General features: G+C 35.8%; 1 protein-coding gene, 1 non-coding gene and 1 pseudogene across 2 annotated transcripts; 2 read left to right on the top strand and 1 right to left on the bottom strand.

The window, feature by feature from the left end:
- Window positions 1-30,267: 30,267 nt before the first annotated feature.
- LOC138705202 (32 kDa beta-galactoside-binding lectin-like) lies at window positions 30,268-93,555 on the top strand. Its single transcript, XM_069833944.1, has 8 exons — window positions 30,268-30,879; window positions 60,806-60,927; window positions 69,299-69,500; window positions 73,861-73,980; window positions 85,120-85,241; window positions 87,150-87,351; window positions 90,920-91,040; window positions 93,412-93,555. Exons 1-8 carry the CDS (start codon window positions 30,859-30,861, stop codon window positions 93,414-93,416), a joined length of 915 nt encoding a protein of 304 aa, XP_069690045.1. The 5' UTR covers window positions 30,268-30,858; the 3' UTR covers window positions 93,417-93,555.
- A 31,059-nt stretch (window positions 93,556-124,614) lies between these two features.
- On the bottom strand, window positions 124,615-124,686 carry TRNAQ-CUG (transfer RNA glutamine (anticodon CUG)). The gene has a single exon. It is a non-coding gene; the product is annotated as a tRNA-Gln (tRNA).
- Window positions 124,687-137,472: 12,786 nt separating this feature from the next.
- On the top strand, window positions 137,473-138,367 carry LOC138704346 (putative nuclease HARBI1; annotated as a pseudogene).
- Window positions 138,368-144,179: the final 5,812 nt, after the last annotated feature.

Below are 144,179 nucleotides of genomic sequence, written 5' to 3'. Positions count from 1 at the left end.
TGTTTTAACAATGAAATTCTTACAAGTACATAGCTGCAAATAATTTTTTTTTGAGAGTAGTGGAAATATACCTATTTTTAGAAAGGTAAGTGTTACAAAAAAGTAAAGAATGCTCCTGAACTTAGTTTGATTTCGAATATAGGTGATTCTTCAGTAGAGCAATTGATCCTTTCAATGCCGCTAATGTTACAATCGGAATAATAGATATAGGTATTCCAAGCCTCTTAAACACATCTTTCATGAAGAGAGTAGCGGCACCTCTTGCTCCAACCAGAAGTCCGATTACTTCAAGCTCTTTTGGCTGGTATTTTTTGAGGTAATAGGGAATGGTAGGATTGTAGATATTCTTTTTTTTCCTTATCCACTTCTGCTGGCTGTTCCTCATTCGTTTCGAAACGCACAGTGTGATCAATTATGAATCCAGATCTTGTAGATTCCTTGAAAGCTATTATATCTATGCGCCGTGTACTGCCAGTGACGGAGAGACCATGTACTTCTTAGAAGGTGTTGTAATCGGCATCTTTAAGGGCAGTGGCTATAATTGATCGTACTTGGTGGTGTCTAGCGTTTCGCAGAGCTTTACCGTGCGGACAGGATCCCAGGACGTGTGTAAGAGTTTCAACCTCGTTGTGGCAATGCCTACTGTACATCTTTTTTTTTGTTAAGTTTATTTTATTCACGCCTTAACATCTGTGGTCATGTCGCGTGTTTAGAATGTGTGGGTATATCAGCAGGCCGTTTTTACTCTTGTTGAGTTCCTGTTTCTATTATGTGTTGTAGATTGCTTGTGTTCGTGTAACTGATCATAGACTTTGATTAATGTTTTTGGTATTGATAATTGAGGCGGTGATGAATAATGGCATGTATCTTTCCAATCCGGCATTTGCCTTTATGACTAAGGGAAATCATGAAAAACCCCAGTCAGATAGGTCGGCCACGGGGTTTGAACCCGGGACCCCCGAATGCGTGTCTCAAATGCTACTGCCTGAGCCAACTCGCTCGGTTGTATATCATTGTTTATGCAAATAAAAAATGAGGTACCCTACATAAATATTTTTTTAAGAAACACAGGAAACGAATATGGGTAAATTATGAGCGCAGGAACGCCATTTCATGACACCTTTCAAAATAACTCAGCTCCAGTGATCTCTATGGTAAAATGAGTGTATAAAATTAGAGTATTTTATGTGGACCAATTAAAGTTGCAATAATCAAGTTATACAACATTTCGACAGAATATCAAGTTTTCTGTGCGTACAGATTTCTTTTCATCTTACCTCAGTCATTTGTAGCATTACATCCATCTAGAGAAACTACAAATTTCAAATAGTGGAGGTTAATTAGCTTCTGAGATTACTTCATACAAACACACAAAATATTCTCTGTATATTAATATTGATAAACGTCAAGGCCGCCTTAAATAGACGGAGTCATTTGTTTTGATTTCATTGTAGCCATCGTCGTCGTTCCTGCAATAACTCCTATGTCACATATAGATTTTCAGATTTTTGCTCTATTAAATAACTTAAACAGTGATGCAGCAAATAATAAATCTACTACATATAACTTAATTATATTTCTTTCTTTCGAAAATGTAAGAATTCACGATCTCCTATGCACTATTGCCATAGAATGAATAAATCTCTTTCTCTTCCTACAAAAAATTTAATATTTTGCACATAGAACAACGACACTATAATCTGAGGCAGCGTTGGAAATGTATTGTATTGTTATTTTAAAACTTTTGTATATCCTTAAATATCAGTCCTATCAAAATTTTTCCCGGTATAAAACTTATCGCAAATCATTTTTAAAGAAACTTTTGTTATGTAATATTTTTCACAAAAATCAATAATAAGCTAGATATTTCGGTTTATTTAATTCAGGCCTCCCTTATAACCCCCCTTTTAAATAAAGTATTTTGAATGTCATATAGCCTAAAATCTAAGTTACAACGAACATCATTTATATTCCAATTTTCATCGAAATCCAGTCAGCCATTATCGCGTGAAAAGGTAACAAACATCCAGATAGACAGACTTAAATATCAATCCTATCAAAATTTTCCCTGGAATAAAACTTATCGGAAATCATTTTTAAAGAAACGTTTGTTATGTAACATTTTTCACAAAAATCAATAATAAGCGAGATATTTCGGTTTATTTAATTCAGGCCCCCTTATAACCCTCCTTTTAAATAAAGTATTTTAATGTCATACAGCCTAAAATCTAAGTTACAACGAACTTAATTTATGTTCCAATTTTCATCGAAATCCGTTCAGCCATTATCGCGTGAAAAGGTAACAAACATCCAGATAGACAGACAGCAGACAGACAGACAAAAATGTCAAAAAAGCGATTTTCGGTTTCAGCTTGATTAATTATACATGTTAACGCCAATTATTTTTAGAAAAGCGAAAATTACCAGAAAGATTTCGCTTACAGATTTATTATTAGTATAGATATAGATTAGTATAGAAGATGAAATATTTTTATAGTTATTAATCAAGTGGAGTTGGGTCTTTTTCATATATTTAATGGCAGTGTGGTGTAGATATTTATATGCGTCATTCTCTTCAGTATTGGCTCAAGAGAGCGCAAAAATTACAGTTCCTAAGGAAAGACCAAAAGTTATTACTTACTGTTAAAATAAGAGGCCTAGAAAATTTTGTAGGCTCCCGATCATTTCATCAAGATCTCTTAGCAGGATAAAATGATTTCTACATATGAAGCTCGCCATGCAGCAGCTATACCAAGATGCTATGTCTATTGTTCGAAAGCATAGCAAACCTGATATTTTTTTTTTAACTTTCCCCTACAATCCACAATGACCTGAAATACGAGTAGCTATTGCTTTACTCCCACATGAAAAACCCACTGATCGTCCTGACATTGTTACTTGCGTTTTCGCGTTGAAACTCAAAACCTGAAGGTGGATAGGTTCAAGAAAAAGTATTTGGCATAAAAACCATTCAGAGGGAGTAAGTTTCATTATTATGGAGCAAATAACTTTCAAAATGTCTGATATTCTTCACTGAAAATAAATCTGAAAAATTTTTGTTTGAACGTCTAATGGACTTTGCAGCATTTTCTGCACAAGCCACTAGTCCATATATATATATATATATATATATATATATATATATATATATATAATTTGAACTGGTAATGGAAATTACGGGGAGAAGGCTGAACGGATCTTAATAAATGACCACTCATTTTGAAGCCTGGAACCCAAAGTTTTTCAGAAAAATTCTAGTTTTCAGTGAAATGTCAATTTTCCTACATCATTTTCCTATTTTTCAAAATCCATCTGTTGTCAGTTTTGAGAACTAATAGCTTCCAAGATAGAAGACGTATACCGGTACTAAAATAAACAATGACTCCATAATTGCCAACGGATTCTCTGACATAATGCCAATAGGTCGATCTTCATTTGTCTCTATATTGGTTACTAAAAACTTCAAAACTTATCACGAAGGTTATATTATCATGAATAAAATTTACAGATCTGATTCTCTGTTGTGTAATTGTCTTAGTACTGCTATCTAATGTGTATAGGTTGTTAAAAACTACAAAACACAAGAAGGATTCTTCAAATTATTTCCATTAAAAATTAATTACAGGCAATTGTATGGTGTATTGTCACTGATACACATTGATAGTATTATTGATGATATGAAAATGGAACCTTTTGGGGTATGTAAATAAACGTAAAGAATAACTTACAGTAGATCTTCATTTCTATAATTTTCTGAGTAACGGCTATACATATATATGTTACTAAAAGCTACAAATCTTACGTATGACAAATATTGTTATTAAAAATGAAATACTTTTATAGCAAGTTAAAAATCAAGTGTTGTGAATTTTTTCAGATATTGATGGCGATGCAGTGTAGATATGTATGTGCGATTCACTAATTATTCTAGGTAGAGGCATTAGAGGTTAGGAGAAAATCCACAAACGATTAGGGAAAACACGGAAATTTTACTTGAAGCAAGTAAATCGATAGGTTTGGAAGTAAATCCGAAAAGACAAAGTATATGATTATGTCTCGTGACGAGAATATTGTACGAAATGGAAATATAAAAATTGGAAATTTATCTTTTGAAGAAGTGAAGAAATTCAAATATCTTGGAGCAACAGTAACAAATATAAATGATACTCGGGAAGAAATTAAACACAGAATAAATATGGGAAATGCCTGTTATTATTCGGTTGAGAAGCTTTTATCATCCAGTCTGCTGTCAAAAAATCTGAAAGTTAGAATTTATAAAACAGTTATATTACCGGTTGTTCTTTATGGTTGTGAAACTTGGACTCTCACTTTGAGAGAGGAACATAGGTTAAGGGTGTTTGAGAATAAGGTGCTTAGGAAAATATTTGGGACTAAGAGGGATGAAGTTACAGGAGAATGGAGAAAGTTACACAACGCAGAACTGCATTGTATTCTTCACCTGACATAATTAGGAACATTAAATCCAGACGTTTGAGATGGGCCGGGCATGTAGCACGTATGGGCGAATCCAGAAATGCATATAGAGTGTTAGTTGGGAGGCCGGAGGGAAAAAGACCTTTAGGGAGGCCGAGACGTAGATGGGAAGATAATATTAAAATGGATTTGAGGGAGGTGAGATATGATGATTGAGACTGGATTAATCTTGCTCAGGATAGGGACCAGTGGCGGGCTTATGTGAGGGCGGCAATGAACCTCCGGGTTCCTTAAAAGCCAGTAAGTAAGTAAGTAAGTAAGTAAGTAAGTAAGTAAGTAAGTAAGAGGCATTATTAATTAATTGAGTCATGCTTCCTATTCTGCGTCTTTAAACTATATCAAATTTATATTCTTTTGGTTTAATCGATCAGATTCGTAAACGCTACCAAGTACGTACATCATTTTACTGTACGAAAAAAGCAGGACATTTCATTTCTTGCCGATATGAGTTAATTTCCCACAACCAGCAACGAATAAAACACTGAAACAGCTAATGATTTTCGATGAATGATTTTATTTACGATTTATATTATACGATTCTACGACTCTGCTACAGCATCCGCCTCATTTTCAGCATCTCAACAATGGATTCCTCACAACAGCCTGTATTGTTGTTGAAAATACGTGGAAAAATACATACAAAACTTACATCTCTGATCTTCAGCGGGTACTCATTACGAGCTTATGGCCAATAAATACGTCATTGATTCAATATTATTATGCTAACGTTTTAACGCGGCCAAAATGATGTCCAGCATTTACTGGTATCTAATACACTCTAGAATGTCATATTCTTGCCAGCAGTCTGCAATGGCCTGAAACAGCTACTTCTTTACTCCCACATGAAAAAAAAACCGCTGATTATCTTGATATTGATGGACCTACTTGCATTTCCGCATTGAAACTCAAAGAAATTAAGATAGATATGTCCAAGAAAAGCATTTGGCATAAAATCCATTCTGAGGGAAGTTTTTTAAAAAGAGATACATTTGACAAGGTTAAATTTAATTGAGTTATTACAATGCTTTCAATGTTACATATTTCGCGGAGTATGTTTCATTATTATGGAAGCAAATAACTTTCAAAGTATCTGGTATTCTGCCTGGAAAATAAATCTGAAAAATCTTTATTTAAACGTCTAATGAACTTGGTCTGCAGCATTTGCTGCACAACCCACTAGTTTATGTTATATTTTAAGTAATAATCGTTCTAAGTGCATTATCTATATTACCTTTTTTCGATTGAACATATACTGCATACATCCTCTTGAAGTGTGTGAATAGAATATTGAATTTTAAGTTTTTCTGTTGATGTGAAGTTTAACTTTACGTAATCTGTATCCATTTTGTGTATTATTTCATTTTCTTATGTGTAGTTATGTAATGTTTAATTTCTCATCTCTAACAGATGGGGTGTACACTGTTTTATTTCTATAATATTTAAGATTTCTGTGATTCTATTGAATATTTAAATACCAAATCAAACATAAAAATACACTTGTATAATTATAGAACAAAACTATATCTAAATAACACTGTTACAACCAATAAGCAATGCAAGATGTATCCACTCTAATAGCACTTACGAAACTGAGGGTCTGTTTTAATGATGTTTTCGTAAAGACTCCTACAAGTCTGGCATTCAGTTACCTAGTAACTAAGTTATGCAACATTTTCAGACAAAGTATGTGCTGACGACCAGTAAAGGACAATTTTTCGATCTATCCCGAATGAATAAATAAGTAGGCTAATAGCTAAATAAGTACGTAAGTAAATAAATAATTAAATAAGTAATATATATGAATACATAAAAACAGACAAACAAATGAATAAATACGTAGATAGATAGATAGATAGATAGATAGATAGATAGATAGATAGATAGATAGATAGATAGATAGATAGATAGATAGATAGATAGATAGATAGATAGATAGATAGATAGATAGATAGATAGATAGATAGATAGATAGATAGATAGATAGATCACTGTAAAAATGCTACTTAGCAATATCTTTTCATTCAAAGCCAGGCGGAATAAGCATGTAGAATAAAATTTATTATTATTATTATTATTATTATTATTATTATTATTATTATTATTATTATTATTAAGAATGTTGCCTTCCATAAAAGAGGCCAACTTGTAAACGTTGGTAGGCCTACATGGAAATCTTTGTTGCTACTGTTCTAGGCTGACCAGACGTCGCCGATTTCCGTGGACAGTCCCCGGTTTTGAGTTGCTGTCCCCGTAGAACAAATGTTCCCTTTTTGTCCCCGGAAATTAATTTTTTTCCCCAGAACTTTTGATTTTGTTTCAGTAACATTCTACATGTAAATATTTAAGTATCGCGATGAAACTTCTGTGATTCATGCACGTTTCTGAACGGTTCTCAGTATGAGACAGAAGAACCAGCGAGCACAGTATGAGATGTTCTGCACTCTTTGTCTTCATTCACGTTGCGCGAAAATGTTAGAACTGCCGCAGTGTCCATTTTTATGTAGTTCAGAAAAATGAAGAGTTTTGTGATAAAACCAACAGGTGAAGTGATATGATGTTTTTCAAATTAAAAAAAAATTCCATTCCATTTGAAAACCTTCTGAAACTAGTGTCATTAATCATGTGTCTTTCACCCAGTGATTCATAATTTTAAAAACTTTTTTCCACAATGAACTCAATCTGGACTGATGAAAAATCAAGAATGAAAATTGAAACAGTTAAAGCTTTGTTACAAGTTAAAACAAAATTTCATTTCTCATTTGAAGAACTTTGTATGAAGCTGTATGGGAATGAACAGATCCTTAAAAAGATATATTCTTCAGACAAGTATTTGTAAAATGTGTCTGTAAGAGTTCAGTGTGTGCAATATGTGAAAGGCTTCCATGGATACCTCAGTACTTAAATTGATTTCTTAGTGGTTATATTTGTGTATAGAAGTTACGTGTGTTTATGTATTTAATTAGAACAGTTAAGATACTCTACAAATTTAGTGTGCGAAATTCTATTATTGTATTTACTGTTGCATGTATTTTATGCAACATTTCAACGGAGAAAGACTAGATAAGAGTTTGTGACTTTTCTTAAAATTGCTGATGTCCCCTGCTGGATCATAAAAAATCTGGTTAGCCTATACTGTTCTAACGTGAGAAACCAAAGACGTTGTAGTTTAGAGAAACATAAAAAACTCGCACCACTGCTTTGACTCGCACCGGAATCTGGCGCGATCTCGTGGCAGTGGCTTTCATTGCTAGAGTTCAGTGAAATTTGATGGTCCGGTTCCGTTAGCTCAGTGAGTAACATATCCAAGTTTTCGCCCCATAATGGTACATGAATTGCGTTGTTTTAAGGTTATTAGGAGCGTACGCTGGGGGGGGGGGTTACCGGGTTTGAACCACACCTTCCCTGAACTTAAAAAAATCGACATATTTAGATTTGAGTATTTTTTTATCCTCAATCGTTTTCCCTTCTCTAATTTTTCACTGTCAGAGTAACAAAATAACAACGCTATCTTTATTTTAGAGAGAGATCAGAGACATTCCTTATTATTCTAAATTTGAAATTGCAAACATATTTAACAAATATTTTCTTACAATAACTGATAACCTCAACATCCCCCAAGATAATGTTACTAACAGTTTAGATTCTTTAACACAATATTTTCCGACAAAATTCCCAAATATTCAAATATTTCCAACAAACCAACAAGAAATAATTGCAATTATTAAAAATCTAAAGTCAAAAAACTCCTCAGGGTATGATGAAATAACAAGCAAAATATTAAAAGCGAGTTCACATATTATAGCTGGGCCATTAAGTTATTTATGTAACTATTTAATGTTCAATGGTATATTTCCCGAGAGATTAAAATATTCAGTGGTTATTCCTATCTTCAAAAAGAGAGAAACAACGTCTCCAGTAAATTACAGACCCATATCACTTCTAGAAGTCTTCTCCAAAATCTTTGAAAAAGTAATGTATAAAAGATTATATCATCATCTAGAAAGATACAACATTTTAGTCCCAGAACAATTTGCATTTAGGAAAAATAAAGGCACAGAAAATGCAACATTTAGTTTAACTGACAAAATTCTGGAGGCAGTAAATAAAAAATTACAAGTTGGAGGGATTTTCTGTGATTTATCCAAAGCATTTGACTGTATAAATCATAAAATGCTGCTAGATAAATTAGATTATTGTGGAATTAAAGGTGTTGCACACCAATGGTTTCACTCATATCTCATAGATAGGAAACAGAAAGTTGAAATCAATACAACTATGAAATCTACATCGACATGAGGAACTATTAATAATGGAATTCCTCAAAGATCAGTATTAGGTCCCCTACTTTTTCTAGTGTTTATAAATGATCTTGCCCCCCTTATAAAAGATGTAGGTCATCCCATATTATTTGCAGATGACACAAGTATAGTAATTGCAGCCAATAACTCCAACACATTCCAATCTTCAACAGAGGAAATTCTCTTCAAAATATGTGACTGGTTCTCAGTCAATAAATTAGTATTAAATTGTAACAAAACTAACATAATTCAATTTAAATCCTGTCCAAATTCAACGTCGCAAATTTCTAGAGCAATAATTAACAATAGATCCCTATTAGGAACAACAACAACAACCAAATTTCTTGGCTTAAAAATCGATAATGTGTTAAATTGGAAAATAATATTAAAGAAATTACCTCCAAACTAAATTCAACTTGTTTTGCTATTAGATCTATGCAAAAGATAGTAAATATCAATACCTTAAAAACAATATACTTTGCATACTTCCACTCGGTAATGAGTTTTGGAATAATATTCTGGGGAAATTCCACAGATAGTAACAATATATTTCTATTACAAAAAAGAGTAATTAGAATAATAGTAGCTGCGAAATCTAGGGAGTCGTGTAGGACTATTTTCAAAAAACTACAAATAATGCCCATGGCTTGTCAGTATATCTTTTCATTAATAGTCTTCCTCGTATGTAATCGTGAAAACTTTGTAACTAATTCAACAGTTCATAGCATAAATACACGTCAAAAAATGACTTTCATACTCCATCGGCAAGTCTATCGTGCTATCAAAAAGTAGTGCGTTATATGGCAGTAAAAATTTTTAATAGCCTCCCTATCGATATAAAAAATGAAACTCAAAACATAAAATTATTTAGGGCCAAATTAAAGTAGTACCTAATTTCTCACGCCTTCTATTCTGTAGGTGAATTCATGACATTCAATAACACTTCATGAAATTGATACTAAAACTATGTGTTGTACTAGTAGACTATATTGTAAATCTCGTCTGTATATATTTCATCTAGACTGTGACTATAAATTAAGATTTTATAATAGTATTAAGTTTTTTGACTTCTTCCATATTCTAGCTGTAAGCATGTATGAATGCCATGGAATGTTAATAAATACAATACAACACAATACAATACAACACAAGTTACAATTTGTTAAGAATTCGATGGGTATGAAAAAAATTACGTTTGAAAGATTTTATGAGGACATTCATGAATATGTTCTATTAGGACATAATACAATATTAATAAATATACCGTAACATAATATAATAATACACAAAATTTAAAATGCCGAAATGTAAATTGGAAACAATTTTAATAACGAACCCTCCCTGACAAAATTCTGCGTATGCCATTGCAGGCTACTCACTGTCTTCAAGCTCGTGATTGAAATCAAAGGCGTCTGCACTGTGCTAGGATTCTTAAAAATGTGTATCAAAATAGAGATTATCTTTCCAATATGTGTAAGGAATAATGCACAGTTTTTGCAACATGTAGCCTGCATTACTGGTTGATGTGATTCTTAGGTAGCTACCGGTCAAGATGATAGATGATGCTAAGCAATTCTATCATCTTGGGTACCGGTCAGGGGCGGCTCTACAATAAGAACTGCAGAGCTGCAGAACCGCCATTTAAATGGACCTGAAAAAATTAAAAATGTAAAACGTGCTTTTATGTAATCTAGTTCATTGTTTCATTTATTTTTCCAATTCATTCTCCTTCGATTTGAGATTTTACTGTCTGTAGGAGCCTTGAACTGCTCGAGAATTTTAGCTGTAGTGTACTTTTCGGATCTGTGATCGGCAGTTCTTGAAGCTCAACATAGGGCAGTCGGCAGCAGAAAACTGGTTTTCTTCACCGTCCCATAAGACTGCATTAGAGCTGCAACCGAAGCAGCTCTCTCCGAATACACAAAAGAACCGCCAACACCCTCATCTCTTTATGACCTGCGTTAGAACACATAGGCTTCTGGACTACTGTACATCATTACAGTTCCAGTGTGTTATAGTACTGTGGGTGGTGTGATGTGATTAGTCAGTGTGTCTAAGGAAATATTTTGTATTAAAAGTAAATGAAATGAAAACCTAATCGACCAACTCTTTTCGAAATTAAAAGAGAAATTGCATGTTAACTTAAGAAATTAGGACACCTTACACAAAATTTAAATATTGAAATTTCTGGAAAAAGTCGATGAAATCATGTAGCCTACTAGTCATTTTAATACCGAAATGTGTAATGGAAACGATTGGTTTTTTGCTGCGTTCATGAAAACGCTTTCTCCACCACCCGTGTATTCTGTTTAGAGGAGAAAATACATGGACAAACACTGGAGTGAAGGATTTAGTCAATTTGACTAAAACACTAGAAAAGCATGTGGGGCACATCTCCACTACGTGACTAGTTGTACCAGATGGGAGAGGTGCAGCGCACGAATGGTTGGAGTACAATTTCGGGTGCACAGTCAACTCCGAGAAGAGGCTGTAATTACACGCGTTATCCGATGTAGATGCAATAAACAGCATGCGTTTGCTAAATACACTATTTTTCATGCAGAACTGTCAGCCTTTGTATCCGCGGGCCGCTACTGGTACCGGTACCTACTACTCATATATTCTTGGTCATACCAAATAGCTCTCTACAGCATTTGGTCATGCTGTATATTCGAAAAGGTGCTAGCTACTGTACGAGGCGCGTTGACCGCGAAGCGAAAGCTTGACTATGTTACTTTCTGAGCTAACGAGACCGACCATCAAATTTTACTGAACATTATTCTAGCAATGAAAGCTATTGCCACAAGATCGCGCCAGATTCCCGGCGGCGCACAGTGGTCTAGAATGCAAATTTAGCGGGACATATTAATAATTTTTCAGCTACCTAACAGAATTTAATGAAATTTTACACAGTAGTTACAGGTAGCATATATGTTATGTATGCAAGCTCTCGTTACATTGGTATAAGGGGAACTACCCCTTATAGGGGGGGGTAATTAGACAAAATTAGTAACTTTTCTCCTATTTAACAGATTTTAATGAAATTTTACAAAGCAGTTACAGTTGCATATATGTTTTGTATACAGGCTCTGATTACATTGGTATAAGGGGAACTACCCCTTATAGGGGGGCGCAATTAGACAAAATTAGTAACTTTTCTCCTATTTAACAGATTTTTATGTAATTTTACACAGTAGTTACAGGTAGCATATATGTTTTGTACATAAGCTCTAGTTACGTTTTTATAAGGGGAACTACCCCTTATAGGGGGCGCAATTAGACAAAATTAGTAACTTTTCTACTATTTAACAGATTTTTATGAAATTTTACAAAACAGTTACAAGTATCATATATGTTTTGTATACAAGCTCTGATTACGTTGGTATAAGGGGAACTACCCCTTATAGGGGGCACAATTAGACAAAATTAGTAACTTTTCTCCTATTTAACAGACTTTTATGAAATTTTACACAGTAGTTAGAGTTAGCATATATGTTTTGTATACAAGCTTTCATTACGTTGGTGTAAGTGTAACTACCCCTTATAGGGGGGGGGCGCAATTAGACAAAATTAGTTACTTTTGTCCTATCTAACAGACTTTTATTAAATTTTACACAGTAGTTACAGTTAGCATATATGTTTTGTATACAAGCTCTCATTACGTTGGTGTAAGTGTAACTACCCCTTATAGGGGGGCGCAATTAGACAAAATTAGTAACTTTTGTCCTATCTAACAGATTTTTATTAAATTTTATACAGCAGTTACACTTAGTACATTTGATTTGTGTACAAACTCTGTTTACGTTGGTATAAGCAGAAGGGATGCATTTAGACAAAATTTGTAACTTTTCTTCTGTCTTAACAGATTTTTATAAAACTTTATACAGTAGTTACAGATAGTAAACTTGTTTTGTATAGAAGCTCTAATTCTCTGGATTGTCTTTGTTTCGACCTCATACTTGCTGTAATGGAAAAGCTTTCTTGGGCAGCCACGACTTTTTCCAGGGGTAAGTTTTCTATAAATGTTCATTACTATCACGATGAGAACCTAATTTAATAAGTAGCTCACTAAGCCAATGTCCATTTCGTTTAAAAAACGCATATTCCTTATTCTCTTGCTCTCCAACGATAAATTATCTTATGGGGGGAAATGTAACATTTTAGGTACTATTGCACCTTTTGGGTACTCGGAAGGCTTATTTGATACGTAATTAACAATCTGTCATCTTGAATTCCCTGAATTGTACTGCGGAAGCAGATTCGGTTCACAGATATTGAAATAACTGCAACCGAGAAAAATTGCACTACTGTACCTCGAAAGAATTGTGTTCATAAATTATTACTTCCACAAATCTGCGCACCTTAAGACTAGCTTTAAAATAGAGGTAAATACTGTAGGAAGTGAAAAAAAAATCATTTTTGGACGAAACAAAGGTTTTTTTTTTCTCTACCTTAGCAAAGTCTGCATTCAATGGTTATATTGATATTTTGTCCCGTGTCCATTCATGCTAATTTGACATACTATAATAACATTAAATATAACAAAAACAAACAGTGTTGCATACCCAAAGAACTACTTGACATGTTGGTATCAAATATGTATGGAATCGACCACTTACAACAGAGTTACAGCACAAAGAAAACGGCAGACTCGCGGCGCTTGCTGAGTAAAAATTCTGGGTGGCGAAATGTGGCATGTTACCGGCTTCTTATCTCGCTATGCAGCCACCTCCGCTGATTAAGATAATCAATTGAGTGTTACTCAGTTATATAGGAAAAATATTTTAAGAGTTTAATTTCATTTTTTTACAAGTCATTTTTCTACATTTGTCCTCCTAAATATGGATTTTAGACCACTGTGCGGCGATAGAGCTCTATATAGACAGAGTACCGCAAAGGTCGGCGGCTGGACCCAAGCGCTTGCTCTGTTAACATTGCTGGAATAGCGAAATTGACGCTCTCTTCCATTTTTATGCTGCAAATTCCATTCTAGGGCACTGATAATAATTGTAAATACACTGACATGTAGCTAATTGTCTCACGCATGACACTATGAACTTTTAAATGTAATATCTCAATTAGAAGCGTGGCAAATACATGTTATTCGCGTATTAGCTCTGGCAGAGAGAGAGAGAGAGAGAGAGAGAGAGAGAGAGAGAGAGAGAGAGAGAGAGAGAGAGAGAAAATATACAATGTAGATCTACTGTAAGTATTATTGTATCCCTTTTTAGGAAATATATTTTGTCATAATTTAGAAACTTATCTAACCTCTCTATCCGTGATTCATTTTCTTTCAAGGCTTTGTTTAACTTCTTTTTGATCACATCAAGCTGACGTTGAAGCACACCAATTTCCTGCTCCATCTGCTGTGAATCTTTCTTCAGGCCATTGTTGCATTCTTCTGGTGGAATGGGTAAATCTGCAGATATCTTCGCAGTGCTGCTAGCCTGTCTCATATTTAAAATGTAAAATATTATGAAAAATAAGAAAGCTGTAGGCCTAATACATAACTTATTTTATTATTTAATTATATATCATACATAATATAATTAAGATATATAATGTATTATATATAATATATATGTTATAATATATTGCATTATGTTACATTTAATTGATTTAGCCTATTTTATATATCATATCATATCATATCATATCATATATCATATCCTATCGTATCGTATCATATCATATCATATCATATCATATCATATCATATCATATCATATCATATCATATCATATCATATCATATCATATCATATCATATCATATATCATATCATGTCATATCATATCATATATCATATCCTATCGTATCCTATCGTATCGTATCGTATCATATCATATCATATCATATCATATATCATATCCTATCGTATCCTATCCTATCATATCATATCATATCATATCATATCATATCATATCATATCATATCATATCATATATCATATCCTATCGTATCCTATCGTATCCTATCGTATCCTATCGTATCATATCATATCATATCATATCATATCATATCATATATCATATCATATCATATATCATATCCTATCGTATCCTATCGTATCCTATCGTATCGTATCATATCATATCATATCATATCATATCATATCATATCATATCATATCATATCATATCATATCATATCATATATCATATCCTATCGTATCCTATCGTATCGTATCATATCATATATCATATATCATATCCTATCGTATCCTATCGTATCGTATCATACCATATATCATATCCTATCGTATCGTATCGTATCGTATCGTATCATATCATATCATATCATATCATATCATATATCATATCCTATCGTATCGTATCGTATCGTATCATATCATATCATATCATATCATATCATATCATATATCATATCCTATCGTATCGTATCATATCATATCATATCATATCATATCATATCATATCATATCATATCATATCATATCATATCATATCATATATCATATTCTATCGTATCCTATCGTATCGTATCATATCATATCATATCATATCATATCATATATCATATATCATATCATATCATATCATATCATATCATATCATATCATATATCATATCATGTCATATCATATCATATATCATATCCTATCGTATCCTATCGTATCGTATCGTATCGTATCATATCATATCATATCATATATCATATCCTATCGTATCCTATCCTATCATATCATATCATATCATATCATATCATATCATATCATATCATATATCATATCATATATCGTATCCTATCGTATCCTATCGTATCCTATCGTATCCTATCGTATCATATCATATCATATATCATATCATATCATATCCTATCGTATCCTATCGTATCGTATCATATCATATCATATCATATCATATCATATCATATCATATCATATCATATATCATATCCTATCGTATCGTATCATATCATATCATATATCATATCCTATCGTATCCTATCGTATCGTATCATACCATATATCATATCCTATCGTATCGTATCGTATCATATCATATCATATCATATCATATCATATCATATCATATCATATCATATCATATCATATCATATCATATCATATCATATCATATCATATCCTATCGTATCGTATCGTATCATATCATATCATATATCATATCCTATCGTATCGTATCATATCATATCATATCATATCATATCATATCATATATCATATCCTATCGTATCGTATCATATCATATCATATCATATCATATCATATCATATCATATCATATCATATCATATCATATCATATCATATCATATATCATATCATATCATATATCATATCCTATCGTATCCTATCGTATCGTATCATATCATATCATATCATATCATATCATATCATATCATATATCATATCCTATCGTATCCTATCGTATCGTATCGTATCGTATCATATCATATCATATCATATCATATGATATCATATCATATCATATCATATCATATTACCTGTCGCGGCTGAATTTACTTCTATTGTGACATGTCATGGCTTAACAAGATCGTACCTTCACAGATTCAAGATTATTCCAACTCCAACGTGCCCTTGCAGACTAAAAGAAGAATAGACAGTCAACCACATAATATCAAGATGTGCCACACTGATAAAAGAAAGAAGAATTCTACGAGCTAGTATAATACGCACAGTTCAAACCTGGCCTCCACCTTTTGATCAGTTCACACCAACATACCTCAACAACTTCAGAAAATTTATAAAATCCATACAATTTGGCAAAATGTAACAGCAATTGAAATTAGAAATAATATTAACAATGGTGGTAACCTAAAATAGAAGAAGTACAATTAGGCCACACTTCTATCTATAAGAATTTCAAGATCTCAATCAAAATTGTAAAAATCTTGTTTTCATGTCATAGATTATGTAACTAATTATTGTAATATTTTATGTAAAGCATGTAGTATTACTCCAATGTAATGGACCATGCTGATACACAAAAAAAATATCATATCATATCATATCATATCATATCATATCATATCATATCATATCATATCATATCATATCATATCATATCATATCATATGTCTATCAATTTTTTCCAAAATGTGCTCAGCGAATCCACAGGGATCCGCCAAAAGTTACCAGGGAATCCGCGATTTATCATGTCAATATAATTCATAACAACATATTATTTTGTTTCATCTGTAATATGTCCGGAGACTTAAGAGGATAGTTTTTAGTTATAAGGTCCCTGAGACAAATAACGCCATGTACAGTATACCTTCAACGCCACCCCATTAATTTTTGTTAACGACACCAGTTTTCGGTAATGTACTACTGTAGCCTGCATTCGCTTGCAATCTAGTGATGAAATGAGTTACTGCTGTCCGCTGACATTTACGAGTAACATGATATTTTCCTGTTGTGTGTTTGATAGTGAATGGCTGTTCTTATATCAAGGTAAGAGTCAATATTGTGACAGCGACGTGAGATTCGAACTCACGACCAGCAGAAGGAAGTGCAAGGTCGGCCGGCGCGGAGGTTGCGCGCGCATCTGCTTCCTGTGGCATGTGCTGTGGCTTAGGGAGTAGAGTGGAGTGGGGAAAGAGCGACCGCGGAAGAGAGGAGAGGGGTCCGGATTGTTCGAGTGACGCTTGGAGATATCCAGATAATTCGAGAGAGCTATCTCTGGACAACCGTAGAAATTTCTCGTAACTATGGTTTAGTTATAAAAGAAGAAACGCGAGTGAACTTGAGCAGTTTTCATTCAGCCAGTCAGTAAGCCAGTGTTGTTACAGCCAGTGGACAGCAAGCAGCCAGGCTTGTGTAGCAGTGAAGCCAGCTTCGAGACCAGAGCGCGACTTGAGTTGTGTCCGTAACTGTGGAGCCTGAAGCCCGGAGTTCGAGTGCAGTGGACCGCAGTTGGGGGACCTGAGTTCGAAGTTCAGCGGATCGTCTCTGAAGGTCTGGGGTTCGAGATTCTGTGAACGCGAGTGACTGAGCTAGAAGAACTAGTCAAGACAAACGAGCTGTGAACTGAGAACTGACAGTTCTATGTTGTAAATAGTGCTTTGTGAATATTAGTTAAGATTAACAGTTCATTGTTGTTCGTAATAGTCCAAGTAAATTTTCATTTTCGTCAGTGGAGTGCACTAACGAACGCTGTGTTACTGTGTGGAGAGCAAATCCCATTGTTGACGAGAGCGTTTAAGGTGAATTGTAGAAAGGAATTATTGTTGCTTTAAATAAAATTACATTGTTGTTCAATATAAAAATTTACATTGGTGTCAGAATCGGGACATTATCGACATAATGGAGAACCTACAGCTGATCCTGCAAGCCATCGCGGAATTGAAAAGCGACATAAGTGGAGTGAAGAACGACATAAGTGAAGTGAAAACGGAGATGAAAAGTGACATAAGCGGAGTGAAAGATGATGTCACTACGCAAATTGAAAGCGTTTCGGCCCACGTAGATGGAATTGTCGCCATCGTGAAAGACGAACTTAAGGCCGATTTGGATAAACTAAACCAGAATTTTACAACTATAAACGAGACAGTAGCCGAGTTGAGACAGGATGTAGACCATTTCGACGGCAAAATCCGCTATCTCGAGCGTCGTCAAGAGGAAACGAGTGAGTTGCTGGACAAGACGAGTATGTTAATGGACCAACATGCTGTAGAAAACAAGCACATCCTCGCGTTGGTGGATCGCCAGGCTAGAAAACATAAACAGATAGTTGCCGAGGAGGTTCGACGTGCCATGCAAGAAGCGGCCACAGAGTTGAGGACTCCATATAGTGGCCCTGCGGAACCATCGCAGAGCACAATGGGTGGACGCCAGCAGAGAAAACCACTCAGCTGGCCGCGCTTCAGGGACAGGCGTCGGAGATTCTTCACAGCGTTCCAGAAGATGGGACAGCCGCTGAGATAATGGCGGCCCTGGAGGGACGTTATGGTGACCATCAACTTGCGGCAGCATTCAGGACCCAATTGAAGACGAGGGTCCAACAGTCAGGCGAGTCCCTGCAAGAATTTGCAATGGCGGTGGAACAACTGGCCCATAAGGCCCTCAGGGGCCTACCTACTAACTTCATCGCTGGAGAGGCGGCCTACACCTTCGGCAGCGGAGTTCGAGACCCCGAAATCAGACAGCTACTCTTGGCAGAGCATCGCACCATCAACGCAGCTCTGACGGCGGCCCTCAGGATGGAGGCAGCGAAGTTGACGGCGAACGTCTCGACGTCGCACCGGATTAGGAGCGTCGCGGCGGCCGACGTCGAGCGTCAACCGAAATCACCCGAGCGACGAAGACGAGGAGTGCCCACCTGCTGGTCCTGCGGCGAACCTGGACACCTGAGGAGGGACTGTGACCATCGTGACTTGTCATGAACTCAGCCATTTCCAGCAAACATTTTGAAATTGCACTGCACAAAATTACAATGTAGTAATAAACAACATTATGGGTCCACATTTTCGAACGACATAAGTGAAGGTAAAAGTGTTATATTATACTTCCGGACGAGTCAACTGACATTATGTCCAAAAAAATTCGGGCTATACATATTATATTACTCCCAATGAACTTGTTTTTAGGTATTTGCGATCTAGTTTACAATTCATTTTGTTTCTCAGATAAGTCGGTTAGCTATACAAATTTATAAAAATATTCTAATTTTTCAATTATATTACTTATCTAGTTTTAATATGCATTAACACTTACTAATATATTGATTACATGTTAAAATATATGAAATAAAATATTTGTACAAACGTTTTATCTTTTTGGGGCATCTTCAGGTACTTGTCAATGCGATATCTATTTACTATGATTGAATCAACTAGATATGGCATTGACAAGTACCTGAAGTTGCCCCAAAAGGTGAAAACGTTTGTACAAATATTTTATTTTATATATTTTAACATGTAATCAATGTTTTAGTATGAATATTGATACTAGATAAGTCATATGATTGAAAAACTAGAATATGTTTATAAATTTGCGATGTAGCCTAAGTAGCGCAAATTCCACCTCTATGGTAGAAGTTCTGAAGGCGGCTTTGTATAATTTCTGCCTTGAACTGTCTAAAATGAGGGGATTCTGATTTCTGGATGGACAATGCAAATTTTATGACAGATATTAACAATTGTGTTTACCAAATTTTGAAAAAAAAATGATAACTTAGTATTAGTAAGCTATCATTTCTGAGATTTTTTGCATGAAAACTAGCGGATTTTTAAGATCAGACAGAGGTTTTAAAGTTTTCGAGTTGGCAAAACCTGACTTCAAGCAAGACACTCATTTGAATTGCCAACGCTTATTTCACTCATGACTAATTCCACATTAGCGGTTGCTTACAACTTTTGAAACCTTTACTGAATTTCACAACTAGACTAATGATTATGATACTTTAGTGTTAACAATGCTCTAATTTTCATTGCATGGTTCAAATTGTTTCTTTCGGTTTATAAACAGTGGTATCTCAGTAGCCGTTCAAAATCGAACCTATGTTTATAGCAATTATTCTTACCACAGTAATCTAAGCTCAGCTCAAGTTTTCACTCCTTGAAACTTACGTCAGAATGAACTTCCAAAATTATCATTTTAACGCCTTGTAATCTATTATAATTTAACTTTTGTCAAATGATTAACACATACTAAGTGTTATAATGCATTGAAATAGAACACGCCTCCACCAAAGGCGTAGCCAGGATTTTTTTCTCTCTTTTACAAAGAAGGGACCCGAAGATTTACACTGCAACTTCGCGTTTATTGTGCTTAACGTTACTGCGATGTGAATGATACTTGTAGCCGAACGGCTGTGCTCTTGTACAATTACAGCACGCCGTATCGGAAACTTAACCCGTGCTATGGTATGGACGATGAGATGATGACATATGAATTAATGATTATGAAATGACTTTGAGGTCCAACGCCAGAAATTACCCAGCAATTCAGCTTCAATTGGTTGAAAGAAAACCTAGGAAAAACCCCAAGCAGGATTTGAACCCGTGCCCGTTTTTCACGGTCACTTGTGCTACAGCGGTAGATAGCCAGGAATTTAAGACGGGAGGAGGGAGTTTTGGGAGCATCATTCGGCAAATTTTTTCTATAACTTACAGAGTGAATTATACAGAATTAACAAATTCCTTTCTTTCTTTCTTTCTTTCTTTCTTTCTTTCTTCCTTTCTTTCTTTCTTCCTTTCTTCCTTCCTTTCTTTCTTCCTTTCTTCCTTTCTTTCAAAATGAATGATGCAAAATTTGTTATAGGCCTACCTCAAATGTAGAATATGTTTGGAAGATTACTAACCTCTGTAGCAAATGTTGAAAATTCTTTATTTATTCGGCTGGAAATTCAATTAATGGCCAGTTTTTAACGTTAAATTAAGCAGGAGTTTTGATTTCCTGTCACGAGATGCGCAGATGTTTATTCTTTATTCCTTTTTGTTGGCAGCTGTTTTCGACATTTTGTTTTAGTCACTGAAAATGCAGTACACATTAAATCAACGGCTCTTCCTTGTGAAGCAATATTGGATTACGAATTCAATTACAGCTACTCAAAGGGCATACCAGAGAGAGAATTTGGTGTTCGTAATCCCCCTCAAAGAAACACAATAGGCCTACTTGTGGCGAAGTGCATCAACCTCGGTTAAAAACGCAATAATCGTATATTAAGAAATGACGGTTAAACAGTAACCGTGTTTAAAATGTAATTTGTGCGAGATCGTGCGTATTTGCTTGTTTTCCGCACAGAACCAATACGCGGTAAGTGTGAAATACCACATTCAGTATTCCCAACGTAACGTACATAACAATTCCCCTCTTCTTACCGCTTAAGCGCGACATTCATTTTACTGCTTTAGGCTTTTAGCATATTATTTTTAGAGACATTTAACATAGTAATAATTATAAATTGGAAACTTACCACTGCAATTTCACCTAAATTGCAATGTTAATTATTGTTTTTAAATATTTGCAAAAATTAAGTAAAGTCTACTACTCCACGAAACTTATTGCATTCCTGATACAAGTAACATTAAGGAAGCCGTGAAAAAATCAACGAGATTCCAGATGCCGATGTTATTACTGCAATATGTTATATACAAATTGTTAAAATATTAAAATGAAAAATAAACCATTACATAACCTTACAGTTTGTTTTAAGTTCGCATTTATAGATTGGGGGAAAAAAAGACAGACGTATATCACGGCCTGCTGGAGTATAGTAAACACAGAAAACATTTTACAGCAACAATGTTGAAGAAAGATATTTTGGTGTTCCGAAGTTGGCGTCATTAAACAGAAACCAACATGGAGATTTCATTGCAACTAATTAGAAATTCGTCTTTCAGGTATGTAATAAACGAACTTCGCACAAAATAATGTACGATACACGAGCGGTATGTTTGTTTTCATGTTCTCGGAAATTAAAAAAGCTCAACTACGTTTCGCTTTTTCAACCTTTTCCTCGAACATGAAAACGTCAACATACCGCTCTTGTAACGTATATTACTATTCTGTGCATCATTCATAATCACCGATTACTTAAACATGGCTAGCTGATACTTATTTCACCAGAGTAAAGTCTATGATGGCACACTGTTTCTACAAAATGACTAAAGGACAGCATCCATTCCTCTGCAAAGATAATAGTCAACGTCTGAAAACGACTGCGCTTATTCCGTTCTACATCAAAATGAAGTGTTCTATATATTTTTGCGTTGCATTTGTTTGTCTTTGGGCGCTGTTATGTTTGCGAGTTGAATTTTTTTGTTTTTTGTTAGTTTGTTTGTTTTTTGTTTTTTTTTTTTTTTCAGTTCCCATTTACACCAGGGAACTGTGCATTATCCTAAGATCCATCCATAACTTCTCTTCGTTCAGCCAGTGACATAGATAAAGAGATATTCGAGTGTTCCCTCTTAAGATACAGAAAATAACAGTTGCAGAGAATCGTAATATGAGCAGCTGATCCATAGGAGAAATTTGATTGTTGTTGTGTTATTTCAAGTGATTCATTTGTTGCAGCAGAAATGAAACTGTAGATTTTGATAAACGAAATCCCTCCTGAAATTTTCTGTCACCTAATTCCATGTAAGAAGTCTCTCTTTCCACTAAACAAACTTCACTTCAATCTCTGTCCAAGCAATTCAAGTACTGTACAATAATAACCGTTTTCGAAATAATCACCTGTGGATCTGGCCGCCATCTTGTTTTACTTGGCCTACTGATCACTGGTTATCTCTTTTAACCGCTCGAATATGGCCAGTTAGAGGTTACCGTGGTTAACCTCCTATTTAAGTCCTAACCGAGGTCGAGGCACCGTAAAATGCTTAACCAGGGGTTAGGTGGCAATTTTAACCAGTGGTTACACTAACCGACGTTGATGCACGCGGGCATGGTACTGGTAAACAAATTGGAAACAACTGGATCTCTAGTGAGTAAAAAAGGCGAACATCGTTCATCTAGGCTGCCCACGGTTGTTGTGGACGTCCGGGCACGACTGGAGCGGTCACCCCATAAGTCATTAAGGGCCGGTATTGTAATTGTTGTTTAAACCTTACGTTCAGTTTAAACTCAAGTTTCTCGTTCTGCTTCGTATTAAAAACCTTAACTACCAGTTAACCTTGAGTTAACTTGAGTTTAACTTGATCGGCAGTCTTTTGCCGTTTAAACTGCAGTTCAAGGCTCAACAGTGCAAGATGGCGGCTTCCGCTATACATGGACATGACAGATATTTTCCGAAAACTTATGAGTAGACTTCGTTGAATTGCCACAAGCAGCATGCAATCAGGTTACCGATGTACGGTAGTATAGAGGAAGTGAGCGACCTCCCGGTCTCGTAGTATAAGCAGTTCATGTTAAGAGTTATGACCGGTCCAAATAGATAGAGCAGCTACAGCTAATGTATACCTATGTAAGCACTTGTTTTTGCATTACTGTAGTTGGAATAGTCAAAGCTTAACATTTGTTCAGTGCAGACAAGAATTCAATCAAACATACTACAATGAGAGTGTAGCTGTTCCAAACAATCCGCAGCCAATCTTAACCCGTTGGGGAACGTGGTTGGATTCTGTAAATTATTATGCAGAACATTACGGAAAAATAATGGAGCACAGACAGTTCCGCTGTTGCAGCTGTAAAATCATTGCTTTCTGAATATTGGAAGATATTCTGTTCATTGATTCTAATTTTAAAATCGTGTCCAAAAGCATCATCCTGTTAGAATCGTCTAAACTACAACTCTCAGAAGCCCTTAATATAGTGGATTAAGTATCACAAACCATTATCCAAAATAACAATTCACTAATTTCAGAAAAAGTGAAATGTAAGTTGAGAAACATTATTGCTAAAAATTGTGCCTATTCACAACCTCGTATTATAAATTATGTACTATCAGGTCACGACAAGACGGCTGAAGTTGGTGTACTAAAAAGTAGTGACTTTCCGTTCTTCAAATATGCATGTATTACATCGTGTGATGTTGAACGTACATTTTCCCAATATAAAAACTGTTTAAGTGACCATCGGAGGAGGTTATTTTGCAGTCGCTTAAAATGTACGTAACTCTTGACGGTAATGTACATATTCAAGGATGATGTGAGTATCTTACATTAAATTTTAAGAGTTAATATATCTCACTATAAAATAATTGGGTATTTACATGTTTAGATATTTCCTACTTCAATGATCATTCATTATGTTTCTTGAATGCAGGATACAGGTTTTATTGTAACCGCAGTATACTGCTCAGTGTTTACATCGGAGGCATACTTCATCCGTTGCACGCCCCCTTCTCATACAGTCTATACGCGTGCGCACTAAACCTTACGATTCTCGTGGCAATTCCACGAAGTCTGCTTATGAGTGATGGTGAGCAAGTGATCAATATTACTGAACGACCATGGTGGCCAAAAACTTTTCGAAATAAAGTGCACCACTTTAAAATATAAATGAACATAAGTTTTATAACAGATTCAGGCTTTCGAAGTAGACAGTCCTAATCTTCGGAATTAGACTTTACAGTCCCTAACCTTGTTTCGGAAAATTGAAACTCCAATACCTACAACATGCAACAAAAAATGAAAAAGTGCAGAAATATGTATGTTTTAGGGTTGAATATAAAGATTATTTGAAAAGGTAAACGATTTACTTTTTATTTTTGAAAACATTCTGATGAATCTCTGCATCAGTTATTATACCCTATAGTTGCGCTGTGCTGGTTTTCCTCTGGCAACGATGGAAGATTCCGGATGTGTCCCTAAATCAACTGTAAGCCTATTATGCATTGTACGTGTGTGGCAGACAGTCTCCTGATAAGATTTGCCATGAACTATTGAGGTCTGCTTTATAAACACACTAATAATATCACGTAACAATACTAAATTAATGGAAATACTTTTATTATTTGACGGACTTGTGTTTCATAAACATTCTACACTAATATTATAGTTAATTAGTCAGCTGATTGTGTACGGAGTTCTATCGCAGATGGTCATGCATGGTTCAGTATGGTTGCAATATGTTTGGGAGTATAATGTTGGTAGCCAGCATTAAGAAGCTATTTCAGGTTAAGTCTGACAAGCATACTGAAGTAGACAGTATTGGTTCTCTACCGGTTTTTTATGATATTCTCTCTGTTATCGAAGAACAAAAATATTTCTTAATAAAGACTGATCACGAGCATCGGCCATTTTAACGCAATAACGTAATAAAACAGTAGCAATCGTTTTCTTTTCTTTCCTAGCAGTAATACCAATCCTATTCCACTACAGTTTAACTTAACCGAGACTTTGTAATACGGTGCATTGAGTTAAACTCTCGGTTAGGTTTAACTTTGGTTTAACTCAATCTTCAGATTAACCGTATTTATAATACCGGGCAGGACGTTTGTTGCAGGAGACCGGGTACATTTTCAACATTTGCTGTAGAGGTTAGTAATCTCCCAAAGAAACTCTCAATTTGAGGTATAACAAATCGTGGCTAGCATCATTCGTTTTGAAATAAAGAAAGAAATGATTTAGTTCTGTATAACCTATTTAAAAGGCAATAATAATAATAATAATAATAATAATAATAATAATAATAATAATAATAATAATAATAATAATAATGTTTAATACTATATAACATTTGAAGGGTTCAGAACAATAGTGGGCCAAGCGCCATTTACTAAAACCGTACAAAACAAGGGTTAAAATGAAGTTATTACCATAATTCAATGGAAACATATAGCAAGTAATGTAAAATATACACATTAAAACTAAATAATATGTCAATCTTCATTAAATTATGGTATTCACTTAACTTTAACCCTTGTTTTCTCCGTTTTAAATAAATGGCGCTTAGCCCACTATGGCTCTGAACCCTTCGTTTAAACTCAATTTAGAGCCCTAAAAAATCGTTACACAGCTGTATCCACTCTCTGTTGTTGCAGAATGAATGAACAGGCGACTAATCTAACTGTGCTAAGAATAATAGCTTCATAATTCCTTTGAAAATATCGATCAATTTAAAACTTGCCAACAGAAATACAAAGGATATTGTAATTCGCGGCAAAACAGTCAACATTTTTCTTTCCGTGTAGCACTTGCAACGCCAATGGTGCATTGTTTCTTCATGGCTTAAGAGGCAGGACCTATATAAAATTACAAAATTAAATCAAATATGACACATATTGCAACTTTTTTCTTTAATATTGCTTGATCTAGGGGAAACTCGGCAAATTTAGCAATATGGGAAATTTGGCAATATTCTTGTATTTCTTTTATTGCCAAATTTCCTCCACAGTTTTAAAAGGTTCAATGACACCTTCATAGAGTGCAACATCTGAGTGTACTTTTAGTTTTCGTTTCATTCGAATCCGCGCATTGTAGTGGCAGATATTGCTACTAATAGAAAGAAGTGTTGAATACTCCCTGTGAACGTGGTGATTGTGTGGACGTGTGTATACAAAGACGGAAAGAAAGTGTTGTTCATTACCTACGTATGTTTGTGCATTATATATGAAAAGCTGAGATTCAATATTATAAGGTAAGCCATTTATATAATTAATATTTTCTGTTAATAACACATCAGGCCTTAGCTCGTTTTATGTTCTTCTTAGCAAAAAAGTTTTTCTCCAGGGTAGTGTGAATTAGTCATTTTCCTTTATAGTGATATATTGCTGCTCTCTTTGAACAAGAATGTGTACTCGATGGTAAAATTTAAGAGTAGGGACGTGTGAGGGATTTTTACAGTCTTCAATGCAGCACTGTGTGTGGTGTGTTGCAGATATGCCAATGGGACGAGGACATTATTCTGAAAAATATTCCAAAGATGATTTGCGGGCTGCGGTTGGGACTGTTTTGAAAGATAGATGATCGACTTATAGGGCTTCTAACAAGTACAATGTGCCCTTTAACAACTTAAAGAGGTTTCTGTATGCATCTTCAGGACCCGATGACGTTGTCATTCCCAAGAAAGGAAGACCCATAGCTTTAACCGTTGAGGAAGATCAAAAACTGGTGACATATGTAATAAAAATCCAAGAACTTGGGTTTGGGCTATCGGCAAAAGAAATTAGAAGACAACCCTTCAATATAGTTAATAAGAGTGGTCGGAAAAATCCATTCAATTCTTTTCTTTTTTTTGCTTTTGTTTTGTGTTTATGGTATTTAGTGACTTCTTGTCCCAGTAAATTAAGCCTTATAAACCTTGTACCACTGTTTTATTTTGAAAAATTTACTTTTTAATCCTATTGTCAAATTACGCCTGTACTATTGTCAATTTATCCTGATGAAGTACCAAATCTGGAAACATGTCATTTGTTATTTATTAGTGTGTTATGTGTAAAGTAATTTAGATTTGTAGAATTTTCTTTCAGAGGTTTATTGGGATTTAATGTTTAAACACATTCCATAATAGAGGAATATTTAATTTCAGAATATGTAACTACAAACTGTGTCAAAATACAAATATTGCCAAATTGGACGAGTCTCCCCTACATAAATATCATTAAAGAAAACTAGTTCAAGATACGACGTCAAACTGCTGATCTGTTATTATTTTTAAATGGTCACGCACGCTCTCTGACATTTAACTGTCGAAACTGCTTTTCTCATTTCTGCTCAACAAAAGATTCCCACACTTTTCAAAATTCAAAGTGTCATAACTCTGTCACTAGTACAAATATTCACTTGAAATTTGCATGATACGTGCAATGTAACTTTATGAACAATATAATGTGAGGAATCCATGTACTGTATTGTGGGTCCCTATCACCACGGTATGGCGCGTCCTCAGGTTGCGGATTAGAGGAGACAGCCTCCAGATATGGAAGGTAGCTGCGAATATATTGAATAAGCAGTCATGGACAGCCGATAAGGGGTGGTCCTCCAGCTTAGGAGTTGGGCGAAGGGCTAACAACCTATTACCGCAAAAAACAGCTTGTTACGAATCTATAGAATAAGTAGATCTACTATTGATCATGGGAGTATAAGGGTACAGTACATCAGTTATTCATAGATTTCAAAAAGGCATATGACTCGGTTAAGAGAGAAGTTTTATATAATATTCTTATTGAATTTGGTATTCCCAAGAAACTTGTTCGATTAATTAAAATTTGTCCGTATAGGCCAGTTTCTGATGCTTTTCTATTTCACTGCGGGCTAAAGCAAGCAGATGCACTATCACCTTTACTTTTTGACTTCGCTCTAGTATATGCCATTAGGAAAGTTCAGGATAAAAGAGGGGTTGAAACTGAACGGGTTACATTAGCTTCTTGTCTATGCGGATGACGTGAATATGTTGGGAGAAAATCCACAAACGATTAGGGAAAACACGGAAATTTTACTTCAAGCAAGTAAAGCGAGAGGTTTGGAAGTAAATCCCGAAAAGACAAAGTATATGATTATGTCTCGTGACCAGAATATTCTACGAAATGGAAACATGAAAATTGGAGATTTATCCTTCGAAGAGGTGGAAAAATTCAAATATCTTGGAGCAACAGTAACAAATATAAATGACACTCGGGAGGAAATTAAACGCAGAATAAATATGGGAAATGCCTATTATTATTCGGTTGAGAAGCTTTTACCATCCAGTCTGCTCTCAAAAGATCTGAACGTTAGAATTTATAAAACAGTTATAACACCGATTGTTCTATATGGCTGTGAAACTTGAACTCTCACTTTGAGATAGGAACATAGGTTAAGGGTGTTTGAGAATAAGGTTCTTAGAAAAATATTTGGGCTAAGAGGGACGAAGTTACAGGAGAATGGAGAAAGTTACACAACGCAGAACTGCATACATTGTATTCTTCACCTGACATAGTTAGGAACATTAAATTCAGATGTTTGAGATGGGCAGGGCATGTAGCAAGTATGGACGAATCCGGAAATGCATATAGAATGTTAGTTGGGAGACCGGAGGGAAAAGACCTTTGGGAAGGCTGAGACATAGACGGGAAGGTAATATTAAAATGGATTTGAGGAAGGTGGGAAATGATGATAGAGATTGGATTAATCTTGCACAGGATAGGGACCGATGGCGTACTTATCTGATGGCGGCAATGAACCTTCAGGTTCCTTAAAAGCCATTTGTAAGTAAGTAAGTAATGTGAAGAATTTTTAAGATTTTCATTTTTGTATGAAATACAATTTTTTAAGTTAGATATTAAAATAATAACCCGTGGTGCTACAGCCCGTGAAGGGCCTAGACCGACCAGCCGGCTGCTGGCCTCACGCCCACATGCCGAAGTAGAGGTGGACGATCATCCAACGAGAATGGAGGTATCGTGTGGTTAGCATGATGATCCCCCCAGCCGTTATAGCTGGCATTCGCAACCGGATTTCGCTACCTATCGTAGCTCCCCAAGCGCATCACGATGCTGGGTGGGCACCGGTCCCATACACTGGCCGAAATTTCATGAGAAAATTTCTTCCCTCATGAGGACTCGAACCAGCGCGCATTCCATCCTAGGCAGGATGCCTTGGACCACGACGCCACGGCGCGGAACTAGATATTAAAAACTCTCAATAAAATGTTTTCAAATTTTCCTCAATGCAATTAGTTATGCGGTTCATAAACTTTCATTTGAGCCCTAAATCATGCATTTGTGTGAAAGTATGATGAAGTGAATTCGTTTTGTATCTATGCCTTAATTTAATTATTTTTTTTTTTACGTTTGACTCCTGGTACATCCAAGAATTCAAACTAACATTTTAATCTTAGCATGCAGGCTTTCACGGCCGGTGTCTAGTTGAAACAGAGCTTCCGGTCTAAGATGCCGTGGTCTACTGGTGCTGACGTTACCAGACGTTTCGTCTACTTCTACGGCAGACATCTTCAGTGGTTAGGTATCCTCGATCGAAGTCTTCTGCTCAGTTGCTACAGGTATCCCGAGCAGAAGACTTCGACCGAGGATACCTAACCACTGAAGATGTCTGCCGTAGAAGTAGACGAAACGTCTGGTAACGTCAGCACCAGTAGACCACGGTATCTTAGCCCGGAAGCTCTGTTTCAACTAACATTTTAATCTTAATTTCTAAGACCTTTCATCATTTATAGCCATTTAAATCATTTTAAGCTACAAAAATAACAGAAAGAGGTATTTTCATAGCTCCTGCCCTCTTAAATCTAACGCAATTTTTTAATATTTATTGATAATGAGCGTTGGGGGTTCAGCAAAGTAAGCCCAGCCCTCACCTACTCCTGGCTTCCACATAACAATCCTCATGACATAAACTGGCAAGTAGGTTAATGAAAATTTAGCACTTACTAACTACACACAGGTTAAAGAATATTAGAGTTTATTAACAATCTTCCAAGCAAAATTACTACCTCAAACGCATTCATAGATCAAGAGGAGAGAACAAATACACTGTTGATAACACTTGGATGTGAATACGTGTCTGGCAGAGCAATAACTGCATGGCAGCACGTTTTATTTGTATGAGTCTACTGAACTGCCGTATCCCCTCTCCGCATACACCTACTACGAAAATAACTTCAACGATAAACTGACTGAAATCTCAAGAGCCAGACGGGCACGACGACACACTGCATTCCTCCTCGGCGTTACAGAGTGGAAACATGGCAACATCACCACAGCCGGTAAGTTGGTTTATAGGTTAAAGTAATTCGTAAAACAATTTATAATTGATTCAGTTTTCAATTTAAGAAATAGACCTATGTTGAAATGATAACTAAACCTGTACCTTCTCTAGCATGAGAAGCATATTTTCAAATCGCGAAACAAATTTTTAGGCCTACTTCTGAAAAAGTTAAGTTGTTATACATCTAAAGCTGTCTTTTCTCTATCATGAGTAAATAATTTATATTTTCAAATTCCGAAACACATTTTAGCCTGTTTTTAAAAAGATTGAAGTTAAAATGCATCTGAAACTGTCAATTCTCTAACATAAGTAGATAGCCTATTTTATATTATCAAATTGCGAAACACATATTTAAGCCAACTTTTGAAAAAGTTGATTTTATCATGTATCTAAACCTGTCTTTCCTCTAACATGAGTAAATAATTTATATTTTCAAATTGCGAAACACATTTTTAGCTTGCTTTTAAAAAGGTTGAAGTTAAAATGCATCTAAAACTGTCAATTCTCTAACATAAGTAGATTTTTTTATTTTATTGCGTTATTTTACGACGCTGTATCAACATCTAGGTTATTTAGCGTCTGAATGATATGAAGGTGATAATGTCGGTGAAATGAGTCCGGGGTCCAGCACCGAAAGTTACCCAGCATTTGCTCGTATTGAGTTGAGGGAAAACCCCGGAAAAAACCTCAACCAGGTAACTTGCCCCGACCGGGATTCGAACCCGGGCCACCTGGTTTCGCAGCCAGACGCGCTGACCGTTACTCCACAGGTGTGGACCATAAGTAGATAGCATAATCTATATTATCAAATTGCGAAACACATATTTAAGCCAACTTTTGAAAAAGTTGATGTAATCATGTATCTAAACCTGTTTTTTCTCTAACATGAGTAGATAATTTATTTTTTCAAATAACGAAACAGACTTTTAAGCCTAATTTTGAAAATATTGAAATTATGATGTATCTAAACCTGTCTCTTCTCTAGTATGAGTAGATCATTATTATTTTCAAATTGCGAAACACATATTTTAGATCTACTATGAAACAGATGAAGTTATGGTATATCTAAACCACTTGTATCTTCTCCAACATGAGTAGATAATATTTATTTTCAAATTGCGAAACACAATTTAGGCCTACCTTTGAAAACGTTTAAGCTTTGATTTATATGAACCTAAATTATCCCTTCTGTAATATAAATAGAGAATATATATTTTCAAATTTCGGAATAAAATTTTTAGTTATGCAGTACTTTTTGAAAAAATTGAAGTTATGATGTATCTAAACCTGTCTCTTCTGGAACATTACTAGACAATTTATATTCTCAAATTGCGAAACACATTTTTAGCCTGCTTTTAAAAAGGTTGAAGTTAAAATGCATCTAAAACTGAGTAGACAATTTATATTATCAGATTGCGAAACACGTATTTAAGCCAACTTTTGAAAATGTTGATGTTATAATGTATCTAAACCTGTTTTTTCTCTAACATGAGTAGAAAATTTTTTTTTTTCAAATAACGACATAGACTTTTAGGCCTAATTTTGAAAATATTGAAATTATGATGTATCTATACCTGCCTCTTCTCTAATATGAGTAGATAATTATTATTTCCAAATTGCGAAACATATTTTAGGTCTACTATGAAATAGATGAAGCTATGGTCTATCTAAATCACTTGTATTTTCTCCAACATGAGTAGATAATATTTATTTTCAAATTGCGAATCACAATTTAAGCTTACTTTTGAAAAAGTTTAAGTTTTGATTTATATGAACCTACAGTATTTCTTCTGTAATATAAATAGAGAATATATATTTTCAAATTTCGGAACAAATTTTTAGTTATACAGTACTTTTTAAAAAAATTGAAGTTATGATGTATCTAAACCTGTCTCTTCTGAAACATTATTAGACAATTTAGGCTATATTTTCAAATTGCGAAACACATTTTTAGGACTAATTTTGAAAAAGTTGAAATTTATATGTATCTAAACCTGTTTTTTCTCTAACGTGAATAGCCTAGATAATTTAAGTTTTAAATTGCGACCATATTTTTATTTTTTTCTAGTAAACGTACATAGTAGGAAGAAAGTAGTGCAGTATTGTAAAAACGTAATTCTCAGAAATTCCATGAAAATAGGTGACTTCAGGACAATTTTTTTTCATATTCTGTCTTTGTGTCCCTCTCTCTGTTCGTTGTTATGCTATATGCGATTTTTCGTGCTCTATTTTATGGATTCATCTGCGAATCGAATGAATCTATGTCATAATAGCCTGTACAAATTTTTACCGAAACATTACCAAATATTTAGGCCTATTTTAAAAAGGAAATTGCTATTTATTGAAATCGTCTTGAATACAATTTTTCCCAGAAGATTAAATAACAAGTTAAACGATGTTGACCGCTTTTAGTATTTTTTTTTCATATAAATGTATTATATACAGAATTATGCCACATATAAACAATTCTTCGGACATAAAATATACTGGATTACTCTGTACTAGTGCAGATAGCAAAAAATGGAAATGTGTTATTTTCAAAAATGTAAATGTGTAATTTTCTATTTAATGTGCTTGAATTTTCAAAGCACTTTTGAGGATGTACATTATATGAGCCTCAATGAGAACGGAAAATCTGTCTCATATGCTTCGTCCTTAAGGGGTTAGGTACAGCTTACAGCAGTAAAATTTTTGAAATAATCAACATTTTTTTCCTCCATTAATGCATCTTGTGCAATAATGAAAATTAGTTTGTGTAAAGCACTGTCCTTCTGCTATATGAAAAAATATTTTTATAATTAAAAAAATTATTTACATTTTTTTTTAATTCAGATCATTTCCCACATAACTCAAAAACTATCCAACATTCTGTGATGAAATTTTTTGTGTTTATTGATGCATGTCATATCTACAATCAGACGCAAGATCACTTCTCTACCTTTGACAGATTTCTGGTAAAAAATAAATTCATTTTAAAAAATGGTCAAATATCAGTATTTTCTTCTAACACAAAATAAAAAAAATATCATTTATTAAGGAATTTAGTTGAAAGAGCATGATATTGTAAACATGAGTTTCAGCAATAAAATAAAAGAGAGAGAACATGAAAAAGTTAACAAGTTTATGAGTTAAGAGGGAAACGCTTCATCACTGCAAAGTGAACTGCCAACATTTTGAATTTTGAAAAGAAAAATAAAATAATTTTTTTAAATCGTAAAAATATTTTTTTCATATAGCAGAAAGACAGTACTTTACACATACCAATTGTCATTATTGTACAAGATACAGTAATGGAGGGAAAAAAAGTTGAATATTTCCAAACATTTTGTTGCTGTAAGCTATACCTAACCCCTTAAAGAAAGGATTTACGATTCCGCAATTACCATTACTGTATTGGGTAAATTATTACGAACTGATGAAGATAATTTTTTTTGTTGTCAATACAAGTTCAGGGAAAGCTGCCATACAAAAAAGAAATTCCTCTAATTGTCTATCCTATCAACTATATGTGTTTATTTGTACAGGGACATCACTTTATTTTTACTAACATTTTTAACATTAACCTGGCTATACTCGGAAACACTGTTACCCCCCTTCCATTACAGGAGTTTGATGTTACTAGTGCAATATGTAAACAAATCATTTTACTAGCTATAGGAGGAGAGGAAAGTAGTGTATCCATTTATATTACAGGGAAATACAATATTACGATTTTCAGTTTGGTCATTACTTTACAGTATTTTATCAAAAAACAGTAGAATAGTAACAATTTTTTTACAAACTCAAGTCTTTAGGCGGTTATATTCATTATGTAATGTCTACTTTATTCAGCATATTACTAACCTAATTTATTCCTGAAAATTTTGTGAGCACTTCCGTAAGAAACCCCAATTTCTACAGCTAACTTCTTGACCGACTTATTACGACCTCGCTGCATCCTTTCTCTAGCATCTTCTACAGCATCTTCTGTCATCTTTGTTGGCCATGTTACACTTTTCTTCCTTTCTGTACACTCTGTTGCTCTAAATTTATCTACCAGATTATGACATTTCTACGAAAATATTCCGTAATGATATAATCAGAAAATTGTGAAAAAAAAAAAGAAAAACTGTTGTTCATATTCGGTTATATTGTAATTCCAATTTCCATCATCGTTCTTCATACCTACAAACAGTAAAACAAAACTCTTGTTTAAATAATGCTGTTAAGTACCGTTCCATATTATAGGGTACCATACTTTCGGTAACTCTAATCTTCACTTGTGCTCAGTCCACACAGAAAAATTCAGTTATGCTACACACCATACTTGTGTGAAAATAAACTTCAATCATATAAGCGTTTTCTTCTATAGAAAATGCAACATATTTCTGAAACACACTGTACTCTGTACTGTTTATTTCACTACTAGCAACAGCGGCCGTAAGTTTATGTGACTGACGTTAGCAAGGATATTAGTGAAAGGGGTGGGAGTCAAGTACATTTAGAAACGCAGGTACAATAAAAATTGAAGTAAAAATAAAATTATGTCCCTGTACTTTCAATGCGGAATCTAACTATATATATTTTAAAAATATTTTTTCCTTGGCAAAGGCGTCTTAATGAGGAAAAATCTAAATTTCTCCATTTCCATAAAAAGTAAGAAAATCTGTTTATATGTCAATATAAACTTTAATTTCTCAGCATCAAAATAAAGCATGATTTTGATCATTGGGTGAAAGGGTTTCGGAGCTACAACAGTTTAAAGTTACAAATTTTATGAAAATACGATAAATTTAAATATTTTTAATTTAAACACTATGAAGTTCCGATGCCTCAAACTTTGCACAAAGCATTGTATCACAGTTCTCTACGTACAAAAAAAGTTTCATTGTATTTAGAAATTGCAAGGTCAATTTTCTCTATATTTCGGTCGATTTGAGATGGAATAGCTCGTAAGCAGTTGAACTATAAAATGTCGAACTTGTTTTCTGTCGAATTTAAGAGCTTCACTTTACTGAAATTCCCGCTATAGCTTGATTCTCACGGGGATAGTTTATCGGAGTCAAGTGCTTGTAGCTTCTAAACTTGACGCCATATTTGTGATCACACGGAGACACTAAACTTGAAACCATGTCCCACACGTGAAAAAACGCGCGCTGAATGTTGTATGCTTGGAGGTACACTGTTTTAATGATTTTTAAAAACTTTTTACGAACCATTTCTACATTAATGTTTTGGACACCTTGTTCCTTAAGTTTCGTAACTAGTTTCTGAAATAATTCCCTTTTGTTTAACTTTAATTTTCATTATTATTGAAATATTTCTGATTTGAGGGAGGTGGGGTATGTTGATAGAGACTGGATTAATCTTGCACAGGATAAGGACCGATGGCGGGCTTATGTGAGGGCGGCAATGAACCTACGGATTCCTTAAAAGCCATTTGTAAGTAAGTAAGTTTGTAACAACTGAAATATTTCTGGTGCCGTACTCGTATATTCCACGGAAGTTCGTACGTCTCATGCATTTCTAAAAATGTTACAATCAGGTCTATATATTTATTTTTATTAATTTTACAATAGGATTTATATATTTATTTTTATGGCTTACGGGAAAATACACAGGCTAGATGCTCATCAAAGCACCTTCTTCACATAAATATACATCAACAATTTAACTTATAATTACTGATAATGATTCACATGAGCAGCAGTTATAAAATAAGTATATACAGCTCATTAGCAATAGAAATAAAAGAAATGTAACATGAAAGAGATGTAGCTTATTATGATTCAGTATTGACAAAAATTCAGATATTAATAAATCGATAATAAATTGCAAGGCCAAAACTGGAAAATTTTTGTTATTTTTCTCGACCTAGAGATATTAAATACCAAATTTTTTCTATATATATTTGGAAAAATATAAAATGGAATTAGATCTAGTATTTAACCGGAATCAGTATTATTTTTGTACATAATTTTCTCAGAAACATAATCGAGTAAGTCGTTCTTTTGTCATTGAGCGTATGGAAGCCAAAAATTTATCTCAGTAATCTAGTTGGAAATTGGAATGGACAAGGTATTTTGAGAAGTCTTCATGGGAGATCCTTGGACGGTTTCCGTTGCAGATACTGCAACGAGATTGAAACCTTAGCACACGTCCTAGGATCCTGTCAGCATGGAGAACTCCTGAGAAATTCACGCCATCATAACATCCGAAAACTAATAGCACAAGCCCTTAGAAACAAATCCTTCGAGGTCCATGAAGAGGTGCACTGCGTTGCGTCTGAAGGCGGCGGAATTAGAAGAGCGGACATCGTGGCTCTAGACAAGACTAATAGTAAAGGCTTTATACTGGACCCAACTGTTAGATTTGAGATGAGCCAGACCCAACCATCCGAGGTCAATAAAGAAAAACAACAAATTTATGAGCCTACTATTCCGTATTTTCGAGAAAAATATCAGATGGAAGGCACCTGGGAAGTACATGGTTTAATGATCGGAGCGAGGGGCACCATCCCACGATCAACTGTAAACACTATCAAAACATTTGGAATCCATGACATCATTCCAAAAATAATTACTTCAACCATTAAAGGGTCTGTGGCAATTCTGAAAAATCATTTATACGGAATATCATAATACCCCCCCCCCCTTTTCTATTCGTTAGTGTGTGATTGTTACATATATATGTACAAATTTATTATTTCTTAAACTTAAGCTCCTAGTTCACATTTCAATTTGACTCATCTATCTTACTGTAATCATTACTATTCTTATATGTATGTTATTCTGTGTTTTTGGCAACCCAGGATGCCTGGGCAGACTATTTCTTGAAATAAATTATTATTATATAGGAATCTACGGAATTTATTCTGCATGAACTCGATAGAATGAACGTTGTTTTTATAACGAGGATTTCAATTTATTGCAGCATATTTCACTTGGTTCTAACCAGGTGTAGGCCTAACCTAAAGCGGATGATTTCTTAAATAATTTCGAATTACAAATCAAAGTGATTTGTAAGCAGAATTAGTAATTATTGTTAAAATGTGAGGTCTAAAGGTTTAATTAATCTCAAATTCGATTACCTAAATTAATTAGCTATTAATTTAGACAAACCATACACACACTATCCACAATATCTGCTTGCAAGTTGCTACAAGTTAGCATTCAGTGGTAGAGTCAAGTTGATCACGTAACGGAAAAGTGGACACAAAGCTTGACGAGTCGGCAAATCAAATTCTGCTTGACCGCCAAATCACAACTTGACTGTCTCGACCATATCACACGGGGAAAATCGGAAGAAAGTCGACTTGCTTCAAGCACTTGACTCCTGTAAACTATCCCGTGTGAATTGGCCTTATATGAGATTGATAGTACTTTCTAAGGTATTTTCTTTTGTGTTGTTTTGTAATCTAATTTTGTATTTCATGTATATTATTGAAACCTGGTTGAGTGGAAGAGAAGGCCTCATGGCCTTAACTCTGCCAGGCAAAATAAAACAACAACAACAACAACAACAACAACAACAACAACTACTACTACTACTACTACTACTACTACTACTATTATACTACCACTACTACTATACTACCACTATACTACTACTACTACTACTACTATACTACCACTATACTACTACTACTACTACTACTACTACTATACTACCACTATACTACTACTACTATTATACTACTACTATACTACCACTACTACTACTATACTACCACTATACTACTACTACTGTACTACCACTATACTACTACTACTATACTACCACTATACTACTACTACTACTACTACTACTACCACTATACTACTACTACTACTACTACTACCACTATACTACTACTACTACTACTACCACTATACTACCGCTATACTACTACTACTATACTACCGCTATACTACTACTACTATACTACCGCTATACTACTACTACTATACTACCGCTATACTACTACTACTATACTACCGCTATACTACTACTACTATACTACCGCTATACTACTACTACTATACTACCGCTATACTACTACTACTATACTACCACTATACTACTACTACTATACTACCACTATACTACTACTACTACTACTATACTACCACTACTACCACTATACTACTACTACACTACTACTACTACTACTACTACTACTACTACTACTACTACTACTATACTGCCACTACTACTATACTACCACTACTACTATAGTACCACTACTACCACTACTACTATACTATCACTACTACCACCACCACAACCACCACCACCACTACCACTACTACTTTCCTCTGCCTACGTTGCTACTATTAGCAAAGAAATTATCAGCCCGTAACCACGAATTCAAGCACATTAGTTTGAAAACAACATATTTTCAACATTCCCCTCTAACCAATATTCGCTGTCTACACTATTAACGAAGTCTGATTATGGCGCTGGACTTTTGAATCAACCGCTATAACCATCATCATCATCATCATCATCATCATCATCATCATCATCATCATGGTATGGATCTCTTGATCAGATCCGTTCCCACTGTCTAGACCTCATCCCTCCATCGCACTGTCTTCCAATATTTCTTCTTTTCTTCTTTCTTCGAGAGCATATAATATCCGTGTGATTTTTTTTAAAGCGCTTCATGCCTTGTTGCAGCAAAAGAAGGGTCGAAAAGAAACGCAAGTCGGCCAGCTGACTGCAAAATGATGGACAATTAATATTGGCTGCTATTACTGTAGTAATAAATTTAACCTTAAAAGAACGTAACTATTAAATAGCTTCGACTTTCATGATAATTACAGTAGAACCCCGATTATCCGTCACCCTATTAACCGATTGGCTGATTATCCGACTGTCTATTTCTCGCTCCTTTTTTTCTTCAGAAATAAATAACTTATATAAAGTACTGTTTTGTATATCATATTAGTAGCACAGTCTATTATATACAGTCACGAAGCTCAATACGTAGGGAATATGCATCCATAGATAGTTGCTAACTACTAGGATCGCTACTATTGCTACTATCGCCTCATTACAGACAATACGAAATAGTACCGACACAGTCTATTGTTCCTAGCACCCTCACAACTCAAGCTTCGTGACGGTATATACTAGACTGTGTTAGTAGGTTCTACATATGTTTTTGCTATAGTGTTTTATTACAAGCCTTTATCGTTACACAGCATTGTCTACTGTTCGAATTGCCGTTCTATAACATAATTTGTATATAAAATATCTTCCACGGGTGTTAACAGAAAACGTGATGTGCTAAGTATCGAAATAATTGAATGGTTTGAGAAAGAAAAACTATGGCTCATCTCGCATCAGAATGCGAGATTGGAGTTACAATTGCGCGATTTAGTAAAAAAAAAAAACATGGATAAAGAGTAAAAAAGTATGTAAATCTACAACATGAGACCTCCTTTATTCCTATCTTTCCTGAGACAGTCATTAAAAAGGGCTTCCTTGTCCTTTAAAAACCCGTCGTTTGTAACCAGATTTAAATTAGTGAACTTCTGATCCACTACATAGCGAGTTAAATACAAGACCATGGAGGAAATTACAAAATCTTCCATGGTACGGATTATCAGATTTTTTCGATTTACCGTTAAGCTCATCCCCTTCATTACCGGTATGTCAATTCGATTTTCTGTTATGCGGCTAATGTGTTTTTCCAGTTCCTTCTGCGTTCTTTTATTTATATATTTAAATCCTTCATATTAAGCTGTGATTCACGAGGAAAGATAAACAATTTAGGATACGATATCTTAGGCCATTTTGAGTGAAAAAGTTCATATGAACATAGGTCCGTTTTCGAACGATGGCGGAGCTAGATGCATTGTTTTGGTATATAAAACGTCTCGCCCCAATGTGAAATGACGTTATCATATGCTGCTGACGTGAGACAAGGTCAAGGTCGCAATGAATGACGTAACATTGGAATCTGCATTGTGAACGATGTAGATAAGAGGAAGAAACCAGGTGGTGGGGCATTACAAATGTCCAATCGCCTGCCCTTGTCTGATGTAATGACACAGAACCCGCAAATAACACAAATAGCCTACACTATCATCAATTCACAGCAATCCAATCAGTACAGCAGTTATACAGGTACAGTTATCGGAAGTGTTAAGTTGTGTTTTTCAAGATGCCTTATAAATTTTCGACTACAGAATACGCCGATATTGTGTATGTTTTTGGTTTGTGCGATGGAAGTTCCTTGCGTGCCGTCGCTGAATATGAACGACGCTTTCCGAACAGAAGGATACCATATCGAAGAGTACTTACTGTCTATGGGGTTGGATGAAAGACTTGGTATTGCAAAGGAATGGGGAAACGAGAGAGCAGCTAATCGATCGTATTTTGGATGCGGCATAGAGAACAGTTACGTGCAACTCTCCCGCGCGATGAGCGCGATTCACGCCCGAGCGCAACAGTGCATTGAAGCAGAAGAAGGTACATTTGAAAATGTGCAAAAACAGCGATCCTGACGTCTAGAAAATTAGGTATGTATGCATACATGAATATAAACTTTAAATTTGTCCGTTATCTGTCTCTAAATGCGAGTTAGTAAAATGGAATCTTAGAAGTTTTTGTGAAATCAAAGAGCCATATCTCCGTAACCGTTCGAAAACAGACCTATATTCATATTATGAAGTTTTTGACTCAGAATGACTTCAGAATTCACATCCTAAATTTTTTACCTTTCCTCGTGAATCACTCTGTGTGTGTGTGTGTATATATATATATATATATATATATATATATATATATATATATATATATAGGCCCATATAAAAATCATAGTTTACTCAAAATAATATACTGCAACAACTTAATTCATTTTTATAATATTATAAGAAAATATGCTATGAAAATACTTGTTACAGCATTTCACCCAGTTAGTTTAAAAGTGAAGATTATTAACAAAGAAGAAATGTACAGTCTCTACAATAAACCCAACACAGCGGCAAAAAGGACTAAGTGTATGAAAGCCTAGGAAGGAAATTAAAAAGTTTTGGAAGAACTAATACACAGACGCAGGCCACTGGAAAGATAGACTTCCATACTTACCGTACATAACATAACATGTATTATCATAATTCTGTTACCCTAATTCCTATATAGGTGTTATTGGTCATAGGAAAGACAACTTGTATAGAATAAAATGCTTTGAAATCTAAAATGCCTATCGTGCATTTCGTTTGCGACAACTTCTTAGTCAACATAGAAATATAAATTGTGCTTGAAATGAAATTTTGTATCTACATAACTTACAAAGAAGACATGAAGATGTTAGAAATATGTGAATGGAAGAATACTATCTCCACATACAAAGTACAGAGTGTATTGTCCATTCAGCATCCCACATTTTTCATAGTTTAGAGAGATGATGATGATGAAGATGATGATAATGATGAAGATGATGATGATGATGATAATAATAATAATAATAATAATAATAATAATATTATACGAAGTGTATACAATTATACAGATAACGAATTTGAATGACGTCATGTGCGTCAGGAATCACACCGACAGCTGAATTGCGGCGAGAGGTGACATATCAGTAGTGAACCACAGTAGCAATGTCCAAGAAAATCGAGCGTTTTTGGGGAGGGTACATAACAATCCTTTCCGATGCCAAGTACAGTTACGTGAAAATCATAGGAGCCTGCAAAAAAACGTGGTTTCGTTATTTCTAAGAAAGGCATCTTGTGTGTACCTAGTAAGACTGGAAAAGCTCGGATGGGATTAATTCTAGAGTGGAAAAAGCAAGCAAATCCACTCCCAGTCACAAGTCGCCGCACCCCACGAGATGATACAAATTAATTCCATTCTAGCTTTACCAATCTTATTAATTACACAGAAGTTGCCTTTCTTGGAAATAACGAAACTCGTTTATTGCAGGCTTCTTTTATTTTTACTTAACTGGCATTGGAAAGGATTGTAATGCACCCCTCCCAAAAAGGCTCGATTTTTTTGGGAATTTCTGTTGAGAGTCGCCGTGCACTCTGACTATGAAAGCACTCACTACTGGTCTGTCACCTCGCGCCACAGTTCAGCTGTCGTGTGACTCCTGACGCACATGATGTCATTCGAATTTGTTATCAGAGATCGGAAACAACCCTGTATGATGTTATGTAACAGCTATTATATTATATACCTTCAGCATTCCTGGTAAGTTACAGAAATTATCGTTTTTAGTGTGCCATTTGTTTCATTGTCTATCATTGTTTATAAAGCGTTTCATCCTAAACTGTTCTATTTTTGGCATACTTAACATCTATAAACCAGTACACTCACACAGTATTCATATAAGATAATTCTTAGTCCAAAATATTACATTATTTATAAAATTAAGATATATTATCATACAATCGGCTGTTTAATTTGTAGCATCTCCCGATATCCTCCTCTATTTTACCACGCGTTCTCTTCTAGATTTAATACCTTTATCACTCTTTGTACATTATCTTTCCAAGTTGCTATTGACCTTCCTCTCTTACGCTTCCTTTGAGGTATCCTTTTTAAATCTCCGTATCATTTTAACTGTTTCCATATTATCACATCCAAAATTGTATATTTTATTTCCATCAATAGCGAAATAATGATTATATGATTCCTAATTTTATCTTTTGTCCAAACTGCTGCTCGACGCCGGAAAGTTAATTTCAGTTGAAAGTAGTTCAAACTGAGTTGCCCGTTTCAGTGACCAAATATATACCCCATAAGGGATTATACTTTTAAAAATAGTGTTATAACTAGACCGCAGAACGTTATGCCCTACAAAACCTGAAAGTGTAAATGCAACTATGCAGTAAAAACTGTTTAAATATGTTCTAAAACTGGTAATATATGCAGTAAAACTACACTCAGCGAAAACTGATTTATAGTTTTACGGACTTCGGTAAAACATGCAGTAATTATTTACTTCAGCTGACGGTGCGTTTTCTCGCAAAAATTGATTAAGAACAACTTGATTTGAATTTGTAAATACGTACAATTACTAAAACTGAGCGGAAAGAAATAATTTTCGTTTTATCTAGTTAGTTGGTACATACGACTTCAAGGTATAAATTCTTTCGTAGTCTCCAGCTTGGCGCGACTGAATTTGGTGTGTTTGTTTTTGTCTCTTGTATAGAGACTTGTATTAATGAGCTGACCTGCCATTTTCCTTGTCTAAATTAAAAAGAAGTGTTATCCGCTCAATTTCAATAGTTTATATGCATTCCGCAAGTAAAATCAAGGAACTGTGAACAAATTTTGTCGAGAAAACGCGTCGTCAGTTGAATTAAATAGAAGTTGAGGGAAATAGCAAACTGCTTCAAGGAAGTTAATAATTTCGTGTTACCAGATTGTAAGTTTTGTCCCCTCACTTCATGTGATATAGAAAGAACTTTTCCTACGCACAAGTTTACTTTTACGTACAGTACCAACAAACTGCATCCTGAAAACAAGATTATTGTGTCACAAAGTTTCAGTCATTAAACAAAATGAATTCCCTGTATCAAATTGGTTTTAATTAAATTAGCAATAGCCAATTACTGAGGAATTAAAGTGACTGTGTTTCTCTTTATGCTCAATAACTTGAATATTTCCCATTATAATAATATAGACTACAGTATTCCAGGTTAAGGAAAAAGCTATGAAGCTAATCCATCAAATGGCCATTTGCCACAGGAACGCGTACCTACCACTGCCTACCACAAAGCTCCTACAATGTACTAGCCAAGCCGCATAAAACTAATGCTTTTTTTCCTTAAAATGGAATCTTCTGTATTATAGTGTTTTGTTTTTTAGAGGTTCCTATACTATGGAAAGTTTGCCATCTCTTCAGCTTTCAGTGCATATATAGATGCATTTTTTTTTAGTACTCTAAGTGCATATTTGTAGGCCTGTGAATATTTTAGAGTTTATAGTGCATATAAATCTGAACACTAAAAATTACGTACAACATTTTTCAGGCTTCTAGACAACGATTTTCAACTTTATAATACAGGCAGGTGCGACCTCGAGACGCTTGTCGTTCTTATAGATCTGTATGCAGGCACGGGAGCAGTAGTGAACCTTGAGGCTTTAAATGCTGATGATACAACGTTAATATTCTTGACCAACAAAGACATTGACAACATATAATTTGAACTCTGGACACGTCGCAAGTATGGGTGTGTTCAAGACAACACGGAAGAACAAACAAAACGTAGATACAGGATGCTTTCTTATTGAATGTAAAGATATTTCAACTACAATGTCTAGGCTCAAACTCAGATTGCGTGGCTTTGTGCCCTAAATACTACGTATAGGGCCTGGAAGTTCATACATTTGCATACTTTTTCCTGGAGGGTATAACTTACTTACTTACTTACTTACAAATGGCTTTTAAGGAACCCGAAGGTTCATTGCCGCCCTCACATAAGCCCGCCATCGGTCCCTATCCTGTGCAAGATTAATCCAGTCTCTATCATCACACATCACCTCCCTCAAATCCATTTTAATATTATCCTCCCATCTACGTTTCGGCCTCCCTAAAGGTCTTTTCCCTCCGGTCTCCCAACTAACACTCTATATGCATTTCTGGATTCGCCCATACGTGCTACATGCCCTGCCTATCTCAAACGTCTGGATTTTAAGTTCCTAATTATGTTAGGTGAAGAATACAATGCGTGAAGTTCTGTGTTGTGTAACTTTCTCCATTCTCCTGTAAATTCATCCCGCTTAGCCCCAAATATTTTCCTAAGCACCTTATTCTCAAACACCCTTAACCTATGTTCCTCTCTCAAAGTGAGAGTCCAAGTTTCACAACCATACAGAAGAACCGGTAGTAGAACTGTTTTATAAATTCTAACTTTCAGATTTTTGGACAGCAGACTGGATGATAAGAGCTTCTCAACCGAATAATAACAAGCATTTCCCATATTTATTCTGCGTTTAATTTCCTCCCGAGTGTCATTTATATTTGTTACTGTTGCTCCAAGATATTTGAATTTTTCCACGTCTTCGAAGAATAAATCTCCAATTTTTATATTTCCATTTCGTACAATATTCTGGTCACGAGACATAATTATATACTTTGTATTTTCGGGATTTACTTCCAAATCGATCGCTTTACTTGCTTCAAGTAAAATTTCCGTGTTTTCCTTAATCGTTTGTGTATTTTCTCCTAACATATTCACGTCATCTGCATAGACAAGAAGCTGATGTAACCCGTTCAATTCCAAACCCTGCCTGTTATCCTGAACTTTCCTAATGGCATATTCTAGAGCGAAGTTAAAAAGTAAAGGTGATAGTGCATCTCCCTGCTTTAGCCCGCAGTGAATTGGAAAAGCATCAGATAGAAACTGACCTATACGGACTCTGCTGTATGTTTCACTGAGACACATTTTAATTAATCGAACTAGTTTCTTAGGAATACCAAAATATGCTTAAATATTTTCTGTATGAATTATCAATTTTTAAGTTAATTAAGTAAGGTTTTATATTGCGTATAAGTGCATATCGAGGGCATCATGCCAGAACGGCGTATCAACAAAACAAAAACTTTACATTAAAGCCATTTAAATAAAGAATAAGTTTTCCTATCCTTGTCTACATAACAAGATACTTTGTTTGATTCTTCCTGTTGCCTATTTTAATTATCCAATGATAGTTTTCAAACATAAATAGGTTCCATTAAAATATTTCAATAACGTTGCATTTGTTGATACGCCCTTCTGGTATGTCACTTTAATAAATGTATAAAATTTTCATTACGACGATGTGTGCAATGGAGGGGGAAAGAAACTGGTCTCCCCACCCTATTATCTCCTGGCCTAGTTGTCTCATAAGTGGTCACTTGTTGATATCACTTATGGGCAGGGCATGGTTGCGCCCCACGGTCAGGTAAGATGCAGCAAATAAAAAATGGTCCCTGTTTTGTGGGTATAGTTGCACCCCGTTCCCATCAGGTAGAGAAAAGGGGCATGGCATAGTTGCGCCCCGATGAAATAGGTAGAGAAAAAGACATTACGGGAACTCGAGCCTCGTAATCAACCAACCTTATTGATTTCTTATTCGATTTAATATTCATTATCGATACCGTTAAAATGAATACCATGAAGTTGGTAGTAATTTATTAACTGACATATTCAAATGAGTGAGTCGTTGGAATATGGGGCCTTAGCAATCTTGACATTTTATTAGTGATTTTCACACCGTCTGTGGCGCATAGTAAGGTTAATTTACCACTATAATATATGTAAGTAATTTATTTATTTTATGACATTCACTTTCGTGAGTACTATACCCTCTCCATTATGCTACCTGATTTCAGTGCAGCTATCACTATAATATTTTTAAGTAATTTATTTATTTTATGACAATCACTTTCGTATGCACTATGCCCATCGGGGCGCAACTATGCCATGTTCATTCTGCTACCTGATTTCTTTGGGGCGCAACTATGCCATGTCCATCCTTCTACTTGATTTCTTCGGGGCGCAACTATGCCATACCGTCACTTATGAGGTTCAGCCCTGTCTTCGAACAGTTGACTAAACATATGAACAACAAGACATAAGAAGAATAAAAATGTCAGTGGAATAACAGCAAGTGAGATGAGGTTCATGAGAGCAACAGCTGGATATACTCGCTGGGATCATAAAAAAAATGAGAACATAATGCAAGAACTTCAAATAGAACCCATAATGCAGTTCATCAGCAAGTATCAACTTCAGTGGAAGGGTCATCTCGAACGAATGGATCGATGCAAAATTCCAAAAGCACTGTTTCATTACCATCCGCATGGCAAAAGATCTATAGGTCGTCCGAAGAAGAGATGGACTTAAAATTATAGTTTGAGACCGTAACAGGCCACTGGGCCTAATACTTGTTAGGAAGACGACGACAAGATTATTTCCCTCCTGGACGCAAAAAGCAGGGAGCTGCATGGGAGATAGAATGTGTAATTCACAGTGATGAAATGCGAACACTCAAGAATCAAGTTCTAGGTCGCTAACTTGCATGACTCCATGAATAAAACTTTTACTAAAATGCGTTAACCAGATGGGAAACGTGATTCGATGCGGCTTTGTATTATGCTCAGCATTAACAAGCAGTTAAAGACGTTGGTCTCGAGTAATGCTGCAACTAGGCCTATTGACACAGCCTAAAATATAGGCTGCTGGCAAACAAAGAATTGCAAGAGAAAACTTTATTTATATCTGCTCATTTTTCCGGTCTATCAAAAGGAATCTCGTCATCGGAAACTGTTGGCACTCCCTTACATATGTCACTAGCCGCTTTTTAAGAAATGAAATCTAATTTCAGTTGTGTCCCTGACATTGCAGGGTAAAAAGTAAAGGGAAAAAAAAACTAACATTCTTTAAAAGAAAATCTGGACACCAATAGATGGTGCTCGAGGTTGCGGGTTCGAGCTCGGCCCACGTCGATGACATTTAAGTGTGCTTAATTAAATGCAACAGGCTCATGTTAGTAGATTTACTGTCATGTAAAAGAACTCCTGCGGGACAAAATTCCGGCACACCGGCGACGCTGATATAACCTCGGCAGTTGCGAGCGTCGTTAAATAAACATATTTTTAAAATAATTTTTAATCAACAGATGTGCGATATTCGAGACATTCTTAAAGGAAAAGATTTATCTCTAACTGTGGAATAATTAACATCATTTAAATACGCCCCAATAACCTCGTATATCGTAGAAAGAAGTTTCCACGATACAAAAGCATCTTCAGGGACAACAGACGCGGTTCTTCAATTGAAAACCTAAGCCGCAAGTTGGCCATGAACTGCAATTCTTCACTGATTTTAGGCAACGGAACCACTTCTGCTTCAACTGCTAAGAAATAATGTAAATTCTAACTCAATAGCATTCGTAATGTTACAGGAAACGTAATAAATTTCTCTTAATTTATTAGTGCATATTTATAGGATATTTTGTACTTTTTAAGGACATATTTGCATACATATTTAATGGCTTTTAGGGCATGAACTTTCGGGCCCAAACTAAGTAATTTTTTTTATCCCTTATTTAAATTTATATCTACCACTCAGATAAGGTTATTTAACTTCTATAGAATTAATGACATCGATATGGTATATTGGGGAGATAAGTCGTACGATTTGTGATGTGAATACCTGACATTCGCATTTACAGTTGGGGAAGGTCTCGGGGCAAAAAATCTGCACAGTAACAGGGATACACCGGCACTTAGAATACGTCATCCAGTTTCAAGAATGAAATCACAGTTGTGTTGGTTTTAACGTTTCGTTTTTGTTTCAGTTTATAAATGGAGGATACCGGTCTATGATGAGATTGATAAGACAAGTAATTAAATCATGAACATGCAGTAGTCTACATTTTATTTTCATATGAATCACCATTCTGAAATAATTTCAATGTTCACGTTTGTGTGCAAATAATTAATACCGGTTCATTTAAGAAAATAACTTTTTTTTAAGTTTCTTGAAAAGAATGTGTTTAGTTCCATACTTTCAACTTTTCTCGTATGTATGATCTTTGAAAAAAAAATGACCTGTTGCCGAAGTTGGACTTAACAAATTCACGCTATATGATATCTGTCATTTTTGTCTAAGGCTGTACAATTAGTAGTAAAAGAATCGTATTTGTTTTATGGTAGACTAAAATCCAGATATCATCAGATACATCATCTTTATTTTTGTCGAAATTGTGTAGACGCTCCCTATGAATTAAACTGATTGTTTGATAAACAGGAAAGTCTGACTCATATTTTGTACCAGTGACTTATTTAATTAATTTGTTTGACTTGTCTGTCTGTAGAGATCAAGGGCAAAAGTGTCAATATTGTAACATGTTACATAACAGGCTGATATTCTCCATCACGTAAACTTTATACTTAGCTATTACCGGCATCTCCACTAGCCTCCAATCTTGTACTTAACACATCGTGTATAATTAACAAGCAAATAGTCTGTAATCATATCAATCCCTGCAACTCCACTACGGCTCAATTTTATTCTTGATAATTTCAATGCATGCGTACGTTCAGTCATAAGCGTGTAGAGTTCGCACTGGAGAAATTTAGAAGCAAAGAAATTCTATTGGATTTCAGTGAAGAAGAAACACGTTGCAAGGAGCGTGCCTACAATACGTTCGAACACATTCGTCGCAACATTCATGTTTAACAAATTATTTATTTATTTGTTTAATGGTTGAGCTCTTTGAACTTTTTCCATTCCTAATTTTCAAAATTGTAACACAATGTTTAGAAGAGTAGATCTCTTTTCGTCGCAAGTTGAAAATCTACCGTGGGTATCGTTACAAATAGCTTGCCTATCTGACTTGTCTGACTGATCAGTCAGACAGGCTAGCAGCTTGTAATGTTTCCCACAGTAGATTTTCACCTATGTATGTATGTATGTATGTATGTATGTATGTATGTATGTATGTATGTATGTATGTATGTATGTATGTATGTATGTATGTATGTATGTATGTATGTATGTACGTATGTATGCATGCATGCATGCATGCATGTATGTATGCATGCATGCATGTATGTATGCATGTACTATTCCTCGCATTTTAATGATCTAATTTTTTCCCTATTTATACAAGGTGCTGAGGATAGTGCATTTTAAAAAATATACTATCGAAAGTCAAACGGTTTTCATATTATTGAGCGACAAATTTAGCGTATTTTATAAAAACAAGCCTCTTTCAGCGCTCAGAACTCTGGAACCATTTACTGCAGAACATTAAACGAGAGCTCATTTTGAAGCTGACATTTGGTAGGTTATGTTAAGAAGTAATTCTTATTTTTATTGTATACACAGAGATAGATAATCTGATTTTACTTACTTTTAGGCTTTTTGACAATTTGTAAAAATGTAAAAAAATATTGAGAAAAAACCTTGCATTATTAAGAGGGATTCGGCATTGTTTGGTTAGTGGTACGAAAATAAGTTTCGAGGGTATTAAATAGATTATTTTCGCACACCTAGACTTGAACGGTGCAGTACCGCACGCACTGGCCGAGAGCTGAAGATAAGCGAGCGTTGGGCGTCATTTTACTCCAGTGTTTATGAAAACCTGTGATAAAGCTAGCACAGCCATGACTGCTAGACGACACATTACGTGTTTGTCTCCTGGCCTTGCTTACCTCGGCTAGCTCCCGCCTCACAGTCAGCTGGTTAGTTCACGCGCGTACTATTTATTTTCTTTATTTGATATTTTCAATACTTTCTTATCAACGTGCCATAAGTAAAAAAATATGTGTTTATTTGTACTTTCAATGCGTAATCTAACTATATATTTTTTAAATATTTTTTCCTTGGCAAAGGCTTCTTAATGAGAAAAAATCTAAATTTCTCCATTTCCATAAAAAGTAAGAAAATCTGTTTATATGTCAATATAAACTTTAACTTCTCAGTATCAAAATAAACCGTGATTTTGATCATTGGGTGAAAGGGTTTCGGAGCTACAACAGTTTAAAGTTACAAATTTTATGAAAATACGATAAATTTAAATATTTTAAATTTAAACACTATGAAGTTCTGATGCCTCAAGCTTTGCACAAAGCATTGTATCACAGTTCTCTACGTACAAAAAGTTTTATTGTATTTAGAAATTGTAAGGTCAATTTTCTCTATAATTCGATCGATTTGAGATGGAATAGCTCGTATGTATGTATGTATGTATGTATGTATGTATGTATGTATGTATGTATGTATGTATGTATGTATGTATGTATGTATGTATGTATGTATGTATGTATGTATGTATGTATGTATTTCATTTATTAATGGATGTAGTATATATGTCCAGGGTGATTCAGTAAAGCTAATGACATTTCTTTCTGAAAAACTGCTCGTTGGAGACAAATGAAATTTTTAATTCCTTTAAGTTCTTAGTGGCTATTATTCGAAAACATAAACTAAGGATTAGTTCTAAATAATGTTGAGAATATGATGACAGAGAATAGTTTTTAAATATGTACTCTAGTAGTCTAGTATTTCTTTGACATATTTAGAATTACATGATAAATAAAACTCAATTTGAAACACCTTTCTATCGTTATTAATTTAGAAGGTATGGAACTCTGCTATTAGAAAAATGGAATGTGGAAAGAAGGATCTATAAGAATGTGCTGTACTTTACTTATTAAATTGGTGAACGCATAATTTCCCGTGGAATATATTTTCGGTATCTATCGCATTCACCTGACTTTACACTAACCGCGTTTGTATGGGGTATGTTGAATTTTTCGACAGAACCCGTCGACAATTGTAGAATTGCGATGAAAAATCGTAGTTTTTTTCCATTTGCAACAACCTACATTTGCAAACATGCTTCGAAAGAGAGTATGACGATTTGTCCCAAGTAAATAGTACCGGTACCAGTAACGTTCATCACAATTCATTTCGTCCCAATTTTTTCGTCTCAAACACCTGTACATCCCAAGCTAAAGTTAAAGTAATTTGTGTATTTTATGAAATTCAGATAAAATACAAATAAATTACAAATGATTTAAAAGTGTGAGAGCTTTATTTAATTCAAGTAAATACTGTATATCAAAATAAATGTCCTGAAATAGCATGTCCAAAGCGTGTCACTACTGAGCAATTTCACCATTATCCTTATACTCATTATAACGATTTTCAACTCTTTGCGCCTGACGATCTACAGCTACATGAATTTTTCTTCTCCTCCTTGGAGATCCACCAACTTCAACATGCAGGAGTTCTCGAACCACTACAGACGCCTCCTTTTGTAATTTATCTAGAAACTCATCAATAATTGATGGATGTGGTTTTCCCATGATTTTATTTATTTTGTTATTCTAACCTTCCACGGGGTTTCATTTGATGTGGAAGATACGTGTCGATTTATTAATGATGTCGTACTTTCACTTGATGTTAAAAAACTCCTTCCCTAATGCTTGAAACGACTTCTCCGGCCTTGCATTTACCCCAATCTGGAACATGTGTGTGCTCTTTTTCATACAGTACCTCTAAGGTACCTATGACCAAATGTAATATACCTGAACAATGTTCTTTCTTCTCACATCTCCATTCGGTTTAACATCTCCTTCCCTAAGTTTTGTGTATAAGAACCTTTTGTAAATGAGTTTGGGTGTCCCTCTTATGGACGTAGTCAGCCTTGATCGGTCCATTTACAGATGATTTTGTAATTTATACTTCCAATTTACAAACCTATCGATTTGTAATGCTATAGCAACGACAGCAAGCACTATTTTTTAAGTGACAAAGTTGTATGAGTTCTGAGAATACTCTAACCATAACATATAGGCTTGTCATTATACTCGTACCTAAAGAATAGAACGAACAGAAATGTGGGACAAAAGATTTGGTCCCAGTCGCGTGGTACGAACATTAATTTGGTACGAAAACTATTTGTGACAAAATAATACCTGGAACGTTAGTGACCTGGAACGAATCGCTTGGGACGAAAAGTCGTACTACGGTTTCGAAATCTACGCGAACGTGATGAATATACTTTTTGGAACATAATGTAAAGCATTTTGAACATGTTTTTTTTTTTTATTGAGAACATTATAAACTTTTCAGCACTGTTTGTTTTGGAGCATACTGTATTTCAAATTACATGTAACTTGCTTGACGAAATAAATGCCCCCAGTATGTGATGCGAGGAACATTCTCAGACCACTATCGAAACAGAGAAACTCCTGAATTTTACTTTCGAAATTTCATAGCTGTGTAAGTTCTACAGCTGGTAAGGCAAACGATCGATTTTTACCAGTTTCATAACTGAGAAATATAAATAATTTACATTATTGCATAGAGTAGAGAGTAGCGTTTACTTTGCTGTTGTATGCATGCTACGTAGTGTGATTATTGTGCAATCAATTAAAAATTATTACCACCAGTGCAGACAGAAAACAACGAATTTCATACTACAACCTACATATGCAAAAATTTAATAATAATAATAATAATAATAATAATAATAATAATAATAATAATAATAATAATACTTACTTAATGGCTTTTAAGAAACCCGGGGGTTCATTGCCGTCCTCACATAAGCCCGCCATCGGTCCCTATCCTGAGAAGATTAATCCAGTCTCTACCATCATATCCCACCTCCATCAATTCCATTTTAATATTATCTACGTCTTGGATTCCCTAAAGGTCTTTTTCCCTCCGGCCTCCCAACTAACACTCTATATTTCTGGATTCGCCCATACGTGCTACATGTCTTGCCCATCTCAAACGTCTGTATTTAATATTCCTAATTATGTCAGGTGAAGGATACAATGGGCTCTGCGTTGTGTAACTTTCTCCATTCTCCTGTAACTTCATCCCTCTTAACCCCAAATATTTTCCTAAGAACCTTATTCTCAAACACCCTCATTCTCTGTTCCTCTCTCAAAGCGAGAGTCCAAGTTTCATAGCCATACAGAACAACCGGTAATATAACTGTTTTATAAATTCTAACTTTCAGATTTTATGACAGCAGACTAGATGACAAAAGCTTCTCAACCGAATAATAGCACGCATTTCCCATATTTATTCTGTGTTTAATTTCCTCCCGAGTGTCATTTATATTTGTTCCTGTTGCTCCAAGATATTTGAATTTTTCCACCTCTTAGAAGGATAAATCTCCAACTTTTATAGTTCCATTTCGTACAATATTCTGGTCACGAGACATAATCATATACTTAGTCTTTTCGGGATTTACTTCCAACCCTATCGCTTTACTTGCTTCAAGTAGAATTTCCGCGTTTTCCCTAATCGTTTGTGGATTTTCTCCTAACACATTCACGTCATCCGCATAGACAAGAAGCTGATGTAACCCTTTCAATTAATAATAATAATAATAACAATAATAATAATAATAATAATAATAATAATAATAATAATAATAATAATAATAATAATAATAATATTTATCCTTCGAAGAGGTGGAAAAATTCAAATATCTTGGAGCAACAGTAACAAATATAAATGACACTCGGGAGGAAATTAAACGCAGACTAAATATGGAAAATGCCTGTTATTATTCGATTGAGAAGCTTTTGTCATCTAGTCTTCTGTCAAAAAGTCTGAAATTTAGAATTTATAAAACAGTTATATTACCGGTTGTTCTGTATGGTTGTGAAACTTGAACTCTCACTTTGAGAGAGGAATAGAGATTAAGGGTGTTTGAGAATAAGGTTCTTAGAAAAATATTTGGGGCTAAGAGGGATGAAGTTACTGGAGAAAGTTACACAACGCAGAGCTGCACGCATTGTATACTTCACCTGACATAATTAGGAACATAAAATCCAGACGTTTGATATGGACAGGACATATAGCATGTATGGGCGAATCCAAAAATGCATATAGAGTGTTAGTTGGGAGGCCGGAGGGAAAAAGACCTTTGGGGAGGCCGAGATGTAGATGGGAAGATAATATTAAAATGGATTTGAGGGAGGTGGGATATGATGGTAGAGACTGGATTAATCTTGCTCAGGATAGGGACCAATGGCGGGCTTATTTAAGGGCGGCAATGAACCTCCGGGTTCCTTAAAAGCCAGTAAGTAAGTAAATAAGTAATAATACAGTTAATTGACACTAAATACAACACAGGATATTTTAAGTCCTGGGCTTAGTTATCCATAAACCAGATTATAAGTTATGTAACTTTTTGTGCATGTTTATATTCGGGAAGAAAAATGTTTTGACTCAAATTCGCTGTCTGCTTCATATGCAGAAGAGATTAAGAAGAAGACTTGACTCCAGGATTAAATCAGCGATGCGCCAAAGAAAAGACAACAAGCAGAACTGAGAATACGTTCTTTGTATATTTAAACATAATTTAACGATTTCGTCTACATTTTGTGAAACTTTGCCAACTCTATGGGTTTCTCAAATGAATCTTGAAGTATAAACAATTCTCTATACACAATGTACGTTGACTCATTTCTAATTTAGAACGTGCGTTAAGTACAGAGAAGAATTTATAACCAGAGTCGAAGAGATATGACTCTGCATATTGAGGAAGGCACTACAATACGTTAAAATAAATAAAATGCCTATTATGCGTTTTATAATTAAGTGAATGGTTAATAATTAAACAAAGCGGCTGAAATTCTGTGTAGTTTAGTAACAACGCACCGTCGGAATCAACTTCTCAACCCTTTTCCAGTAGCAATGACCTCTGTGTCGCTGACCAAGGACGTAAACAAACTTTATTTCCACATAACTAACTCTTCACACTCACGCATTCAAATTATTTATTTTATAATTTTAAGTGAAATTAAACAGTAACGACTATCGAAATATTGTTTTAGATATATCGACTAAACTAGTGAGGAGGTGGTTTCCTTCGTACTCTGCTTATAGGCTAAAACCTTACAGGCTGTGACAGGTTAGGTTTGGTTAGTTTAGGCTTTTTTTTTCTTGTTGGGAGGCAGGGAGGGAGGGAACATCCCATGCACTACGACCTGAGGTCTATTTTACACCCCCCCCCTATATGGGATGAGTTGCGTGCCCACCGATCCTCTACGCGCACCGACCTAACCACTTGACTCCCTTAACGACCGGTCCCTACAGCCAACAGAGTCCATGTACCATCCTGCTTCGGCAACCTCCCCAAGTCTCCCTTAATGGTCCGAGGCGGAACTCCTCCCCCGAGAAGTTCCGTTGCAGAAGTTATCCTTCATCACTTGAATACAATCCACGGAGGCCGGTCGAGAGAGCCAGCAGCTTCGGAGGGCCGCCTGTAGAGCGATATGAAAACCAGAAGAAGTAACGGGATGATGAATGAAAGGATGATAGGGGAGAAAAGGAAGTGGCGAAGATGAGTGGGGTTCCAATCGCCTGATAAAGTTACCTGATATTCGGGAAAAACCCCGAAAAAATCTCACCCAGGCAACCCGTCCCGACCGGGGACCGAGTCCGCTGGGTTCGGAGTTAGACTCGCTTACCCCTCAGCCATAACAGTGGACTAATTTAGGCTTTAAAATGTCTTGCATACACGATCAACTGCATATCCATAAAAAATCAATTATAAATTCAATCACCAGAACTACCTGTGTGCTAGTTTCTCCAATCTATCATTCATTAGACAGAGCGCCATGAATGTTAAGACACATGAAATCATTTAAAAATGCTTCGACTTGTCTCATAGTATGAATTGACATGACAAGTACAACAAGATGTGTGTTATGAAAGTTCGTAATACAGCTAGCGTGAAGCAAGCTTCGTCTGTAACCATAATATTTCATACAAAAACTGGATTCTGCATACACGTAGCCACTCACAGAACAATGCACGTGGATGAAAATCACGTAGCAATAGACAAATTAGACATTGTACGCACTGGATATGATATGAACGTAATAACTGGTCCCTAAATATTCCTAGAAGAATCCAATGTAATGCCGGCCAATAGCAGAGTCGGACAGACTCCCTCTCTTTATCGTCCATTCTCGGTTGCGCCATCTTCGCAATCTCACTCAGTGCGCGTACCTACCGCAGCCAAATGACTCATTAATCGAGAACCGAGATTTTCTTGGTTCCGATAATACCGATGCTACTCATTCTCGACAGTATCGGAAGTCTAGTTGGGATTGTACCCATGCCAGGATAGTTTCGTGCAGTACTATAGGAAGCATTGGCTTACACGACATTTCCCAGTCCTTTAAATATATACGTCGTAGCTCCTATGACAATCAATCAGTCGCTCTGTAATTTTTTGAATTGATAGCTCAATGTCTAAGGAAAGCATAGAAATAAAATCGAAATGAAAATCTTTTTTGGAAAGTGAGAAAAAATATTAATTTCGATGTAATTGATCTGTTTAGAATATACATTTAAACCTTCAAAAGTTAGTAAGCGGTAAACTTTTTTGTTTTTCACGTTAGCTTGGGGGGGTTGGGAGTCAAAGCAAGAGAAATGTTTAGAAAGAATGGAAATTACTTTTAAAAGTGATCACTAGACTTCGTGGAATTGCCACAAGAATTGCAAGGTTTACTGCGCACGCGGTATAGACTGTATGAGAAGGGGGCGTGCAACGGATGGAGTATGCCTCTAATGTAAACACTGAGCAGTATACTGCGATTACAATAAAACCTATATCCTGCATTCAAGAAATATAATGAATGATCATTGAATTAGGAAATGTCTAAACATGTAAATACACAATTGAAGGGTACACGGGAAAAACGAACAATGTCACAATGCTCTTAAGGTTGATGTCATTATCTAATTCACTGTATTACTACAAACTTTAGTATTATTTTTACCAAAAGTGGTAAAGGAGAATTAAAACCACGGATACACTCATCATTTCTTTCATTTCAAGTAGAAACATCAATAAATTTTGCAGTTATATACTAAAATATATCACTATCCCACCTCTAATGGAAATGTGACATTGTTCGTTTTTCCCGTGTACCCTTCAATTATTTTATAGTGAGATATATTAACTCTTAAAATGTAATGTAAGATACTCACATCATCCTTGAATATGTGCATTGCAGTGAAGACTTACGTACATTTTGAGCAACTGCAAAGTACCCTCCTCCGATGGTCACTCAAACAGTTTTATATTGGGAAAATGTGCGTTCAACATCACACGATGTAATACGTAAACATTTGAAGAACGGAAAGTCACTACTTTTTAGTACACCAACTTCAGATGTCTTGTCGTGACCTGATGGTACATCATTTATAATACGAAGTTGTGAATAGGCAACATTTCACTTTTTCTGAAATTAGTGAATTGTTATTTTGGATAACGGTTTGTGATACTTTATCCACTATATTAAGGGCTTCTGAGAGTTGTAGTTTAGACGATTATAACAGGATGATGTTTTGGACACGATTTTAAAATTAGAATCAATGAAAAGAATATCTTCCAATAGCTGTTCAGAAGGCAATGATTTTACAGCTGCAACAGCGGAACTGTCTGTGTTATCCAATGCATCAATTACCTCCATTATTTTGCCGTAATGTTCTGCATAATAATTAACAGCATCCAACACGTTCCCCAACGGGTCAAGACTGGCTGCGGGGGTAAGGGTATTCCAGGGGCAATTATTTGGAACAGCAACACTCTCATTGTAGCATGTCTGCACTGAACACATGTTAAGCTTTGAACTATTCCAACCACAGTAATGCAAAAACAAGTGCTTACATAAGTATACATTAGCTGTAGCTGCTCTATCTATTTGGAGGACCGGTCACATCTCTTAACATGAACTGCTTATACTACGAGACCGGGCGGTCGCTCACCTTCTATATACTACCGTACATCGGCAACCTGATTGCATGCTGCGTGTGGCAATTCAACGAAGTCTAGTGATCACCATTTAAAATCTTTACTGGTTTTCGAATAACGACGAGCTAACCAAAGGAGTTGTTGGCGAAGGACTCAAGACTCAAACGTTTGTTCCGTAAAATTTGTACGGAACCCTTCAACGCATGAAAACCCGTTATTGTATGGATGGTATTAAATGGTATTTTAACATAGTTTAAAATGATGCTATATAGGCCAATATAGTTTACACTTTACAATAATTAGATTATCTTTTATAGCAACTAAATAAAAAAGAGTTTGTAAGACTATGATATGAAACATAAAAATATTAATTATAGGAAACTACACTTTGTATTGGTGTGCAAGTTATAAATAATTGTTACAGAACATTCCTAATTGTATTGTAGTCATGTTACAATATAAAATGATATAGGCCTTCATGGAGATGAACTGATGTGAGACCGTAACAGACCAGCTGGTCTAAAACATGTTTTGGATGATGATATATTTATTTATACAGAGACATCATTTTATTTTTACTTCAATTTTTATTGTACCTGAGTTTTTTAATGTACTTCACTCCCACCCCTTCTACTAATGAAGTTCAACCGTCTTTCACACAGATCCAAGACCGCACATAGAGACATAGTAGCTTTACCGCCACAGTACGTTCCAAAAATATGTTCGCGTTTTCCAATGACGAAAGAGCTTTCAATATTGCATCATTTTCGCACAGGTACTGTCGTCCATTTGCCTACGTCGCATTCCGGTTTTCCCCACCAGCTTCTATTCGCCTCTCTGTAAAGGCTAGTGGCTGGGCTGTCTTAGATCTTTTCTGAGAACATTAATTTCTGTTAGGAATTGGACATCTACGTAATATTATACCCATAAAACTGTTTAAAATAACTTAATTGAAAGGGCCTCGTTAAGTAATTAAATGTCACGTGATTTCCCTCCTTTCTACGATCCTGCGACATAACCACTTGGACGGACAGTAGATAGCATGTCTGAGTAATTTTATCTTTTCGGATCGGGCAGAAGTGAAGATTGAATTTACAGTACGTAAGGTACTCTTTTACAGAGTAGGTAGAGAATTATTTCAACATGAGTTACTAGTACGAAGGACGAAACTGGTAATTGGAATTACATACATTAGAACTGAAGCCTGTGTCGAAATGAACGGCCACCATTTAAAAAAATGTGTTTAAATATCCATATTATGATTATTTTTCAATTTAACTTCATTCTCTATATTGTACGCTAATGTGCTGTAGACAGTATAATATACACTGCATAATGAATACATCCGTATGGACAGCTCAGTTCGTGAGTAAAAACACTCGTTGTTAATACTGTACTGTATTCTGATTAAACAAAAACCTAATGAAAATTATCAAACTCAAAAGCGTGATATTTCATAGTTTACGTAAATGGATGAACTACTTTTCTTCCCTCCTATACCTAGTAAAGTGATTTGTTTGTATATTACGGCAGCGAACTCCAGTCGTGGAAGGGGTTAGCAACCGTTGATACAAAGGTATAGCCAGGTTAATATCAGAAATGTTAGTAAAAATAAAATGATGTCCCTGTATATTCACTTATTTAATTTGTTTAATTATTCACTCATTTATTTATTTATTTATCTGTGTATTTATTTATTTCAGCGCCGCACTACAACGGAGTTAGACTTGGCAGGAGGTGCGGCTCGACTTTTCCATCTGCACAATGGCTTCGGAGACGGTACTTTGTTGTTCCTGGTGGGAAACGTTCTCGCCGATCCTGACAGGTTAGTCAAAATAAATATGACTTTGTCCAACGTCTACAATCATGCAAACCGCAAATAACAAAATTCATGCCATTTACGTGGCTGTCATTTTTATCATAATCATCATCATCATCCTTCACGAATTAGGCCTCTCTAGACCTGTTTCGGCCCCATCTAGCAGTCTTCTTAAAGGTCTTCCTGGTCGACGATGTCCTCTAGCTTTATATTGCATCATAATTTTTGGGATTCTTGAATTTTCCATTCTTCTTACATGATCTAGCCAATTGAATTTGTATCTTACTTACTTACTTACTTACTTACTTACAAATGGCTTTTAAGGAACCCGAAGGTTCATTGCCGCCCTCACATAAGCCCACCATCGGTCCCTATCCTGTGCAAGATTAATCCAGTCTCTATCATCATACCCCACCTCCATCAAATCCAATTTAATATTATCCTCCCATCTACGTCTCGGCCTCCCTAAAGGTCTTTTTCCCTCCGGTCTCCCAACTAACACTCTATATGCATTTCTGGATTCGCCCATACGTGCTACATGCCCTGCCCATCTCAAACGTCTGGATTTTAAGTTCCTAATTATGTTAGGTGAAGAATACAATGCGTGCAGTTCTGTGTTGTGTAACTTTCTCCATTCTCCTGTAACTTCATCCCGCTTAGCCCCAAATATTTTCCTAAGCACCTTATTCTCAAACACCCTTAACCTATGTTCCTCTCTCAGAGTGAGAGTCCAAGTTTCACAACCATATAGAAGAACCGGTAATATAACTGTTTTATAAATTCTAACTTTCAGATTTTTGGACAGCAGACTGGATGATAAGAGCTTCTCAACCGAATAATAACAGGCATTTCCTATATTTATTCTGCGTTTAATTTCCTCCCGAGTGTCATTCATATTTGTTACTGTTGCTCCAAGATATTTGAATTTTTCCACCTCTTCGAAGGATAAATCTTCAATTTTTATATTTCCATTTCGTACAATTGAATTTGTATCTGCTGATTTTTTCTTCTACTGACTCTACTTCTAATTGTTCTAAAATTTCTTCATTCCTTTTTCGGTCTAAAAGAGTATATCTTGCTGTCCAGAAAAATTTCATTTCCGTTGCTTTGATTCTGTTCATGTCTTTTTTCTTTAATGTCCAAATCTCGCTTCCGTATAAAAGGGAGGGTAATGCTAGTGCATTATATATTTTTATTCTTGTAGATTTTTGTACGAATTTAGCTTTTAATGTATTGTTTATTATTAAAAGCTAAATATATAATATATTTATTTATCTCTCTTAGAATCTATTTTTGACATACATACATATGTACATGCATTCATATTCACACATGCACACGCATATACAGGGACATCATTTTATTTTTACTTCAATTTTTATTGTACCTGAGTTTTTTAATGTACTTCACTCCCACCCCTTCTACTAATGAAGTTCAACCGTCCTCCACACAGATCCAAGACCGCATATACAGTCATAGTAGCCTTACGGTCATAGTAAACAGTACGTTCCAAAAATATGTTCGCGTTTTCCAGTGACGAAAGAGCTTTCAATATTGCATCATTTTCGCACAGGTACTGTCGTCCATTTGCCTACGTCGCATTCCGGTTTTCCCCACCTGCTTCTATTCGCCTTTCTGTAAAGGCTAGTAGCTGGGCTGTCTTAGCTCTTTTCTGATAACATTAATTTCTGTTAGGAATTGGACGTCTGCGTAATATTATACCCATACAACTGTTTAAAATAACTTAAATAAAAGGGCCTCGTTAAGTAATTAAGTGTCACGTGATTTCCCCCCTTTCTACGATCCTGCGGCATAACCACTTGGGCGGACAGTAGATAGCATATCTGAGTAATTTTATCTTTTCGGATCGGGCAGAAGTGAAGATTGAATTTACAGTACGTAAGGTAGTCTTTTACAGAGTAGGTACAGAATTATTTCAACATGAGTTACTAGTACGAAGGACGAAACTGGCAATTGGAATTAGATGCAATAGTCTATAGTGCGATAATATGCACAAAAGAACTGAAGCCTGTATCGAAATGAACGGCCACCATTTTCAAAAATGTGTTTAAATATCCATATTATGATTATTTTTCATTTTAACTTCTTTCTCTATATTGTTGTAGGCAGTATAATATACACTGCATAATGAATACGTTCGCATGGATAACTCAGTTCGTGAGTAAAAACACTTATTCTTAATACAATACTGTATTTTGATCAAACAAAAACCTAATGAAAATTATTGAACTTAAAATCGCGATATTTCCTAGTTTACGTAAATGTATGAACTACTTTTCTTCCCTCCTATACCTAGTAGAGTGATTTGTTTGTGTTTTACGCCAATATCATCGAACTACAGTCGTGGAAGGGGATAGCAAACTGTGTTTCCAGTTCTCTAAAGGTATAGCCAGGTTAATATTAAAAATGTTAGTAAAAATAAAATGATGTCCCTGTACATACATTACGTGCATTCAGCAGCACTAAAAACTTTTAGTTACTGTGAAAAAACCTATATTTCCTATAATTCGCTCTCTTCCTGTTACATTTCCTGCGTGTATTACGAGAACACTTACAGCCAGATCATCGTCATCATTAGGAGGCGGATGTTGATGAAAAGTTGTCATTTTATTTTTCACATTAGGACGATGCCTGTTAATATAGAAATCTTTTTTATGTTTATATCAACGTGAAAGAACAATTTCTTATATTGTATTTTTTTTTTTTTACTTTTTTTTACGTTTTTGAACTAATAGATCATTTTTATATTTTTCGGCATTGTTTGGTCATTTTTAACACTTTGAAGAACTTTTAGATCATTTGGAATGCATTTTACTTTCTTCTTTACCGATAGGTCTGTCAAATCATTTTCTAAGCAAATAGGTCAGTAGTAATTAAGTGAATAACAGTGAAATTTCAATGTTATAGTTTGGAACAGACTCTAAAGTCCATCCCTCATTCCACTGAAGGCTTCACTTCACACAACGGAAGTAATATAAAATGCTTGACAACAGCTTGGTTTAAGTAAGGGCTTTGACCGCTACTGTTGCTTTGTCAGCACGAGGTGTCTTTAGAATTTATGTTTGAAGGGGGAACTTTCATCGTGTCCTTGACAGGACGTGGTTTGGAAGGGATGTCTACTGTAGTAGACAGTATTTTTAACACAAAGATTGCAATTCTGCACGCTGCGCCCACAATTTGTTTTGTCATTCTCACTCCCTCATCTGGAAGATCTGATAACAAAAGTGAAGTGCGGAAGGAGGAGACAGAGAATGAAGGCACTGATATGGACCACCCCTGATTGAAACACATTGTAAACCATCATTAAAATCTATAGTTTTCCCTTAAAAAATTCATTTTGTTGCATGTTCTTTTCCTTTATCTTAGCTCCAGGAAGTTGCTTTCTCTCTCCGAGATTTGCAGGGCAGTCGTTGAAACAAGGTGACTAATTTTTAAGAAGTTGTGGTGAGAGCACAGTGAGTAATATTTAAATTCATTTTCTTTTATTTTTAATGTCATTTTTCCATTAGATTAAGGGCATTTTAATGATAATTTTAAGTAGATTTTTAGATCATCAACATTCGCCCTTTAGTCATCATCATCACCATCACAATCATCACCATCTCCCTAACGCGTGTAAGGATTCCGAATCTGAATTAACGTTACTCATTGGCAAGTAGTGAGACGCGTGTTCAGTATTGAACAAAGCTAACACTGACAAAAGAGAGAAATATTCACTTCCTTATTGCAAATCGAAGTAGGTTCGTTGCATTTATAGCTTGAAACGTTAGTGCTTGAGCCTTAATAAGTGACATGAAGACATGATTTGCAAACATAACAATAAATGCAATTTCCAGCTACAAATTGAACGGATAGTGGTTCGATTCCGGGCACAAATTTAGGTATTAATATGCTAGCCTAGAATGCCTAGGGGCCTAGACCATGGATGTCGAACTGTACTCGGGATCCGTGAAAAGATTTGCTGCATGCTGTTGCTACCGGTCTTGTGCTGAAAGCTGTAACGAATCGACCAAAGCAGGAGGTGGATACTTCTTGGCGCTCAACTAACAGCGGCGGCTGGTAAATTTAACTTGATTGATTTAGCTTTATTTTATTATTATTATTATTATTATTATTATTATTATTATTAATATTATTTTATTGTTATTGCTGATTTCTATTACTACTATTTGCTAATGATTGTATTTTTAACTTATTTAATCAAGTTCGTAAAATTATAAGCATGTACAATAGCGTAGTAATGAAGATAATAAAACGTATTAATTAAATTATTACACACTCACTTAGTGCTTTTGCTCTTTGGGTCCTCTTTGTTGCGACAATTTTGTCTAGTTCGAGCTCCATCTTCTAACAACACAGAATAATGATACCAATTTTTTATCACTAATATTAATGTTCGTGTTTCAGTTTTATTATTATTTAATTTTGCAAAGGACTATTCACATATGAAGGGTACACGGGAAAAACGATCAAGGTCCATCAAAAATCTAAATTGAGTTAATAATGCTATCTTATAGTGGATAGGAAGTACTATCATGTGATCTAGCTAGCATTAAGAAATCATCGTTTTTGACATTCCACTATGTCAATTTCTATTAAATACACACATAACAAAGTATTAAGTGCTGAAACATTAAAATTCGTTTTTCTCGAAACTTTCTAAAATGGACCTTGATCGTTATTCCCGTGTACCCTTCATATATATATATATATATATACAAACATTGCCATCAGTCTTAAAAGATTTAGAGTCTCTGTCTGACTTGACCTTAGACCTTAACTCTCTTAACCTGAGCTTATACGGCAAAAACAAGCTAATTATGAAATGCTAGATGATTTTAAAAGATTTATGGAAAACATTAAATTGTGGATTCATCAGATAAACGAATGAGATTTGTATCATTTCACGTCCCTAAAAGCAGTATTAAACGATGAACGTAAACATTTTCTTTTGAAATATAAAGAAGTGCTGATGGGCTCATCAACAAATTTAATGCCAGATTTGGAGAACTGAAATATGTGGACTTTGAATGTTGACTAATAATCCTTTCAACGTAGAGCACCCAGATGCTCCTAGTGATCTGCAGATATAATTAATTGATTTGAAGAAAAATACTCCTTTTCGCACTTCCGAAAAGACTGGTTTGAAATTGTATATTTCTTTATACGAAAACGTATTTCCTAATATTCGTCAATTTGTGCGACGACTGATGGGAATGTTTGGATCTACGTATAGGCTATATTGTATTTGAACAGTTCTTTATAAAATTAAATAACAATAAAACTGTAACACGTACAAATATTAGTGATAAAAATTTTGTATCATTATTATTACTGTGTTGTTAGAAGATGGAGCCCTAAACAGACAAAATTGTCGTAACAAAGAGGACCCAAAGAGCAAATTCAAGCAGGACTCAATCATAGAGTACGTGAGTGTATAATAAATTAATTTATATATTTTATTATCTTCATTACTACACTATTGCATGTGCTTTTAATTTTACAAACTTGATTAAATAAGTTAAAAATATAAGCACTAGCAAATAGTACTAATAGTAATCATCAATATAATAATAATAATAATAATAATAATAGGCTAATAATAATAATAGGCTAATAATAATAATAATAATAATAATAATAATAATAATAATAATAATAACCGAATACCCAAGAAAACATTATTCAGTAAAATCGAAGGTAGAACGCTATTGGAAGACCCAGGGATCGCTGGATTGATGCAGTGGCAAAGGATCACAATACATTTCTTTAAACCAGACGGTGGATGTCAGCCGCAAAGGATAGGATTAGGCCTATATGGAGGCATATGATTCTATCCCGAACTGTGACGCCATTGAATAATAATAATTATAATAATAATAATAATAATAATAATAATAATAATAATAATAATAATAATAGCTTTGGTCGACTCGCATCTTGGAACACAAAACCTGTAGGAACGGAAACCAACAAATCTTTTCACGGCTCCGGAGTACAGTTCGACATCCATGGCCTAGGCTCACAGTCTAGTATATACAGTCACGAAGCTTCAGTTGTGAGGGTGCTAGGAACAATAGACTGTGCCGGTACTATTTCGCATTGTCTGTAATGAGGCGATATTAGCGATCCTAGTGGTTAGCAACTATCTATGGATGTATATTTACTACGTATTGAGCTTCGTAACTGTCTATATTAGACTGTGCTAGGCCCTAGGCGAAGAATCCTTATGGAGATCTTGCGGTATCGCCCTAGAGGAAGAAGATCTATTGGACTCCCGGCTAAGAGATGACATGAGATCGCAACGGACGACACTTTGATGGAAGAAGAAAAAGAAGAAGAAGAAGAAGAACAAGAACAAGAAGAACAAGAAGAACAAGAAGAACAAGAAGAAGAAGAAGATGAAGATGAAGATGAAGATGAAGATGATGATGATGATGATGATGATGATGATGATGATGATGATGATGATGATGGTATGGTTGCGTTTGGGCAATTCTCAAGCGTTTTGTCTCTCGTTTTATATAAACTTTCGATATATATTCAACATCATCATCATCATCATCATCATCATCATCATCATCATCCAGCGTTCTGCCCAGAGGCAGGTTTATAACTGTAAACGTAACTTTCTCCAGTCTTTCCTATTTTCTGCCATCTTCTTTGTCTCTCCTCTTATGATCCATATATCTTAGTGTCGTCTATCATCTGATATCTTTTTCTGCCCCGAACTCTTCTCCTGTTCACCATTCCTTTCAGAGCATCCTTCAGTAGGCAGTTTCTTCTCAGCCAGTGACCCAACCAATTCCTTTTCCTCTTCCTGATCACTTTCAACATCATTCTTTCTTCACCCACTCTTTCCAACACAGCTTTCTTATTCTATCTGTCCACTTCACACGTTCCATTCTTCTCCATATCCACATTTCGAATGCTTCTACTCGCTTGTCTACACTTCGTCGTAATGTCCATGTTTCTTTCCCATACAATGCTACACTCTACACAAGCACGTTACTAGTCTCTTCTTTTGTCCTTCCTCCAGAGGTCCGCAGAAGATGCTCATTTTTCTATTAAAAGCTTCCTTTGTCATTGCTACCCTCCTTTTGACTTAATGGCAACAACTCATGTTACTGCCCCAAGTATTTGAAGCTGTCCACTTGTTCTACTGTCTCGTTTAGAACTCGTAAGTTTACCTTGTTTATTTTTCTTTGTATGACCATAGTCTTCGTCTTATTTGCATTTTAAGGGGAGAGGATGGTAACTTTTTTGACTTTTTTCTTATTTGGTGTAAAATATTAATTTTTTGTACGTAGAGAGCTCCTAGCTGTAGCAACTCAACCAAACATAAATATTTTGAAAAAAAAAAATTATTTGGGGGCTCAGATTTGAAAAAAAAACCCAATGCAGGATTTTACTAAAACCGATATATCTAAACCATTTTTAAAGATAGATTCATCTCGTTTTTTGCGATGTACTTGCAAAAGTATGCTCTACAAACTGTCTGTAACAGAAATGTGATATTTGTCCCTACGTTTGTAAAATAAACAATTAAAATTTAATAACACTGTTCTGATTTCCTTTCTTGCAAACAAACGGTCGTAGTTTTAAAATGAAATCAATTAACAAACTTCTGTTACAGAGAAAAGTTCCCTAATAGTCTAAAGAATGTGTGTTCTAAATTTCATGCATGTATCTTTAATAGTTCAGAAGTTATATCCATTTTTGTTTGGCAATGTAGCAAAAAAATGAAGTTACCGTAAACCGATAAAAGGGGACGAGTGATTTAAAAATCCATGCAGCAGGAAGTTTAAAAATGGCGTCTCAACATCCGATAAGGGGCACGAATACACACGAAATGTTATGCAATGCATTCCACACATATCAAAGGGTATTTTAAAGAATTTTTTTTAAATTCAATTTACCGGAAACAACAACAAAAGGGGGGCGAGTGATTTAAAAATCCATAACGCAGGAAGTTTAAAATGGCGTCTCAACATCTGATAAGGACACAAATACCCACAAAATATTATACTATGCATTCCACACATATCACAGAGTATTTTAAAGACTTTTTTTAAATTTACTATTTTTTTCACCAAAAAATACCATCCTCTCCCCTTAATGCCATAGTGCTCACAGCTGACGGTATATGCATAGCTATAAACTTTATATATATCCTAAGCATCATGATGATAACTTGGAATTCTTCTAGTTCTGGATATTTACCGTTGATTTGAAATCCTCACAAGAGTAGACTAATGTCGGAGCAGCCCAGAGCACCCAATACTGTCATTGCTGTTCACGAAGAAGACGATTGTGACGATGCTGTTACCCCAATAATTCTTGTTAATGGTTTCAGAGTGTCAATAAATCTCAGATGCGGCAAAGAGGGAGGGAGTGATACAGCGCTGCACATATCAGTGAGGTTCAAGGATTCTGTGATTGTGTTGAACACCCTTGAAAATGGAGCGTGGCAAACAGAGGAGCGACCCGAGGGTTTCCCATTTGAAGCCAACGGCCCATTTAAAGTTGTCTTAGAAGTGCATGGATCAGTTTTCAAGGTAAGCTGTGTGTACTTCGCAGTGTGTGTATGCGCGAGCGTGTGTGTGTGTGTGTGTGTGTTTTGTTCGGTGCTTAGATCATAATTTACTCTGCGTTGGTTGAGTGGTCTAGACCTCTATCAATTTAGCTCGTTCTTCTTCATTAGATTCTAATGCAGACCCTACACCAGCGATGTTATCCCGGTCTATTACGTGCTGTGCTCCAATTTCGTTCCAGTAACTGCACGCATTCAAACCTTTACATCTCTTGCTACCCCTCTCTTACCTGCAGTCTTATGGTAGACGTGATAGGGGAGTACAAATCTAGTACAGTGCACAGTAAAGTACTTGCAAGTTATCTTGAACTTCCTGAGCGGTGACAGAGGGGCAGAGAAAACGAAGCGCGTAACGTGGGTGGAGCCAACTGAGTTGTTTGCGCATGCTCCGCAGCATAATCTCTTGTCAAGAAACATAGAACTATTTCCTTCACTGCGTACCAGTAGTGTTAACATGGAGCAGCAACCACAGGGTAGAAATTAAGGTGAAATCACACCATCGCGGAGAAAAAGTAACGCTGTTGTCCATAGCGGAGGAAGAGAAATTATCGCAAACATAATTAAGTGTTGCGAGGAGGAAAAACTAAATAAATGTTTGCTGGAACCTTTTGATAACGAATATGAGAGATCGGCTGCGACTAAATACTCTGGCAAAAGTATTAGTTCCGTGAAGAGAATTAAGAATAAGAATAATATTGCATTACAACCGAATGAACCTCACACTACTCCGGGAAAGAATAGGTAGGCTAAGTAATGTTTAGAAATTATTCCTATAATAGTTATGTACAGTAGTGTGTGTACTGTGAGCGACATAATGAATGACTGTTTTTAAGTTATTATTTTGTTACAGTTCTGCAAAACATATTATTTCATTCCAGAATTAGACTTGTGTAAAGTTGAAGTGGACGACTTCGATCAACATGTCGTTTGGGATACAATCGAAGAATTCTATCTTGTTCAGAAAGTAGCACCTACGATTAAGAAGATAATTCCGAATGGATGATAACATTCACGAAATAATAATTAATTTTGGACCAAGCGATGAAGACGATGACGATGATGGCAGTAATGATAGCGATAATTGATAATTATTCTACCCGTTCCAGACTTGACATATATTTCACCAAGTACAAATATAGTACTACAAGCAATAGTTTTATTTCCATATCTTATAAACTTTATAATTCTTTACCATTGCATATAAGAAACACGTCATATTTTACTTTCAGAAGGATGGTGAGAAGGACTTTGATGGCAAATCCAATCTACAGTGTCAATGATTTTAGCAATATTACTTTTTAGATACTATTTGTTTTAACCTCATGTAATTGACAAATCTGTACATTTTAACCTGATTTTATACTATTTTCTTTTAAAACTTTTAACCTGTTTTTGTGAATGTCTGGTGATTGTATATTTATTTTTTTATTCTTACATTTTATTCATATTATAGTAGCCATGTATTATATGTATCTACTTTGACGTTGTCTATGGCTGTAAATCGCTGGATGACATTAAATTCATCCATCCATCCATCCATCCATCCATCCATCCATCCATCCATCCATCCATCCATCCATCCATCCATCCATCCATCCATCCATCCATCCATCCATCCATCCATCCATCCATCCATCCATCCATCCATCCATCCATCCATCCATCCATCCATCCATCCATCCATCCATCCATCCATCCATCCATCTATCTATCTATCTATCTATCTATCTATCTATCTATCTATCTATCTATCTATCTATCTATCTATCTATCTATCTATCTACAGTATCTACCTACCTACCTACCTACCTACCTATCCATCTATCTATCTATGGACTGTGTATAATTGTAAATTAATGTAAATTCAAATAATAAGCCTCTAAAATATTGTTTTAAGAATATGTACATATCAGCTACAGGTGGGTAATGAAAATATATAGCCTATATAATTTACAGAAATAGCTGTAGTAACTCCGCCATTGCCGGTCCCCAACCCGGATGAGAGAGAAGTGTAGTGTACACATGATTATATTTAAATACTTATTTATTACAGGTTAATTAAAACCTGCTACGAAACCATGTTCTCCTCTCAAAACCGGAGTGTCGTGAGATGATGTCTGTATTGAACCAAGTTCTTTTACAATATAGAGCCGTAAAATGAAAGAACCAACGTTTTCTGAAAAGAGTCACGTTACCCGCGGGAGGGGTATCCTTGCCGTGCCGTTACGTTGATGAGTACATGCCGTACCGAGCAGTTCGAAAGACAGACTTAGGGGATGTAAGGTTCAAGATAACTTGCAATAACAGTACTCGACCTCATGCTAAAGAATAAAGATCACAGAAGTCATCACAATAATCTCAATTACTTCAATTTTTACTTTTTACTGTAAATAATAAAATAAAAATTTGTTTCAGAAATAATATTCGCAGTACATATAAGCAGTGGCGAAGCGTGCATTTATAACAAGGGTAGATATCCAAACATTTTTAAATTCCATAAATCACTTATTAATATAATTAAATTTCATGCAACATATAATTACTTATATGAATATTGTTCTGTAACTCTACAGTACATAAGCCTATGGCACTCATCAAAATACGTTTGTATTTTAACTCAATACGACGGGGTTTCTTCTCTGCAAAAACATAAATAATTGTACCTTTGAACTGAGGATCCTTTGACATCTCAGACGGTAGTTATATCTATTAAATTGAGAAAACCACGTTCCGGCACCGGGAATCGAACCCGGGACTTCTCAGCTCTATGTGCTGAACGCTCTTTCCAACTGAGCTATGCCGGGACACGATCCACGATGCCGGCCGAACCATTCTCATTCATATCGTCAATACCCTACTACATGCATTTTTAAGACATACAAGTCATGTATGCAGGAGCGCATAATTAAATGACTTTCTGATCATTTTCGACAACAGTTCATGAATACTGTTAACGTTTGACATATACATATATGAGGTCTCGCCGCCCTCGTTGAATACATTGACTACAAGTAGTCATACTGTAGATTTAATAGATATATTTACAGTATGGCTACTTATTAGAGATGGGTAAAAAATAACACAACAGTTGTTTTGAAACCGTTCCGATCTCGGAACTGTTGCAAAAATGAACAGAAGATCGGAACTTACTATTCCGAAATAACACTGTTCCCACTCCGAGCTGCTCACTTGTCCAGTTGTGGGTCTGCTGTAATGAGTTGTGCAAAGCAAGTTCCGTTTCCGAGACAACAGAGAACAGTCGGAACTCGTTCCGTTGACCCAATGACAGCTCCGGCTAAACTGTTCTCCTCGTTGTTCTTTATGTTGTACTTGGAACTTCGTTGGAACTTGAAACTCTCACGTGGATGGATGGGGAAGCATGGGAATTGAAATCCTCGGAGTGTGGTCATGAGTAGTGACACTAATGACGCAGAGCGAGGTGCGATATGATGTTGGAAAAATATTTTTGTTCAATCTTTTAGAATGCATATCATTTTAACTTTTCGATAATCCGTTCTATATTAAAATAAAATAACAAATGTTAGAGCTAACATGATGTTACTTTCATGTTGATAAGATTTGTAAGAAGCACACAGGCGTGAGAAATTTAATTAAAGTGGCTCAGGAAAATTTTGTTACTTATCAGAGAAAACAAATGTAAATTTCTAAAATTCAGAAAACGAGCGACAAAGGTAAATTTGAAGGAAAAAGTTAAATGTCAATGGGAAAAGTTGAAGGAACTTTATTAGAGATATCTAAGAAATATTTTTTCAACACAAGAAAGAGAAAAATGTGTTCTATAAAGATGTAAATAAATTAAAACATATTATAATTCTTTCACACATAGAGGTGTACTTCCCACCTTAAACTTCACACTGTCTTCCTCTTTCTGCAAAATGCAAGACTTCTCAATTGAAGACCTCTTAGGTAAAAGAATGTAGCGACAGATTCTTGAAATATGTGATTTAGATGGAAAAAGTAATTTTAAAGCATTTATTTATAACAATAAATCATTACGTTAAATGGCTGAATAGCTTGAATTCTTTTTTAGTCACATGATTGCGATAGTAAATAGAGGCCTAATGAAATATAATATGCCCCTGAAATTATTTTCCTTCCTCCTGAAACATGAATTCCAGTTTTGTTGGTTACATCCTTATTCCAGGGAGGTCTTATATTATTTTTAAAGACGTTCTTTCTTATTTTATATGAAAAAGTCCTCTAATATGTTGTTATAATGACATGTATAGTAGTAAACACCTCCATTTCAACGCTCGCAACGCGCTTGGGAACAAGTGAGGTGATCAGTGAACTTCATGTTTCAGATATACACCAACGACGCGTTTTATGCAGACTTCAACCATCGTATAGATGCAAACAGAATTACTCATCTTGAGTGGAATGGCGACATAGCCCTCGACAGAGCAGTTTATGACTATCACTGTGTAAGTATATTCTTCAGTAATTTTGAACTTCAATCCATTTTGAGGACTATTTTCAAAATCAAGGAAGATACATTTTGATCTTTAAACTCAATTATTTGATTTATCTCTTACAACAGAAGGATCAAGGGTCTGTCTTATCATTGAGCGTTCCACACGGTCGCTCTCCACTGTAACGTGGTCCGCCTATAGGTATTTTTATCCAATGTGAACCGCTTTCGTTGCTAGGCAGACTAGAGAGCTGCAGAATTGGGCTTACAACCGGTTTTCACTCGACCGGTCAGAAAGCGTCCGTCAAGGTCAGAGCATCCGACCGAATGAAAAAATTTCAACCAGTTGTCCCTGATGTTTTGCAGGCTAGACAGAACACCGACATTTACTGAGTACAGAAACTGAATAACAATTGAATGAAATTTACCATGTGTAATTTAAAAAAAAATGTATTTGCTTCATATAGGCATACAATTGATTGCATACTTTATTACGCTTATCTTCATAACATATATAGATGAACCGGTAACAACAAAGGAATAAGTTTAATGCATAATATGAAATCTGGTGTGCATAGAAATGCAAGAATAGAATACTATTACTTATTAAATAGAAGAGAAAATAAGTACACACATTGTATTGTAACGTTTACACTTTAATCTCCAAATTCCACTATAAAACAGTAGTTGTCTTTTAGTTACTCTAAGCAAATGTATTATTTCATTAATAAATCATTTTTAAGAAATGTTTTGCTCTTGACGATACCAACTGTAATGAATGAATGGATGAATGAATGAATGAATCAATCAATTAATCAATCAATCAATGAGTCGATGGATGGATGAATCGATGGATGATTGATTTATTGTAGTGAGAGAAGAATTATCAATTAAATAGTAGGCCTACACGATGATAATTGCATCCTTGCAAGGGCTCTTGGAACTCGTGCATGGCTCAATGCGGTCTGCCTTTCCCGTCCACCCACAAAGAGTGAGAAACAACTCGAATATTCGGTAAACCGAAACTAAGACATTCCGCGAGGCGGAGTTCAGTAGTAATATATAATTTCTATTTTTCGGTGGCTCAACCAGCATGCTGGCTTTCCGTCCAGACGGCCCGGATACGATTCCTGGCAAGGTCGTGATGGAATTTGTGATAAACAAAGAAAATATCGCAAAATGTTTTTCTCGGAGTACTCCGTTTCCCTCTATCATTTCACTAAGATTCTTCACCTTTTCCCTTATTTCAGCTATCATATGCAGTAATTATTAAAAACAGGCTGGAAGGAATTCCTGGGGGTAGTACGGGTTTCCGGTACTGATAGGGCCTATAGGAAGGGCTTAGGACTCCGGGTCCTGAGACATATAGGTACTCGTTTGAGAATGGGACCTGGCTGTGTCAGGGCTGAAGTAAGATGGCGCACAATGGCCCAATGTAAGCTTAACCTCCTGAGTTCTGAGAGTATATTATTCTATACATCATGCATTATAATAATAATAATAATAATAATAATAATAATAATAATAATAATAATAATAATGATTTATTTTAGCTGGCAGAGTTAAGGCCGTAAGGCCTTCTCTTCCACACAACCAGCAAAAAGTGTATATACATATGCATGAACTTACAAAGAATTCAACAATTTGATTTAGATGAGAGTTACATGTATACAAGAGTTATTTACGAATTAAACAACAAAATACTATGAACTATTAATTAAACACTGAATAAACTGTGTAGCAGAATTAAACTAAAATACATAGAATGTTAATATATTTCAAATTATATTAGATAATAGAAAAAGATTATTATGAGACAATTTTGAAAATGCAGCACAATCAGGATGATGTCTAAAGAAAAAAAGCAACAGTGTAGTCTGTAATATTTTAAATCAGTATGATTGGAGTGAAATGCTAATAAGGTTATCTTTTAAGCTGTTCTTAAAGGTGTTTGTTGTCTTGCAGCCCCTAATACTTTGTGATAAGGAATTCCATTGATGCGAGGTGGATATTGTAAAAGATGAGGAATAACAAGATGTTCTATGAAGAGGTATATTTAGCGTGCCACAGATAAGTGATCTACAATGACGTTTGTGCAGAGACCCGAAGTATAGTATAATATACCTGCATTTGTGCCCTAAATGTAACCTGCAGAAATTTTTCAGCATTTCCTCTCATTTCAATGACTTTTTTTGGAGTGTAAAACTATATTGAACTTTAAAAATAAAAAACAACAAATGTCTCAGGACTCGGGAGGTTAAGCGCAAGAACCCGTCTCAGGTCTGGCCCTTGAAAAGCCAAGCCAAAAAGTAGCATCAGCAGAATGTAAGTTCCAATACCTACCACCTTCATCTACCACAAATTCCACTAGAGCGCTCCAGTTTTTTAAACCCAAGTTCTTGGCATTGTAAGACAAAATGTGTAACAATTTACATAACATATAACTATTCATTTCACTATGACAATCTTGTTTGTTTCATCTATTTTTTAAGTTCACGCCCTAGTTAGAGAGGAATATATAAGTGCCTGACAACTGATCAATTAATATTTAATTTTTTCCTTTCTTCGGTATTTATTTCTCAAGACTAAAGAAAGTCTCTTTCACAAACAGATGTCATATCCTCTTTTTTGGTCTGGTGTATGACCTCTGCTTTCAGATAACATTAGCTAGATAGTGTTAAATATCTTTCCAGTAATAATTAACATAAAATAAACTGATTATAAGCTTATAATTGTGACCGCCGATGAATGTTAAGGAATTTACATCTTGAATGCTAGAACTATATGAAAACATATATGACTAGAGATGAGCTTAAACGATATTTTCGAGTATCTGTGATAACTGTGACTGTGACAATTAAATATCTGTGACTTTTATCGGTGATTTTGTCACATCGATATTTTGTATCGATACGTAAACACAATATGCATGAATTACACCGATATTTTGTCACACCGATAAAAATTAGCAGGAAATATTGAAAAGCAGTGAAATATGAATACGATTTCTCTATACACACCACTCATCATTGATTTATATGGGAAAATCCAACAAAGAAATTATGTACATGTACCATTAACAAATAAATACTTACCTAACTGACCACTCAGGAAGCAGAGCTTTCACTACCCAACGAATGGCAGCGTTGATACAGATGGATATAGAAACTTAGTGCATCGTTGTAACGTTCAATTTTAGACTTTTTTTTATTGGTAGTAGATTTTCCAAACTACAGTGAGGTTAGTTGGGGACGCTCGGGTTTTCGTTCGGAGCTGGCCCGGCTATCAATGTGTTTGTTACCCCAAGGAACACGCTCGCGTCTCTGGCACTTTTAGGCCTACAATCCTACTGTTACAATGCTTGAAAGTTACAATGCTTACCAAGGTCACATTCGTTGCTCAAAATGTCCTCCATTTACTGCAACACACATTTGACATCTTTTTATGAAATTAAATTTGCAGTCACTCTCGCAAGTTCTTCAGCACTGATATAGAATTTATTGCATCTCTTATATTCTGTTTAAGTTCGTTTATGGAATGTGGGTTTCTTGCAGTCTGTAGGACCTTAATTTAAGCAATTTTGTCGCTACACGAGCAGACTTTTACTTATTGCAGTTTCCTGCGCTAAAGTCTAAGGAAATTTTGAGGGGTGTTCCAATCTTTCACCAATCTCGTCTAATTTCCCTTCTGACAAACACGGCGTTCTCTTTTCAGTTTTTCATCGTTTACCGAACGTGTCGGCATGAACTTCTTATAAAATTTTCTTATTGTACTGGCAGCTGGAACAGATCTCTCTGGAAATTTTCCCGAAATCTGCGTCTTGTCGCCGCACAATATTTTCGTTCCCGTAAGTACAGTATGTATTATATAGATAAGTACATTCACATAATGAATAAGTCATTACAACAGTAGCCGTCACGGAGCACTTTAAACTTAACTTAAACTTTTAAGATTACAACTTTCACTGCCAACTTACTTCTCACAACACAATAGAACACAATTAAAGCGAAACTGCAGTGTCACTCATTGCTTGCGTGCCGAGAATGCGGACGCACTATTCCCGGTGATAACGCCATCTCTTGGCGGGGAACGGCTCCTGCAAAACCCGAGCGTCTCCAACTAACCTCATTTGAATAAGTTCGACACTTTGACTTCAAGTTTAGCCCTACCTCTGAATTATCTCAGCCAATATAATTTCAATCTAATTTCGTTAAAAAAGTTTTATATTTTTCCCTTCAAGAAAGGCTTACCAAATTCTCTATTTACATGTTCCATTTGGTCAAAACTTAGTTACTAATTGGTGCGCTCCTGGAAACAGTTTTCTCTTAGTACGGCATCGTTCCATAAATGATATGAGCAAATAGTAGCCCACTCAGCGGTGATTCAGAGCTTCAGTTCGTTAATGACTTTGCGATCTATAAATTACATTACACACATGTAATTAAATTTATTGGCTTGTCTTTAATAAGTGTTCTAACACAACTGTCGACTGCTGGAAGTATAGCACGACATATTATGTACGATTTCTTACCTATACGTGTTATAAATGAAGATTCGCTCGTATAATGTGTAGGCCTACTGCATTGTCACAAATTATATTAAACTGCAATGAATGTAAGTCAGCTGTATATTAATGTTCTAATCTTGATGCCTCTTCAGCATGTGTTATCCGTCTGTAATACGCAATACAAAACTTCCCACGCTCAATCCAGGGGAAATGTACACACTATAGATAAATAACATAGAAAGATCTCAAAATCAATGTAGCCTATACTTTCGAGAAAGTATTCAAGTTTATAAGCAGCTAATGGCGGCAAAACTTACAACTATGTCTCATGTTACACAGCCCGGTTGTATTACGGTCTCCATTATACTAACAATATTACCAATATTATTTTCAAATTACTACCAGAGAAGCGCGTTATGATTTATCAGTTTAAATGAAATGTTTAAACACAATATTCATGTAGTGCGTTTCACGAATTGAAATTGAAATTGAAATTCAAATTTATTCACAATTTACATTTGAAATGATACATATGAAATTAGCATATGCTCGTGCTCGGGTACAGTACAGAGATAGAAATAATAGTAAAAACAACAACAATAATAATAATAATAATAATAATAATAATAATAATAATAATAATAATAATAATAGAATAACCGTGACAGAGATGATACAAAGATAGTAATACAAATTAATTCATTATTAATAATAATAATAATAGTAATAAAACAAAAATATTTACAATAATAAAATAAATACTAAGACGGATAAAATAAAATATAAAACCACTTATCGAGAGTTAACACAACTTAAATAGGCATAATATGCTTATATTATAATAACCAGGGAAAAAAATGACAAACTCGAAAATCAACAGAAAAGTTCGTTGTATCGCAGACGACAGCAACCGCCGTATTGACATTGTGTTATGCATTATTGATATTGGGGGGGGGGGGGCGAAGATCTACGTAACTGCCGTTCTGTTCGAATCTTCTCATACAATCATGGGAAGTTAATGCAGAAAAACAAAATGTCTAAGAGTCAAACTGTTCATTATTACCAGGATAAATACAAATAATATTGAAATATAATGAAAGGGTTGACCTCAATAGCCTTAGAGGCTACGTGAACGTTTTCCTGGAAAACCTGCACTGTTTCTGATGCAGGTATAGGTTGAAATAAAGTCGATCATGTTCCTATAGTGCGGGAAATACCTCGTTCTGAACTATAGCAGATGCACCAAAACAGTAACTCAGCTCGGTGCCGAAAACTGAAATATCCATGCAAACTTATGCGAATTCTCTATTTATTATGATGTTTCTGTAGATCCTGTTGTGTCGAGATGCTACAGTCATCATAACCATTTTACTATTTCAAGCAGTTTGGTGTGAATCGTGGTTTTGTGAACTTGTGAACAATGGCAATCTTAAGTGTAAGTTTTATATTAAGTTATGCGTAATTGTAGTATCTTATTTAATTTATGAAAGAGGGAACCATATTCGTTCCGAAAATAAAGATCTTACATGCCAGGTGCACGAGTATTTTTAGAAAGAATATGACGATGCGGGGTGCGATAAACCTATGATATTCGTCAGTAAGTACATGAAAGAACTATTAAAGTGACTGGAATTAGTGAAAAGTAGAATTCTTAAGGAGAAACAAACATGGCGAACTTAAAAGTCCAACGAAAAAACGGCTGCGGGATTGTTCTCAAAATAATTAATTTCGACAGTGATGCATTGAGAAGAAGTATTTTAAGTTTGTGTGGATAAAGTTACATTTCACGTTTGAATGATATATTAAAAAGAGTCAAAGAGAAATTGTGTTTCCCTGCGTCTCGATTATTTCTCTGACGGATGATGAGAAATATTGGGTTCGTTATAAGAAGAATAACATATCGCGGACATAATTGATGGAACGTCAAGACATAGTTGCGTTGCGTAATCAGTTTCTTTGTGCAAATAAAGATATAAGGACAACCAAACGTTCTATATTTTTTTCTCGACTAAACATGGATAAATGTGAACATGACAAGTCCCGTCGCTCTAATTTCCGTCAGCCAATCACGTTGCAGGTCGGCTACATTTAAACGTGTGCGTCTTGTGATTCGCTGATGAAGACATTATGCATTTCCTAAGGCTCAATAAATACTTAATATAATCGTCCACCATTTTGGCTCTTTCGTTGGCGTTCGCAGTAAGCACACGAGGACGTTATTTGCCGCACAAATTTTTGCTGAAGTACAGTGCGTTTGATTTATTATCATAGGAGCTACGACATGATAATGTTTAACTGTACGGCAAATAGATTCCTCGTCTGCTAGCTCAGCAACGAAAGAACAAAAATGGCGAACGATACTACCTACATAGACTTTACAGAGCCTTTACTTCCTAAGACGCAAGCAAAGAGGAGGAGTCACGCCGGGAATAACAGCGTCGCGAATATAACTATGTATGTATTTATTCACACTGCAAATGGGTATATACCCGATGGCAGTGGTAACTAATTACACTCAATAATGACAATAATAAACACAATTAATGAAAAATACAATTAATAATAAATTAATAATAATAATAATAATAATAATAATAATAATAATAATTAATACTACTACTACTAATAAAAATAATAATAATAATATTAATAATAATAATTAATACTACTACTACTACTACTACTACTACTACTACTACTACTACTAATAATAATAATAATAATAATAATAATAATAATAATAACAGGGAACATCCTAAATTAAATTAATCACGATCACTTAAAATAACATTTAAAGTAGGGTAAATATAATTTGTATCTTAACCCTAAGTTCCAACTAAAACCCACGAGTATAATATGTTCATATCAGCACAAGTCTTTTCAGCACTACTCATTTCGCTGTCAACTCACTCACTGCAGTGGAATTACGATACATTTCACTGATTCTATCCCGATGTCACTAACACTTCAAAAACATTTCACTGTTCAAATACTTTACACTGCCACTATAAACTATAAAGCTTCACTGACAGAAACACACTTCACTTACAGAACACACTTCACTGACACAACACACTTCTTCACTGATATAACACTTCAATAACAAAATATCAATTACACCCTTTAAATAGTGTGTATAATATACTACCGTCTATTAGTAAAGTCCTTAGTGATGACGACCCTGTTCCGCATGCGCCGATTCCTAAATATTCCAGTACTATAGTGTTCCATGCCAGTAGTGAACAGGGGGTTGTAAAAAATGGGTTACTAGTGTTCAACTCGCGTTCAATTAAGGATTATCAAGAAGAAATAGAGAGCCACCGTTTCAAAAAATGGTTTCAGGAACAGCTTTTACCTAACATTCCACTTAATTCTGTGATTGTTATGAATACCGCAATATGATACATACACGCGTGTTCTACCAGGATTATGAAGCTTCTTTTGAAACGTTCGGTAATCTTCTCGCCCTCCTGCACAATTGACCTGCTACTGGATTAAGAATCTTGCGAGGCAACCCTCTCTATTCGTGAAACGTACTATACCACATATATTATGGCTTTTGGTTTAATATACTGGGTCATCAAATTATTGTCTGACCAGAAATGCAGCGGAGATTGTGCCGGCCGATAAGCTATCGCTTCCCGCTGACCGGGCAATACATGAGTCCGTGGTCAACTGTTACTTGTTATGCTAGAGCATCGCCGGCGATGGCTAGAGTGACTGACTAATACATTCTAATGCACTTTAAAAGTTATGTACTCGCCCATGTCACGCAAGGAGATGCTGGAACTGTCTGCCTCCATTCTCCACATATGTCTAGTATCTGCTTAGGAACTTACCCATTATCTTTCTTAGTCTGACTAGTGTAATATGTAGCTAGTCGGCGGTGTATGCAATGGAGGCGGAAAGGAACTGGCCACTCTACACCATTATCTCCTGGCCTAGTTGCCTCATAAGAAGGGCCGTGACATCGGTATATTTGTATTAATCTGAGGTGAACATAAGACGCCAGTCAGAATGTAGTCGGCATTTGAAGTACAGGCGACGGAAGCGAATTTGACACACACCTTAAGCAAGCACGTTCCATGTTTTGTATACGATTATTGCGTGTTATAAAATCAAGACAATACAATTTTATTATTGTATAATAAGGATTAATATCGGAAAGGTCTAAAATGCTCGTGAGGTTGAGAATAATTGTTGGAAATCATACTTAAATTGTCACAAAGGGTAAAGCATAAGTCTGAAAACATGTTTTTCTTTATATTTAGAGTTTTGCATTACAGTTTTAGAATGCCGAAAACGTATATGGCGTACAATTTTGCTTTCCCTATATTTAACTGTTACATTAATTTACTTATCACATCTATTCTGTATCTTACTTTTCTTGCATTTTGTTCGCTTAGTTTCGGTTGCTGCTGCAATGAACAACAACATTCATTTTCAAAGTTTCAAATGAAAATGACCGCCGAGTGTCGGATAGTATAACCTTGTATGCGGAAAAATTGCGTTCTACATCGGCTGAAATCAAGGGCGCATATGTAAAATATTTCACATCATCAATTTAATTTTAAATGGAGTATAAATGAACAATGTACGTTGTCATTATTCTTCTTGTTATGAAGACTACCACGCCCTTACCTATAACTTCAATATTTCATTAATAAACGAACAATAAAAAGTATTGGCTTCTATATCTTAATCGGTGTAAAATACTTCAACGTTTTTTTTTTCGACGTATGTAGTGTAATTTGAATATTTCATTAATAAATAAACAATAAAAAGTATTGACTTCTATGTCTTAATCGGTGTAAAATACTTCAACTTTTTTTTCGACGTATGTAGTGTAATTTGAATATCTCATTAATAAATAAACAAACTTCTATGTCTTTATCGGGGTGAAATACTTCGACGGTTTTTTAACTTTGTAGTGTAATTTACAACTTTGTGACCAGCCTGGTACTTTTTATAATTTCAAATATCTGCTGATGTAAAGTGCACGTTCTTTTTATGATAAATAAGAAAATAAATTTATTTTATTTTATTACTAATACAAAAGTAATGAAAAGGAGGATAAAAAATTAACATGGAAAAAAGTGTGTGTATAGTTCATAAGTAGAAGAATGTTATATTGCTTTTGTTTTTTGGTCACAGTACGTCTCTGCACTGTTATTCACCTGAGGAGATACCCGCTCCATCCCTCTCCCTGCGATAGTGGTGTGCGGGTTGCATTTCTATTACGTCACAATTTCGTGGTGTTTGGCAACCACTGCCCTAAACTATTTTTTTTGGTAGGTTATTTTACGACGTTTTATCAACATCTAGGTTATTTAGGGTCTGAATGAGATGAAGGTGATAATGCCGGTGAAATGAGTCCGGGGTCCAACACCGAAAGTTACCCAGCATTTGCTCATATTGGATTGAAGGAAAACCCCGGAAAAAAAAACCTCAACCAGGTAACTTGTCCCGACCGGAAATCGAACCCGGGCCACCTGGTTTCGCGGCTAGACGTGCTAACCGTTACTCCACAGGCGTGGACCCTAAACTAATGAATAGATTCCCTACCGGGAACAGGATTGTCAGGTATTTTTTGCTAATCGCCTTAATACTGTTCTGCACGACTTCGCTTTTTCATATCATGCAAATACATACATAAGTGTTCTGGCCATGGGCAGGTCTTTCACTGCAAACCCAGCATTCTCCAATTTTTCTATTTTCTGCCTTCCTCTTAGTCTCCGCATATCATTCACATATGTTAATGTCCTCTATCATCTCATATCTTCTTCTGCCTTGAACTCTTCTCCTGTTCACCATTCTTTCAGTAGGCAATTTCTTCTCAGCCAGTGACTCAACCAATTTCTTTTTCTCTTTTTGATCAGTTTCAGCATCATTCTTTCTTCACCCACTCTTTCCAACACAGTTTCATTTCTTATTATGTCTGTCCACTTCACACGCTCCATTCTTCTCCATATCCAGATTTCAAATGCTTCTATTCGTTTCTCTTCATTTCGTCTTAATGCCCATGTTTGTGCCCCATACAATGCCACACTCCAGACAAAGCACTTCACTAGTCTCTTTCTTAGTTATTTTTCCAGAGGTCGGCAGAAGATGCTCCTTTTTCTATTAAAAGCTTCCTTTGCCATTGCCATTTGACTTCCTGGCAGCAGCTCATGTTACTGCTTATAGTACATCCCAAGTATTTGAAGCTATTCACTTGCTCTACTCTCTCATTTAGAAAAGATAGAAGAGGTAGTTGAGAAGGAGAAGGAGCATGTTTAATCCTAATGGGCGACTGAAATGCAGTAGTAGGAGACGGACAAGATGGAAGTACAGTTGGAAAATATAGATTGGGAAAAAGAAATGACAGAGGAGAATCTTTGGTGAATTTATCAATAATTGTTGGAAATACATAATTCCAAAAACATAAACGAAGAAGATAAATATGGACATGCACAAGGGACGAAAGTATATCATGTATCCCACGTAAAAATTCTTTATTGTAAACTGGAACGTTATTGCTACTACACTACCACTACTATTGCTGCTATTGCTAATGATACGTTTGCTACTTACCATCACCATCACCACCACCACCGCTATGTAACATTTAATTTACCTTTGTAATTGAAATTTAAACTGTTTCAGCATCCTTGTACAGAAGAACTCGATGTCTCTGGTGGTACACCATTTCATTCTCAACTCAGAAATGGATTCCGTGACGGATGTTTATTGTTCCTGGAAGGAACGGCTCCTAGTGCCCCTGAGAGGTAATACATGATTCAAAAAACGTATGGGGGGACGATGCTAGTGATATCTCGATGTAGACCTACAATAGTTTAATTAATACTCTACTCGGCAGACTTTGTGTTGGATATATCCTTTTTGCACGCATCGTTACTTGTAATATCAAGCGGTGTTGTCACATTTTCTATGTAAAGATTATCCCTAGTTACAATAATTTTTATATCGACATCAATACATTGATTTCTACCACCACAATGTACAGTCAATATATTTAGTGAAGGTATAAGGTGATTTTTAAGTAAATTGAGATTGAAATTGCTAACCTTTTTTTGCCGTCGTCACTCAGCTCGAAATATGACAATGTTGTTTATATTCCACATGAAGTGCATATCGGGACGTCAATTAATCATTGGTAGACATATTGGTTACTCACGAGAAGATGAGGGAAAGAATGTCACTTCCTTGACTGTGATTGCCGACTGTTATCGCTCAGATAAGCATTCCAGTAGCCAGGTTATTTATACACATGAAGGAAACTTTAAGTAACAATATACGTATGGAAATTAATAAGCATGGTTTTGGGATTTTCTGGTTGTAGAGGAATGCATGGTGCGGCGAATGGTGAAGTCGGCTTAGTCGAACAGCAAAATCGGCAAGCAAATCATTCTGAAAAAAGCCTCCACAAAAAGCCTACTTATAGTGCTTAAGCATAATCCAGTCGCGCTCAATAATTGCTTATGCCTACGTTTCTAACAAAATAATTTTTTCCTTGTCTATTTTTCGTTCATACTTTCGTGTCATCGTCCAGAATTATAAGCCATACAGGAGCATCGAAACTGCCAGCACCTTATAGAATATTATACAGGTCATTAAATTCTTTAGTTATTCAAGCAGATAAATAAGTTAATTCATTTTATTAAGAGTGACTTTATTTTAAGGTGTGGCATAATTAAGTTAACGTAGTTAAATTTATAAATTTCTCTTGCACTATCGCCTTCTAATGAGTAGTCAGAAACAATGAGATTGAAATATCTACCGAGTTGATGCAAAGGTTCGTAGCAGTTTTTATTCGAACTGATTAGAAGTCAGAAATTAATCAGTAATATATTCTCCTACATTGTCTATGACTCTGTCAACGCTGGGGTAGTTTTTCTATTTTGCATTGAATAAATCTGCTGGTTTTGAGTTAAAAACAGTCATCAAGCTAAGTTTGTAAAGCATCTTTGTTATCATAAGAGTTCCCTTCAAAAGTGTTGGATTGAGAACTGAAGAGGTGGAAGCCTGAGGGAGCAAGATTGGGAGAATATGAAATATGTGGAATCATCTTCATGATCGTTTTTCTTCAATTGCAGCCGCAAGACGTCTGGGTTGTTGGCAATAAATGCTAGCAGTTATGGTTACATTCCTAGGATGAGCAATTCATAGTATACGACACCTTCTTTATCCTACCAGACGTAATACATCATCTCCTGTGGATAGACACTAACTTTTATACTTGATGTCGTGTGTTGAAACGAAAGAACCATTTTCTTGCAGTGTTTTCTCCGATGGTATTCTCCCCGTACACGGCAAAAATGTTTCGAGCCGCCTCCGCGGCCTTTGCTCCTCTATTAAACTCAAACAGAAGAACATGTCGGAAATGATCTTTTTTTTTTTTCGCTTGACACTCCATATCCTTTAGCCCACAAACAGCACAAAACAATTTTCAAATCTGCAAAATTCAAAGCGTATGTACAAGCATAACACTCCAATGACAAACGATAAACAATCTCCTAACACTGCAGTGTTGTGATGACGAAGAAAAATGCGAAGAATGTAGGTACACACCAGCCTAATATTTCAGACTAAGTTTAAACAATTTCGAAAATATCCAATCATATATGATGAGATTCCAAAAGCGAAATTACATGTTGTTTGTGTTGGAATTTCAGATTCACGGTGAACCTGATGTGTGGTGAAGTTCCTGAGTCGGACGTGGCCCTCCACATCTCCACGAGGTTCGATCAGTCAGCGATCGTACTCAACACGCTGGAAGGTGGCAGCTGGAAGGATGAAGAAAGGCCAGGCAACTTCCCATTCAGCCCCAGCGGCCCAGTGAAAATTGTCATCGAAGGGAAAGAATCTCTTTTCAAGGTAAATGTATCAATTTTTCGCTAAACTGGAGAATTAGCACGGTAGATTTGAACCGTGCCGTTCCGTTACGACCAAATTTAACTAAATACACAATGATGCCAACATAAGAACATGACTTTGGTCTGTGGTGTCGTTAGAAGGAGAAATTTGTTTCTTTTTCTTTCTACCTCCTTCGTTCTGAACATTACTGAAAGATATCACGACTGTTACTCTAATTTATTTCAATGATTTTTCCCTGGACCACCAATTTGTTTGGACGACATTTCTATATAGAAGATTAAGACAGATCATACAAGCGATCTCCAGTTACTAACAGTATGGTAATAAAATTTTGTGTCCATTTTATCTCGAACTAAAATCTCTCTTGCATTTTATTTTGTTTCATTACGGCCGAATGGATTTATCTCTTCGATATCGATGTTTCTAGTCGATAGCCTTTATGACAGTTTTTGTTTCGTAATATTGATAAACAATGATATAATTAAAGCAGAGAATAATTTCATGGTCCCTAAAAGTTTTTTCTCGTGAAAGGTTATGTATTTTCTCTAAGCCACAAATAAAACTTCAACGCGGTCATAATTACGTACTTAACGCTTTGGCGAACATTAACCGGAAATTTACTTTCCGTTATTTCAATAATATTCCGAGAAACACACCCATTTTTCCCCTTTATTTCGTTGTTATCTTACTACATATGCATTTTTTTTAGTGCATTCAAAACGTCGTTGTACTGCATGAACATTGCACTTGACTAATGGAGTGATTTATTTAAGAATATAGTCGCGAATTTTACTACTACAATTTCGATTGTCATTTATTTGACACGGGCAAGTAACGTCGACTATCGACATTACTCTACCGTGCGTATTATCCAGTTGTCCCAACATATAAAATAGTTAGTTGGCAATATTCTCTCTACGGTAGGCCAATGCGCGGCTACCATATTATGTTTTTATAGTTGAAGTTCTTCCTCGCATTTTCATTTCTTCCGTTCCATATCTGCTATTTTATTTCAAAAACATTGCTAAAAGTATGTTTAAAATGTGATGAAATCGTCAAGTTGAGCTAAGATTTTGCCCTCAGTTCAGTAACAGGTCTATGCAACCGTAAAAAATAAATCGGTGTCACGAAGGATGACACATACTTTCCAATTGCTCATTTTACACGTTTCTCAACACTTTAATTCCTTATCATGTTGCTAGTGACATCGTTTATAGTTTTACATCATGTTATTTCTTTTAAAAAGCATTCCGTGTTATAAATATAATATTATCAAGCAATTAATTTATCATTAAAGTGCAATTTCTTTGAAATCTGGACAAAGCTAATGAAAAGTAACCTGTCCGTGTTAAATCCGGACGTCTGGACACCCTATTGATAATATGCACTTATATCAATTTTTGCTTTTAAATCCTATCTTGCAATAACAACATGAGCCCACAAAACTAAAAAAAAAAAAATTGCAAAAAAATAGCAATAAAAATTATCATCCCAAATTTTATGCTTAAAGTATTCCAGTGTGCAAGGTTAATATTGCATCAATTGAAGACACCCATGCATTCACAGTTTAGGTGAAAATTTATTTTATATCTCTCCTGTAAAATGTACTTTTTTGGATTGATGTTGTTTGTGCAACTATCGATTCAATATTTTCCGCCTTTTTCGATACGCCCTAATGTAAAAAAAATGAATTAAATCACATTGTTCACTTTTGGACTTGCACTATTCGCTTTTCATTTTTCATTTATTCGCAGCAACAATGACAGGTACGTTTTTTTTTTTTTGGATTAATGTTGTTTATGCAACTATCGATTCAATATTTTCCGCCTTTTTCGATACGCCCTAATGTAAAACAAATGAATTACAGCACACTGTTCACTTTTGGACTTGAACTATTCGCTTTTCATTTTTCATTTATTGGCAGCAACAATGACAGTTATGCTAACCACACTCATCAATAAAAATTGTATAGCCATAGTTGCCAATATCCCTAAAGCGAAATTTGGCAGATACTCCTGTTGCACATAGTAAGCCTCCACCAATGTTCGTTTGAAGTAACCAAATTATTGCTTTTAAATGAATATATATTAATGTCTTACTAAAAATAATTGTATTTTATGTACACTATTCCCGGATATATCCATAAGCAGGTAATAAATATGAATACTTTCCTATCACAGGAGAAAGGCTGTAAAGAAACAGACAGACAAACTGGCCATTCAAAACTAGTTTCTTTTTATGAGGAATACTGGAAACGTGTACTGTTTGTCCGTTAAAATCTGTGAATTCATTTCTTTGCAGTGTCACAATACTTCCGCTTTATACTTCTTGTACTAAGAAACGACTGGTATATTCGATGTTAACAATTTCGGTGTTCTAGTGATCACCATGCTTGCTGTTACATCCGAAGTTCGTGAGTTCAAACCTGTCCAGGAGCAACGGATTTTAAATTCATCATGGTTGATATAGGAACGCTGATGCTAGTATGTGTCCAGGACGGATATGAATATACAATATGTCTGCAGAAATATTCCGGGGTTATAAACTGCTATAATTCTGTCACTATGTGTTTTACGAAATTCATACCAGTGTCATTAGAAAGAACAGCTCAAGGAATTTCAGGAAATGCGTAATTGATCATTGTTGGCCAAAACAACAGATGGCAGCACAAGAAAGAAAAAAAAACTTCGTTTCAGCTATTTCGCTTGTCATTAAGCCATTGTTGGATATAAGCAATTTGTGTTAAATGATCTGAATGTGAGGATTGGGGAGGTGCTCCATCTTGTTGGAAAAGAAATTCGTTGCCTTCTTCTTCCAATTGTAGAAACAGCCACTCAGTAAGCATATCAAGATAACTCATACCGGTGACAGCATTCTCTTGAAAGAAAAATGGTCCATACACTTTCTGTTTCGAAACGGCACAAAACACATTAGCTTAGGAGAGTCACGTTCAACCTCCAAAATGAACTGTGGAGTCTCGCTCCCCCAAATTGTAACATTCTGCTTGTTTACTTTTCCATTGACGTGGAACGTTGCCTCATCACTAAAAATGAAATTGGCGGAAAGGTCTTTATCATCCGCCATTAGTGTCAATAAATTTTCATAGAAAACACGTTTTGAATGGGCATAAGGTTTCAACGTATGCACTAATTGCAGTTTGTAGGGGTGAAATCGCAGACGAGAACGTAGGACCTTGGAAACAAGAATGCCTTAATGACAAGCGAAATAATGGAAACGGCGTTTTTTTTCTTCTTGTGCTGCCATCTGTTGTTTCGGTCAACAATTATCAATTACGCATTTCCTGAAATTCTTTGAGCTCTTCTTTCTAATGATACCGGTATGAATTTCGTAAAACACATAGTCACAGAATTATAGCAGTTTATAACTTCGGAATGTTTCTGTGGACACATTGTTCTGTGTTCTGTTCCAAACACGAACACACTAACGTAAAAGATAATGTAATAAACAAAATGGAAGTGCCAAATTAATTTTGAAAATAGAATAGACTTACCAGTACCAATATTATAGTGTTATCGTTCAGTAATTTTTTAATGTTGTGATGTTTCAGCTGTTCACAAATGATGACTTCTTCGCCGAATTTAAACACCGTGTGGATGCGAACAGAATTGGATACCTCGCTGTGAATGGTGACGTCCAGCTTAGCAAAGCCGTCTACGTTTCATTTCCACGTAAGTATACATCCGTTCTACATTTAACTGTCGTTAGATGTACCTACTAAGAATTTATAAAAAAAGAAAAAAAGAAACGTAACTGGCTGTCGTCTATCACCTTATGTGGTACGCTACTTATTGGTTAGATCCAACTTTCTGTTTTTTCCCTGAAAAATCTTACTACGTTCCTTCAATAGAGCGGAGGCAAACGAAGCGAGACAAGTGTCCTACCGGCTTGGATCTCACATAAGCTCTTCATCACTGCCCCAAATCTCCTTGCAAAGATGCGAGGTTGAGCAACTTTCAGTTATTTGATCCCTCCCTTCATCTGTATTCGATTCGAATTGTCTCTTGCACTGCCGCTATCTTCAAAAGAAATCAATAAATCTTATCTGTTATTTTTATTAAAAGTAACGTTTACGTACTCAACATTTGTAATAGGTACACGATATGATTACCATAAATCTGTATACACAGCTTAAATTTACGGAATATATTAAATTGATATCTAGTGACGTTTCCACGTAAAATACTAAAATTTCTCTTCGGATATTCTCATTGAAACTTTTATCTACACTAGTTTCCAGTTACTGGACGGAACAATAGGAAGTAGATCTATGGATGAGCTAGAAATGAGGACTAAGAAAGTACCGAGTGCAGTGTTGACTCACTGAGAGGAAAAGGAAAAAATTCACTGGGATTTTTCATACAAAGTGTCATCTGCTAGCGATAAATTTGCAACGTGTTCATTAATTACTTAGTATTTGTTAAGTTTTTACGGCTATTACTGTTAGATTACATCAAAGTCGTTCATAATACACCTACCTTAATTATACTAGTGACAACCTTAACGTATTGAAGAAGCTTTGCATTTTGAGTCACAATATGACAACAGAATCTCAGCTTAATGCGACAACAGGAAGAAAGGAGGAAGTATAAGGTCAAATGTATACGATGATAATCACGTCCTTCCAAGAGTTTTTCGGTCTTATTTTAATCTTTATGCGAGCTCCTAGCCTAAAGGCCACTTGTTTCACTTAATTCACACTGTCTCACTTAAGTGACTTTAGTAAATGCTGCTGGGGATAAACGAAAGGACTATCAATTAATATAACGTTAAGTGGCTGGGCATTTAAGCCAGCAGCGCACGAGTACCCGCAACACCATAGACAGCTACTACCGCCACATCCCACAGAACCATCCATGGAAAACCTCTGGACATATTATTAAAGAATGGAGAGAGACTAGCCGCATGGAAAATCACGAGGAACGAGTTTCATCTTATAGTTTACAGAAAATAATTTACATCCAAAATAATACGTATCTAATCCTAGTTTAAAATTAAAGATTTCATAATCTCAAACAAATAGAGTTAGACTTATAATAAGAATTAAAATTTGTCCCCTAAATGACTTCAGAGTAAACATCTTATGTCAAAACGTTACAATTTATTTTTATTGTATCTCAAACATATACCTTTCACGTCCAAAAGAAGTTGTGGGAAATTATTATTCTAACATATTTTGTATATAGGCCTAAGCATCCCCAGCATATATAAATCTAATTAATGAAATCAGGGGATCTCGGCAGCCACAAACTACAACTTTCAAAGAGCTCATAAAATTTTCATGAATTGGGGTCATTGAATGGTTGACGGTGTAGATAATGGTGTTAGCTGACAAATGCGTAATTAGATTAATCCGTAATTAATTAGTAAATAATGATTCAGTGTTAAGAAAGATCGTCTTCCCGAGTACGCTGTCTATTAAAATTATAGATTTAATAATGACGGTATAACGGAATTTTGATCCGTGTTAGATGTAGAGATATGCAGTTTCGGAGTTCGCAATTCCATTATTATCAGAGAAATGAAGAAAGGGGGAACCCATCTATTCGATTCTATTGAAACCTCTGAAAACGTCGCACCAAGTTTAATAAAGAGAAACTCTTAAGTAATAGTCTATGTTGGTCAAAGTTTTATGAGTTTCGTTAGGCTTAATTGTAGTATGTACAGGGGTTTTACAATATCCAATGCGGAAACTTTCTAAGCGAGTTGGTGCAACATCGCCTTTGAAAAGTGCTTGGTGAATGTGTCAAAACAAAAAGGCGTTTTTCAAAGCTGCTCTTTACCATCATCACATCAACAGGCACTAGTTGCATTCTTTCGTTCTTCCTAACATTATTAAGATAAGTCTAACTTGTACTGAAGTTAAGCTGGTAATGAGAGACCTAGCCCAGGAACACAAATTTCACAAAATCAACGGTTTCTGTAAAGGAAGCTCTGTTTAATTTAATACAGTTACTTAAAACAGATTTTTTTTTCTGGTTTGTTTCCACTTTTCTCTACATTAAAAGCTATGTCATATTTAATACTTATTTCTCTTTACAGAGTGAACCTGACATTACGAACACTGCTGCTTCTTGTTTACTTAAAATTCTTTAATTTTGAACAATTATTAACGGATCAATATGGTGATATGAATTGGAAGTGTTAAAATATATCATACAAATAAAACAACTATGTAAAAGGTGATTTTCTTGGTGTACTATTTATTTATCTCCTTAAAAGATCGGCGTTATTAATTCCTTCAGTTTCTCCTGGTTTAAATTCTTTCATAAGGTCAACTACGTGTCTGATCAAAGAATTAATTTTGAAGAATTTTGGTCTCCTAATATGATACAAATTTGTTTAAAAGGTAGCCTATTCATCTTTCTGGAAGAGTAAATTTTTTATACTTTAATAACATTTTAACTTACGGTACAACAATTTGTGGTAATGAAATAGACGTAACTAATGTTCTTAAATTGCAAAAGAAAGCAATTCCTATTTTTGTTGGCTCGGTATATGATGCTCATTGTAACCCCTATTAAACGAGAAGGTATTTTAGTCGTTGTTAATGTTTACATTTTAAGATTTTTAAAAGCATTTTAATTATTTTATTATTCTTCTGTATCAATTAGTCATACTTAAAAGTTACAGTACTTACCAAGCTCACATTCGTTGTTCAAAATGTCCTCCATTTACTGAAACACACATTTGACATCTTTCTATGAAATTTGCGTCTTCTCGCCGCACAAAATTTTCGTATGTATTGTATAAATAAGTACGTTCACGTAATGAATAAGTTATTACAACAGTACCTTGCACGGAGCACTATAAACTTAATTTAAACTTTTAAGATTACAACTTTCACCGCTAACTTTCTTCTCACAACACTACATAACTGAAGCGAAACTGCAGTGTCATCCAGTGCTTGCGCGCGCCGAGAATGTGGACGCACTATTCCCGCTGATCATGCCATCTCTTGGCGGGGAATGGCTCCTGCAGAACCCGAGCGTCCCCAACTAACCTCGCTGTATTATCTTGGTTGGTTGGTTTATTTATGTAGACGTTAGACACCGGCAAATCAGACAAGACTCACGCCCGTAACTGCCTGCCGTCAGGCTTGGGTTCCGGTGAAGCTACAAAGCGAGTTAACTTTTAAGACTGGCCCATTCAGCTCGAGCTTCAAAGGCCAATCCAGGCGGGACCCAAGAAAGCCAGCCTGTGTGCTCGTATTATAAGATAGAGTGACTTGCATTCACAGAAGCAAGTCTACGCTGGTTAAGATGAAACAGTACTAATTTGAAATCGAACTTCGTTGGCTATTTAGTCACTTCAAAAAATCTTTATTTTCTCGTCCAACACGGCAGATAATTCTTGATTAAAGAAACACAGTTTTAGAATTTATTGCACTACAGAATTTCATAAAATAATAAGACAATATTATATATTTCATATTCCTGCAAAGTATATCTCACTCAACAAAACAGTAACATTTCGTAACTTGTAATTAGTTGAGAAGAGAAGAGAAGAGAAGAGAAGAGAAGAGAAGAGAAGAGAAGAGAAGAGAAGAGAAGAGAAGAGAAGAGAAGAGAAGAGAAGAGAAGAGAAGAGAAGAGAAGAGAAGAGAAGAGAAGAGGGGAGGGGTGGGTGGGGAGGGGAGGAGGTAATTGGAGAGGGGAGTGAGAAGATGAGTGGGGAGGGGAGGGGAGGGAGAGGAGAGGAGAGGAGAGGAGAGGAGAGGAGAGGAGAGGAGAGGAGAGGAGAGGAGAGGAGAGGAGAGGAGAGGAGAGGAGAGATATGTTGGAAAGATTTTTAAATATTATTATTAATATCAACAACTATTATAGAAAAATATTCCATTTTAACTTTTTCCTTATCAACAATTAAAACCCTCATGAAGACCTGTAAAATGTATAAAAGGTTTTCGTTCTTCAGAATATTGATTTGCTATTTAACTTCTGAAGGACAGATTTCTTTTTATTTATGAAGCTGAAAGTTTGAAGACTTTGCATTAAATTTATATTACTACGATGAAAAGGAAAGTGCAAATAATTTATAATAACTGTTGACATTTAATGGATATTATGTTGACGAGAAATAGTTTTCTTTGTTCAGAAGAGAACAAATTAATTTTTCAGTAGTTTGTCTATATCTGTAGTCTTCCTGTCAGGTTTGAATGACTTAGTTGATATTTATCATGCATCTGAAAGCAGCACAGTCTGGCGCAGGTCGGCGAAACACAAAAGTCCTTTCGGGTCACTATTAGGACTGTTTGACGTCACGTGCAACGACACTGCTTGTCTGCTTGTGCCTTCTGCATGCTAGCGATTCCATGCGTTAGCCCACTCACGAATAAAACGGGTGTTTACAGGCCTGAAAAAGATTTTGTCGGCCTCTGGTAGTTGGAACTATGTTGAAAAGTGATAAAGTATTTGTAGTCTTATTGTACACATTCAATTAATAAAACAATTATTAAGGTTACTTTTTTACTCTCCCTGTATTTGATGCTACCATATTATTAATTATTTAACTGAATATCACAGCACTTAAATAACTATGAAGCTCCGAATTTTCATTCTTTCTTAACATTTTATATAGGACTATGAGGGTCGTTCCGAAAGCAATGCCTCCTATTTATTTTCATGCGGTGTTGCCATATGTAGGGATTTATCCCTCGGCGTAGGGATTTTTCACACGAAATGGGATGTATGGATTTCTTTAATAAGTGAAAATGTAGGGATTTATCAGTTTTTTGCCTACTTATTACTGATGGATAATTATTTACTCTTAAAATAGAACAAGGAGCCTAACGTACTGAGAAACTTCAAGTCTCGTGAACCGAAATAGCTAAAGTTCTATTGTTCTGTGGGCACAATCGCCTTCACTTTTGAGCTATGGTTGCGCTATGACAATCATCTTCGAGCGAACAAAGCCGCTGGATTAGCCCTACATGTAAATAAATGGAGCTGGTTTCTTTACGATGTTCAACGCGGGCTGCAGCTATCTGCGCTGGAGTTCATCCCTCTGGATTGGCGTGGCTTCAAATTGACAGCGATGATCCTCGTTCATTTAGAAAACAAACGAATGATCTGTCACAAATATAGTTGCAAAACATCGTGTATTTAGCAATTTCTCACAAATAAATGATGAAAATTTAATTAACCATGTTTACAATCATCATAGAATAACATCACTGTATAGAGCACATCTAGGTCAGAAAGCATGGGTAGACATAACGGCTCGGTTAGAAAAGCCAACGTACTATGGTAGGAACGATCATGATTTTAAAATCAAATGTAGGAAACAGAAAACGGATGTCGGTAAATTCTCATTTTTAAATAGAACTATAAATGATTGGAATGACCTACCTGCAGCGGTCTTTGAGGGCTGTCCTCCTTAAGGAGATTCAAGAATAATTTAAAGAGTTGTGTATAAAGTGAAAATTAAAATTAAGGTGACATTCAACATTTAATTTTTTAAGGTGGCATGTATTTATCTAGCCTGACGAGTTTACTTCCTTGGTTTGAATTGTAAATTATTTAAAAATAGCGTGTAAGAGGGCCTTAGACTAGAAATGTTTAGTTTAAATGTAGTTATGTTTATAAGTATGCATATGAATGCAATTATTTGACTTATTTGAACTGTTGTATCAGTGAAGCGAGGTGAGTCAGTGAAGTTATGGTTTTACAGTGCAGTGAACAGTTCCGATCAGTGATAATTTATAGCGTCAATGAAATGTGTTCTATAGTGTCAGTGAAATGTGTTACAGAGTGTCAGTGAAATGTGTGCTAAAGTGTCAGTGAAATGCGTCATAGTGCCACTACAGGGAATGAGATGAGAGTAAAGTGAAAGACTATTGAAAATTATGTAGGACCTATGCATAATTATGTAGGTTGTGTTGTAAAATTAGGTGTTTTATTTTATGTTTTATTATTATTGTGTTAAATTGTATTGTGTATTCTTATTGTATTGTGTATAAAATTGTATATGTGTTGTAAATTTTATTATGTATTGTAAATTTTATTGTGTATTGCTTATCATTTTAACTGTGTATTGTTAATATTGTATATACCACTGCCACCGGGTGCTTGCCCACTTGCAGTGTAAATAAATACATACATACATACAATCAACCCACCCTGTACGATACGAGTTCAAAAAAATACAGAGATACCCATAAAAAGGAAATGTTCTGGAAGGAAGTTAGTGAAATTGTAGGTAAGATTGGTAAAGTATTTTTATTTCAACACAGGTTAATTCTATTTAGGCTTATATTCCAATACGTTACAGCAGCCGCGGCGAAAATGCGACTCACGAGCACATTGTGGCTCGCAGTGCTTTTCTCTCGCTTCCTACCTACAACCCCCACCCTCTTACTCACTGGAGTCAAACTCCGTTCTATTTGTATTTGTCTCGGACCTGCGAGTGGCGTATCGTCGCAATATCTCTCTCGAAACCATGTACCTCTATAAAAAACGAAAGTTTCAAGTAGGATGGGAGGATGCATTCTTTTGCTTACAATATGATGAAAATATTAAATGTATGATTTGTTCACAAATATTACTAGGAAAACGGTTGTATAACATAAAACGGCATTATAAGTTACTACATGTTACTGATGAAACATTAAAAGGTTAAGTATTATTATTATCATTATCATTATCATCTCTGTACGTCGATTCTTTTACAGCAGATGTACGAATAATGCGGTTAGATTTTCAATTTAAACTCTCAGATTTACAATGTGAGGTTAAATGAAAGCTAGAAGTAAGGACTTGACAGATATTGAACTTTTCAAATCTTTGGAAAAAAATAAATATTTGAAGCTTCGTTCTTTTGCTTGCTCTGTTGAAGCCATGTTCGCTGTAACTTACGTTTGTGAAAAATTATTTTCAACAATGAAAATAGTAAAAATCAAATTTAGATCACGACTGACAGACAAATACCTTCGTGATCAACTACGATTGGCAGTAAGTGACATAATTCCTGATTTTGAAACTTTGTCGCAGACATTCTGAAGACAGTTAATTTTAGGTTGTGATAATGTGTCCTATGTTTTCTTGTTCATTTCTTTCTTCGTTACACGTCCTAAACATTAACTTCCCCTTCGGTTGTCCGCCTCCCTCCATAGGTGCTATGCACGTTGCAGCTTACACAGTGGCTCGGCGCACCATGGCCTTTTCGCTACGGCTGCATTACAGAAAGAATAATTAATATAGGCCTACTGTATATATTTTTAAAGACAGCGTTTATAAAAAAAAGTGAATTTAGTATTGTTAGAGCAGGGATTTACATATGATGTCAAGGGAATATCTTCCCCGAAATTTTAACTTTTAATAATGACGATTAATGTAACTGGTGTCTTGAGATTATTTTAAAATCCTAATGAAGTATGTTTTAGAATTACAGTGGAACTCCACAAATGGACACAGCAATGGTTCGTGTGCGAGACGAGGTACGAACGCTGTCTTTCTACGGAGTACTGCGGACATTGGTAAACATAACGGCTGTACAATGTTTTTTATGGGTGCGGACCGAAACATAAATAATTAACGTATATAATTTTAAATAATACATTGTAGTATATGCAAAATATATAACAAAACAAATCCGTGATTAAGTATAATATATTATATGCGATACATCTGAAACATAAAACAAACTTCTGGAGGAAAAACTCTCTAAATATATCTACATACGGGGCTTTCAGGTCAAAACTTCCCACTCTAAATAACTAGTTAATTAAATTGAATTCAATTTAAACCAAAAAAAAAAAAAAAAAAAAGACGTAAATTTAGATATCAAGGAGGAAGTCTTAAACCAGGCTTAATTGCATTTTAGATTTCACCTCCCACCCCCAGCCACTCCCACTTTGAAATTTCAAATTGCACCCCTATATTTTTATACTTGAATATGAAAGAGCATTCAATTGTTTATACACCACATTCATTTCTTTTCGCATCTTTTCTTTTCTATCGTCGCCTGGCAACCTGCATTTTTGTTATTGTCGATTAGAGCCGAAGAGAATAAAGCTACAAAAACTTCTTGAGCATTTCTTGTAATAGTTGTGTTTGTGTATTAAATTATTTTATGCTCGACCATGCCGAAATGTAGTAATTATACACCTGGTAGCAGTCCTTTAATGCATGTCATTAAAGTACACCTATTCATTAAAGTGTTTTCAGCCAATGACAACTCAGCTTACAGGTGTTCAGCCAATGACAAGTCAGCTTTGTACCGTTATAAAACCGCAAGTATCGATTATTCTCGGATATGTAATCGAAAGAGAATTAGCGAAAAGTCACGGAGGCTGGAAATCCAATACTGTCGCAGAAGGTTATGTTCTGTTACTATAGTAATTAGCGTTAATTGTAAATAATATTCAAATAAATTCAATTTGTCATCTCGTTTTTCAATGTCGAATTCAATAATCAAGGTTATACCAAGTTTAACGGGATTACATCACAGTCAATGACATTATTGTTCCTCGGAAAAAATCAATACTTTCGTGTCTGCGCACATCTCACAATTCACGACCTAGAACAAGGTCACTTCCGATCTTGTTAGATACAAATAAAATGTATACATCTGAATAATTTCAAGTTAGAAATATGGTCGAGCATAAAAAGTCGTATGAAACTCGCCTATAATGGTAATTAAGAAGCTCGTATGAAAATTATGAAACTCGCTTGCGCTCGTTTCATAAACATCCATACTCGCTTCTTAATTACTATCATTATAGGCTCGTTGCATAATGTACTATTAAAATGGTGTATACCCTTCAAGAGAGAACATAAATCATCCCTATTGATTAAATTTAGGAAATACACAAAATAAGCTGTGTTTTCATCCTACAATCAACTGATAATAACAAAGCTTCTTATAATCACTACAGAATGCCTCGTAATTAGATGAATTTTGTTTTATCCTATGCACTGTTCTGATCGAAATGTCAAATTCTTGAAGGATGGCTCTGATTGACTCACCTTTTTTAAACCGTTCCAATAGTTGTAACTTCCGCTTCAACATAAGTACACATTTTTGTTCCCTGCCTTGCTGCCAACGTGTACGAGTATCTGCACACTACTGCACTGGTTCAACTAGTTAGCCCTGTGCAGCGCGGGACAGGATGCGTTGACTTACCTTGTATCGTGAAGTATACGAGAGTGAGCATCTATTTATGGAGTTCCACTGTACTTTTAAGTTGAATAGCTTGGACAAAAGCATGAATACTGTAACCACGGTATTTATAAAGAACGATGTAGTTAGTTTTGTTGCCACAGTTCGCTCGCTAGGAAAATAATTTAAATATAGGCTACTGTACGTCTCTGTTTAAAGTGTCATAAGTACAGCAATGTACAGTGGCTCCCATTAATATTCGGTTTGACTGACTTGTAAGATTAAAATAAATACACTAATTATTTTCAAAAAAAATTAATGAAAATAAAAATGTGCACTATAATAAACTTAAAAGTGTACTCTCCGCCAAATTACATGGAATTACAACAAAATGAAAAACATCTTCTCTGTTACATAAATAAAAATTATAAACATTGTTACATTATTTGTGATATAACATAGTGCCTCATTAATATTCGGTTTGTTCAATTCAATATTTTGTTGAAAACCCCTTTTGCCTCAAAACAGTCCACCAGCGCCTTGGTATGCTCCTGGATAACTCCGTAGTAAATTGGGGAATAATTTTCGTCCATTCTTCCGTTAATCTCCGTTTCAGTTCTGTCTTGGAAGTGATAGGAAATTGCTTGATCTTGCGATTAGGTTTTTCCCACAGATTCTCAATCGGATTTAAATTCGGTGGTTGTGTTAGTGTTCGGACAGTTGTATAGAAGCCATAAACGCACTTTTTCATCTGTATGTTTAGGATCATTGTCCTGATAGTACTTGAAACTGTCTTTAATCCCTGGACTCTCTTCACTTCGTTTTAAATTATTTCTCATAATGTCCAAATACACATGCTAATTCATCCTTTTTTCTATGAAAAGTTCACTAACCCCACCTGCAGCCATACAACCCCATACCATGACGTTGCCCACACCGTGTTTCACTGTTGGCAACAAATTCTTTTTTTTTTTCGAGATCTTCATTTTTCTTACGCCACACATACTGTTGTCCATCCGACCCGAAGACGTTAAATTTGCTTTCATCAACAAATATCACATCGTCCCCCAGTCTTCCCTTTATGGACATGTTCCCTTACGAACTGAAGCCGCCTCCTTTTATTTATTTCATTTATGTAAGATTGTCTCCTACACACTCTCCCATTAAACCCCTTTTTCCTCAAAACTCTTCGAATTGTTTCGGCACCTACCTGCTTGCTAAACTCCTCACGAACACATGCTGCAAATTTCGTTGCACTTAGCCGAGTATTTTCTTTTATTTTCTTCAGGATGGAGCATTCTTCACATTCAGTTAAATTTTTTTGCTGCCCTTTTTTTTTTTGGTATGTACTCGATTCTGCCTTCGTTTCTGTTTCTTCTCACTACATCCCCAACTGTACTCCTACTCATACTAATATTTTGGCTATTTTTGTGTACTTTAGCTCCTTTTCGTCATGATAGATCACAAAAGTTGTTTTGTTTCCTTTGCGACCAATTTGACGACCTGTAGATTAATCCAACCTCGCCTGGGCTGTGCACCACGTGTAGACAGAATGATTGCGCGTTCGCTACTGAACCCTACAATGATGTCAACAGAAAACGTGCATTGGATTGAAAGCAAATAAATCAAAACCGAATATTAAAGAGAGTGAGCTTTCATGTTACTTACCGATTACTTGTTATTACATCGTAAATATTAAACTTTCGATGTAAATTCTTTAACGTTATGTACAAAGTGTTTAAATGATTTATCTGCAACGAAATGCAGGTTCGCTTCAACAGAGAACAAAACAACAATAGCAAAATATTGTAAAACCAATCACGAACCGAATATTTATGGGAGCCACTGTATCTAACTGATACCATTTAGCTCTTCCTTCTTTACTAGAAAAATAAGCCCTAAATTTGTCGGCAACATTAAATGATTCAGCAGAATTATTGCCTCCAATCTTAGTGCGATCTCATCTTCTGATGGCATAATATTTTCAACAGGAAAGATGACGATGTCCGCTGTAAAGGAAATAGCTCAGCTGACGTTCGCTCGGCGATGAACACCGTAGAAGAAACGCAGCTTTACGTTGAACAGTGACGAATTAAGCATTCGTGATCCGCCAGCCTTTAAGGAATCTCTCCCTCTCTGTCTCTCACTCATAATCATACAAGACCTTCTCTGCTTCTCTATTCACAGATTACAGTCATTTTGTAGAATTTCAGAATTCATTTTTGACTTAAATTTTTAATTAGGAACTGAAGTGAAATGGTTCATTTTGAACAGTCTTATTTACGCGTTTGCCAAATTTTTTGCTCCGCTATAAAGATTGTAATAATTATTTAAAGTTGTCAATTCTGGAATTTTGGAAACAAATTGAGGAATGCCAAAATTTTAATTAATTAAAATTAACGAATTCCACATGCTTACAGTATAGTATGAATGTTTATTTTAACGTCCTTGGGATGAATTAATTGATGTATAGTCAAAAGATAAACGCTGTAAATAATATTAATAGACCATAACATTTAGGAACTCAAATTAATATGACACCATATGAAAAGGATATAGTCCACAGACGGTTAGTGCGTCTGGCCGCAAAACCAGGTGGGCCGGGTTCGATTCCCGGTTGGGGCAAGTTACCTCGTTGAGGTTTTTTCCGAGATTTTCCCTCAATCCAACACAAGCAAATGCTGGGTAACTTTCGGTGCTGGACCCCGGACTCATTTCACCGGCATTATCACCTTCATCTCATTCAGACGCTAAATAACCCCGAAATTTCATGAGAAAATTTCTTCCCCCATGAGGACTCGAACCAGCGCGCATTCCGTAACGCGAGTCCGAGGCAGGATGCCTTAGACCACGACGCCACGGCGCGGGACTTTTGCATGTTTTAGGAGCATAAAAATGTCATGTTTACTAATGACCTACCCCACGAAGATTAACATTTCGATGGACTAAAAAATGGAAGTGGCCATGAATCTTATTTCAAGTACAAAAATGGTTTTAATTCAAATGGAAACATCAAACGATTTTCTTCCAACGAGTATGTTTGATTCATCAGAAGGGACAAAAGAAGAATGTAAAATTAAAAATATAAATCCTGTAAAAGCTTCCAGTAGCCAGTCTGTTATTTTGTATTGTGATTTTCAAATGAGCAAATAGGTAGTCATATAGGAGTACTGTTGAAATTAATATTTTTAAGTTAAGACGGAAACGAGAAACATGAACAAAAATTCATTTCTCGATATTGGTCACTAAGAGAATCATTCCAATGAGCTCAGAGGATCAAAACCATGTCCGAATAATAATAATAATAATAATAATAATAATAATAATAATAATAATAATAATAATAATATTAATAATAATAATTTCGTGATCTATGTTAAATTTACTCAATATTTATTTTTATAAAAAACAGATTTATTAGATACTTCTTACGGAGTACATCATATTCAATTTTATGTTGTTACAGTGAAACTCTATCTGGCTACCTTCTTTCACAGTTTAAACAGAGATAATATACGATATGTTGGTGAATTTACATATGTAACTGTAAGAATGAAATTATAACGATACTTTAATATGATTTTGTTCTCCTCCACTGCCAAGTTTTGCCACTAGAACGATCAACTTCGAACTTCTTACATTCTTTGGAATTCCAGAGCCATCTACATATCAAGAAGAGAAAAATTACTGTACTAATGCAATTTCAGAGATTGTTACTACTTGGTAACGTAACAAGGCAGAGATATTAATTGAATGCATAAAAACAATCCGAAGAAGTTAATATCTTTAACTTCATCCTCATTCATTCCATAAACTCTGAGTGCACAATACTCAGTATGGCCGACGTGCAAAGGGTCGTTCATAACCCGCCCCTAGCCACCATTACCTAATCTAATCTAATCTAATCTAATCTAATCTAATCTAATCTAATCTAATCTAATCTAATCTAATCTAAAGTTATGTACCCCTTCATATATTTTTCGGTTTGGACTGAGAGCTATGAAATGTATTATAAATTTGTTTTATTTATGCTAGATATAATATTAAATCGCATATGAGAGCTCATTGCAATTAAAATAATAGAATACTAACCCCTTTATAACTGTACAATTGCAGATCAACGGGTAATCATACGTAAAACATGTCTGTTGCATGTAATTGAAATAAAAGTTGCCTGCTATGTAAGCAGAAATGCCACCAGCTTTTTTGAGACATCTGTGGAACTGGTCATCACAAAAACAGTTCATTCTGAAACATGAAGTTACGAAAAATTCCTGCAGAATTCTTAAATTGAACAAGACATAAGAACATTTACTGTGTTGTAAATAACGAAATCTTATGAAAAGAATTGAAAACAAAAATGATATTTCTTCCCATATATAGAGCTATTCAAGAGTCACGAGAAATGTGTTAAGTCCCGTAATTTTCTTGAAAAGTAAGTTTATAAAAATAATATAATTTTTGAAAGCTATCAACATTTACAAATCTATTTAAATTGATTATATTATTTTAATACAGTAAACACTGTAAATTGAAGGGGTCAGAGCCAGGGGCGTATTTTGCGGGCTACCGGGGCTACCGGCGGTAGCCCAAGCAAATTACAAAAGAAAAAGTTTATAATATAACATAATGTAATAATTTTGTATTGTTAGTTTTACCATAGTAATTAAAATTAAAGTAATTGTTAGATATATTTTGTGTAATAATAGGGTCAGCGGTACCCAAACCCTTTAACCAGTATACGCCTCTGGTCAGAGCCATAGTGGGCCTAGCGCCATTTATTAAAAACGGAGAAAGCAAGGGTTAAAGTCGAGTGAATACCATAGTTTAATGAAGATGACATATCATTTAGTTTTAATGTGTATACTTTATATTACTTGCTACCAATATATGTTTCCATTGAATTATGATAATAACTTCCTTTTAACCCTTGTTTTCTACTGTTTTAATAAATGGCGCTTGGCCCACTATGGTTCTGAACCCTTCAATTGTAGAAATTATTGATGTATTGTCACGATACTGTATGTCTTCCTAAGTTAAAGCGACATAAATAAATAAATTTTAAAAAATAATATAAATACAGTTCATAAAGGAATGGGATTTATTTTCACAGAAACGTCTTTTTATTTGTTTCACTGTTAATTCTATGGCAAATTAAATAAACAAACAGCAATTCAAGCTATTCTCGAGTGAGTCAATACGTGTAGCTTTTCTTGCAGATTCATACAGAAAATAATGTCTTTGTAGAAATATAAGTTCCCTAACTCAATATGACCATGAATGAAATAGAGATTGTTCCAGTGCATTGACAAGATTCAGGATTACATGAGAATCGAGGTATGGATCCTGTAATTTGTTTTCATTGTGTAAGCTTGTTAAAATATTTGAGATCGTTTAAGTCACAAAATATGAAACGTTGTGGAATTTGCGATAAAAGTTTTATGCCGCAGATTTTCAGAGCGAATAGCTCATGTTGTACGTAACAAAAGAGTGTAAAGTTAATAGTTTCTCAGATTTTTTTTCAAAATGTTTAACACCTTTTATTCGGTAACTATTGCGAGTAGAATCGTGGGTTTTGTCCATAACGATAGAAAATCTAATAAAGAATCATTTATTCCTTTGGCGTATTTCAATAGAATGGACGATTTTCGTGTAAATTTAATTTAAAAACCACTAATTTGAAACCACTGACCAATGCGACCAGCTTGCAACATCGTAGCCAGACAGGGAGATGGAAGATAGTTCACTAAGGCAAATAGACGTGAGTTCGTTAGCCTCTTACATCTATATTACGAGAAGAAAGAGCAGTGTGTTAGCGGCGATGTTGCCGGACTACTGAAACTTCCAACTCAATTTTCTATTTAATCGTGTATTTAATCACAAAAAGTAAATAAGTTTTCTATTAATTTAAGTGAACCATATCGTCACTTTCAATCTGCAGGATTATTTCACTTGCACTCTGTATAAAGTTAATTCTTAACAAAGTTATAGGACTATTAATTTATTTGTGACTTTTAAATAATCATATACAAACAATTTCGTGTCACATGTACTTGGCGCAGTGACTGTTCGTAGACACTTGTGACCTTCCTTTTTATGTAATGACAGTGACAGTTCCATTACCTTTGTCGTTATTGGCCCCGGTAACTGAAAATGTTTTATTGAGAAATTTTGAAATGAAATGTACTCGTACAGTATGATTATTTAGTTGTTCGTGTGCGTTATAGAGAATGCCCGATATTGAGAAAGTATTTTCCCATAAGAGCGCATATAGTACTGTAATACTGCGAGCGAATTTCAAGTGTCCGTTACTGAGAGATGTCCGTTCTTGAGAAGTGCCGTTTAATAAGTTTCACTGTACCTGGTGAAGGGGCTGGGATTGTACAATCCGCGTTTAGCTGCATGTGGCTCCATCGTATCTGGGCAACTGTCGTGAGTTTCGCAACACTTGGTCATATTTTTGAACACTTGGACACTGTCCTCTTCGTTCCTAACGCCGCACCAGTTCTTATTATCTGAAACACCAGCATGGAGGAAAAGCGGTATTACGGAGTTAGACGAGAATCAACGACAACGGATTTCCTTGTCTAGTACACTAAATGTCAGTCCCGAAGTATTTCTGCGCATACAAAAAATTCTACATACATCTCTTGAACTAGGGTATGTGGTACAGTTGCTGGATGCTTAAGTAATTATGACGGATGCATACTGCATATTGATTTCACCTACTTCTTGTAGTACAGACCGATCGCAGGTTTCGCTCCGGTAAATGCCGTTGTCCTTCTATAGTTACGTATAGAAGAAACGCGACTGCAAAGTGCAGTTCAATTTAGTTCGTTGGCATTGTAGTACACGTTAGAACAATGAGTCTTCGTTCATGGTACTATATTAGAAACAAATCGTACAACAATTTTTGTGTTAGATTTTAATGAGACACCTGTTGTGTTCGAAGTGGATACTGGAGTGTCATGTAATATAATGAGCAATTAACTGTACCTACGACTTGGTCTGGACTTAAATGATCTTGTGCCAAATAAAGTGTTTGTTAAGTCCTTTACTAAAAACACAGTTCCAATTATCGGTAAATGGACATAAGTTGCGCATTTTAATCTGAAAAATTCAAGTCGATCAGCAGAAATTATTGCTCAAATACATTAGGCCTCTGAAAAACTAGAACTTGTATCGAGAATTGATATAGGTCTATACATGGAAACCCAATTCCCATTAAGTATTTACATTTGTTTGATGGGAAGGTAGGATGTATTCCTCAGACAGTTAAAATTAAAATTGGTAATGGGGTTCAGCCTGTAATTTCTCCAGTACGAAGAATTCCACATGTCTTGCTACTCAGAGTAAAAGCGAAATTAACTAGGATGCAGGAGGCTAATATAATTGAAAGGGTTGATGAACCGACTGACTGAGTATATCAAATGATTTTTGTCTTAAAGAAGAATGGTACACTTAGGACTTGTTTGGATCCACATAATCTTAATAAAGTAATTAAGGAAGCTCAACACTCCTTTCCAGAAATTGATGAAATATCAGCCAAACTGTCAGGTTCTAAATGGTTTTGTAAACTGGATGTCCTGTCAGGATTTTTGGATGTTACATTTAGATAAGAAAACTTCTAGACTCTGTACTTTTCAGACACCTTGGGGAAGATATCTTTTCTTAAGACTTCCATTTGGGCTAAACTCAGCCCTAGAGATATTTCATACTGTTATTTCTAGGACTTTTGAAGACCTTGAAAATGTGATAAAATTTCAGGACGGCATTCTTACTTACTTACTGGCTTTTAAAGAACCCAGAGGTTCATTGCCGCCATCACATAAGCCCGCCATTGGTCCCTATCCTGAGCAAGATTAATTCAGTCTCTACCATCATATCCCACCTCCCTCAAATCCATTTTAATATTATCTTCCCATCTACGTCTCGGCCTCCCCAAAGGTCTTTTTCCCTCCGGTCTCCCAACTAACACTCTATATGCATTTCTGGATTCGCCCAAACGTGCTATATGCCCTGCCCATCTCAAACGTCTGGATTTAATGTTCCTAATTATATCTGGTGAAGAATACAATACGTGCAGTTCTGTGTTGTGTAACTTTCTCCATTCTCCTGTAACTTCATACTTCTTAGCCCCAAATATTTTCCTAAGCATCTTATTCTCAAACATTCTTAATCACTGTTCTTCTCTCACAGTGAGAGTCCAAGTTTCACAACCATAAAGAACAACCGGTAATATAACTGTTTTATAAATTCTAACTTTCAGGTTTTTTGACAGCAGACTAGATGACAAAAGCTTCTCAACCGAATAATAACAAACATTTCCCATATTTATTCTGCGTTTAATTTCCTCCCGAGTGTCATTTATATTTGTTACTGTTGGTCCAAGATATTTGAATTTTTCCACCTCTTCGAAGAATTGCCTGTTCTGGCTGGCCGCTTGAAAATAGCTGTAGCAATTACATAGAATATTTCATTTTGAATAGTGTTGTATATATACGTGATGTTTTTACTCACATTTTCAATTCTTGCTTTCAGTAGAGGATCCAAGAACATCAATTGTAATACCAGACCTGTATTCGGACAGTTGACTAAACAACAATCTGTCACATTTTCTTTTACAAGCCAGATTTCCTTTTTTTCAAACTCCAAATCTGTTCATTCTTTTCTGTAACTCATCTTCCATTAATCTCAATCTCTTCTTGGGACTGAGCATGTATTTGTGTTCCGCACTAATAATATTAGGGACGTGTGAAAAATTCGTAATAACAGTTACATTGTCTGGTTCTGAGACTCCAGTATTTCTTTTCAGAATCGTCATAGGGTGTTTTTCTACGTAAAAATAATATTATTCTACGAAAAAAAAAAAATTCTACTAAATATAGGTACTTTTAAATTATGAAGTTAAAGCCAATAAAAGTTAGATCTATGTTAATTTAACTTGTTTCAACAATGAACCTATCCGCATAAGATGTTCTGGAAAATTAAAGAGGGATGAAACTGCGTCATCTTCCATTTTTTTTTTCATGTGATTTCCAGAAGGAATTTTCTGTGGAATGTTCAAAATACAATTTGTGTTGTGATAATTTGTTCGAATAAAATTATCTCTTCTAATGGCAGATAACCATCGCAACAGTAGTTCTGCTTTTTTAGAGGGAAAGCTACAAATAACACATGTATGTTATTATAATACCTCTATCATATTTTAAAAATACCAGCAATATGTTTGCCGAAATAGTTTTACTGTAAGCTGACAGAATAATTCAATCTACATGAAAGTGCTATTTATTGCCTGTAATAATTGAATATTAAACTATTAGATGCATTTAAATATCGTTATTTACGCATGAAAAGCGATGCTGTAGCAGTTGAAAGCCTTACAACAATGCATCATTATGATCGATTCATCAAATGCACACTGGATACACTCCCAATCATACCACAACCATCTGTTAAATGCCATACTTGCCACAATGATGACGATGCGCGAAGGGTTTCAATTTTGTACAACACAGCAGCGTTCGCTGTGCGTCTAGGTAAGTAACTATAACGTCATTGGTGCTATTCGACAGTAGTAGGCTACGTGCCGGCACCGAGTATCCCCTTCTCCCTTCCTCACATTCATCATCATCCTCACCCATTCCCTACAATATACTTACACGAACTTACACATACACTCACCTCAAACACGACATAACTCTTCACAGAATGATACAAATCATGCATAACGTGGCCCGCCGAAGTGGTGCCTAATTTGAAAATGGGTCACAGTCCTGCCATCTATCCGCAGTATGTGGAACCCGAATCACGTTAAGTGAAGTGGGTAGGCATTAGACACACACGTTTATACAACAGTTCATTTACGCGTTTTAGGTCCTATAGAATTTTAATAGGAGGACCCTATTTACATGAAAAGTAGAGATATCTGAAAAGCATAGTCTAGGACGTAGCAAATAAAATAATAATAATAATAATAATAATAATAATAATAATAATAATAATAATAATAATGATTTATTTTAGCTGGCAGAGTTAAGGCCGTAAGGCCTTCTCTTCCACTCAACCAGCAAAAAGTATATATACATATGCATGAACTTACAAAGAATCCAACAATTTGATTTAGATGAGAGTTACATGTATACAAAAGTTATTTACAAATTAAACAACAAAATACTATGAACTATTAATTAAACACTGAAATAAACTGTGTAGCAGAATTAAACTAAAATACATAGAATGTTAATATATTTCAAATAATATTAGATAATAGAAAGAGATTATTACGAGACAATTAAAATACAGCACAATCAGGATGATGTCTAAAGAAAAAAGTAACAATGTAGTCAGTGATAGTTTAAATCAGTAAGATTGGAGTGAAATGCTAATAAGGTTATCTTTTAAGCTGTTCTTAAAGGTGTTTATTGTCTTGCAGCCCCTAATACTTTGTGACAAGGAATTCCATTGACGCGAGGTGGATATTGTAAAAGATGATGAATAACAAGATGTTCTATGAAGAGGTATACTTAGCGTGCCACAGATAAGTGATCTGGTATTTACGTCGTGGTTAGAGTATAGATAAGAGAAACGAGACGAAAGGTAATTTGGTGTTGAAGTGTGCAGAATTCGAAAGAGTAAAGACAAAGAGTGTAAAGTTCTACGTTCTTTAAGTCGGAGCCACGAGAGACTTGCGAAGGACGGTGATATGTGATCATACCGTCGGATGTTGCACACGTATCTGACGCACATATTCTGAGCTCGCTGTAACTTGACTGACAATTCAGAACTTAGGTCACTTAACAAAACGTCACAACAAATAGGTAGGGAACTAAAAATCCGTACTCTAGTGATAACATTATCCGAAAGAGGAAGAATTGAAGTTATTTCTCATGAAAGAAAACAAAACATTTTTTTGCCAAAATGTCAAAATTCAGTCAAAACAACAAAGTTTGAGGACTTTCACAATTTTTCGTGAATTTTGAATAATGCTATAGCTACTTATCAAACGCAGCTCAAATAGTTTCTACACAGCACAGAAGAAACTCGCATTATTTTCCTTTTTAGATAATGTGGCTCCTGAACGTATGCTGAACAGAAAGGTAAAGTGACATTTCAATTCACGAACGATTTTCGGGGGAAAAGTATTATTTGTATTAAAATGTTGATTGCGGAAATCATAAAAAAATTATTTCGATATACGATTTTTGTGAGATGTGTAGATTAAGTTATTTATGACCATGTTCTAGTAGCAGTAAATTAGTTACAAATAGTACAAATTTCGTTCAGTCGCATAAACAAAGAATTGCAAATTCTGGTAGAACTACACCAACAACTGTTCTCAAGTCAGTTGTCAGTTAATTGAAGGAGTACGTACTACTATTTGTTCTGCAGCGCTGCTGTATATTGCATTTAATTTTCTCTGGAAACTAACAATTCTCAATAGATTATTTGTCGTATCAAATATATCATTTGACAAAATTTACTCGTAACGGCTGAACTATAACTGTTGTGAATAAAAGTACCATGTTTCCTTTCACTTTACATACATATATCAAAATAGGCATATGCTATTCATAGAATTTCTACACTGTTCCATGAAATTGAGGCGTTTCCTGAAATAACAGTTAACTATGTTACGTCGTTTTTCTGTTTCCAGCATATACTGCATCCATAATAACACATATCCCTCCTAACAAAATATTATTTTCCTCTAACAAAGACAGCGCCATCTCGAAAGATTTCAACGTCGTTCTGCACAATACTATCATACGAGTTTTAAAAGGTTTGATGCTCTGTATCTCAAAATTCAAGGTTTTTAGTTAAGTTCTTGTTCCAGAGAACGCCTCAATTTATCTTATGACACCGTGAAATTTCCTGTAGAAAATATCGCTTTTGTTCAACAGGTCTTCTTTATTAATTATTGGCAATAGAATTACAGTAATAAATTCTACAGCACTCACATGCCAGAGATATGTTTTAATTGTTTTAATTTACTAAGAAGTGATCATCTCTTTTTTCGGACAATAATGTAACTTCAAATATTAATTAATAATCATCACTTTGAGTAACATGAAATATGTAAGCTTACCCAGCACTTTGAAATGTTTTCCATCAACACAAATATGAATTGATTCCAGAGGGTGCAATTTATTTCCACAATTAACATTATGAGGATAATGTAACAGAACTGCGAAAACCCACATCAAATAGAAGTTCATTTTCTTGATAGTCTGTGAAATAATAATAATAATAATAATAATAATAATAATAATAATAATAATAATAATAATAATAAACTTTCGCAGCCAGCCACCGGCGCAGCTTAGTCGATTAATATGTAATATTTGAGGAGAAAAATTCGCTCCGGCGCCGATACGTCAACAAATATGCCTAACTTGGAGTCAGGCCACAAAGGGAACACTGAAGGAGGAAGATTCGATCCGGTGCTGTGGATCGAATTCGGCGTAGCTCAGTGGTCAGAGCGCTTGGTACGTTGAACCAAGGACCCGGGTTCGATCCCCAGCGTCGGAGCGAATTTTTCTCCTCAAATATTAATTGTCAACATTACAGAGATTATTCTGTAGGACAAATTAATAAAATCCATAATGTATCTTAATCGGCTGAGGTGCCTGCCTGACGAACTGCAACTGCAACTCGGGGGTGGGTTTGATTCCCGCTTGGGCTGATTAACTGGTTGGATTTTTTCCTAGATTTTCCCCAACCTTCAGGCGAATGTCGGGTAATCTATGGCAATTCTATGTCTTATCATGCCAAATACCATCTCGCTATCACCAATTCCATCGACGCTAAATAATCGAGTAGTTGATACAGCATTGTTAAATAACCAACTAAAAAACATTCGCAACCTGATTCGTGCTGAATCTCTTTACCTATTATGTAAGTTATCAAACTTCGGTAATGATTAATGGAAACAGTCAGCCCTCTGAGCTACTTCCGGCATCAACGTTACATTAAATACAGGGACATCATTTTATTTTTACTTCAATTTTTATTGTACCTGAGTTTTTTAATGTACTTCGCTCCCACCCCTTCTACTAATGCAGTTCAACCGTCCTCCACACAGACCCAAGACCGTATATACAGTCATAGTAGCCTTACGGCCATAGTAAACAGTACGTTCCAAAAATATGTTCGCGTTTTCCAGTGACGAAAGAGCTTTTAATATTGAATCATTTTCGCACAGGTACTGTCGTCCATTTGCCTACGTCGTATCCCGGTTTCTCCCACCAGCTTTTATTCGCCAGCTAGTGGCTAGGCTGTCTTAGCTCTTTTCTGAGAACATTAATTTCTGTTAGGAATTGGACGTCTACGTAATATTATACAACTGTTTAAACTAACTTAAATAAAAGGGCCTTGTTAAGTAATTAACTATCACGTGACTTCCTCCCTTTCTACGACCCTACGACATAACCACTTGGACGGACAATAGATAGTATGTCTGAGTAATTTTATCTTTCCGGATCGGGCAGAAGTGAAGATTGAATTTACAGTACGTAAGGTACTCTTTTATAGAGTAGGTACAGAATTATTTCAACATGAGTTACTAGTACGAAGGAAGAAACTGGTAATTGGGATTAGGTACAATAGTCTATAGTGCGATAATACGAACATTAGAACTGAAGCCTGTATCGAAATGAACGGCCACCATTTTAAAAAATGTGTTTAAATATCCATATTATGGTTATTTATCAAATTTAACTTCATTCTCTATAGTGTACGCTAATGTGCTGTAGACAGTATAATATACACTGCATAATGAATACGTCCACATGAACAGCTCAGTTCGTGAGTAAAAACACTTATTGTTAATACTGTACTGTATTTTGATTAAACAAAAACCTAATGAAAATGATCAAACTGAAAATCGCGATATTTCCTAGTTTACGTAAATGGATGAACTACTTATCTTCCCTCCAATACCTAGTAAAGTCATTTGTTTGTATATTATCATCGAACTCCAGTCGTGGAAGGGGGTTGGAAACGGTGTTGATCCAGAGGTCTAGGCAAGTTAATATTAAAAATATTAGTAAAAATAAAATGATTTCCCTGTATATCGTACGTATTATACGCATATTATCATAAATCACAGTACACTGCGATAAAAAATTGGAACTAGGCTATATAATTGAACTAGCAGTTCACAATGTCGTAAGTAAGTAATGTTTGTCAGAAAACCAGCAGTAGCTGTTAAATGCAAGTAAAATTTCTAGTTTTGATTGTTAAGCTGTCAAGGATGTAACCATACTAATAAATTGTCCTTTCGAGTCTTCCTTCATAGAATATTAAGAGACTGTGAAGTCCTACTATGATAATTCTTTGGTCGGCGGGAAAAGGCACATAAGTAAAAAAAAAAATAATTTTTCAGGAGAGACTTTCTTTTTAATTTATTCTTAACTGAATATAGCTATAAAAATGAAATTCATGTATGTTGATTAAAGTAAGACCCCTTTCAATTTAAAATACAAGAAATCTTATTATTTCAAAATTAGAAAAAATAATAGACTTATGTGATTGATTAGGTACAACAGAAAAATCCCTCATGTTTATCGTACGGTTCGTCCTCCCCCCACACGTTGTCAGCACTTTGTTTACGTTTTCACTGTGCCTAAACGAGACGCTCTGCTGCTGCTGTTACTGCTACTACTACTACTGCTACTGCTACTGCTACTACTACTACTACTACTACTACTACTACTACTACTACTACTACTACTACTACTACTACTACTATTATTATTATTATTATTATTATAAGGTACTTAGGAAAATATTTGGGGCTAAGAGGGATGAAGTTACAGGAGAATGGAGAAAGTTACACAACACAGAACTGCACGCATTGTTTTCTTCACCTGACATAATTAGGAACATTAAATCCAGACGTTTGAGATGGGCAGGGCATGTAGCACGTATGGGCGAATACAGAAATGCATATAGAGTATTAGTCGGGAGGTCGGAGGGAAAATGGCCTTTGAGGAGGCCGAGACGTAGATGGAAAGGTAATATTAAAATGGATTTGAGGGATGTGGGATATGATGATAGAGACTGGATTAATCTTGCACAGGATAGGGACCAATGGCGGGCTTATGTGAGGGCGGCAATGAACCTCCGGGTTCCTTAAAAGCCAGTAAGTAAGTAGGTAAGTAAGTAAGTATTATTATTATTATTATTATTATTATTATTATTATTATTATTATTACCGTCATCGTCATCATCGTCATAGACTCTGAGAGTCAGAACTATTTTGAAATTTCAGTTATAGAACGGAATCAGGCACAAGAGTCAAAGAGAAAAGGTTGCCACATGCGAAGCCCAAAGCCCATTGAAAGAAATTCCTCCCGTCGCCATAACACAGGAATCCCCATCATCTTTTATCCTATCTACAAATTACCTGCCAAATAAGCCCTCTTGTAAGTATAGACCCCCCCCCCCCATACGATCTACTTTTCTGTCTCCAGAGTATAATTTTTAATTTTGTGTTAGTCGAAATACTTTATGAAGGCTCACACGTTCGTTAATATTGTTTTACAGGTACAATCTAAGTACTATTTTAAGTAAGCTTACGTCTCTTTTAACATTCCTATAGCGAAAAATTGAGTTTCCATCCAACGATAGCAGATGTTCAATTTTTCTGCACAAACGCGCACAGTCTTTGTAGTTAATCATTTTAATCTCGGAGTCAATTCAGAATATATGAAAGCGCTGCAAAAATGCAAAATTAGAATTGCAGTTGAAATCAAAGTATTATAAAAACACCTAACTCAGAATTCATTTTTCCAACAAAAGTCTAATTGGATGTGCTAAAGACAGTTTATAAAAACCCATTTGTTTGATTTCGGAGGTTGTCCTCTTAATTCACAGTATTTTTTTAAGTGGGTTATTTTAGGCGCTGTATAAACTTCTCATGTCATTTAGTGTCTGAATGAAGTGAAGGTGATAATGACGGTGAAATGAGTCCGGGATCCAGCACCGATAGTTGCCCAGCATTTGCTCATAATGGGCTCAGGAAAAACCTCGGAAAAAAACCGCAACCAGGTAACCTGCCCGACCGGGATTCGAACCCGGGCCACCTGGTTTCGCGCTAACCGTTATCCACAGGTGTGGGTTTCATAGTCTTTCGACGATTTAATAGGTTGTTGGAATCTGGCAGTAAGTTAAGTCATGAGTAAAGCTGAGACATCTAGGACGTTTGTCGTTAAGTTACGTGCACCCAAACTATAGCACAGCAAGTAGAGAGAGCAGGGAAGGTCAGTTCACAGGCTCTGTACGCTGTTCTACAGAGTAAACAACAGAGAATAGGGTGTATACGCACATGACAAATAAATTGGAGCTCAGGTTACGTCATCAATACTGGATTGTCAAGTCTGTTGCAGTAAACACTACCTTACGTTTTGATTACGTCTTCAACCCTTTTATAATGTGTAGCAAAATAGACTGCAGCATCCAGCCATGTCCACCGTCTCGTTACAACGGGTTGCGGCGGTAGAGGGGTCCAGGAGGTATTTCAATGAATTTAATAACTCGTCCTGGTGCCTTAAAATATATGTATTTCTTTGAAATTCAATATGACACTGTTCACATCACTGTAGCAGGAGTGAACTCGATCGGCTATTCGATATAGCCCATGGGCTAGGATAACTTTCGGCTAAAGTAGCTACCTGATGTTCCTTATCTGCTTTTAACATGCAGCATCCGTGATGAAAATAATTACATTATTATTTTTTATTTCGTCTGGCCAGAGGAGTGTCATAGGCGTTTGAAAAACTTTGATTATATTTAAATGATCCACTTCTCAAGAATTTCAGAGGTTAACAAAAAAGTTTCATTGGTTTTGTCTGGTGGAAGAATGTCCGTAACGACGTTTGGAACAAATCGTCCAGCGGCGTCTGTGCTTTCATCGATAGAAATACATATTTTACTATCTCCTATGCGAGATATAACATCATAATAGAATTTCGGTATATAGTATTTCCGTAAAGTTGACTGACTAGGGACTTCCCTTTTCACGTATTTCCGCATAAAGCTTTTAAATTGTGTATTTTCAACGTTATTGGTATATTGACACATACCATCATTTCACATATTTAAATTGTGAAACAAATCTTTTTATGTGATAAACATTGCATTCTAACTTACATGCGATTCTTGTCCTTCTTCAGTTGAAACTGTCATCTGTGCTTTTCTTTTTTCGTATTAAAATGTTGTGTTACGAATTTACGTTTGATACCTTTAATTTGTGTTACATAAATTTCATAGGATATTTACCCCACTTACTGCGAAATGTTGTGTGTCTAATTCCTCCATAAACCTGTTTACTGTTGATTTAATTGATGATTCTGCCATTATAAATATTACAAGTTACATAAGGTAGACAATACAACCCTGGAGGTCTGTTCACTACACAACTTCAATGTATTCTGTTGCCTGAGTTGCATGTCTGTATGCAACCACTCCCCCATCCCTTCACATTATTTACCTTCGACAAACATCGCAATACAGTTAACTTGATATCGTCCTGCAGTCCTAGATGTCTCAGCTTTAGTCATGAGGCATTACAAAGCATTGGTTAACAAACTGAGCCATTGCAATCTTAATGAAGTTTTGACGTTACAACAGCAAGATGTTTATCTATTGAAGATGCTCACAATCTGAGAGTAGAAAAGACAGGTGAAGATAATAAATTACCTTCGATAATATATCCAGTAGTGCAATACATAACTTGTTCAAAGTGGAAAGTGAAAAACGTTTGCAAATAAGTATTGAAATCGGCTGTGTTTATATGCGATTACATCAGAGCTTGAGAATATTCCAAATAGTAACTCCACAAGTTAATTTCTCTGTCACGTGATGCATATTACTGTATAATTTTTAGTCCACTGAGATCGAAGTATTTGTTATAATAAAGTCATAGTAAGTCAATCCATTTCTTATCAGTTTTCCTTGTCAACTAAAGATTTATTTCATTGTGACTTAATTGAATTCAGAATCCTGTACCAAACATATTCAATAGTATCTCTATGGAAACAAACTTTTGTTAACTTCTTTTTTAATTCATTGTTATCTCTCTAGTATCTCGTTGTTGTTTCTGGCTGTGCTCATTGATAGCGTCACTTACCAATAAAGTGACGTTGAAACTTAAATTAATAACCCGGCGTACTCACACTCATATAAATTTCCAGACTGGACATCAAACCTGGAATTTTCAGAGCTGGAAACTAGTATGCTCACTACCAGACTACGGAGGCAGTCAAATTCTCTCACAAATACACTACTGTCCGTTACTCAGGAGAAGACGAGGGGCAAGAATGTGACCTTCTTGACTATCGCTGTTGATTATTATAAACATCGCTCAGATAAGCATCCCAGTAGCCAGGTTATTACTCGTGCAGGAAACATGAGTAACAATGCATATGGAAATTAAAGCCAAGTTGAACAGAAGGAGACCTAATGTTTCCGCTTACTACATTACAAATATTGACGTGTTGTCGTACGTTATCTGTTCACATCCCTTCCCCCTCAGTCCGCTCTCGTCTTCTCCTCGGTCACAGACAGTACACATACCTGTACGCTTCGCTGCACCTGTTATGAATGAAATATTGTTGACAAATATCTCATATTTTAAAATATAGTTTTTTGATTACCTTGTCAATAATACAGGGACATCATTTTATTTTTACTAACATTTTTAATATTAACCTGTCTATACCTTTAGAGAACCGGAAACATCGCTTGCTCCCCCCTCCAAGACTGGAGTTCGATGATACTGGCGTAAAACACAAATTACTCTACTAGGTATAGGAAGGAAGAAAAGTAGTTCATCCATTTACGTAAACTAGAAAATATCGCGATTTTGAGTTTGATAATTTTCATTAGGTTTTTCTTTAATCAAAGTACAGTACTGTATTAAGAATAAGTGTTTTTACTCACGAAGTGAGTTATCCATGCGAACGTATTCATTATGCAATGTATATTATACTGTCTACAGCACATTAGCGTACAATATAGAGAAAGAAGTTAAATTGAAAAATAATCATAATATGAATATTTAAACACAATTTTGAAAATGGTGGCCGTTCATTTCGATACAGGCTTCAGTTCTTTTGTGCATATTATCGCACTATAGACTACTGCATCTAATTCCAATTGCCAGTTTCGTCCTTCGTACTAGTAACTCATGTTGAAATAATTCTGTACCTACTCTACGTACTGTAAATTCAATCTTCACTTCTGCCCGGGGTGGTATCCGGTGTGGCTTAGTGGATAAAGCATCAGCACGTAGAGCTGAAAACCCAGGTTCAAATCCCGGCGCCGGAGAGAATATTTCTCCGTTCCATTACTCTTTCATAGTCGAATTATTAGGCCATCCATAACAACGATCGAGTTCTCAGGATTATTTCGAATCAACTGTTCCCGGAACCATTCCATAAACCTCGTCCTGTCCAGCTTCTCGTGGTAATTCTTGGCCGAATTTGAAAACCAAAAACCTCGTGTACCTCGTGCAGGTACAAATCCATTTTCGGTTCTTGCATATGTCACGTTTACTTGCGTAAAAAATGATGCGCCTTGAGACCAACACAAAAAAATATATTTATACACAATCCACGCTATATTGACATTATTTTGGAGTGATGATTTATTAATGGATATTTAAGACTAATTTAGAAAAATGTTAATCGTATTATCCTTGCACCAAAAACCGGATGTTACCTAAACCAAATGATCCTATTTTAATTAAATGCATATGATAACAATTAAGAAACATGTTAAAAGAATCATCCTTGCACTAAATATGTACACTCTGGACCAATATTTAATTATTTAAATACAATTTAAATTAAGAAACATGTTAAACGATTTATCTTTGTACCAAAAATGGATATTTCCTGGACCAGTAGTGTAGCCGGACTAATTATTTTGGGTGGGCCAGATATGCTGGGTTTAGAAAGTACCTGACCTATCTCCTAACACACCCCTGCCGTCAACTCTCTTGAAACTCGTTTTCGGAAGTCTTATTTAATAACATGAAAAATTATGATACATAGTCATGCAAGGCATACCTATACAAACGCTTCATAAGGTGAACTGGAGCCGTCAAGATTTCCTAGCAACGAATCTGTCGATCATTGATAATGGGTCCTTCAACATATCCCAGCTTTTCTCCCTCTCGATGGATAAAATTGCTAGATTACAAAGTCTTGTGATCGACATTGTTGTCCTGATGTAAGTTTTTATTCATCGTAATGCACAAAAAGTCCTTTCTGCGGATGCAGTTGTGATGGGACAGATCAGTATAATTTGTAAAACTTGGAGTAGGTCCTGGAATGTGTGACGGTTCCCCAACCACACCAATATTTAAATAAGGAACTTGGAAAACCAGAATGAATTCAGAAAAGGAAAAGAAATTCAAATTACCAAGCAACCCTTTATTATAATTATCTCTTAAAAAACATTCAACAAGAAGAATATTCTCTTTAATTATGATCTCTATCCAAAAAGGACATTAACAAGAAAACTTCCGACAATAAGTAATAACAATATCTTCCTACATCATAATGTCTCTTAATATAGAATAACAAAACCTTCGGGGGAAAAACTAAACAAATAACCAAACTATTTCCATTGAACAACAACCCCTTTTTACATATCTTTTGAAAGCTGTTAACCCACTCATGTCCCATCTCACAAGCACAGTCTCAAGTTCCCGGTGTATACTTATCGGATTCTAACCTCAATTTTAAGTTGGCTGATTCCTCCAGCTGAGCTGATTCCACATTCTTAATCGTCCGTCTCAGGGCTAGTCGAGAACTGACTTCCCGTTCCAACCACTATCACTACCCTATCCCTCTCCAATCGAACATTCAAGTAGGAGGTGGAGGTGGATCGACGCATGCGCACCAAAATAGCTAAAGTTTTTGATACACCGGGAACGATGTTACAAATATATATATATATATATATATATATGTATGTATATACAGGGTGACCCACAGGGATATGACGGTTTTTATTGCCTTGTTGTGGGATATTTAAGTGGAACTGAAAGATGACGCTTATACAGGAAAATTCTACAACATTGCAATTTACAAATCTGTAATTATTTCTTAAATATTACATTTTTTAAGTAGCCTCCATGACATTCTACACACTCTTGCAATCTGTGCTGGAAGCCCATCATAACTCGCTGCAATAAACCAGCATCAATTGCTCTAATTTCATTTTGGATGTTTTCTTTTAACTGCATAGTGGTGCGTGGCTTATTGCAGTACACCTTACTTTTTAAAAAGCCCCATAGAAAATAATCGGGTGCCGTGAGATCAGGAGATCGCGGCGGCCAGGCTACGTCTCCAAACCTTGAAATTATGCGTCCAGGAAACATGACTCGCAGACAGTTCATTGTTTCACTAGCAGTGTGCGCTGTGGCGCCATCCTGTTGGAACCATAGCTCAGCAGCCTCCATATCGGGCAGTTCCAGCATTGCCAGCATTGCTTGGTATCGCTGTGCATTGATGGTCACAGACTGGCCACGTTCTTCAAAAAAATGTGGGCCGATAATACCGTCGGCAGAAACGCCGCACCACACTGTAACCTTGGGGCTATGCAATGATTTTTCGTGCACTGCCTCTGGTTGGCTGTCACTCCAGTACCGGAAATTCTGTTTGTTAACTGCTCCAGACAGGTGAAAGTGTGCCTCGTCCGACAAAATTAGTTTGTTAAGCATGCCTGGATCTGCATTCAAGATTGCAAGAAACTGTCTGCAAAATGCCAACCGAGCAGGCTTATCTGCATCACGCACACAATTCACCATTTGAATTTTATACGGGTGGAATTTTAGGTCCTCGTGCAGAATACTGCAAACGCTTGTGCGCGATAAATTCAATGCAACTGCCTGCCGCCTTGCAGAACGCTGTGGACTTCTGATCACTGCTTCCCGCACTCTCTCGATGTTTTCCGGTGTGCGGACTCTTCTTGCACTACCAACGAACTCATTACGCAGACTGCCGGTCTCATTAAATTTACGCATCCACTTCAGTATAGTGTTACGTGAAGGTACTCTTCCATGCCGTGGGACATAAAAATGAAGTTGAAATCGTCTTTGGACGTGCGTGATGGATTTTGACTCTATAAATGCAGTCACTGTGAAGACACGTTCTGCCACCGTCCAGTTCGCCATAATGTCGTGAAGTACACTGAAAATCAAAAATGCATGTTATGAAGGTTATATAGCAACCAATTGTGTTTCCCCCACACAAAACCGCTAGAAACGGCAGCGTTCTAAAAACCGTCATATCCCACTGGGTCACCCTGTATATATATATATATATATATATATATATATATATATATATATATATAGAGAGAGAGAGAGAGAGAGAGAGAGAGAGACAAAATAGCTAAATTTTCATTCTATCGGATAACAATATAAAAGGCAAGCATACCGTAACAAATGCCAAACCCATGCTCATGTTCTGTAGTTTAGAATATAGGTCACACACATGTTTTGATTTAATATTCATTGATTTCACTAGGGAACACTGTTTTTCTAGAAGTTGTTTGTTTATGTTTAACACACAATTTGAAGATCCCTAGGGGAAAGGAACTGGCTATCCTACCCCATTATCTCCTGGCCTAGTTGCCTCATAAGTGGCGCCTTGCTGGTATCACTTGTGAGGTTCAGACCTGTCTTCGGTCAGTTGACTAAACAACAACAAATCAGCCAGTTCTCGCGGCATCTTGAAGTTCATGAAATCGGAAGACTTTGGATCACAAGCTGACACTGCTTCACAGAAAACAGAATTTTCTTCAAACCGTCTTTTCATTTCGAATATGACATTATCAAGTATATTATATAAACTTGCTCTCAGAAAAATCTTATCTTGTTGCTCTGAATCGGAACTCTTCAGTGTAGCACCATCGTCGTCATGAAGTGGTAAGCTATGTTACCAGAGATTAGGTGGCCGATGGTTTCTCTTCTTCTTGTGCAGAGACACTCATTACGAAAACTTCTGCCATACAAACAACACTGCAATAAAATTCTTCGAATTTTTCTTCGTTTCGAAGCTTTGAAACGTTTTCTATCATTGCCTTAATGAGGGACAGAACATTCACTCATATCCATTTTTGAAGAATGAAGTGCTTCCGATAATGAATTTACAAAAGCAAGAATATCGTCTAAACATACCAAATAAAATAAGATGTCAAATTTCTATAGCTGATGTAACAATCCAGTAGCCTCCACAGCTTCCTTCTTTTTATCGCTGCCGGACAATTCTTTTAGGCCCAACCTAACACGGTTAAATCGACTCTTGAAGAAATGAACGGTCTTATATTTTGAAACCCATCTTGTATCACAATGTTGTGGAAACTCTTCGGTTACAATTGACACAACGAGACAGATCTGCAACAAGCCCCTTCATCAAGCCTGTTTCTAATGTCCCAGATGAAGAGGGAAGTTCAATGTGTCATGTTTAGAAGACGATTATGGTCTTCACGTTTAAAATAAGGCCCATGAATGAATATTTGGTCAATATAGTTTAATTAGGTCAAGTTGGTTTCAAAACTACTTCGTAAAATGACTGCAATAATCTTTTGACGTGTATCTCCATTCAAAAGGTACTAATATGTCCAGCATTGTGACAAACAATACCGATAATATCCAATCTGTTCAATCAAAAGCAACTCTGTCCAAATTTTTATATTTAATTTCTACAATGACAATTTAATTTGATTTGAATACTTAGTTTTACTACATTCTGAACAGATTGATATTAATAATAAGGTAGTCAGTAATTTTAATGTTCGAAAGATAATAAAATGCATTTTTTGTTCACACCATAAAATTCGATTTGAAGGACAAGTCTCTTGAATATTTGCTCCTCATATGTAAACGGTAATAGGAGCAAGTTACCTGGTTGAGGTTTGTTCCGGGGTTTCCCCTAACCCAATATGAGCAAATGGTGGGTAACTATCAGCGCTGGACCCCGGACTCATTTCACCTTCACTTCATTCAGACGCTAAATAACCTGAGATATTGATACAGCGTCGTAAAATAACCTACTGAAAATGAAATATTTATATGAACGGAAAAACGTTCATCCTACATTAGTAATATTCGTGAGGGAAAAATTTAGCAGGTCCCACCGAGATTTGAACTCGGATCGCTGGATTCAGAGTCCAGAGTGCTAACCATTACACCATGGGACCGTCAAATCTAGCGCTATTCATCGATATTTCTGAGCCTGTATCTCCGCGGCGCACGATTCTGCTGGAGATATTGAACGGGAGACAGAGACAGAAAATGAACCGCAGCGCGAGATTTGATTCACTCACGTTGTGATTTGAAACTGTGTAACGAGACACTGCCAGTCTTGGCATCACTACCACCAGCACCACCACGATCATCCCATCACAACCACCATCTCCACCACTACCAATCATATTGTAGACTTTTTAATAATAATAATAATAATAATAATAATAATAATAATAATAATAATAATAATAATAATAATAATTCTTTATTTATACTGATAGAGTTAAGGCTATAGGGCCTTCTCTTACACTCTATCAGGTTACAAAGTATACAAGCAGTTAAAATTTAACTAAAAGATAAAGAACAGATTACTAACATATACAAAAAAATAATAATAATAACATAATAAAATTAACACTAAACAACATGAAAATAATACCATAATAGAAAAAAAGAAAGTAAAATACATTGGAATATAGTAAAAGCAACTCATGTAATACAAATAGTAAATATGGAAAACGTAAGGAAGAATATAACAAAATGGAATGTAATAAAATAATAATAAAAAAGAGAAGAAATACCGTCGCGCGGGGTGACTTTGTGCCAGAAGGGTGACTTGTAAACTTCGCACTACAGTTAGAAATATACTGAAATAAAAGCATTCTTAAACATAGTATTTAAAAAAAACCGGCAAGGATTTTATTAATTAATTTTTGCATCCTCCCCTCGGGGTCCTTAATTCTGTTGCCGCTTCTTCTATGGCCCGTCGAACCTCTTCGGCAAGTTTCGCAAAAATACAGAAGAATTGGTTATATAATTGTTTTATAAATTCTAACTGTAGCTCTTTTCAGAGCAGACTTGATGATAAAAGTTTCTCAACCGAGTAACAACACGCATTTCCCATATTTATTCTGACGAAACTTATTCCGACAAAGCGGGAGAACAGACAAGAGTGCAAGGTAAGGGAGTGAGGCAGTAAATGGGGTTGTATATAGCTACCCAAGCATTTAAAAACGAAAGCGGCACATTTTAGATGCTGAAATGGACTGGAGAAGACGAAAATTGCGCGCGAATCACATATCACCTTCCTTCGCAAGTCTCTCATGGCTCCGACTTAAAGAACGCAGCACTTTACACTCTTTGTCTTTACTCTTTCGAATTCTGCACACGTCAACACCAAATTACCTTTCGTCTCGTTTCTCTTATCTATACTCTAACCACGACGTAAATACCAGATCACTTATCTGTGGCACGCTAAATATACCTCTTTATAGAACATCTTGTTATTCCTCATCTTTTACAATATCCACCTCGCGTCAATGGAATTCCTTGTCACAAAGTATTAGGGGCTGCAAGACAACAAACACCTTTAAGAACAGCTTAAAAGATAACCTTATTAGCATTTCACTCCAATCATACTGATTTAAAATATTACTGACTACACTGTTGCTTTTTTCTTTAGACATCATCCTGATTGTGCTGCATTTTCAAAATTGTCTCATAATAATCTCTTTCTATTATCTAATATCATTTGAAATATATTAACATTCTATGTATTTTAGTTTAATTCTGCTACACAGTTTATTTCAGTGTTTAATTAATAGTTCATAGTATTTTGTTGTTTAATTCGTAAATAACTCTTGTATACATGTAACTCTCATCTAAATCAAAATGTTGAATTCTTTGTAAATTCATGCATATGTATATACACTTTTTGCTGGTTGAGTGGAAGAGAAGGCCTTACGGCCTTAACTCTGCCAGCTAAAATAAATCATCATCATTATTATTATTATTATTATTATTATTATTATTATTATTATTATTATTATATTTCTTATGGGGTTAGTGCCTGGCTCAGATCCAACAAAAATTAAGACATTTTAAAAGCACTGAAAGCATAAATAGTCACTTATTAGAACATAAAAAAGTACAAAAATAATAGACTACATACTGGGTGTTCATTTTAAAGTGTGTCATGACGTCAAGGTCTTAAAGACTACTAAACGTAAGGAAGTAGACTTTAAAACCTTGTCACGGTCTTAAAGAATACTTCCTTACGTTTTTCGCGAATGGCACAAAGTCACCCTCATGGCACAAAGTCACCCCTCGCGACGGTACTAAAGTTAAATAAAATTCACAATAAAAAGGGTATGATAATAAATTCATTTGGTGATCAAGAGTACAAAAAAGAGGAAAGGAAAAGAAATATATATATATTACAAAACTATCGCAGAGAAAAGGGCTTATAGGCCTAACTGAAAGGAATCTGAATTGAAAAAGTGCAATTTCAGCAGACTTTTTTCTACAGATGAAACATTTCTCTTTACGCTTGTAAGCTTGCGATTCGTCCACACCTGTGGAGTAACGGCTAGCGCGTCTGGCCTCGAAACGAGATGGCCCGAGTTCGATTCCCTGTCGGGGCAAGTTACGTGGTTGAGGTTTTTCCCGGGGTTTTACCTCAACCCAATATGGGCAAATGCTGGGTAACTATCGGTGTTGGACCCCGGACTCATTTCACCGGCATTATCACCTTCATTTCATTCAGACGCTAAATAACCTGAGATGTTGATACAGCATAGTAAAATAACCTACTAAAAAAACCTTGTAGTTCAAATGCAATAATTATTTGTTATTACTGTAAGCATTCAGTTTTAATTCATTCTCAAGTCATACTGAATACAATACTGGGTGTTCAGTTCAAAATGTGTCTTGGCTCGCTGCATGCCGTCATGTGGCTAGCTGATGAGCCTAGAGAATTCAATCTTCCTACACTTCCGCAGCTCAGGTGTATAATCTAAGAGGCAGAGAAGTTGGCTAGCAAGTACGGCGTTCATTCTGAAGAGTACGTGCCGATACGTACGGTAACGCCAGTAGTGGCAGGAATGTGAACTGTATGGAAATACGTACTGTCGAGATATGTGGAGAGGGTTAAGACGATTACTTACGTATTTGTTGACATTAACTTCGACGGTCAACATGGACACGGAGCATTTGATTTGTGTTGTGGAATGTTACCATACGCAACCGATGATAACAAATACCCTGCGTACGACTTGCCGGCGCAAAACACAGTTCGAAAGAGGTTATGGTAGCACACAGACCGTACAGACCGCCATCTGTTGCTACGACGTTCAAGTTATACCGTACACATTCTCAAGTTCAGATTGAAGAACGCCTTAAATAATAGGCAGCTTCTCTAACATATAAGTTGAAACTCGCTTCAAATCGGTGACCCAACAACAGTGACGCCATGTTATTCAGAGAAGTTGAGAACCAACCCTTCAGAACTGCCTTTCAACTCAAAATGGCGCCCAACTTTCCAGGTTTCCCACACACCGTGAGGAGACGTTTTAGAGAGCGTGGAATACGGTGTCGTCGAGCTGTGAGAAGAGAAAATTTGACGATGGAGGATGCCGTGGACCTTCTATCGTATGCTACTCTCCGACAGGACTTCCAGTAGCAACGATAGTCCTGCCCTAGTTTATCGTATGCATGGCCACCGATACGATGAACGCTTCGACTTAACAGGTCGGGTCGCGTGAGCGTCGAGTGTTGGGGTGGATGTCATACGATGGGGCAGGACTTCTGGAACGCATCCACGATCGGTTTACGGCAGAAGTCTACGAACACATTTAGGCAAATATAATGATCCCTTCCGCCCGAGAACGATATCCAGAAGCAACACTTTTCTTCCAGCGGGATAATCACCCGGTACACACCGCCAACCGGATTCAAAGATGGTTTACGAGGAGGCGGTCGACTAGCCTCCAAAATAACCAGATATGAATCCGATTGAAAATTTGTGGGCTACAGTCAAACCAATCCTACGCTCTAATTGGGCAGAACAACCACCCGTTCGGATAGCTGACGAATTGTGGGACAGAGTTCTAGCTGCGTGGGAGGAGGTGGCCATGAATTTAACCTGTTCCATAATCTTGTGGACTCCATGCGCGTAGAATGAGGGCAATTGTTGACGCAGATGGAATGTGGACGAGATACTAGTCCCCACCACAGGCCTTTTTTTTTTTGTTAATATATCAACAAATGGTTTGTTTTTTGTTTATTTAATTATTTATTTGTTTGATATGCGTCCGGTATTTTTGTTTATACAGGCCAGGTCTCGCCTATTAATACCCTACAACTGATGAGCAATAATATTTTTACAAGGCAGGCATAACGAAGTTTATGAACAAAGTCCATTTCACATTTAAACTAATTAATTAAATACTAAAATAAAAGAAATAATTTTACCGTACCGGGAGACAAATTTACACCCTCTGATATGGATGTCAGACATTCCACCACTGGACCATACACAGCTCGTAAGGTTGACTATATTGTAGACCGATAACTTTCAATGAAGAGGCACCACAGCACTGCCTTTATGTGCAGTTCGTTTACACGAGTGAACCGCGCGTTAGAACTTAGCATTTCTATCGACCAGGAGTCGGCCCATTCTTTTCGCCGTTAAGTGTACCTATTGCATAAGCGTCAAGAGTGAATGCTGGAGGACCATGACGAACAAGTTGCCGACCAACCATATACCAGACATGTTCGATGGGCAACATGTCTGGCGAACGTGCAGGCCAGGGAAGCAATGATACCCGTCGTTCTTCGAAGAAGGCTTGCACAATCCTCGCCACATGTGTCCGGGCATTGTGCTACTGAAATAAGGTATGTGGAGTTCCCTGAAGGAGGGGCAGTACTCGGGCTTTAAAACCTCCCTAATGTAGCAGTTGCTGTTCAGATTGCTCTTAATACGTAGGAGGCGAGATCGCATATTTTATCCAGACCATCCGCTATGTCTTTTAACAATGCCGGCTCTCAGACTGCGTTCACCACGGTAGCTTCTAGCACGTATGCGGCCATCATTACAGGACAAGTTGAAGCGGGACTCGTCCGAAAATTACATTTTGCCACTCAGCACGCCAGTGTCGGCGTTCACGTGCCCATTGCAATCTGAGGCGTTGGTGGTTTCTGGACAATGGTATGCGAGCCACTAGTCCAGCCCTCAAAAGACGACGAACCGTTGACGCAGACAGGTCCACACCCGTTGCAGTACTCCAACGTCGACTCAACACTGTGGATGAAGCTGTACGATCCGTCATGGCCATGCGGACAAGATGGCGGTCATTCCGTGCTGTGGTCACATTACGTGGTCCATTACCCGCTCGTCTCTGCGTACGACCCTCTTCTATCCACTGGTTCCACACACCCATCAGTCATAGCAGCATGCCCTGTACGAGCCGAAATGCCACGGTATGACAAACCTGCTTCCCGGAGACCAACCATTCTGCAGCAATCTGAGCCCGAGGTACTGCCCCTCCCTCAGGCAACTCCACATGCCGTATTTCAGCAGGACAATGCCCGGCCACACGTTTCACTGCAGGCTCTGTAACCTTACTTTCTGATCACTCCTAGTTCTTCATCTATCAATATGATGTCTGGTGAAATTGTTGTTCACCAGAACCAAAACATAATGAACGAGGTATTCATAGGAGAATTTCAGAATTATTAATGTTCTGGCAAAAATTCATAAATGATTAACTTTTTCTTTCTGGAGGGTCGGTCGGTAATACACTGCATTTAGTAATGGAGCCATTAGCAGTGGAAACTTGTAGACATCCATAAATAAATAAATCAAGAAGTACTGAATGAAATACAAAGTTATGGTTTTATTAAATTGAGGAGTGTGATCCCAAAACGCGTAAAGTCCATTTGTGCGAGATCGTGGGTATTTGCTTGGTTTCCGCACAAAACCAATCCGCGGAAAGTCTAAAATTCCACATTCAGTATTCCCAACCTAACACACATAACAATTTCCCTCTTCTTACCGCTTAAGTGACATATTGATTTTACTGCTTTAGGCTTTTAACATATTATTTTTAGAGACGTTCAATATAGTAATAATTATAAATTGGAAACTTACCACTGCAATTTCACCTAAATTGCACTGTTAATTATTGTTTTTAAATATTTGCAAAAATTAAGTAAACTCTACAACTCCACTAAAGTTACTGCATTCGTGATGCAAGTAACATTAAGGAAGCCGTGAAAAAATCAACAAAATTCCAGACTTATCATAGACTGGGGGGAAAAAAAAGACAGACTATATCACAGCCTGCTGGAGTATAGTAAACACAGAAAACATTTTAAAGCAACAATGTTGAAGATAGATATTTTTGTTTTGCAAATTTGCCGTCATTGAACAGAAACCAAGATGGAGATTTCATTGCAACTAATTAGAAATTCCTCTTTCAGGTATGTAATAAACGATCTTCGCACAAAATAATGTACGATACACGAGCGGTATGTTTTCTTTCAATTCTCGGAAATTAAAAAAGCTCAACTACGTTTCGCTTTTTCAAACTTTTCCTCGAACATGAAAACTTCAACATACCGCTCTTGTAACGCATATTACTATTTTATTAAAGGACTGGGCTAGTGTTTTACCCACTGGTCTACGGACTGAGCTAGTTTTCAATTGACATGCATAATAACACAAATTTTTCGACAGGGATTGGCGTTGGTTTGGAAAAATAAACGAGCTTGAAATATAATGATGAGGTCTCATAAAAATCATATATATTTATGTATAAATAAAAAAAATGGACGTCCACACCTGTGCAATAACGATTAGCTCGTCTGACCGCGAAACCAGGTGGCCCGCGTTCGAATCCCGGTCGGGGCAAGTTACCTGGTTGAGGTTTTTTTCCGGGGTTTTCCCTCAACCCAATATGAGCAAATGCTGGGTAACTATCGATGATGGACCCCGGACTCATTTCACCGACATTATCATCTTCACCTCATTCAGAAGCTAAATAACTTGAGATGTTGATATAGCGTCGTAAAATAACCCACTAAAAAATAAAAATAGCCAAATGGACTGAGCGAGGTTTGGAATGTCATGCTTCAATTGTGCTAATAATTTACCTTTACTTCATTCTTCAAGACTTCATTAATAGCTGCGCATACTTCAGGTACAATTTTTTTAATAACTCGACTTGAAACTTTAAACAAAAAATGTAGTCTCTTTAGCTGTAACCAGCAGGTGCGGCTTTAGAGGCAGTGCGATCGTGCCATGGCACTACCAGAATACAAGAGAAAAAAGGAAAATTCATACTCTCCGCGCAAAACCGAAGAGAAACAAGTTACGCTTGTGCTTGCAAACTCTACCACCAATATTATCGTTATCGCCAACCACGTTGTAACCAGTGTTTGCAGCATGGATCTGAGCCAGGCACTACATCCCATAAGAAATATAATGGGATGCGCGCGCAACTTTCGTCTTCTCCAGTTCATTTCAGCATCTAAAATGTGCCAGGCACAGTTCACCGCTTTCGTTTTTAAATGCTTGGGTAGCTATATACAACCCCATTTACTGTCTCACTCCCTTACCTTGCACTCTTGTCTGTTCTCCCGCTTTGTCGGAATAAGTTTCGTCAGAATAAATATGGGAAATGCGTGTTGTTACTCGGTTGAGAAACTTTTATCATCAAGTCTGCTCTGAAAAGAGCTACAGTTAGAATTTATAAAACAATTATATAACCAATTCTTCTGTATTTTTGTGAAACTTGCCGAAGAGATTCGACGGGCCATAGAAGAAGCGGCAACAGAATTAAGGACCCCAGAGGGGAGGATGCAAAAATAAATTAATAAAATCCTTGCCGGTTTTTTTAAAATACTATGTTTAAGAATGCTTTTATTTCAGTATATTTCTAACTGTAGTGCGAAGTTGTAAACCTGTGAAGTGTTATCGTGTAATGTAAGTTGTGAATAAATTAATTCAGTTATCACTTTATTAAAATCTCCGCTTTCAATATTAAGATATTATGAAAACTAAATTCCTGTTAAATAATTTACTTACATGGCGTTTAAATATTCACCAAAAACAGCAACGTGCTAAAGTTAACAGATCTAGCAAATTCAACTTGGATGTTTATTAGGCCTATAAAAATTGGTTGTGTGGATGAGATATGGAGAAGTGTTCTTCTGTTTCCCGCGTGTTCTGTTCCGAGGTGAACGTAACTAGTTAAAAAGGGTCTTACAGATTTACTACGCTTAGGGCTAAGGAATAAACTAAAATACAAAAAATCAAAGGTTCGTATGACTAACGTCTTCAGGTTGTCTGTGCTGGTTAAGAGAATATTGAAATTCAGTTAAACTTACATTACAGACTCGCGATTGCAAAACACAACGAGCAAGTTGAAGGAAACAGATATGTCCTAAATTTAATAATAAATTGTATACAATTTTAGGCAGCAACAGATTTAGTATTAACAAGGTATGATAAATCCGATAAGTTAGAATACAGGGGCGTGTTTTGTGAATTAGTTCACTTCAGTTCTGAATTAGATAAAAACTTAAATAGTTGAAAGAGTACTTAATTAAGTCAAAAGCATTTAAGGGTACTTCTAAAATCATTCAAAACGAGTTGCTTGACTGCATGTTGAAAATGTACCATGTACAAATAAAAAGGAACTAATGATTATAGACTACGACGTTTCTATCATTGTTTACCATACTACTGATGTTTCAACTCCTCCTACTATTACGTTACGAGCCACCGGCATAGCTCTGTCGGCTAAGCCGTTTGCCTGCCGATCCGGCGCAGGTTCGATTCCCGCTTGGACTGATTACCTGGTTGGGTTTTTTCCGAGGTTTTCCCCAATCACAAGGAAAATGTCAGGTAATCTATGGCGAATTCTCGGCCTCATCTCGCCAAATATCATATCATTATCACCAATTCCATCGACGCTAAATAATCTCATAGTTCATACAACTTCGTTAAATAACCAAGTAAATAAATTACGTTATATTATTGATGGAATGCTTGTCTGCTAACTGAAAAGTGTGCATTTTCCCTCTAATTTGTCTGGATTGTGTGTACAGTTGTATATATTTTGATTAGTTTAATAATAATAATAATAATAATAATAATAATAATAATAATAATAATAATAATAATAATAATGTCATTATTATTAGTTTATTTTTATCCATCAATAATATAACGTAATTTATTTATTTACTTGGTTATTTAACGAAGCTGTATCAACTACGAGATTATTTAGCGTCGATGGAATTGGCAGTGGGCATTAAATGTTTATGAGCCGCCACTGGTCACCAGAAGCCAAAAATTTCAAAGCTATGGCGAGTCGCACTTTGGCTGGTATCGTTCCCCTCAGTTGAGCGTCTTTTTTCGAAATAATTGACGATATTTTGCACAGTAAATATTCAGCTAATTACATACGACAGAAGTTATCAAATTCTCCTGACGGTTCACAAATTAGCTCGATAAACATATTTTCTATCGTTTTCCTACAACACAAATTAACATTTAATTTTAATGCCTTTAATTATCATGGCAAAACAAATTAATAGTCATATTTTTATTCATCATTTATAACTAACGCCCTATTAAGACATCGTGGTAACATTTGAGTCGATATATTGCATAATAACGAAATCGTTACCACATTGGAAAGGTTCATAAACAAGTGACATTATATTAAGTTAGTGAAATAATGTAATATCGAAAAACTCACCTCGTTCGATTTTTGTGTATAAATAGCTGTCATCCACACACAGTCTTTTTTCTTTTCCGAGGCTTCCGACGTTTTTTGGTGTGATATGTTACCATATAGTTGTAATAACTTTACAGCGTAAGTGAATTTGTAAGAGTGGACGAAAAATTACAAGCTTTCCGGGGGCGCTGCTCTTTCGTTCAATATATCCCAAACAAGCCAGCTAAATACGGGATAAAGATTTTTGTTTTAGCCGATGCTAAAACATTCTTCACAAGCAACATCGAAGTTTATTGTGGAAAACAGCCCCCAGGGCCATACCATGTTTCCAATTCTCTGAGTGGTGTTGTCGAAAGGCTTTTTACACATACTGAAGGCTCCAACAGAAATGTTACTACAGACAATTGGTACACCAGTTATGACCTAGCTGCCTCTTTGTTGAAAAAAGGACTCTTGGCACTATGAGAAAGAACAAACGACAAATTCCACCAGAATTTTTGCCCGATAAGAATCGAAGTGTTGATACGTCCTTGTTTGGATTTCAAAAGGATATGACTTTGGTGTCTTACAGTCCAAAGAAGAACAAGGCTGTTATCCTTTTATCGACTATGCACGATTCTGGGACAATAAATGAACATACCAACAAACCAGACATTATCTTGGACTACAACATGACTAAGGGAGTGGCACGGCATGCCTCTGTTTAAATTGAATAATTAGTATAAATAATATACTTTTACCCTGCCGTCGAACGTACGATAGGGTCGATAGTCTCATAGGTGAGGTGGAACAAATGAAACACTCAGCATAAGTAATAAACTGACTGTTTACATTTATTAGATAACACTTCCGGTAATAAGAAAATAAACAAAATGGATGCAGGGGGAATAAAGTCAACTATAACTCTACTAATCCTTTGGGACTGGCTTGCCAATTACTCGTCACTCTACTGGCATTCCCCATTACACACAATAGTGACAAAATCTGTAATAACAGATTATAAGAATAAGTTAATTGATTGACAATACTATACTTCTAGAATGCGGCAGGAAGTACCAATATGAAGGTAAACACAACTAACATAAAATATACAATTGACGAAATGCCAGCGGATACTTTAAACAAAAGTGAATTACATAATCCCCTATATGAGAGCAAATATATTTATATTACTTAAAAGAAACCTACAATTACTGATGTTGAAAAACCTGTTATGATCGTAGGCAGACCAGCCTCGAAACCAACCAACAATGGTCTCTCTCCAACTATCATGCCACCATCATCACACAACTCTAACACTCCACAGCCCGGCCACGCTTCCACACGTAGTTAGAGACTATCCCAGATCGAGTGCCGACTACAGCAGATCTTTCATCACAGATCACCTCCAAACAAAAGCCCCAGCTCTCAATGGCTGTCCCACAACCATTCTCTTCGAGCGTCGACCCAAGACTCTACGCGTCCACCGCTCTTCACCGGAAAACGACGCTAATTAATAAATGAGAACAGAGCCTGTGAAAATCAAAAACCCATATCACGTGATAACTTAATTTCGCTCCTTATACGTGAGAAGTAAGAGAATGGCAGAAAGAAGAACAAGCTATCTATGAAAAGGAAGAATGAGACCTAAAATGGCGGATAGGACACCATCTATGAGAAGTAAGGGTAACTAACAACAGAAAAATGACATGAATAAGGAAGAAGAAAGAAAAAGAAAGAAAGAAACACAGTGCCGAAACTAAAACGGCACAGGAGTCGACACAGTCGATCAAATGTGTGGTGTGTATTCTGTTGCGCGTGTGACAAGAAGGTGGCCACTGGTAATATTTTTTTCCTTTATGGATGTAACAGGTATCAATGCCCAAGTAATCTTCTGTGCAAATGAAAAAAGAATATTCCTAAAAAATTTGGCATTTTCTCTTATGAAGCCTCAGCTCGTAGATTGAGCTGGAATCTCTTCACTGCCTGCCGATGTTACAGCGTTTCTTCGGAAATACAAAGAATCCCAAGCTAAGGTAGTTACAGAGCCCATTACGAAGAAGAGAGCCCGCTGTTCGACCTGTAGCCCTGCTAAAAATAGCTCAACCATGATAAGATGTGACACCTGTCATTGTTTCGTCTGCAAGGATCATGTGAAAATAACACGCACATGTGAGAAGTGTCTACTACCTTTCGAAGATGCAGAAGAGATGTTGTGATCTGTTGAAAGTTATGAGCAAATGGACAACATGTTTCATTGCAGTTCAATAATAATCGCGTTCGTAATTAAATGTAGTAAAAAAAAGGGTGTAATGTACAGTATCATACAAGTTTCTTGACTTTATTTTAGTAATTAAACTGGAAACTGTCTTCGAAGAAACAATCATTTATATAATTTAAAAACATTTTTATGTGAGTCTACGCTTTTTGCAACTAAATGTAGTAACAATACTGGGTGTTCAGTTCAAAGTGTGTCATGGCTCACTGTATGCCATCACGTGGATAGTCTATGAGCCTAGAGAATTCAATCCTCCTACACTTCTGCAGAGGTGTATTACTTATCTGCCAGAGAAGTTGCCTAGCAAGTACGGCGTTCATTCAGAAGAGTAGGCCTACTTACCGATACGTACGGTAACGCCAGTAGTGGCAGGAATGTGAACTGTTTCGAAACATGTACTGAGGTGAGTTTTTTCTTACTGTCGGGATATGGGGAGAGGGTTAAGACGATTACTTACGTATTTGTTGACATTAACTTCGACGGTCAACATGGACACGGAGCATTTGATTTGTATTGTGGAATGTTGCCGTATGCAACCGATGATAACAAATACCCTGTGTACGACCTTGCCTCGCAAAACACAGTTCGAAAGAGATTATGGTAGCATACAGACCGTACAGACCGCCATCTGTTGCTACGACGTTCAAGTTATACCGTACACATTCTCAAGTTCAGATTGAATGCCTTGATTAATAGGCAACTTCTCTGACACAAAAGCTGAAACTGGCTTCAAATCGCTGACTCATCAACAGTGACGTCATGACACACTTTGAAATGAACACCCAGTAGTCTATGTGACATGTAACGCAAGATTATTTAATAGTTTCAGTAGCTGTTAAATAAATTGAAAACTATATTCCAAGAAAGAGTGATTTCTATTAACGGAACACAAAGCGTGCCAGCTTGTTTAACAAAAGATCACATGCCCGCTCCAAGTTAAATGAAGTTTATATATGCTCCTACCAAAGGAAGACAAGTGGAATATGATAGCTGATCATTTTGAGTCTTTGTGGAATCTTCCCAAATGCACTGGACAGTAAACCTATCCAAATTGAGAAATTTGGCAATACTGATTTAAATAACTTCAATTACAAATCCTATCATTCTCTTACATTTTTGCCATGCTGCTATGCAGATGGCTTGTTCACAGTGATTGAACCAGGTTATGCTGGAAGAAATAGCGATGGAGCCATTTTTCGCTCTTCTACATGAAAACAATGGATAACACAAGGGGGTCTTGACATTCCCTTATCCTCCACTATGATGAAAAAGAGAGTCTGTTTGTTTATTATTTTGTTGCACGAAGCATTTCCACTCACAAGCTACTTAACGAGAACATATTCAAGCAGAACCGTAGACAATGTGAAAAGGATCAACTATAGATTGAGCTGGGGGAGGAAACTACTGAATGTGCGTTTGGAATGGTAGCTGAAAAGTTTCAAGTTTTTTATGGGCCCATACGATGCCGAACACCAGAAAAAGTCAGTAATATCGTAAAAGCTGTTTGCATTCTTCATAACTACGTCCGCAGACGAGAAAGGATTGACTACACACTGACACAACTGCAACAATGTTCTGAAATGGCTAACAACTTAGTAACACTGCGAAATAATGCAATAATACCACCAGTGCAAAACATTACAATAAATGCTACTTTTTCCGCAAATGCTTTAAGAAATTATTTAGCAAATTACTTTCTTACTCCTCGAGCATCTCTACCCTGGCAATGAAATTACTGTGTAAGGGAAAATTAATTTTGTGGAATTACTGTGCAAGGGAAAATTAATTTTGTAACATGAAAACAATGTTAAAATTTGCACTATACACCATAGTGAATATCCTTCATTTGCCAAGATAATCTACAAATAGTCAAAAAGTGTAATAAGTAAGAATTATTTTAATTGTTTTAGTTTTTATTTCATTCAGATGACAACAATGTATATTCTGAATAAAGAGTTACATATCTGTCATTTTGACTTGTTTTGCCATTTCGCTTCACGTTTTTCCTGTTAAATCTTTTCTTGAGTAGCCTGGCAGTTATATAGCACAGGGTGTTTTTTAACTTCTTCTACGAATATGATGTTTGCTGTTTGTTCATTCATACTGCACAACACCAAGCAAAATACACCGAAGACAATGCGACTAAGGTTGGTTTGCGACCTGCACACTGAGTTGCACACAACTGTTTGCTAACCAGTCATGTTTTGGTCGAGCCATGTGCAGCAGCCCACTCTAATACACGAGAACGTTCTCATAAGCAAGCGGTTGCCAACTCGAGTTACTAACTAGTCGAGCTGTGTGCGGATGCCCTAACTCTAGAAGCTAATGATGTACAATGATTCAATCATTGAGTAATTTAAAAAAAAAAAATGTCTAAGAATAGTAATGATTCTCACTTCAGCACGTTTCTTCGTCAAAAATGGGCTAGGTATTTCAATGCTAGTCAGTCAACTGAATATCGTTCAAAGTTGTTAAAGATGGCAAAATATGTTTCTGTATACCAGCACATAATGCAAATGTAGAAAGAATATAATTTGAACTGGTAATGGAAATTACGGGAAAACGGCTGAACGGGTTTTAATAAATGGCCCCTCATTTTGAAGCTTGGAACCCAAAGTTTTTCAGAAAAATAGTAGTTTTCAGTGAAATGTCAATTTTCCTACATCATTTTCCTATTTTCCAAAATCCATCTGTCGTCAGTTTTGAGAAATAATGGCTTTTCAGAATGAAACAAAACACAAACACACTACAATAAACAATATCACACGACCTGCAGACTTGCTGATATATTTAGAGTTCAGATGGCTCAGATTCTCTGACATAATGCCAATATGTCGATCTTCATTTGTGTAACTTTTTCAGAACGTTTCTGTAATATTGATTATTGAACACTTCAAGACTTACTAGAAAGAATTTACAGGTCAGATTCTCTGATGTGTAATTTTCTGAGTACAGCTGTCTGTGTATTGGATATCAAAAACTACCATTACCATTACCATTAAAAGTGAAATATTATTATAGTGAATGACATGATGTTTTTCTCACTAATTATAAAGATGAATGCTTTATTGATGATATGAAAGTGAAACATTTTGGGGTTATATGAGTAGACATAGAGAATATCTGAAGTTAGATCTTCATTTCTATAATATATTTACTGAGTGAAGGCTATATAGTAGTCTATACGAAACTTACGTAAGATAATATTGTTATTAAAAATGAAATATTTTTATAGTTATTAATCAAGTGGTATGGGTCTTTTCCATATATTTAATAGCTGCGTGGTGTGGATATTTAAAGCTGAAAGTTAGAATTTATAAAACAGTTATGCTACCGGTTGTTCTTTATGGTTGTGAAACTTGGACTCTCACTTTGAGAGAGGAAAAGAGATTAAGGGTGTTCGAAAATAAGATGCTTGGGAAAATATTTGGGGCTAAGAGGTATGAACTTATAGAGAATGGAGAAAGTTACACAACGCAAACTACACGCACTGTATTCTTCACCTAACATAATTAGGAACATTAAATCCAGATGTTTGAGATGGCAATGCATGTAACACGTATGGGTTAATCCAGAAATACATATAGAATGTTAGTTGGAAGACCTGAAGGGGAAAGACCTTGAGGGAGGCAGACGTAGATGGGAGGATAATATTAAAATGGATTTGAGAGAGGTGGAATATGACAGTAGAGACTGGATTAATCTTGCTCAGGATAGAGACCGATAGTGGGCGTATGTGAGGGCGGCAATGAACCTCCGGGTTCCTTAAAAAGCCATTTGTAAGTAAGTGATATAGATATTTATATGTGTGATTCTCTTCAGTATTAATGTTGTAGTGTCCCAATCACTTTAGCAAGATCTCTTAGCAGGATAAAATGATTCTACCCTCTACATTTCAAGGTAGTTCACGAAACATAGCTGTACCAAGACGCTATGTCTATTGTTGGGAAGCATGATAAGCCTGATATTTTCTTAACTCATTTTCTTTGCTTAACTCGATATACCCAATCTCCTTCAACCTCTAATGCTTCCACAAAACCCACTTCAGATAGATATAATTCAATCAGAAATAGACCTCCTAGAATAAATCACCAAAAATCAACACAGTAAAGAAAATTTAAAACAATTGACCCTTGAAACCGTCAACATCAGATATCCGGAAGACTATTGGATAAGAATTTATACCGATGGCTCGAAAACAGACCCTCAGGGAAATGTAGGAGCTGGTATTTTTAGTAATCTTTTTTGCTTCTATCTCCCAGTTGGTTATAATCTATCTGCCTATGATGGAGAAATTGAGGACCATTTTTGCAAAACTTGCTAACTGCAAAATTTGCAAAATTGAGATTTTGATGGATTCCTTAACATAAGGCAGGCCTCTATATGATGTTCAAAGCATCTTAGTAAAATTGGGTTATTTCTCTTCATTGTAGTGTGTCAAAACTTGCTTTCTGCTATAAGTGAGACATACAGCAAAACTTGCTTCCTATAGTGTTTGTCTCTCCTGTAAAATTTAGTTTTTTTCAGTTAGTAAGTTTTGCAAAAACGGTCCTCAATTGAAGCAATACATGTTGCCTTAAATCAACTTTTATTCCATATGGATAAATTCACAAACGCCGTCATCCTCTCGGACTCAAAAGGAGCCATTTTGTCCATAAATAAAACTGACCACCCCTACACAGAACAAATCAATAATTGTCAAAAAATACTTGCAACTTTAAAAGAACGTGGCAAAACAGTTGTGTTACAATGGATCCCAGGACATTGTAATCTACATGGGAATGAACAGGCTGACACATTAGCTAAGAAGGGTGCCAATCTCAAAATAAACCCACGGAAACCTTTGTCATTTAGCTCAGTAAAGCAATATATCAAGCAACTACAAAAAAAATAATCACCAACAAGAACTGGACATAAACATTTCGCAACAACATAGGAAATTACTGAAGGATATACCTCCTGAACCCAGAAGACTAGCAGTTGCAAGCTTTTGTCTTAACACTGAACATGACATCCTGGGTAAACACCTCAATCATCTTGGCATCCTTTCATCAGCAGCCTGCCTTTTGTGCCATCAACAGGACGACATGGATAGACAACATCTTGCAAAATGCCCTGCTCTGAAATCCTCCATGGAAGTCAACCGCTACTGGGAAGCCAGAGCCCGAATGTTTTTAATTACTTAATCCGTAGTTTTGTTCACCACTTTCTTGTTTTTCCCTCAGTCAATGATAGTAAATATCATGTACTGGCCATTAGACAAATAAATATTTTCTTAACTCTCACCTACAATCCGCAATGACCTGAATTAGCTACTGCTTCACTCCCACATGAAGAACCGACTGATCGTCCTGACATTGTTACTTGCGTTTTCGCATTGAAACTCAAGAACTGAAGATGTATAGGTTCAATAAAAAATATTTGACATAAAGAAAATCATTTAGAGGGGTATGTTTCATTATTATGGAAGCAAATAACTTCCAAAATGTCTGGCATTCTTCATTAGAAATAAATTTGAAAAAATTTAATTTGAACTTGTAATGAACTTACTAGTTTTCTCTAATTCCAATGAAGTAGACTGATGACAGAAACAGGTATTTAATAGAATATGTTGTTTAGTCAAATGTCCGAAGACAGGTCTGATCCCCACAAGAGATACCAAGTAGGCACAACTTATGAGGCAACTAGACCAGGAGATAATGGGGTAGGGTAGCCAGTTCCTTTCTCCCTCCATTGCATACATCGCCGATTAGCTATATATTACACTAATCAGACTTCAGATGCATACAAACAATTCTTCCTCTGACACATATCAAGTTAGATGTACTGCCTGACAATAGATTTACATATCAGCCAGAACCTCAATCAGAGGTGAATAGAATATGCGAAAGAGCTATTAATGGTTCAGTATAATTTGAAGGAATTTTCTTGTGTGTCATTTTATAAATATCTACTGAGTAAACCCATGTTACTGCAACAAACTGGATCTTCAGAAAAGTATCTGCAACAGGATTAAAATATGCAGAGTATGGTGAAATATAATGGTAACTCTCTTCTCATGTCTTCTTTCATGTACTACAAATTTATATTGATATATTAGTTGAGATATTTTAATGTATATTTATTCATTCATTTAGTGTTCTGCCCAAGGGCAGGTCTTTTACTGCAGACCCAGCTTTCTCCAATCTTTCCTACTTTCTGTCTTCCTCTTTGTTTCCTCATATGATACATATATCTCAATGTCATCTATCATCTGATATCTTCTTTTACCCCGAACTCTTCTCCCATTCATCATTCCTTCCAGTGCATTCTTCAGTAGGCAGTTTCTTCTCAGTCAGTGACCCAACCAATTTCTTTCTTCTTCCTGATCAGTTTCAACATCATTCTTTCTTCACCCACCACTCTTTCCAACACAGCTTCATTTCTTATTCTGTCGTCCACTCCACATGTTCCATTCTTCTCCATATCCACATTTCAAATGCTTCTCTTCACTTCGTCATAACGTCCATGTTTCTGCCCCATACAATGCCATACTCCATACAAAGCACTTCACTAGTCTCTTCCTTAGTTCTTTTTCCAGAGGTCCGCAGAAGATGTTCCTTTTCCATTAAAAGTTTCCTTGGCTATTGCTATCCTCCTGTTACTGCTTACAGTACATCCCAAGTATGTATATATGTATATATCTCTGAAACACATTACAAACTAATATCACGTTCACATTTCATGCTGCCTTTTTACGCCTTTTGATAATTAATAGTTCCCCTGACTTTCATATGTAACTGACTGTAAAACCATTATTATTTTTATTAGAAATATTTTGTAATAAAATAGATATTGACATAATTTTAAGTATAATATAAGCCTAAATCTGAATTGGATATTATATCCTCTTTTTTTCGAACAATGTTCTTTTGTAAAGTATTTTTTTTTGTCCCTTTTAATGTGAATCTGATCACCCTCTGTGTAGTTAAATTGCATTCCGTTGGCTTTCTTTTTAAACTTTGACGAAATTGTACAAGAGAGCAAAATAACTTTTTATTATTTCTATACCCCAGCTAACAACTGTCAGCCTACTTATTTGTTCTTTATAAAATACAGAAATATTTGTGTCATTACGAGGTGTCATTATCTGACGCATTTTGAAAATAAACATAGATTTAGAAAATCGAGGAAAATAATGGATGTGGGTTTTAGCAGTAAGCTGATTGTGATTTTGTAGTGGACCTACCTGTTCCCTAATCCTCTTTCACAATTTTTTGAGAAAACCCATGGCCAATATAAATATTTAAAGAAAATGATCTGCCCTCAATGAGGGTGACCATAAAGATCCAGAATAAAAGCACTACAGAATAATTAAGAAAGACAGGAATTGTTTAATAAAAAATTGAGAGAAATGCAAACCCAACACAATCATCAATGGCCAAAATATAAATGGTACTGTAATGTAATATTTGGATTGAATCCTTACGAATATTCAACAAAATTTTTTGAATTTAAAAAAATCGGAGTCCGAGTGCTTTTAAAATATCACATGTGAATTTAGGGAGTGTGCCACGTGCACCAAACAAAAGACCAGAAACACTCCACTGACTAGTGGGGATGTTATATTTCTCACTTAGATAAGGGATGCAGGACTCATAAATGGATTTCTTCTCCTCAT

This window comes from Periplaneta americana, chromosome 8 (genome assembly GCF_040183065.1).
Source record: "Periplaneta americana isolate PAMFEO1 chromosome 8, P.americana_PAMFEO1_priV1, whole genome shotgun sequence".
Lineage (NCBI taxonomy): Eukaryota > Metazoa > Arthropoda > Insecta > Blattodea > Blattidae > Periplaneta > Periplaneta americana.
The sequence above is the reverse complement of the archived record's forward strand: the minus strand, read 5'-3'. Positions and strand labels throughout refer to the sequence as shown.

Bases quoted from the DNA above. Each gene is read 5' to 3' on its own strand.
- LOC138705202 (XM_069833944.1), top strand. From the start codon at position 30,859: ATGGCAACATCACCACAGCCG. The intron at 73,981-85,119 runs GTAAGTATATTC...AAACTGTTTCAG, and splicing joins CAGTTTATGACTATCACTGT to CATCCTTGTACAGAAGAACT. The intron at 87,352-90,919 runs GTAAATGTATCA...GTGATGTTTCAG, and splicing joins GGAAAGAATCTCTTTTCAAG to CTGTTCACAAATGATGACTT.